This window comes from Camelus bactrianus, chromosome 19 (assembly GCF_048773025.1).
Source record: "Camelus bactrianus isolate YW-2024 breed Bactrian camel chromosome 19, ASM4877302v1, whole genome shotgun sequence".
Classification (NCBI taxonomy): Eukaryota; Metazoa; Chordata; class Mammalia; order Artiodactyla; family Camelidae; genus Camelus; species Camelus bactrianus.
In genome coordinates, this window is record NC_133557.1 from 29,770,339 (window position 1) to 29,913,331 (window position 142,993).

Genomic DNA, 142,993 nt, shown 5'->3' on the forward strand with positions numbered 1-142,993 from the left:
ATTCTTTTCAAAAGTTCTTTGGGGCAGATTTGCAGCAGTTTTAACTGAGGTGGTTTGGGATTTGTGCTTTTAAGAGTTAACAAGTTTGGCCTCAAATATTAGCACCAGCTGAACCCCGTATATGATGGGAGATGCTCTCCAAGAGAGGAGCTGAGCCATGAAACGACGGTGGGGAGTGGGCTGCCCCAGCCGCTCTCTTGTCCGCCAGAGAAAGGAGTTTGGTTTAATGGCTAAGCATGGTGGCGTGGGGCTGGGTAACTTAGGCCCAAACGGTCCCTTTGCTTTGATTCCTGGCTGAATGGTCGGGAGCAAGTGGCCTCACCTGTCCGAGCCTCCTTTCCTCACCCACAAGGTGTGTAATGCCTGCGTCCTGCACACCACGGCTCACAGCTGTCACGGGCCTTTCGCCCAATCAGACGGGGCCGTGATTCGTCATCGCCGCGTACCCAGCACCATCTTAGGTGCTGCTGCAGCTACAGCCGTGCAGGTGTGGCTCCTGGCTTTGAAGACCTTAGAACCAAGAAACCAGGCTAAATCCATTACCATGTAAGGCTGAAGATACACCCTCAAAACGTGCTGCCGAGGTTCAGGACGTGGCGGTCACTTGGAGCCAGGAAGACTGGTGAGGAGGTAGCGTTTGGCTCGGCCTTGATGGAGAATAGGCCCTGGGCGCGGGGACTCTGGCAGGAGGGGGACTTTGTGCTGAGGGGACAGCAGAAGCAAAATGTGTGTGTGAATTGGGGGTGCCGGTCTGTGAGCAGCTCATTTTGGGTGGAGGGCCATCCCTTCACCCACCCAGGCTGGGCAGTGGGCTCGGAGCTGGTGAGAAGGTAGAAAGGTGTCTTCTCTATGGGGTTTTGTGGTTACGTGGATAACCATGTGTGAGTTGTTGAATTATAATGGTGCTGGGTGCGGTGGAGTCTGACCTGATCAGGAAGTAGGCATCTGAGAGGCTTCCTGCAGGAAATGATGAGAACTGAGTTAGATGTGAAGGTTTGGTACGAGGCGATGAGGTGCAGAGGAAGGAACACCTCAGGTGCTGGGTGGGGCTCCGGTGGGGTACCCCACGGGCAGGAGTGTAGGAGCTGAAAGGCCAGGGTGTGGTTGGGATGCAAAACAAGAAGTGGGGTTTGGGAAGGGGGCATGTCACGGGCAGAGGGGATCACTTAACGGGCTGCAACTATTGAGGATGCACAAACGGGATTTTGTGTTTGAAAACCAGCCCTCTTCTCACAGAGAGGAGCGTGGATTGCAAGGGGCCTAGGGTGGGGAAGGCAGGTCACTGGCCTTGAGCTGGTGGTGGCTGGACAATTCCATCAGAACCCACTTGGCCGCCTTCCCCATCCCGAGCCCAACAGGCTGAGCAGCCCTGCAGACCCCACTGCTGGGCTCGTCCTTGCTCGGCCCCCCTCCCCGCTTCCTTCCCAGAACACGTGCACTGGCTTCGAGCCCACAGTCTCTGAGCACTTCCCCTGGCAGCCAAATTCTGCACGATGGGACCCCAAGAGACCAGGAAGGAATCGACACGGCATTAGACACTCCTGAGCCCCTCTGCCTGACTTTTGAGAAGGTCAGGTCCTGATTTCTTTCTTTCTTTCTTTTTTTTAATTGAAGTGTGGTCAGTTTACAACGTTGTGTTAGTTTCTGGTGTACAGCAGAGTGATTCAGTTATACATAAATATTCTTTTTCATTATAAGCTATTACAAGGTCCTGAATACAGTTCCCTGTGCTATCCAGCAGGACCCTGCTGTTTATCTATTTTATATACAGCAGTTTGTATCTGCAAACCCCAAGCTCCTAATTTATCCCTCCCTGCCCGCTTTCCCCTCTGGTAACCATAAGTTTATTTTCTATGTCTGTGAGTCTGTTTCTGTTCTGTAAATAAGTTCATTTGTGTTATTTTTAAAGATTCCACATATAAGTGATATCACCTGGTATTTTTCTTTCTCGGTCTGATTTACTTCCCTTAGTATGACAATCTCTAGGCCCATCCATGCTGCTGCAAATGGCATTATTTTATTCTTTTTTAATGGCTGAGTAGTATTTCACTGCACACATACACCACATGTTTGCTGTCCAGTCGTCTGTTGATGGACACTGAGGTGGCTTCCCTGTCTTGGCTGTTGCACGTAGTGCTGCTGTGAACATTGGGGCGCATGTGTCTTTTCGAATTAGAGTCTCCTCCGGATACATGGCTCAGGGCCTGATTTCTGTTTGGCCCTCCTCCCTGGGCCAGGTGTATCTTCACGGGCTGGGCTTCCGGCTGAGCAGAAGGTTTGGCAGGAGGAGCAGGTGCTTTACCGATGGGATGCCGCCCCGCCCAGGCAGCCTGGGTCTCCCGGCTGCCAAGACCTGACTGAGCGGCCGCACGACGTGCCTGATGGTCCTAAGGGCCCACCAGCACGTCCTAGGCAGGCAAATTAGAGGCCAGGCATCCCCACCATGCTGGGCTGCGGGTGGACAAGGACTGGTAGGAAGATGCTTTGGCCAGCCCAGCCTTGGAGAGGGAATTGCTGCCCAGCTGCTTTGCGCAGAAGGGAACTCTTCCTTTGAAAGGAGCCACAAGCCACTTCTGCTTTCCCGATGCAGCTGAGAAGCTATGCTGGACAGTTGCTCACCAAGTACCTACTTGGAGCTAGGCTGAGAGAATTCAACTTTCGTTCACATCTTCAAGAAGTGCGTCTAGAGACAGACGCTGATGGATAGACCAGTCATTACAATACACTGTCCTCTGCGCATGAGGGAGAACGTACAGCTGCCGGGGCCGCTGGAGGTGGGCAAGGTCCCCCTCCCAATGCGGGGGCAAGTCAGGTCATGCCCCCGACAGCACGGAGCATTTAGACAGCTGGGGTCAGTGTGTCCCACTTCGGGTTTAGGGAAACACACATGCGGAACCAGAATGCACACGTGACACATTGGTCAGTCCCATAGAAGGCATGTATAACCCTTTTGGAACGGGGACCTGTGTAGTCCAGTCCCAGAGCAGCTTTACTAGCACCAGATTCAGTGCAGCAAACAGCGAGTGATTTATCTGATGAGTAAACAGCAAGGTTCTTTGCTTGGATTTCTTCAGCACCGGGGAGGAGACCCCTGATACACTGCAAAACTTGGAAAATTTCTTCTTTCTTTCTCCATCCACTGTCCCTCTTCCCCAAACAGTGGGAAAAATTTCTTCCTCTGTTCTGACCCTATTTCTCTCAGTTGCTTTCCCGATCTCTGTGCTGTGTCTTAGGCTACTTAGAATAAAACTTCCATGGCCTAAAAAGCTCTACAACCCTTGTCCTCTCTGAGAACTGTGGCCTCACCATCTAGCATTCTCCTCTTTGCCATTGTTCTGCACACCCATGAGCCTTCTGCTGGTTTTAAGTCACCAAGTTAAATCACCCCAGGGCCTTTGCACGTCATGCTCCCTCTGCCTGGAACCACCTACCCTCAGATTTCCCTGAGGCTAGATCTTATATTTTAGGTCTCTTCTCATCACGTGTCATACCACTCATCTCTGTCTGAAATGATCTCACTCCTTTATGCTTTTTCTTCTTTTGTGTGTGTATATATATATATTTTTATTGATGTATAGTCAGTTTACAATGTGTCAATTTCTGGTGTACAGCATAATGTTTCAGTCATACTTGAACATACATACATTCGTTTTCACATTCTTTTTCATTAAAGGTTACTATAAGATTCTGAATATAGTTCCCTGTGCTCTACAGAAGAAATTTGTTTTTTAATCTATTTTTACATATAATTAGTATCTGCAAATCTCGAACTCCCAATTTACCCCTTCCCACCCCCTCCCCACCACTGGTAACCGTAAGTTTATTTGCTATGTCTGTGAGTCTGTTTCTGTTTTGTAGATGAGTTCATGAGTCTTTTTTCCCCCTTTTTTAAGATTCCACATATGATTGATATCATATGGTATTTTTCTTTCTCTTTCTGGCTTACAGAATGACAATCTCCAGGTCCATCCATGTTGCTGCAAATAGCATTATTTTATTCTTTTTTATGACTGAGTAGTATTCCATTGCTTTTTTATCCAGTCATCTGTTGATGGACATTTAGGTTGCTTCCATGTCTTGGCTTTTGTATACAGTGCTGCTATGAACATTGGGGTGCATGTATCTTTCTGAATTAGAGTTCCCTCCAGATATATGCCCAGGAGTGGGATTGCTGGATCATATAGTAAGTCTTATTTTAGCTTTTTGAGGAATCTCTGTACTGTTTTCCAAAGTGGCTGCACCAAACTACATTCCCACCAGCAGTGTAGGAGGGTTCCCTTTTTTCCACACCCTCTCCAGCATTTATCATTTGTGGACTTTTGAATGATGGCTGACTGGTGTGAGGTGATACCTCATTGTAGTTTTGATTTGCATTTCTCTGATAATTAGCGATATTGAGCATTTTTTATGTGCTTTTTGGCCATTTGTATGTCTTCATTGAAGAATTGCTTGTTTCATCTTCTGCTCATTTTTGGATTAGGTTGTTTGTTTTTGGTTATTAAGTTGTATGAACTGTTTATATATTCTAGAAATTAAGCCTTTGCCAGTTACAACATTTGCAGATATTTTCTCCCATTCTGAGGGTTGTTTTGTTTTGCTTATGGTTTCCTTTGCTGTAAAGAAGCTTATAAATTTAATTAGGTCCCATTTGTTAATTTTTGCTTTTATTTCTATTGCCTGGGTGGAGTGCCCTAGGAGAACATTGCTAAGATTTATGTCAGAGAATGTTTTGCCTATGTTTTCTTCTAGGAGGTTTATAGTGTCTCATATTCAAATCTTTAAGCCAATTTGAGGGTTTTTTTGTGCATGGTATGAAGGAGTTCTACTTCATTGATTTACACTGTGGCTATCCCCACAGGGTTAGCCTGTGTAAAGGTTCTCAAAACCTTTTGCTCAGAGACTATCTTTTCTCCATTGTGTATTCTTGCCTCTTTTGTCAAAGATTAATCAACTGTTAAGTCTGTGGGTTTATTTCTGGGCTTTCTATTCTGTTCTATTGATCCACGTGTTGTTTTTGTGCCAGTGCCATGCTCTTTTGATGACTGTAGCTCTGTAGCGCTGTCTGAAGTCTGGGAGGGTGATTCCTCCAGCTTCATTCTTTTTCTTCAGTATTGCTTTGGCAATTCTGGGTCTTTTGTGATTCCATATATATGCTAGGATGATTTGTTCTAGTTCTGTGAAAAATGTCCTGGGTAATTTGTTATGTCTTATTCTCCCCTGATCCTTTGACCTAGAAAAGAACGTGGAACCTGACTGGTATGCAAGAAATATTTGGTGAATGAGTGAGTAGCAGCTGAATGCAATTTCCCTGACACCTAGGAGGGGTCATGTTTTCTTCATTGCTTTTTTTTGGTTGGTATTTGCCTCTTTGGTTTTTGTCCTTGTTTTCTCCTCAATCATCTTGAATAATTACCACAGAAAAAACTAAAGGGCAGTCTGGTGGAGACAGGGCCCTCTCCAGACAGTGGGAAGTGAAGGCTGGACAAAGCACAGCTTTTAGTGGACAGGACAACAGGCGAGGCTGGACACACTCGTGCATCAGTGTTTGGTGTGTACATCCACATTTGCACGTCTGTGCATTTAACACTGTGACAAAAACAGTGGCAGCCAGAATTTGGTGGTGTGGGTAAAGGTGAGAAGTGGGTTCTGGTCCCATCTCTATGATCTTTAAAATTAGGCAGTGGCAAAATGGTTTTAGGTCAGGTGTTGGATCTTCCTGGGATGATTTCTTGGTGGTCCAGGTAAACAGGCTTTTGATGCCTAGCTCTGGGGAAAAGAGTGCGTGGCTGCTTGACCAAGTGGCCATGGATGTCATAAGGAGAGGGATGTACATCTGAACTTGACATTCCTGGGTTAGATGATCCCTGAAGTACTTTTAGCTCTAGATTCAAGGAGTTGTCATCTTTTGGGAATGGGGAGAGATGGGTTGGGGGCCCCGAGTGAAGGGGCAAATCCCCTTACACTAGGAAAGTTCATCTTCAGCATCTGGCCTTGAGAGACATGCTGGCAAACCTCACTTGGAGGGTATGAAGTGACGGTCACTCTGGAGAATGTATGGATGGGTTGTGTGTTTACTCTGGTGCTCCGCCAAAGACCCTGAAGTTCCCAGCACTTAAAAGCAAGTACTGCAAGCTGGAGATGGTGTGGGGAAAAGGGACCTGCCTACACTGGTGGAAATGTAAATTGGTGCAGCTGCTGTGGAAAACAGGATGGAGGGTCCTTCAAAAACTAAAATAGAGTTACCCTATGATCCAGCAATCCCACTTCTGGGCTTATATCCGGAAAAGGTGAAAACTCTAATTCAAAAACATATGTGAACATCAATGTTCATAGCAGCGCTATTTACAACAACCAAGACATGGCAACAACCTAAATGTCCATCAACAGATGATTGGATAAAGAAGTTGTGGTATATTTGTATAATGGAATACTACTCAGCCATAAAAAAGTACGAAATAATGCTATTTGCAGCAACATAGATGGACCTAGAGATTATCATACTAAGTGGAGTAAATCAGACTGAGAAAGACAAATATTACATGATATCACTTCTATGTGGAATCTTTAAAAAATGATACAAATGAACTTATTTACAAAACAGAAACAGATTCACAGACATAGAAAACAAACTTATGGTTACTGGGGGGAAATGGGGGATAAATTAGGAATATAGGATTAGCAGATACACACTACTACACATAAAATAGATAAACAAGGATTTACTCTAGAGCACAGGGAACTATATTCAACATCTTGTAATAACCTATAATGGAAAAGATTCTGAATGATTCAGATTTCAGGCATACAGGAAAGTGATTTGGTTATGTGTATACATATATATATATTTAAGTTATATATGTGTATATACATATATATATATATATTTAGGTTTTTCCATGATAAAGTGCTTCGCCTTTTATATATAACCGAATCACTTTGCTGTACGCCTGAAATTAACACAATATTGTACATTAACTATACTTCAATAAAAAATTAACAGACAGACAAATAAACAAAAAGCCAGTCCTGCAGGGAGCTGGAGGTGGTGGTCCCTGCGCTGTGGGGAGAGGGTGATTGAGGTCACGCTAACTCTTCCCTCTGCGCATGGATGGGATTCTGAACTCTGGCTTTGGAGAGAAACTGGCTTATAACTGGAGCTCTGCTTCCTTCCAAAAGGGATTTGGGGGAACTTACAGTAAGAACACACCCAGAGGATAGGACAGCGGGAAATAAAGCCAGAATGTGAGCTCAGAGGCCAGCGAAGAGGAAGAGAAAACCAGATCCCTGGGAAGGGCCCGGGGTGTCTCAGGCCAGGACTTGGATTCGAGGAACAACCATCATTTGGTTTCATGAGGACAAAGGATTCTTGGCTTGGAGAAGCAGCTGGCAGAGGCTAATATACAAATCTGTGTTTTAATCTGTTTATTGAAATGTTTAAACATAGTGTTTTTGTAAACGCATCCGAAAGACACTGATCAGCCAGTGACCCAAGGGGCGGGGTCTTAGCCCTCATGTTGTTCCCCATCTGGACCAGTTAACTCTTCCCCTTAAAAACAAAACAAGAAAGGAAACTCCTTACATAAGAAACTTTTGAGAGTGGGGGTGAGGGGCTGGCAGGGGCGCTGAACCAGTTGAGCTGAAATGTAAGGCTTTTCCTTTCTGGTTAAAAAATTAATCTGCAGAAACAGTGGGTGACGCAACAGACAACACCCAAGGCGCGGGAACTGATTTCCCTTTTACACCCTGTGATTAGAATCCGAGAGCCAAGTGCTTAAGATCCATGGTCCGTCTTCCTGAAAAGGGATGCAATTTGTAGGGAAGCAAAATGCCCTGCCTCCCCCTCGCTTTTTGGCTTTTTGTGGATCACTCGGGCACTTCTGTTCCGTGTGGCTCTGTGGGAGCGCAGCCGGGCTCGTGTCCGGGGAAATGAACCGCAGCAGGCAATCACGGCAGGAGAGCATCGGGAACATCACGTGTCACGGGCCCTGGGAGGCTGTGGACCTTTCCCCGGACGCACCGCAATCACAGCCCGGTGCCAACCAGGAGCCAGATTGATGGAACCGTCTCCATCAGTGAGATGGGAGCTGCCCTGGAAAAGAGGGGCATTTATCCCCAAACAGTCTTTGCTGCACAGGGAGAGGGGAGGGGGACAGATTTGAGGAACCTGTGTCATGAGTCAGACGGACATCGTCTCGGTGAACTTCTGTCCTCTGCCCACTGAGCCACAGACCACAGGAAGGGGCGTCTCTGTGCTTCTGCACTCAGCCCAGACCCAGACCTTCCCTGGTGTCGGAGGGTCTGAAGGGCTGACACACAGTCTGATCTGACATTTCCCGAGCTTGGAATGCAGACCCTGAGGGTACCTTTTTTTTTTTTTTTTTTTTAAATTTCTTCATAACTTTAGGCGGGACCTTTCGAAAAAAATTTAATCAACTTCTTGGAATCATTTCCAGTTTACAGGAAAGTCGCAAAGTCAGCACAGGGAGTCCCCACATCCTCTTAGCCCCACGGTGAGCATCTTACACTTAACGTGCACACAGGGCACGTTGTTGCGCTGGAGAAGCAGATGTTGGTAGGTGATTGTAACTCAGTTCCAGACCCTATTTGAATTTCCACAGTCTTCCCATGAATGTGGGTTTTCTGTCTTAGGAGCCATGTGAAGGTCAGGTGGTATCTTTTGATGTATCTTTTTAAAAGCATTAATACCTATGGAGTTATTTTAACGGATCTTACGGAAGTGTATCATGACCACAGTAACTGTGATTACAGCTTTGATTACAGCTTGTGACCAATTAAATGATAAAAAGCAAGTCGATTGGAAGAAACCTGTTGTGAATAAAACTGAAGGTGACATGCAGCTTGGGGGTGATGATGGGGCACGCTGTGGTCCAGCTCCTTCTATTCGGGGCCCCAGAAAGCCAGTGGCAGTCCTGGCCGGAGGAAGACCCCGAGGGAGGCTCCCAGCCCAGCGCCCCTTCCACAATCCAACAGCGCCTCCCTCCTCAGCAGAAGGAAGGAAGGAAGGAGGTGGAGGTGAAGGAAACTCCCGGTGGGAATACAGTTTCCATTTCAATTATTCAGCTGAACCTTGACCCCCATTACCATGAATAATCAAAAACTGCCCGGATGCATCGTGTTTTAAATAAAAACATTGCCAAAGTGGCCCTGAGGGCTGCAGGCGGGTGAGCGCGGGGCACAGTCGTGCAACTGTGCTTCAGGGAGAAGCATCTTCTGTCCGCACAGAAGCGAGGCCCATAGCCGCCAGGACAGTGCCACACGTCCACGGAGTGCTCCTTTCTAAAGGGACTCAACAGGTACAAACTTATGCCTCACGACATGTGGATTGTGACGACAAACCTCTCTTGACAATGAGGACATTGGGGGAACAGAACCCAAAGAGGGAAGGGGCTTATGTGAAAATCCAAGGGCGCGTTCCCAAGTCACTGCGTCGCCAGCCCCTGAGTGCGCCGCGTCCCGCTGCCTCCCCCGTGAAGCCCGCTGGGACATCCTCTGCACTGGATGAGCTGGGAGCCTTTGAGGTTTTCCGTGCCGGGCAAGTCCCACCTGGTTTGTGGGTCTCTAAGGCACTCAGTGTAAGGTCAGGGTTTGGTTCAGGGCCTGAGGGCTCGGGTAGGGTTTGCTGTTCCGTGGATATTGACCACAGGCTGACTGTGGACGCCCGAACAATCGCTATGACCCAGGGGACCAATAACCCAAGAAGGACAAGAGACGTGCTGTAAGGGGCCATCAGGGGAGTGTCCAGAGAAGAAGGGGGGCAGTCTGTCCTGGTGGGTCTTGCTTGGTCTCGGTTCTTCATAAATTGTCCCACTGTGTGTACGAGAGTTGAAACAAATGAATCACATCCGTCTGTTTTCATTCATTTAGCACATGCTTTGGGGGCCTTGATGCTGGGCCAGGCGCTGCTCTAGGCCCAGCTTAATGCTTCGCAGAGGCCACTGGAGGTCGGGGAGAGGGGGGCACGCACGGCATGTGGGGAGAGGGGCTGCACCTGGGGGTCTGGGGGTGAGATCAGAGTCACTTCTAACATGACTCACACGAGGCCCGGGGAAGGGTTCCTCAGCGCCCTACTTGCTGGGGAGGCTGGGCCAGGTCCCCACGCCCCAGCTTTCCTGCTGAGACTCATTCTCAGGCTGAGCCCTGGGTGAGCCAGGTGGCTGCTCTTGGAGTCACAAGAAGGGGGCCAGCTGCAACTGTCCCCCCTCCCCATGGCTTTCTGCCACCTGACTGCATATCTGGGGACTGGGGAAGGTTCCTGGGCACTGACCTTCCCCCAAAGGCAGGGGGTCATTCTGCTCCCCCCAGCCCTGGCTTCTGGACAGGAGTGTGTGTTGAGCAGTGCAAGGGCCACACGGCATCACCCCTGTGTGTGTGGGTGTGTGTGTGGGTGTGTGTTTGCAGTGTGTGTGGTGTGTTTGTGGTGTGTGTGTGGTGTGTGTGTGGTGTGTGTGTGGTGTGGTGTGTGTGTTTGTGGTGTGGGTGTGGGGTGTGTGTGAGACCCTTACCACCCGGTCTCACCTGGACGCTCAGGACGCCTGTCCCATCCTGACTTCGCTTTGCTGTAAGCACCGGTCAGCACAGGCCACCCGTCTGCCATGTGCGCCTTGCTCTCGGCGAGGGAGTGAGAGGTCTTTTTTGTGTGTTTCCTTGCGGGGAAAGAAGGCCCGAGAAAGCAAGTTCACAGTAATTTGGAAATTATTTTTCTCTTTCTTTGATGACTATTGTCACATGCCTAACTGGCTGGTTACCTACTGCAGGCTCTGGAGAGTTGGATTACATCACGATGCTTAGAAAAACTGGAAGGGGGGTGATTATTTATTATATTGAGATATAATTCACATACCATAAGGTTCACCCTTCTAAAGTGTGATTTAGTGGTTTTTAGTTTCTTCGCAAAGTTGTGCATGCATCATGCTGATCTAACCCCAGAACATCCCGACGCCCCCCCAAGTAACCTCTGCACCAGCAGCCGCCACTCCCCCCACCCCCAGCCCGTGGCAGCCACGAGCCTGCTTTTCTGTCTGCAGATTTGCCTATTCCGGGCATTTCCCGTGCACGGAGTCACAAATACGTGGCCTTTTGCTTCTGGCTTCTCTGACTCAGCTTAACAGCCTGGGTTCATCCGCGTTACAGCAGGTGTCAGAACATCGTTCGCTCTTTGTTGCCTAATGATACCCATCACCTGGTTGTGCCACATTCTGTTTATCTATTTGTCCATTGATATATTTATTATCAATCAACTCCAAAGGTGGTTTTTTTTTTTTAGTAGCTTTTGTACAGGAAACTCTCATTCATTTATCTTAACGAAATACATTCAGACTGTAACTTGGGAGGAAACAAGATAAACCAAAGGCTTTTGAGGACATGGAGACAAGCTCGGCCCTGAGGGCTTCCTTGGTTAAGCCTGGGGAAATGTCTGTCCCCGGCCTCTGCGAGCCAGCCCAGCTCGTCCCTGTCCGCATCCCTCTCATAGCTCTCTGCTCCCAGGGGTTCTCCCCAACTCCAGGGGAAGGCCCATCCTTTCAGCACTAGAGTTGGGTGTTTTGTTGGTACCAGCTCCCACTTCCGGTCTCCTCCTGTTCCTCTCCTTGTCCTCGGCTGCCCAGGCCCTCCCTCCCCCTCTCACTCCCTTTCAGGGACAGCGGCGCACTCACAGGTCTCCAGCCTTCGTGCATTTTCAGGCTTCCCCCGCTGGCCTCTTGCTGCAGCTTCTGCTCATCAAATTCTTACGCACCTGGCAATGCCCAGCTCACCTGTCGTGTCCACCAGGAAGGCTCCCCAAACTCTCTTCCCCCAGGCACCCAGAATGCTTTGTTTATGTGTCGTGGCCAGAGGTGGGTCTATGATGTTTAACACTGGGAGAGCTGCAGGGACCAGTAATGCAGGACGGATGCTGGTGTCAGTGCTGGGCTCTGGGATGTCTGAGGGTCCTGGGGGAGGGGAGGGGGCACTGGAGGTGCAGCTGTGTTACATGGGTGAGGTCCACCCATTAGGATGCATTGCTCTGTTCCTGGCTCTGCATCTGTCTCTTTCCCATTCTTACCTGTCTGCTCCCTGCAGCCTCTTTTGTATTATTATTTTTATTGAAGTGTAGTTGATTTACAATGTTAGTTTCAAGTGTACAGCAAAGTGATTCAGCTATACATATACATACATATATATTTTTTTTCTTTTCAGATCCTTTCCATTATAGGTTATAACAAGATATTTAATACAGTCCCCTGTGCCCTATAGTAGGTCCTTGTTGTTTATCTATTTTATACATAGATATATGTATAAAATATATATATCTGCCCTTTCCCCTTTGGTAACCATGGTTTGTTTTCTGTGTCTGTGAGTCTTTTTGGTTTGTAAACAAAGTTTGTGTCATTTTTTAGATTCCACATATAAGTGATATCATATATTTGTCTTTCTCTGCCTGACTTACTTCAGTTAATCTGATAATCTCTAGGTCCATCTGTGTTGCTGCCAATGGAATTATTTCATTGTTTTTTATGGCTGAGTAATGTTCCATGGCATATGGAACATTGCAAGTTACACCACAACTTCTTTATCTGCTCATCTATTGATGGACATTTAGGTTGTCTCCATGTCGTGGCTATTGTAAATAGTGCTGTGGCCTCTTGCACGCAGAGTGGCTCACACGGCCAGCGAGATGCCTGAGCACTGATGCCACATGAAAATGCACAATCTGGTTCTTCCAAAGACCAACTCACTCAGCCAAATGAAATTACCCCCCAAACCAGGTCTAGCTAAACACGAGGCTTGGATACGTGACCCGCTGAGTATTACTGATGGCAAAGCAGGGTAAGGAAGCATTCTTCTCCCCAGTGAAAAAAAGGGATGTTTCAAAGCAATGGAAACTGGCCTAAAAGGGTTAACATATTGCTACTCCGCATGGCCAGTCCTGCTTCTGGTCTGCCCTGGGTCACCCCCAAAGGCCTTTCTTTTCATTCACTGGCATTCTGGCTTAGAGATTCATTTTTGCCTCTCAACCTCCACCTTTGAGAAAAATTATTTCGATTATTGATTATATTTTCATATGTTTATGGATTGTATTGATTGCATTTTTCACCTTCCATCACTCCTGTGTTTGCTCCTTCCAAAGTCAGAGAGAGCAGGGCAGGGACTAGGGCAGGGAGACAGAGGACTCACCACAGATGCAGAATTTAGGGGTGCCCTAAACTGAGTCATCAAGACAATATTTTTGTGTAACATCTTGAAAATAAAAATTAATGCAAATAATTCCATATTAAACAAAACATCACATTTTAATTTTTTTCATTTTCTAAGATATTCTTTAAAAACCTATTCAAACTACATAATTAAATGAAATAAAGCAATAATTAATGTAGGGAGTACCCTATGATAGTGGTAAAGTAAGTATTTTATCATTAGGGAAACTGAAGCAATGAGATTAAATCCCAGCTGACAGCTGGTGAGTGACGAAGCCCGGTACGTAAGCATGTCTGAATGAAGTTAAAGCCCAGGGGTTTTGAATGAGATCAGATGCCTTTCAATGCCTTTTTTTCTTTTTTTTAAGATTTATTTTGGGTTAAAAATTTAAAAAAATTTTTAATACAATTTTAAAGGTCACGTTCCATTTACAGTTACTGCCAGACATTGGCTGTATTCCCCGCGGCGCACAACACGTCCTTGAGGTGATCTTATACCCGGTAGTTTGTTCCTCCTGCTCCCTGACCCCTATGTTGCCCCCACCCCCCAACTGGCAGCCATTAGTTTGTTCTCTGTGTCTGCGATCAGAAATCTTAAATAAAGACAGCATCGCAGAAAGCCTCGTGAGGCCTTCCGCTGTCATCACCGGCAATGGAAGTGCTTGATCTGGGCCCTCAGGAACCCCCAGGGTGACACTGGAGGCTCTACAGATGCTCCTCCAACCCCACGCTCAGGAAGAGGCGCACCCAGGCTCTAATTCTTACCGGCCTGTGTGGCGCAGCCACATCTCTGGTGCGCCGGCTGGGACTCCTCCGCTTCCAGGCAGCCTGCCCTGTGGACGGGTGTTAGCTCGGCAATCACAGTGACTGCAGGCCTTGGCTGTGGCTCTGTGTTTTTCTGTTCTTGGTGTCTCTCTCTTCCTGTTTTCTGTGGGCTGCTACTGTGACATTAGTAATGTATAGAAAAGAGTTGACTTCCTATTTCTGAGCCAGCCCAAGTTCCACCCCAGCCTGAGTCTCCTCCAGGTTGCTCAGCACCGTGCTTTTCTCAGCGAGGTGACTCAAAGGCCAAGCCACGGGAGGCCATCCTTTTTTATTTTATTTTCTAAGATGCGGGACAGGCATCTCTGTCCTCGGAGATGCCAGGTGGGGACCAGGGAGGACATCTGAGCCGCCATCTCAGCGAAGAAAGTTGGGGGAGGGCCAGGCCAGCTCCTCTCTGCTCTGGGAGACCTGCCCCGTTGTCTTTTCTGGGCTGTGGACATCCCCTCAGTTTCAGGCCAGGTCATTTGTCTTTGAATCGGAGCATCACCGGCTGCAAATACATCACTCTTCATCAAGGTATGTAACGTCCTCCTTGAGATAGTCATATAGAAAACACAGCTCTTTTTTCTTTTTTAAATCCTGTGCTCTTAATGATATGTTTATCTTCAAGCATGCAGTTAAAAAGAAAATGCAGCGTGAAGCTGGGCCTGACCCAGTTTGATAATTCTCCTGTGTGCCTAACACCACTGTTACTATTGTCAAAATATTTACTGCAAATCATAATGGCTGTCGGAAACCAAGTCCACAATCCACATTCCACTGAACAGAAACCAACCTATAAGGGATTTTGTGGGTTTGGAAGCCGTTCTTTTGTCGATGATGTGGCCCTAATTAAACCAAAGGTGTGAATTGGTGAGAAGCATCATTTCTATTGGCCCAAGAGTTTGAAAAACAGACTGTACAGTCTAATCTAGGTATCAAGGTATCTGATAGAGATGCTATTTATAGCAGTTGTACTGGTCAACCACCCAAGGGTAGCATTTTTCAACGAGATTTATAAGGGATCATGGACCCCGGACCATGTATTTCTACGTATATTTGGCTTCCCAGTTTCCAAAATAGCTAAGAGTTGGAGGGTCTGTCAGATAAGCCGTGGAACCCATGTCCTGAGAGGTACCACGCTTCCCTGTTCCCGTAGCAAATCTCTCTGTGAGACTGAAACTAGAGATGTTATCTGCCAGAAAGCGAGGCGGGACAGGATGCAACTTAGAAAGATAGTATCAGCTGACTGGGAAAAGCAGAATAAACGTCAGGGCATGTTTAAAATAATGTGCCTTTTAACCACCCTAATTCTATCGCCCTGGCGAAGGGCAAGCATGCAGGGTCACAGACCGATATTCATTAGAGCGAGTGTTTAGAAATCTGTAGAAATCTCGGGGGCCGTGGGGAGATTTTGAGATGCCAAGGGATGAAGACTTGCTTCCTCAGCTCTACTTCGACCAGGAAGTCGGGGGAGGGGGACTCCCATGCAAAAACCCCTAAATAATCACTGCCTTGTTGCTGAAGGGAAATGAGGCCACCAGGAGGGGCCCACGGGTCCCAGCCAGAGACCTTTCTGGTGGTAGAGACCACAGACATGCATGTAGAGAAACAAGACTGTAGAAGGGAGTCGGGGAGGACTGTGTGTGACTGAGAGGCAAAAACCTAGCAGGCGGAGTGTTTTCTGTGCCCACAGTATCACATCCACTGGTTGGTTATCCAGCCCTTTGATAAAGGGGGTGTGAGCCCCACTTTCTAGAAAAGGGAAACACGGCTTGGAGAGGTGAGGACGTATCCAAAGTCACAGAGTCTGTAGGTGGCGGAGCAAAGGTTCAAGGACAGGTCTTGTCTCCGAGGCCCGGGCACTCCACCGCCCTTGGGTGTGGTTCAGTAGAGATAGTCAAGCTGCCCTGAAGGTCGCATTCTGGAATTTCTACAGAGTCCTTCATGGGCATCCGTAGGCAGCCTTTCCCCCATTTGCCTTGCAACCGAGAGAGAGGTCTTTGTGGGTCCTGATTGCTTTGCTTGTAGTTGGACCATGATTGTTCTGCACTCACACAATGACGGAACCTATCCATACACGGTAGTGATGTAACGTGTCCTTTGACTGTAAGGTTGCCTAAGGACCAGTGAGTTGATCCAAAGAAAACCAGGCCAGGGAAAATGATGTGCGTTGAGTCAGCGCTTCCCCAAGGGCAGCCTTGTGGCGCCCAGGCCTAGAGACGTGGTTTTAGGTAAACTCTAGACGCTGCCTTTAACACTGACACACGCTGCGAAGGTTGTTTCAGTTTCAATGCTCTCTCTTTTCATTTATTTATTGACTACTTATTCTTTTTATAAATCAGCCCTTTTTGTTTTGAAATCTTTGTAGATTCGCATGCAGTTATAAGAAATAATACAGAGAGATAGCATGTCCCCAGTGGCCCCCCCCAAGAGGAATATCTTGCAAATCACAAGGGGCAGAGTGATGCAGTCAGGATGCGACCACACCCACTTCCCTCCCGCTCTCCTCCTCTTAAACCCTGGTAACCACTCACCTGTTCTCCGGTTCCATGACTTGTCATTTCCAGAATGTTGTATAAATGAAATTACCAGGTGTGTCCTTCGGGATTGACTTTTTTCACTCAGCATAATTCTCTGGAGGTTCATCTAGATTGTTCCATGTAACCCTTTGCTCCTTTTCATGGCTGAGTCATACTCTAGGAGACGGATGTACCCATGTTGGCTTCAGTCCTCACCTGTTGAAAGACATCAGGGCTAAGTGGCTTTTGGCTACTGTGAGTAAAACTGCCGTGAACACTTGTGTGCAGGCTCCTGTGTGAACCTAAGTTTTCACTTCTCTGGATAAAAAAAGGCCAGGCGTGTAAATTCTGGGTTGAATGGGTGTGGCCTGTTTAACTTTTTTTTTTTTTTTTAAGACACTGCCAGACTTTTTTCCCGAATGGCCTTGCCACTTCACAGCCACACCAGCAACTCACCTGACATTACCGCATCCTCGCCTGCGTTTGGCGGTGTCACTGCTTTTCACTTTCATCCTTGGGGGGGGGTGCAGTGACACCTCGCTGTGGTTTCCATTTGCATTTCTCTGATGGCTAACGGAGCCAAACGGCTTTTCCTGTGCTGTTTTCATCTTTGTATTTTTGGCGAGATGTCTCTTCATGTCCTTTGTTCATTTTCTGATTGGATTGTTGTTGAATTTTTTTTTTTTTAATGTTTAGTTTTAGTATTCTCGACGCAAGTCCTTTGTTAGATGCTGGGCTTGCAAAGATGTTCTCCTGGTCTGTAGCTGGTGTTTTCATCCTCTTCAGAGCAGGAGCTCTCGTGGAGCAAATATTTTAAATTTTGATGAGATCCAGTTTACCAATATCTCCTTGTGTGTCTTGTGCCTTTGGTATCAAGTCTGAGAACTCTTCCCTGTGCCCTGGACTCTGAAGATTTTCTATTTTTTTTTTCCCTAGAGCTTTATTGTTTTACAGTTTCCACTGAAGCCTGTTTTACTTTTTTTTTAAGCTAATTTTACTTATTTATTATTTTTTTTTAATGGAGGTACTGGGGATCGATCCCGGGAGCTTGTGAATGCTAACACTGTGCTTTACCAAAGAGCTCTGCCCTCCCCTTTTCTGCATTTGAGGTAACGTTTGCACCAGTGAAGTGTGAGGTTTACTTGAGGCTGGATTGTTTCTGCCTGTGGTTGTCAGTTACTCCAGCACCGTTTGTTGAGAGGGTTACACTCTTTCCACCAAATCGCTTTTGAACCTTTGTTAAAAATCAGTTGGGCTTATTTGTGTGAGTCTGTTTCTGGTTTTCAAAACATTTCTGTTTAAATGAGCTGTGCGTCTGCTCCCCTGCCCAGGTGACGCCATCCTGACTGCCGCCACTCTGTGTGGTAAGTTTCCCAGTCAGGTAGACTGATTCTCCCCCTTTTATTATCCTTCTTCAAAACGGAGTTATTCTGGTTCCTTTACTTTCCTGTATACATTTTAGAATAATCTTGTCTAGGCCCACAAAGAAAAAAAACTTACTGGGATTTTGATAGGAATTGAATTAAGTCTGTAGATCAATTTAGGAAGAACTGACATCTGCATTATGTTCCGTCTTCCAGGCCATGAACACAATGTATTTCTTTCTTTCTTCAGATTTCCTTTGCGTCCCTTCAGCAGCGCTCTGTCGTTTTCAGCTTGCAGACCCTGTGTTGTCTGCTTGTTCGTTTTGAGTGATTATAAATGACACTGTGTTTTAAATTTTGGTTTCCAACTGTCCATTGCTAGTGTGCAGAAGTAGGATTAATTTTTTTGTATGTTGATCTTGTATCCTGTGACTTTACTGAATTTATTGGTTCTAGGAAGGTTTTTTATTATTTATTTATTTTTTTTTTTAGATGTCTTGGGAGTCTCTGCGTAGACAGCCATGCCATCTGCAAATAGGGGCAGTTTTATTTCTTCCCCTCCTGTCTGTGTGATTCTTGTTTCCCTTCTGGCTTTGTCGGAGCTTCCAGCACTACGTTTCACATTAAATAAAAGTGGTGGGTGGCAACCCCATCTTGCTCCTGCCCTTTGGGAGGAAGTATTTCGTTTCCTGCCATTAAATATATGGTTAGCTCTAGAAGTTCCGTAGAATCACTTCATCAAGTTGAGAGGCTTTCCCTCTATGTCTGTTTTCTGAGAGGTTTTATTGTGGATAGGTGTTGATTTTTGTCAAAAGCTTTTTCTACAGCAGTTGCTACAATCATGTGATTTTTCTTCTTTACTCTGTGAACATGGTGAGCTATCTCAGTGTAGCCTGGGAACCCTTGCTCATGGTGTGTAATTCATTTTATGTTGCAGACTCTACTTGCTCATATTTTGTGAAGGATTTTGCACCTGTATTCGTGAAGGGATATTGCTCTGTAGTGGGTTTGTTTGTTTTTTTTTAAGACTATCTTTGTCTGGCTTTGGTGTCAAGGTAATATCTAGCTCCGTGAAATTAATGAGGAATCACTCCCTCTTCTTTTGTTTCTTGGAAGAAGTTGTGTGGAATTGGTGTTAATGCTTTAAACATTAGGCTGAGTTTTTCAGTGAAGCCATCAGGACCTGGAAACTGCTTTTTGGGGACTTTTGGGGTTTTTTTTTTTTTTTTTTGCCTTCGGGGGAGTTTTAAAATTACAAATTTGGCCTGCTTAATAGTTACAGTGCTATGCAAATTATCTGTTCTGTATTTGGTGAATTGTGGTAATTTGTGCTTTTCGTGGAATTCGTCCATTTCACTTAAGTTATCAAACGTGTGTGGATGGAGTTATTCACAGTATTTCTGTTCTGTCCTTTTGATACCTGCAGGGTCTGTAGTGAGATGCCCTGCTTCACGCCTGATGTTGGTCATTTCTGTCTTCCCTCCTTTCCCCGTTCTAAATCTCTAAATCTTTAGAGATTCTAAAGATCCATTTTATTGATATTACTAAGGAATGAGCTTTTTTCTTTCATTGACTTTATTTATTTCATTGACTTTATTTTTCTGTTCTAATTGAATTGGCTTCTTTCCTTTTCTTTCTTTTTTAAAATTTTTTTGGGGGGTGGAGGAGGTAATCAGATTCATTCATTCATTCATTCATTCATTTAACGGAGGGACTGGGGGTTGAGCCCAGGGCCTCGTGCATGCTGAGCACGCACTCTGCCGCTGAGCTGGACCCTCCCCCCTTCCTTCCTCCTGTGTACTCTGGGTTTCCTGTGCTTTTCTTTTACTAGATTATTGAGGTAGGAGCTTGGATCATTGGTTTGAGACTCTCTGTCTTTTCTAAAATAAGCATTCTGTGCTATAAACTCCCCCTCCGCAAGGACTCAGAGTGTCCCACAAATTCCGAGATGTTAAATACCCATTTTTGTCCGCTTAGTGTGTTTTTTGGCTGCCCCGACACTTCCCCTTTGACCTGCAGGTTATTTCGCCGTCTGCTGCCTCGTTTCCAAGTGTTTGAAGATTCTTCCTGTTCTCTCTCTATTATTGATTTCCAGTTTGATTCTGTTACGGTCAGAGAACACTTGTGTGATTTCAGTTCCTTAGATTTGCTCAGGTTTGTCTGAGGGCCTGGGACACGAGCTGTCCTGGTGTAGCGATCTGGGTCCAATCAGAAAGTGGAAGTCTCGTAAGGATGATTAACTCTGTAAAGAGCACCTGGCAGACATAAGAGGACGGTGTGGTGCTTCGAGGATCAAGAGAAAAGGCAGACTTGGGAGAGGTTCAGACCTCACTGGAGAAGCTAAGTTCTGGCCACCAGACAGCAGAGGAGTTGACTGCTTTAGCCAGACTGGAGCTTGTCTGGAGTTGCCAGGCCGCGGGGACAAAGCCTGTCAGAACTCATGCGCTGTGCGCACGGGAGAGGGAGTGGCCACCGGCGGGCTGTGTGCGGCTGCGGAAGGAGCTGCACGTCCAAGGGGACCGTCTGGGTCCCAGGCTGACTGCGTGAAGCCTGAGCAGGAGCTCTGGTTTCCACACGTGGGGGCTGCAGACAAGGAAGCGCCGGGCTGAGGCGGCGGGTCGTACGGGGCGTGTGTCTGGGGCGGGTGGCGGGGGAGGTTCCGGGGTACGCCTTCAGAGCCATCCCATTGACCCTCTCCCTGGCTTCTGCTGGAATTTGCAGGAAGTCTCAGCCTCCTGAAGTGTCCCTCCAGCGTCCTCTCTTGAGAAAACTGCGCACCGTGCCCACCCTGAAGGTGAAACGCTTACGGGAGCTGCATTGCCTAAACTGCAGTGTATGCTGAAGGGTTGCGTTTGGAGCTGAGAGGCAATCAATGCAGCTCATCCCTTGGGCTACTCAGCTTCCACTCGCATCCTTTTATATACATTGGAGCTTCCTTAAAGCAACAGAATGACCCCCTGTTTCTGCCCAGCAAGATCCATCTCTCTTTCTTACGAATGAAGACGTTCTCACTCGTTTTCACAATGAGAAGCCCCAGTCATTGTATCCATCACGGGCGATTTTATTGACTCCTCAGATCCAGCCCAGGGCTCACGGAATATTCTGTTCCCTAGAGACTAGGTTATAAAGTTAAGCTCCAAAAACTTATGTGTAAGTTAAAAATATGAGGAATTCAAGGAAGTAGAGCAGGATTCAGGCATGTAAGTAACTCATTCCTGGACCACGCGGAGGATCACACACAAAGCCCCCACCCTGGTCCCCGTCTCTGTAGGTGGACGCGAGGTTGAAGTTCAGACCTATGACTTTCTCCTTCAGGTGCCCACTCTGATTTCCGATGCCCGCAGGGCAGAACCTCAGCTGCTCTGGGCTGTTTAACTCTTGGGGTATCTAGTAATCCCTGAAAGGTTTGAGTATTTACTTTCTCCCCAAATCACCATCACATAGGTCCGTTTGGGGAAGGCTCAGAGGAATGCTGACAGAGTGTCTTCATGGCAATAGTGCAAGGTTCTTTTTCAAGGGGATCCGGCCTTTCCTTCAATCAGCTTTCTTCCCCTCCTGGGTCATGGTGTGTACCTGTCCCCTGAATCATGCTGACACTTGGCTCTGATCAAGGGTCCCCTGGCCAAAGAGGCGGTTATGATGGATTCTGAGAAGAGTGAACACGCCCTTCAAAGCATCTGCCCCAGGTTAGGATACGATGGGGTTTTCGAGCTGAGGAAGACTGGTCTTGGATACTGGAGGACAAGCTCCTGTTACTGGTCAGAGGGGCTCAGAATGACTCAGAGGTCAACGTTGTCAGTTTCTCCAGGTCCAATAAGATGTCCTTAGGCCAGGTTTCAGGACCTCCTTATTACCCAATTAATGCCCTAATTTTCACCTGAGAAACTTGGTGAGACTTTGAATTCAACTGCCATTTAAATGCAGCAACCTGCACCATTAAATTTTGTGTTTGATTTTCAGCCATGTCAGCCCTGTGGCTACAAGAAATAAGAGACTTTTTTAGGGCTGCCGTGGATGCAGTCTGATTCTCAGACCATGACTTGACGTGGGAGTTACTGACCTGAGCTTGTGGTTCTCTCTGCAAGCGCTCAAGGGCACTCAAAAAAAATTCCTCTTGCACCACATCCCTTGCCATCATAGTTCCCGCCATGGGGCCAGAGCAGAAGATGCTTGAGTTCCCACGGCACGTGCTCCCATTGGCACTTTATCACAATCTACCACAGGTGACAGCTGATTAATTGTGATGCCACGGCCATCATGGGTTGCAGCATCGTATCTCTCATTGGCAAGGATCTCAGCATCATGCTCAAGTCCAAGGGTGTGACCAAATCAATCCCCAGACCCCATCTTTAGGGATCTATGTCTTGGGACCACTCTCAGTACCTATTCTGTAGTGTTTGTATCTAATCAGGAGATAGGAATCACATAGTAGGTTATACTGGGGAAGTTTAAGATAAGAATGATGAACTGTAATGAAAGAGTAACTATAAGATATAAGAAATCTCTATGTGGTACCCTAAGATTGAGAGAGAGAGTACCCAAGAAAGGGCACTCTTGGACGGGGTTCAGATTCCAATGGAGAAGTTGTGGTTTAGTCCCAGAAAGAGCGGAGACGTCGGCTGGTTTGGCCAGAATGGAGCTCATCTGCCACTGCTGAGCCAACAGTAGGCAGGCAACCCTGTGGAGCGCAGGCAGAAAGCCGGCAACGGGCAGCCAGAGTTGTGGGTGCGTACTGTCCAGACACCCACGAGGACAGAGGCCGTCAGAACTCACGGGCTGCGGGGAGGGAAGTGGGGCTGGCAGAGGGAGCGGCCGGTCTGTGTGGACCCCCAGCCACAGATGGGCTTGCTTGGGCTGTGCAGGGCTGGAGCTTCGCTGTCAAGAAGGCTGTAGATGCCTTCTCTCCAACCTGAGGCTCTGTGGCTGCGAGGTGATCATGTCTGTGGTTCAGACAGGCTCCATCGGATGTCCTCGTGTCGATGACGTGGTTGCTCCAGGCAGCACATCACAGAGTTGCAACTCCTCACAGTTACTGGCGTTGCTTCTTTACCAAGGGAGTGAGCCGTGAAGACTCCTCCTCCCTTACCTTCTCGCTTTTACTATTGTCGCAATGATTTCTTCTCAACACATGAGTGTTTTTGTTTCTACCGTCAAACCTCATTTAGAAAATTCAAAAGGAAACACTGTATTCACCTCTATTTTTACTCTTTCTACTGTTCTTTATCCTTCCTGAGATTCCAAGCATTCTTTTTTCCCCACTCTTTTATTTTATTATTATTATTATTTTTAATCGAACTACAGTCAGTTAAAATGTGTCAATTTCTGGTGTACAGCATAATGTGTGTGTATATGTATATATATACACACACACATACATACATATATTCCTTTTCATGTTCTTTTTCATTAAAGGTTATTACAAGATATTGAATATAGTTCCCTGTGCTATAAGAAGAAATTTGCTTTTTTAATCTATTTTTATTTATAGTGGTTATCACTTGCAAATCTCAAACTCCCAAATTTATCCCTTTCCACCCCTTTTCCCTTGTAACCATGAGATTGTTTACTATGTCTGCAAGTCTGTTTCTGTTTTGTAGATGAGTTCATTGTTCCTCTTCTTTCTTTTTCTAGATTCCACATATGAGTGGTATCATGTGGTATCTTTCTTTCTCTTTCCAGCTTACTTCACTTAAAATGATGATCTCCAGGTCCATCCATGTTACTGCAAATGACATTATTCTATTCTGTTTTTATGGCTGAGTAGTTTTTCATTGTGTGTGTGTGTATCTATCTATCTATCTGTCTATCTATCTCACGTCTTCTTTATCCAGTCATCTCTCAATGGACATTTAGGTTGTTTCCATGTCTTGGCTATTGTAAATACTGCTTCTATGACCATTGGGGTGCTTGTATCTTTTCGAATTACAGTTTTTGTCTTTTATGGATATATGCCCAGAAGTGGGATTGCTGGATCATATGGTAGCTCTATTTGTAGTTTTCTAAGGAACCTCCATACTGTTTTCCATTGTGGTTGCACCAATTTACATTCCTACCGACAGCGTAGGAGGGCTCCCTTCTCTGAGCGTGGCACTTTTGTTCTAACTGATGAGCCAATATTGATACATTATTATTAACTGAAGTCCATACATATATTAAATGAAGTCCTTACATTATTATTAACTGAAGTCACTCAGAGTTGTACGTTCTGTGGGTTTAGACAAATGCATACTGACCTGTACCCGATGCCGCAACATTATGTCGGATAGTTTCACTGCCCTAAAAATCTGTGCACCATCTATTCCTCCCTCCTTCCCCCAGGAAACCACTGATCTTTTTACTGTCTTCATGGTTTTGCCTTTTCCAGAATGTCAGGTAGTTGGAATCATACGGTATGTAGCCTTTTCAGATTGGCTTCCTTCACTTAGTAACATGCATTTAAGTTTCCTCCTTGTCTTTTCATGGCTTGATAGCTCATTTCTTTTTAATGCTGAATAATATTCCACTGTCTGGAGGCACCAAGGTTTATTTATTCATCCACCTACTGAAGGACATCTTGGTTGCTTCGAAGTTTTAGCAATTATGAATAAAGCTGCTATAAACTTCGGTCTGCAGGTTTTTGTAAGAAAATAAGCTTTCGGCTTATGGGGTAATGATATCATTCCCCTCTACCTCCCCCACCTTTTTTTTACTTTTTAAAAGTTGTAAAATATACGTAACATAAAATTGATTATTGTAACCACTTTTAAGTGTGCAGCTCAGTGGCGCTAAGTACACTCGCGTTCTGATGCACTCGGTTTCCTTTTTCAGTGATGGTACTTCAGGTTCCCAGGGATGGGGAGGAAGCAAGGGGCCCCACCTGCAGTGCAGCGGGTGCCGGGCACGCGGGATGGATGGAAGTTTGGGAAGCTTGAACTGAAACAACAGTTGCAGCACCCACGTTCTTTCTGGGAGGTTCCATCTGCTGAGCATGTTTAATCCATTTCTCTATAGCCTTCTCTCTCAGGGCCCAAAATGCGACTTTTTAAAACCTATTTGTGGCATTCCCACTTTCCTGTCCTCTCTCTCTCTCTCTCTTTTTTTTTTTTTTGCCCAAGACCCCTTGTGGGTTGTTTTGAAGAAAAGGGGCTTTGGAAAGAATTGATTCTTTCCCTCGGGTTCCTCCCACCACTCTGCTCACCTCCCCGTGGGGCCGCACACTCGCACCGAAGAACAGTTTGTGGGGGGCGTTCAGGACGGGGGTGGGGAGTGGCACACGCGGCAGATGGAGGAAGCGAGGGGTCCGGCGAGCTCTCCGCAGGGTGGACCCTGGGGCTGGTGACAAGGGTAGGGGAGAACTTGGCAACGAGTCTAGCTGAGCAGGTGGTCCTCCCAGAGCCTTCTCCGACGCACCTGCCCTCACTTTCCCCCTCAGCCCAGCAAGGATGTAGGACTTGCCCCTCCTTGGTTCAGATGGAGAAGCATCAGCGGCAGTCCTGTGAGGTTCCCCGGGGAGAGTGTCACCTCCCAGAGGAAGGCGTTGTGGGCTTGCTACCTCGCTGGCAGCGATCGGCTGCTACTAACGGCGTCGACACTGCTGTGTTCACGGAACAGGCTGCAGAGAGAGCAAAATAATAATCGTGTCAGGTGTGTCAGAAATGGAGCGCTCTTTTTCTGGAATTTCTATTTTGAAGCCTGTTCCTCCCACCCTGAGGCAGTCGGTTCTGGGCTGCTTTTCTCTCTCCCCTGAGGATGGGCTGATCTGGGAGGACGGGTGGTGCTCAGCCCCCTGCTCCCCAAGCAGGCCCCCTGCTGATTCACCCTCATGTAGCACCGTCCTCGGTCTGACCCTTTTTCCCCGGCCACTCCCAGCCCCCTCCTGACTGCCCTGGGGTTCATCCCGGGCTGCACAGTGCTGGGCGCGGAACCCGGGGGGCTTCCTCCGGCCCCCCTGCTTGGACACATGCTGCGGCTGTTGTTGCTCTGTGCTCCCCTGAGGGCCCTGGGAAATGGGTCCTAGATCACCTCTCCACCCGACTCCCTGCTGAAGCCAGAGTCGGAGGGTCTCATCGCCTCCCTCCTGACCCTCTTCCTTGCCACCTGCTCCCAGCTGGGGACTGTCATGCCCGAGGATGGGGAAAACCGGCTCACCCTCCTCAGAGTCCCCTCAGGGTCTGGGCTTTGGGAGTTCAGAAGTCTTTACTCTGTTTCTGCCACGGCAGCACCCATGGAAGCCCTGCTCATCTATCCCCCTCTGCCCTTACCATTTTGCTTCTTTTCTTTTTAAATTGAAGTATAGTCGGTTTACAGTGTTGCATCAGTTTCGCACTTACCATTTGGGAACGAGTTGCAGGCAGCCCTGCCAGGCGCGAGCCTTTCTAGGACCACAGAGCCTGCCCGGTGCCTCCTCTTGGCCAGCCGCGCACGCCAGCACAGCCCTGCTCCGTCAGCCCCTGGGTGGATAACGTGTTCTGTATGGTCTCTCGTTGTTCCCCAGCTGAATGGAGTTCCAGCTGCCCTGGGTGTGGACTTGCTGGATGACACACTCTTGATAGCTTCCTTTGCCCCAGCACTCCCACTCCTCCGCAAGGCTTGCCTGAAATCACCTCCCAAACAGAATCCTCGTCATAACCTCCTTTCCTTGGGAACTGCACCTGAGACGGCAGCCCTTCCCAGAGGTGCTGAACGGGACCTGGTGCGCTGACTGATGGGAAAGAGACAAGGGGTAGGAGGAAAGGTGGGGTGGGGAGGATTCGCCCGTTCAAAATATTTTGGCGTATCACTGGAAACTCATATGAGCACTTCCTCTGTGCCTGACGCCACCCTCCGTGTTTTCACACACGTTGCTTCATCTGATCCTCTCAGTAACTCTGCCCAAGCGGCTGGGAGCCGGGTCTCAGGGGCGTCCACCGGCAAGCAGGGGAAGCAGGGCCAGGAAGGCGGGTCTGACGGTTCCCCTGGGAAGCACCTCGAAATGCCTCAGCTAGTAGAAAGCAGAAAGTAGAAAGGCACCTTGTCTTCCATCCCCATCAGTGCCTAGGAATTCTAGAAGCACCGACTAATCTTTAACGAGTTCGGTCCTTAAATCTTTCCTTAAAAAAATGAAAAGATCTCAGATTTTTGGAGGCTGGTGGCACGGTGCTGTGAGAGATCTGTAATGTGAGGTTTAGGAGGCACAGAGACCGGGAGAGATAGTCTCGGGATACAAGAGAATAAAGGACTGGGTGTAGCACTTGCCAATTTCTGTAGTATAAATACTCCCGGCGCAGCCAAGCCCAGGCTATGAACATGGCATTCCTGATCGTGTGGCTGGAAAGAGGTGGAGATGTGGAGTGCCGCGCCGTTGCGTAGTATTGCCGGCGTCCCGATGCAGTCCTCGTGAGAAACCTCCAGTGCTGATCAGGTTAAGATGTAATAAAGTAGTAAATGGTGAGCTTTGAATATTTAGTTCCTTTTGTCTGTGGGGGTAAAATTCACATACCATGAAAGTCACCACTTTAACTCTATGATCCGGTGGCATTTAGTGCATTCATAACCTTGTACAACTACAACCTCCATCTAGATCCAGGACAGTTTCATCACCCCAAAGGGATTCCTGCACCCAGCTAGGCCGCCACTCCTCTCTCTCTCTCTCTCTCTCTCTCCGTCCCTGGCAACCACTCTAATCTGTTCTTTGTATCTATGAACTTGCCTATTCTGGGTTTATATATATTATATATATAAATATATATAAATGGAATCATACAATGTGGCCTTTTGAGACTGGCGTTTTTCACTTAACATCCTGTTTTAAGCTCTGCCTATGTTGTAGCCTGTGTTAGTGCTTCCTTCCTTTTTATGGTCAAATAATGCCCCATTGTACAGATAGATTGTATTTTGTTTACCCGCTCATCAGCTGGTGGACGTTTGGGTTGTTTCTGCTTTTTAGCTGTTTTGAATTGCGCTGTTAACAACATTTAGGTACGAGTGTTTGTTTGGACACCTTTTTCTCAGTTCTTTTGGGTCTATTCCTAGAAGTGGAATTTCTGGGTTGTACGATTGTTCTATGTTTAACTTTTTGAGGAACTGCTGAAACGTTTTCCACGGTGGCTGTATAACGTTCCATTCTCACTAGCAGTGTTTAGGGGTGAAAATTTCTCCACATCCTCACCAGTGCTTGTTTGTTTCAGTTTATTATTATTACTACTACTACTACAGCCCCGCTAGTTGATGTGAAGTCATATTTCACTGTGGTTTTGATTTGCATTTTGAAATGACTAGTGATACGGAACATCCTTACATGTGCTTTTAGCCATTTCTGTATCTTCCTTGCAGAAATGTCTATTCAAGTCCTTTGCTCATTTTTAAATTAAGTTGCTTATCTTTTTGTTATGGAGTTGAAAGGGTTCCTTATATATTCTGGATGGATCATGTATGTGATTTGCAAATATTTTCTCCCATTCCGTATGTTGTCTTTTTACTTACTTGATAGTGTCCTTTGATGTACAAAAGGTTTTAATTTTGAAGGAGTCCAATTTATCTTTTTTGTTGAATTGCTTGTGCTTTTGGTGTCATATCTTAGAATTCACTGCCAAATTTAGGGTCATGAAAATTCACTCCTATGTTTCTGTCTGAGAGTTTTGTAGTTTTAGCTCTTACAGTTTGGTCTTTGATCAGTTTTGAGTCAGTTTTTGTATGTGGTGTGAGGTTAGGGGTTCACTTTCCTCCTTTTGCATGTGAATATCCAGTTGTAGGAACTTTGTTGTTAATATGGCTTTACTGACTTGAAAGTTTATATAATTTAACTTTTAATTATGGCCATGTGTAACAACTGGCTTGCAAAATGTCTGAAGATTTAGCAGTCAGCTCTTGTAGCCAGTGTGAGCTGCCACTATTTCTCCCTGAGCAACCTTGCTGCTGAGGCTGGAATTTGGATTTGTTTTTCTTGAGGAGCTAAGCTAGGAAGTGGCTAACGTGTGTTTATGGGGCTCCTGAGGGATAAGTGCCTAGGGAAGCATCTGGAGACCCCCAACGTGCAGCCGTGGGCCTGTCTGACATTTTCCCACTGCATCAGGCTTTCCTTTCCATGGCTGGAAGAGCACGCTGGGTCTTTCTTGCTCCCTTGCCTCTCATTTGCCCAGCTCTTCACCATGGCTGGGAGGGAACCACCTGGATCCCAGCCAGGTCTGGAGGGGCTTTGGAAGCCCCATCTTTGAGCAGAGACCCAAGCCTGATCCTGAGGCTGAAGACGTGCTCTTTTTCCTGCTGGGGTGGCCAGATAAAATATAGGGTGTTCAGTTACATTTTGATTTCAGGTAAATAACATGTACTTCTTAGTATATGCAAGACCCATACAAGAACTGGGACAAAATGATATTAAAGAATTAGGCGTTGTTTATCTGAAGTTCAAAGTTAGCTGGGAGTCCTGTACTTTCATTTGCTAAATCTAGTAAGACTCCCCTCAGGTCAGTTTTATTCCTTACTGTCCTTATCCAACAGCAGACTCAGAACTCCAGAGTGGAAAGGGCCCTAGGGAGGTGCTGATTCTCTGCCCATTTTACAGATCTAGAAACCGAGTCCCAAGTGAGAAAAGGGACTCACTCAGTACATGGAATCACTATGGACTTCGAGGACCTTGCTGAGCTACACAAGTTTTCCTTTTCATGAAGTCAGCACATTTTCTGAGCATCTCCTCTGCACAGGGCACTGTGCTAGGTGTCAGGGGACAACAGTGACAAGCCTGCCATGGACCTGTATATAGGGCAAGAATCATAAGTTCCCTATGACATATTAAATAAGAGACAAGATTCATACAGACCGTGTATCAGCTGCACGACAGGTCACTTTCACTCTCTGAGCCTCAGTTTCCCCTTGCCTTATGTGGGGATAAGGGTATTTTTCTTGGGGATGGTTGTGGCTTCAGTGGAGGTGATAAAATGCCAGATGGGGGGTAGGGAAGTGTTTACTGTGCAAAGAGAGAAGAGAGGTACCCACAGTAAAGTCTGATTGTTGCCCACAGGTTGCCCGGCATCCCAGGCCACCCAGATGATGTGGGATGGAGGTGCCAGACCTCACCTGCGCTACCTCGCCTGCCAGGGACCAGCCAGCTCCAGCTTCTGGTCCCCTAGGGGCCCCAGGTGGGCAGGCCTCGCCTCACCTGACCCTGGGTCCTGTCATCCTGCCGCCGGAGCAAAGCCTGGCCCCCACCGTGTTTCTAAAGGCCCTGCCCATCCCACTGTACCACACAGTGCCTCCGGGGGGACTCCAGCCACGTGCCCCACTCCTGACGGGCAGCCTGGAAGGTGGGGGCATGCCCTTCATCCTCAGCCCTATGCTGCAGCCCGAAGGGCCTGGCCCCACCCAAGTGGGGAAGCCAGCCGCCCCAACGCTCACGGTGAACATAGTGGGGCCTCTGCCCGTCCTGTCTCCAGGCCTGGGGCCCACGCTGGGCAGCCCAGGCAAGGTGCGGAACGCAGGCAAGTACCTGTGTCCACACTGTGGCCGGGACTGCCTGAAGCCCAGCGTCTTGGAGAAGCACATCAGGTCCCACACAGGAGAGAGGCCCTTCCCCTGTGCCACCTGCGGCATCGCCTTTAAGACCCAGAGCAACCTGTACAAGCACAGACGGACCCAGACGCACCTCAACAACTCCCGGCTGTCCTCGGAGTCCGAGGGCGGTGGGAGCAGCCTCCCGGAGGAAGGGGACAAGGCTGGAGAGCCCGCAGGAGCTGCTGGCAGGCGGTCACAGAGACCCCGTTCTCTGGGCTCCCAAGCGGCTGGGCTCTGCCCGGCGCCCACTGCACATGGGTCCCCGGTTGCCAAGAGTCTAGACGTGAAGTCCGAAACTGTTCCCGGCCCAGGGTCCGCGTTCGACGTCCGAGAGGCCGCTCTGGACGCGGCGCCCGGGCCCCCGCCGGCCGGCGCGCAGCCGAGGCGGAAGCTGCCGGAGCAGAGGTCCCCGACGGCCGGCAGGCCGAGCGCCGCGGAGAAGCCCGCGGAGGCCAGGGCCGCGGAGGGCCGGCTGAGGAAGTGCGAGAGCACCGACTCGGGCTACCTGTCCCGCTCGGACAGCGCCGAGCAGCCGCCGGCCGCCGGCAGCCCCCTGCACAGCCTGTCGGAGCACAGCGCCGAGTCCGAGGGCGAGGGCGGCCCGGGGCCCGGGCGCGGGGGGCGGCCGGCCGGCCTGGAGCTGGAGAAGAGGCGGCTGGAGGAGCGCATCGCCCGGCTCATCTCGCACAACCAGGCCGTGGTGGACGACCCCCAGCTGGACAACGTGCGGCCCCGCAAGACGGTCCTGTCCAAGCAGGGCAGCATCGACCTGCCCATGCCCTACACCTACAAGGACTCGTTCCACTTCGACCTGCGGCCGCCCGAGCCCGGCCGGAGGAGGCCCGCCGCCCTGGGCGCCGCGCGCTCCACCTTCACGCCGCCCGACAAGGCGCGGCCCCTCTTCTTCCACTCGGTCCCCACTCAGCTCTCCACCGGCACGGAGTGCGTGCCCGTCACCAGGAGCAACTCGCTGCCCTTCGTCGAGGGCACCAGGACGTGGCCCGAGCCGCCGGACCCCCAGGACGCCTGGCTGCGGAGGCAGAAACCTCTGAGCGCCAGGCCCGCCCCCGCGCGCCCAGCCGATGTCCCCAGCGGTCACCCCAGGGCCCTGGTCAGACAGGCTGCGGTGGAGGACTTGCCGGGTCCCCCGACCGGAGAGATGCCGACCCCCCCAGAGGACCCGGATGGGAAGAGCGCTGCTGGGGAGGGGGCGGCCAGCAAGGGCCAGGGCGCGGCAAGGAAGCGGAGCCCGAGGAAGCTGAAGATGTTCTCCCAGGAGAAGTGGCAGGTGTACGGGAACGAGACTTTCAAGAGAATCTACCAGAAAATGAAAGGCAGCCACCAAGGAGGCAAGCAGGCGAGGGAGGTGACAGGGGCCGGTGGGGCTGAGCTGGACCGCCCTCTGCAAGAAGAGGCAGCAGGGAGCAAGGGCGCAGCCCCATCCCAGGATGCAAGGAGGACCCCTGTCCCAGGGGACACGTCTTTGGGGGCCAAGCCAGCACCTTCGGCAAGTCCGCCAGCCCTGGAGGGCTTCTTGGTGACCCAGCCCCCAAAGCAGAGGAAGACAGTGGCCAGAGGGGGAGGCAGTGACCAGCCAGGGGTGAATGCCCTCAGCTGCAGGGAACCCCCCTGTCTGGGCAACAAGAGCCCTCTGCTTCCTCCAAATAGGGGGCTGGAGCTGGGGTTTCAGCTGCCCCCAGAGCTTGGTCCCCCAGAAGGAGGTGACCTAGAGGCTTCCAGGCCAGGTTTGCCAGACCCCAAGCTGGAAGGCAGCACCCATGGTAGTAGTGGCTCAAAGGAGACCTGTCAGCGGGCTCATGTTGTCCTGAGATGGCCCGGCGATAGCTCTGGGGAGCCCCAGCCCACAGAGGAGGAGCTCCCCTCGGAGAGGAAGAAGCTGAAGGTGGAGGAGCTAAGCTGCCAGGAGCCCCTGAGAGCAGGAGGAGAGACCCCTGGGGGTCCTGTGCAAGCCACCTCCCCACCTGCTCAGAACCAGGACAGTGATCCCAGGGAGAAGCCAGGAGAGCTGCCTGGAAGTGGTGACTGCACAGTGAGGGTTAGGGCTGGGCGACTGGGCGAGCCTGGGAAAGCCTCCAGCGCCTCCCCTGAAGTTGCTTCTGGGGCCCTAAGGCACGTGGGGCCACAGAACAAGGATTCTCTGCTGTGTCCTACAGCCCCCAGGGGTCCCTCCCTGGCAGCCACCCAGCCTCGGACTCCCAGCATCCTCACTGCTCCAGTGGATACCTCTTTTCTTCCTCAGTACCTCCTCAGATTACCCCAGGGAGAGACCCATCCCCCACCTCCCGTCACCCAGAAGCCAGACCAGGGCCCAGACCCTCTCTGCAGGAGCGGGTACCTGGAGGAACGGGCATCCTTTGTCAGATCAGGGCTGGGGGCCCTCTTGCCTCCCTGCCCAGCTTTAAGCCAGGTCCCAGGTGGAGCAGACAGCTTCTGGGAGGACCCCAGCTGGTCCGGGCCACGGGACAGGAGAAAGCGGGTGCTTGGAGAGGAGAAAGGGGGCCTGGACACTGGCCTCCCAGCAGCCGGGGCCCCCAGGAGGGCGGCCTCCTTCCTGCCCACCCCAGTGTGTGACTCCCGAGGGAGTGAGACCCACGACACCCAAGCACTCTGCGGGAGCAGCACTGCTGCAAGAGCCTGCCCCTCTGGGGGCGTCCTGAGCCCCTGGGAACCCAACAGGGAGTTGAGGGGGCCTCCTGAGAGTGTCTCGGCAGAAGAAAGTCCTTCTCCAGAGCGGCCAGCGGGGCTCAGTCCATGCTGCTCCCGCCAGCCCAGCTCCTTCCTCTCGGCCCTCTCGGCCCCAGGCTGGCCTGAGCTGGCCGTGGGTACCCAGGCAGAGACTCTGGGGCTCAGTGGGGCCCAGGGCCCTTTCCCCTCACTGAGGGCCGAACCCCGGCTCACGTGGTGTTGCTTAAGCCGCAGCCTCCCTCTGCCTATGGAGCAGAAGGAGAAGGATGCTTCCGTGTACCTGGCACTGCACTTCCCTGGCGACAGCCCCCCAGAGGAGGGTCCGGATGCCCGGCCAGTGAGCAAGGCTGTGTCTGGAGGATGGCCCAGGACCAGGCCCGGAGGAGGAGGGCAGACGCAGATGTTGAAGGTAACATCCAGCTCCGCCCCAGGGCCCTGGGGGCTGAGGGAGAGCGCTTAGCGGGCAGGACTTACAATGATGGAGAGAAAGTAGGAAGACGTCCCTTGCAGCATCTGTTGTCCATTATAACGTCTTCTCTGCCTGCTCCCGGGGGAAGTTGGGGCTACCACATACAGGGCAGGGAAGAATAAAGGCTAAAAATGTAAAATGAAACAAAAGAAAACCCTGAAAAAAGAAGTTTCAAAGGAAAGAATTATTGTACCCGAGACTCTGGGTGAGATATTTTTCATAAAAAGATATTTTTCATAACTAGACATAAAACTTCATTCTGTGCTTCCTGGTAACAGAGGCAAAAAGTGAAATGAAACTCTGTCCAGAATAACTCTGGGTCCCCCAAGAGTAGTGGATTAGTAAGGATTGTGCTGGGCCCAAGAGAGGGGGACCAAGGCCCAGCATAGCCCTCCTTCCCCCAAAAGGCAGTCAGGCGTTGGGCAGGGGGGTTCCTGGGGAGACAGAGTTGGGGAAGGGGAAGGAGCCGGCCACAGTGTGCCCTAGGTCTCTAGTCATCTCCAAAGGTCTGTGCATCCAGCACAGGCAGGGTTCCAGAAGTTTCCAGCTAGGAACGCTCAGCCCATTTGGCAGTGCGGCATTCCCATGCCTGGTTTCCCCAGATGGGCGTCCTGTCTGCAGAGAGACCCCTTCTGTGTTGTTCCCACCACGAGGGCTGTGAGCAGCGTGATGCCAGCAGGCCTGGTATTTTCAGCTCTCCGACCCAGCAGTCCCCGCGGTGACATCCCAGGACCGGGTGTCCGAGCCAGGATGGAAGAAAGCACTGCCTCGCAGGAGGGCAAAGACACTTCGTGGGAGCAGCAGGCAGAGAACCCTGAGCATCGTCTCCAAAAGGTAGGGCGCGCGGCCGCCGCAGTCACTTCCACGTGCGCCCGCAGCCTTAGGAACCACGAGCTGTGATTCCAGTAAACCTCGAGGATAAACTTCACAAGGGATTCAGAGGGCATCCCTGTGCTTGGGAGAGGGTACTGGCTGGGATCTGGGGGCCAGGACTCAGTTTACCTCCCCACCCGTCCAGCCCGCACAGCACCACTGGCTGCGTGTGTTTCAGTGGGGCCTTTTTTTTTTTAAGGCCAGGAATCCAGCAAATATTTGAAATATTTCAACTGAGTTGAAAATGCAGCCATCCAGTTGTAAGCCCTGAAGAGAGAGCGTGTTAATTATTTACAGCTTTTATTGTTTTTTTAATTATGCAAGCGAGGCATGTCCTTTGCAGAAAAATTAGAAAATACAGCTGAGCAGGAAGAAGACAGTAAAACATCCAAGTCACCTCCCCACGCAGAGACGATCACCGTTAATGTTTAGGTGGCTGCCCTTCCAGACTTTTCTCTGTGGTCTGTGCACGTAACATAATCTACCGACCGCAAACTGGGGGGCAGATGGATTTTAATACCACTCTGTCGTCGTGTCACTGACTGTCTTGTTCCTTTGCTCAAAATCATTCAGGTTGCCCGTTGCACACAAGGTAAAAAGCAAATTCTTACCTGCTGTTTTGTTTTTTTTTTTTTGAGGGGAGGTAGTTAGGTTTACTTGTTGTTGAGGAGGTGCTGGGACTGAACCCAGGGCCTTGTGCATGCTAAGCATGCGCTCTGCCACTGAGCTAGACCCTCCCCAAGAAGCAAATTCTTTAATCAGACCCCACCCCCTCTCAGAGAACCTTTTCAGTCCCATTTTCCCATGGCTGCCCATCCCGCTGCGCAGTACCAGCCCTCACCCATGCCCTATTTGACACTCTGAACCCAGATCCCCGAGGCACTCCTGTGTCCCCACTCTACAGTTTGGCCCCCGACACTCTCCCCTTTCTAGAATGCTCAGCCTTCTCCCTTTGTGGTCAGTATTTGGTCCAAAGCCTATGTACTCTTCCAGAGGACATGCAGATTCCTAGTGCTCGCCAGCAGCTGCTCAGACCCTCAGTGGCTGGAGACAGCAGGCCCTCTTACGAGGTCCCTGCCCCCGTTTCTGCCAGGGACCCCATGTTCAGAGCTGGCATCGCTGAGGCTTGCTGTGTGCCAGGCACTGTACAAGGGCTCCTCGTTTCCCTCATGAGGAAACTGAGACACAAAGAGGTCGGGGACCCAGATCTGAACCAGCGAGTCTTACTTCAGGGCCCATGTGCCACACAGCGGCTCCCAGCACATAACAGACACCAGAGTTGCTTAGGGTTTTTTTCTGGAGTTTTCTTGCGATGCTGGGTCAAATTCAGTAGGTCTGGGACAGGGCCCGAGATTCTGTATCTCTAACTTGCTCCCTGGAGATGATGAGGATGTTGGTCCAGGCAACATGCTTGGAGAGCGACCCTTTACGCTGCCCCAAACCACATCCTGTCCTTTCCAACACCCAGCATTTTTTCAGCCTGTGCTTTAGTTCACGGATTATTCAAGGCTCTTGTGGCACTAGCCCAACTTTAAGTAGCCTGAACCAAAGAAGGACAACTGCCTGTGTAACAGGGGCACGCAGCTCTGACCCAGACCGTGTGGAGTGGGTAGGGATGGCCCCTCAGGGAGACTTGGGTGCAGTTCTCACAGCAGGGGAATGAATTCCAGCCAGACCAAAGGGCAGCTGCCCTTACAGCTCTGGGCGCACAGGGCTTCCCGCGTGGCTTTGCTCCCACATGACTGTAGTGGAGGAAGTGACACCTGCCACGCCAACATCTCTAGGCTTCAGTCAGGGTCCCGGAGGCGTCAGGAGGAGAATGGCTGGGTGGGAGAGGGTGGCCATTTACAGCTCCTTCCTTCCCAGCACTTGAACTTGACTGTTGAAAGAAACAGTCATCGTGCACCTGCGAGGTGCCAGGTGTCCACACGTGGAGGCCGTCTGGGAAACGTTCCCAAACAAAGCTGATGGTCCCAGGCTGGTGCTCCAAGAGGCCTGGAGACATCTCTACAGGATGCCCTGCAAACCTGCCACCACCCAGGGGTCAAACACCCACCCTGTGTGCGTGACTGCATACGTGACGTGTGTATCGATGTATACATCCATCTGCCCGCTCCTGTGTGTGTGTGTGCACGCAGACCTATCTATTGCCTATCAACCCACATGTTCTCTCCTCAGGAAAGCAGCCTATTTTTAAGTTCACTTTCCCATTTTCACTTCAGTTGTCTTAATGTGCTACAGAAAATGAAATACTGTAAAAGAGATTCCCCTCTGGGCCTTAGCTCACAGAAAAGGGTAAAATTCATGCATCAGAGTATCTGTTCTCTTCTTCTCCTTTTTTGAAAACAAATTTAAAAACACAGGAAAGTTTACCTATAATGGAAAAGAATCTGAAAAAGAATGTGTGTGTGTATGTGGATATATACGTATCTGAATCACTTTGCTGGATACCTGAAACTAACACAGCCTTGTAAATCAAGTACACTTCAATTTAAAAAATACACTCTTAAAAAAATACAAGAAAGTTTAAAAAATCTATAACAGATTTCTGGGTAATGATCCAGAATTAACAGATGTTAATATTTTATCATATTTGCTTCTGAGCCTTAAAAAAAAATTACTTTATATATTTTATATATATATAATATTTACATTATATATGTATATAATTTAAAACAAAATAAAACAAAAAGGTAATTATGTAGTTTTATATGTTTGGCACACAAATGGTTTCCATCCATATGTTCATATCGTACAAATTAATGTATCCACTAATGCATAGGATTAGTTTGTGTCTTTAAGATAGATATGTAAGTATCACACTGCATTTATCCCCCTTCAGTTTGATTTTTAAACTCGATATTGTGTTTTTGAAGCTCTAGTCACACACAGATCCAGTGGGTACACACAGACCAAATTCATTTGTAGTAACTGCTGTAGAGTGTTCCATTCCACGAGAATGACACGTTTTATTTTCCATCCTCCCATTTAGGAACATTTAAATTGGTTCCACTTTTTTTTTTTTTTTTTGCCAATTTTGCAATGAGCGTGTTTATACGTGCCTCCTTACGCCAACATAAGAGGTTTTCTAAGAAATACACCTAAAGGTGGAATTCCTGGGTTAGGAGATCATCTCATTTTCAACTTTACAAGTTACTACCAAGTCACTCCCTGGAGTGGGTGTGTCACTTCAGGTTCCTCCGGCCGTGGGAGCTTGCCCTGCTCCCGTGTTCTCACTACTGTCTATTCTGAGCAGAGTTTTCATGTTTTGCCCGTCAGAACTTGCAGGGTTCCGTATGTCTCCCAGACTTGCACGAATCCCTTGCCTGTTGTATAGACCGCAGACATTTCCCCAAGTCTGTTGTCTTTTCAAGCCGCTCATTTTTCTTTACCCACAGAATCGCAAATATCCTGCCTCTTCATTCCTTTCGGCGTATCAGATCTTCCTTCTGAGGTGGTTTTCGTCTTTCTGAAGCACACCCTTTTGAATTCCATTTAAAGAAGAGAAATCTCAGTTTTTATTAATCTGGAAATGCATTTATTTCATCCTTGTTGAAAAATATTTTTTGCTGGGTGTACCGTCTTAGGTTGACAGTTACTTCCTCTCAGCACTTCCAAGCCATTTCTGCCTCATCGTTCGGCTGCCATTCTGTGGTGAGAAGTCAGCTGCTCATCTGCCCATCTGTCTTCTGAAGTTCTCTTATCTCTGGCTGCTTTTAAGATCTTCTTTTAATCTTTGGTGTTCCATATGTTTCTTCTGATGCATACAGGTTCATGCAACTTTTATTTTTTCCATTGGGGATCCACTGGGCTTTTATAATTTCTGGATTGATGTCTACGTAGAAAATTCTCCACATCACTCTTCAAATGCTGCCTCTATCCCAGTCTCTGTCCTCTGTTTCTGGAACATGGAAACAACGTATCTGAGAATTTCTCTTGCTTTCATGTCCAGTAACCTCTGCTTTCAACAAATTTGTCTTTCTCTGCGATAATCTAGATACTTTGTTTAGAACTGTCTTTAAATTTTTACTAATTTTCTTAATTCACTGAGTGTTTTTTAAAGGGTCTATTGATGTATATTGAAGTTTAACATTATGCATATTTAATATGCAGAATTTAATAAGTTTTGACGTAGGCTCACGCCTGTGAAGCCAACAGCACCATCAAGGTGGTGAACGTAGCCAGAATCCCCGAAGTTTCCACGTAGCCCTTAACAAAAGCTGTGTCCCAATCTGTTTATACATTCAGTTGTTGGTGGACATTTGGCTTGTTTCATTTGGGGGCTGTTATAAATAAAAATTACTGTAAATATTTATATGTAAGTCTTTGTATGGATATAAGATTTAAATTCCCTTGGGTAAATGCCTAAGAGTGGGATGTCTGGATTGAATGGTAGATGCATAATTCATTTTTAAAGATGCTGCCAAGCTGTTTTCCAAGGCGGCGTATCATGTTACGTCACCAGCAGTGTCTGAGACTTTCAGTTTCTCCTCATCCTGGCCAGCACCTGGTATGGCCATTCTCCTTTTGTAGTCATTCTAATAGGTGTGCAGTGCTATCTTATTAGTTTGAATTTTCATTTCCCTGATAACTGATGATATTGAACATCTTTTCATGGGCTTATTTGTCATTTTTGTGGAACATCTGTTCAGCTCTTTCGCCCACTAAAACTGGGTTGGCTGTTTTCTTACTATTAACTTTTTAGAGTGCTTTATACATTCCGGTTGTCAGTCCTTTATCAGAGATGCAACTTGTAACTATTTCCTTCCAGTCTGTGCCTTGTTTTTTAATTCTCTTAACGGTGTCTTTTAAAGAGCAGATATTTTAAATTCTGATGAATTCCCATCATCGTCCTTTCTTTGGATTGTGCTTTTGATGTCATAACTAAAACCTCTTTGCTTAAAGCATGGCTACAAGAATTTTTCTCTAAAGTTTTGTCCTTTCATGTTTAACATTCAGTCCTGTGATCAAATTTTTGTATATGGTGCTGTTTTGGCAGGCGGATGCCAAATCGCTCCAGCACGATTTGTTCATCTGTCTATTTTGATGCAAATACCGCACTATCTTGATGACTCTGCCTGACCTGAGGACTTGCTATAAAGCTAAAGTGCTCAAGGCAGTGTGTATTCACGTCAAAATAGACAAATAGATCAATGAAAGGCAATAAGAATATAGAACACTGTCTGTGGTCAATTGGTTTTTGACAAAGGTTTGAAGGAAATTCAATGGAGAAAGGCTAGTCTTTTCAATAAATGGTGCCGGACCTGGAAAGTGCCCCCACCAGGAAGCCAGGGCAGTCGCGGGGCTCACCCCGTCTGCTCCTCTTCCCTCAGGGACTGCTGCCTCGTTGCTTCGCGTCCAGTGTCCTGAAAAGTGTTGGTTCGTACATTAGTCCAGTTTCTTATTTGGGAGGGTAAATCCAGTCCCTGCTACGCCACCTTGGTCAGAAGAAGCCATCCCTGGGCTATTGCAGGGACCTCTTCCTTGGTCCCTCTGCTTTTACAGATCCATTGAGTTTTAAATTTTATGATTATTATGATTATGATTATCATTATTTTTTTTTTGGTGGGGGGAGGTAATTAGGTTTCACTGATTTATTTATTTTTAGAGGAGGTACTGGGGATTGAACCCAGGACCTCGTGCATGCTAGGCATGCACTCTACCACATGAGCTAGACCCTCCCCCTTTAAATTTAATTATTAATATATATTACGTTCACTTTTTTTAAAGTTCCATCTAATTATCTTTCCAAATCTGCCTGGTCCTTTTTATAGTCTCTTGCTCTCTGCTCTTCTTTTTTATTGAGGTATGACTGGCAAACCTAGAAGCTGTACATATTTAATATCTAGGTCTTGATGAGTTTGAAGATGAGCGTATACCCACGAAACCATCACCACATACAGTGCCCTGAACTTCCCTCGACTGATTTGTCATCTCTAGAAGTTTCTTCCCTTCCTTTTTTTTTTTTGATAAGAATATTTGACATAAGATGCACCCTCCTAAATTTTAAAGAGTGTAACAGAGTTGTTAACCGTGTGCACTATTGTGACCTGTAGATGCCTAGTGCCTGTTCATTTTGCAGAAGCGAAACTTCGTGCATCAGCACCCTCTGGTTCCCCCTCCCTCCAGGGCCTGGTAATCACGAGCCTATTCTGTTTTCATGAGTTTGACTGTGTTAGGTTCCTCATATAAGTGGGACCACGTAGGATCTCTGTACCTGGCTGACTTCATTTAGCGTAGCGTCTCCCAGTCCATCCATGGTGCAGCAAATGGCAAGATTTCTTCCTTTTTAAGGAGAATAATATTCCATTGTGTGGATACATCGTAGTATTTTTATCTGTTCATCCATCAGTGCACGTTTGGGTTGTTTCCATATCTTGGCTGTTGTAACTAATACTGCAATAAACGTGGGCTCAAGATATCTTCAAGGTTCTGATTTCAGTTTGTTTGGGTATACACCCAGAAGTGGGTCATGGAGTAGTTCTATTTTTAAGATTGAGGAATTTTCATTCCGTTTTCCATAGTGGTTGTCCCAATTTACATTCCCACCCAGGACCATGCTGTGCCTGTTACTGTAGCTTTGTGATGTATTTTAAAATTATGAAGTGTGATGCCTCCTGCTTAGTTCTTCTTGCTCGATTGCTTCAGTTATTCAGAGTCTCTTGTGGTTCCATATGAATTTTAAGATTGTTTTCTCTATTTATGTAATCTTTTATTTTCAGTCTTTTAAAAAACACACTAAATATTTTACGCCTGCTAATGCCAACATAGAAGTCGTGGCACGTTTGGCTCTGTTCTATGTACTGGCTCTCACCTAGGGTAACGTGTTTCCTTGTTTGTTTTTGGATTTTTTGATGGTGACCTGAGATTTTTGGAACTTTGAGATGGGTTTCTCCAGTAATTTGTTTTGCTTCTTCTGGGTGCCTAGGGGCACCCACTGAGCACTGCTTCAAATAAAATTCTTGATTGTGGGTTTTTCCACATCACAGTGTAGTTTGAATTCAGACTGCAAACTCACGCAAAGACTGTCTTATTATGAAATTAGCAGGAGAGACTTTTGCCTCCTTCACTCAGTGGTAAAATAGGAGTTTTTTTTTTTTTTTTTTTTTTTTAATGTTCCCTGGGCAGGTGGTGGGGGTACGATGTATTATTCCTAACTCACCCATTTATTGAGGGTATAATCTCAGTGGCGTCAGCTTTATGCCGGAGGCGAGGTCGGGCCTCCCACCTGACCCTCCCCAGGGCAGACCCTGGGCTTCAGCCCTGCGCCCCGCAGCCCGCCGGGCCCTGAGGGTGGGAGAGCAGGCTCGCTTGGCTTGGCAAATGCCCTCGCAGCGCAAACTCTCTTGCTCCTTCGGGTGTCTGTTTTCACCTGGTTTTTGACTTTTAAATATATCTTGCCTTCTAATTAGAGCAGCAGTGCCCTTAAATATAAGTTGTGGAGATTTTTATATCTTAATCTGCATTTTCAGCCGGTCTCAGCGTGAGGGTGAACGCAGCGGCGGCGGGCAGAGGGGCTTCTCGTTTTCTAACCTGGCTTAGGGCTCTGTCATCAAGAAGTCGCCCGTCCTGACGTAGCCCCGTGGGGCTAGCTTTTCCCTCACGATGGTCGCCTTTGACCTTGTCTAAGGAATCTTTCCTCACTCTCAATCTCCCAGCATCACAAATACAAAAATACATTCTGTTAGGTTCTTCCTCTCTCTCTCTTTTAATGTAAAGAGGGATTTATTTTTATTTTGTATAGAAAACAATGGACTTTGGGTCAAATGTGGCTTTTGACTTGTTTCTGTATGCCCTTGTTAGGTAAGCATGGTTTTTACATTTTTAAAAGAAAAAAAATATAAATATATATGCTATATTCTATAAGAATATATTTATTTATTTATGAAAAATATGTGGCAGAGATTGTATGTAGCTTGTAAAGTCTAAACTATTTATTACCTGGACCTTTGCACAAAAAGCTTGTAGACGCCTGGCCTAATCTGCTTTTTTCACTTATTTGCTGTATTTCAACTTCCCATTTATACTAGGAGTTTATTTCAGGGCCCTCCATTCTGTTCCATTTGTCTCTCTGTTTGTTGCCGACTCGAAATACTGCGCTGAAATGAAAATGGCTGTTGCCATTAATGAAAGCCCACGAGTTAAAGGAGAGGGGTTAGGAAAGGCGGGGTCCATCTGCAGAGTGGAAATGGGAAAATACAGACAACTCATGCCTGGACACCTAAGCGTCCTGACGCTAACTAGAGACGCAGAGAGTCAGAGCGTTCCCAGAAGAGGTCTCTGCCGGGCCCAAAGCAGGCGCCTGCCCATGGAATTGGAGTTTATTGATTAATTTGTAACTGCGTGCGTGCCGTATGGGGCGTGACACACTGCGCGCCGTGGTCCAGGAAGCTCCCGGCAGATGGGACGGTGAATCGGGAAGCCCCGCGTGATGGGAATGCAGCGAGTGAGGAGGAGATTGGAGGTTCTGAGGCAGAAGGGTGCTCTGCAAACCCCCAAATACACGTTAGTCACGGAAGGGGAGGGCGAAGGAGAAAACGCTGACAGTGGAATTCTCTTAATCGATGGTGTTTTCCCTTCTACGGTGGGTGTTTTTTCTGTCTGAGCCAAGTGTCTGCTCACTCAGTCATGACACAGTTTACTTATTCAACAAGGTGACACTCAGTAACGAGAGCTCAGTCTCCCAAGTGAGATGGAGACACACACCTGGGGACGTGGTGGCTGCCACTATGCTGAGCCCCTCTGTCATGTTCACCATGGCAACAGAAGCTTTGACCCTGGTCCCAGGTCCTGCCTGGTGGGATGCTGGGGGGCTGCCGGGCCTCCACCCCACTTCTCTCTGCCTTGTTCCTCCCTGTGGGACCACGAGAAGAAAGTGAGAGGAACCCCATGGCAGAGCACACAGTCTCTCCCCAGGATGTGCATGTGTGAGGGAGACCACGGGAACCTACAAGGCTGCCTCCCTGGATCTCCCAACGCTGGGCCGATAAAAGGGGCAGAGGGTGTAAAGGTCGGTGTGGGGTTGGAGTTGGCAGGACGGTCATTTGCTCCAGCATCAAGATACATGACAAAAGCTCACCCTGCCTCCTTTCATGCGCTTCCCACTGGACTCCAGTCAAAACTGATGTCCCCTTTGCTTTTGACCTTGGCCATCTAGTCATCAGTGTCCCTGCCGGGGCTGACATGGGGTAAGAAAGCATCTATCTGGCTGGTCTTGCATGAGGCCCATAAACAAGGATAACGTGCTACTCTTAAGTGTAATTAATGTTGGCTCTTAAAGGAAGACCCACAGCGAGAGACCGAGAGCAGAGGCTGTGTTGAGTACAAGAGTTGGATTTAAAATCTGGCCCTTAAATGGCAGCTTATTAAAAAAAAAAAAGTAAGCCACTCTGCAAGCCAGCAAAAAGCAGAAAATTAGACACAAATACAGAAATCTGGATTGATTGGCAAAACGAAGCCTTGAGTAAAAACCAAGAGAGAGAGCGGCTCGGCGGTACGGTGCCACACACAAAAGCGACACTACGCGTGTATAAGGATACATGCCCATTTGAGGATGTTTGCAAACACACCCAAGTGCCTGTGGGGGAATTGGGCGGGTGGGAGTGAGGCAGGGAGACGCAGGGGACGAGGCGCGGGTCTTGCGGCCGAGGCTGGGGCGCCTCGAAGCAGAGCCTGAGACGGGGATTCTTGCACAAGTGAGTTATGCAGGGAGGGCTCTCGGGAGGCGTGTGAGGGGCGAGGGGAGCAGATGAGGGTGAGGGAAGAGCTCAGCCAGGAGGTGGGTGTGGGTGTCTGGTCCTGCCTGACCTCACGGGGAGCTCTGGAGAGTGAAGGCATCACAGAGGTCATCTTGCTCCCAGGCAAAGGGCCTGAGTGGTCATCCCCTGGGACAGCCAGTCAACAGCCGAGGGCCCTTCCTGGGGGAGATGTGCACACGCCCCTGGGCCTCTCCAGGCCAGTCGTCTTCCACTAGCCAGGGCAACCCTCTCTAGAAGGGGGTAAGTGAGAGTTACGAGGGGCCAACACCCCGGCGGCCGGGCAGCCTGGTGAAGGCAGTGGAGACGAGGCACTCAGCAGCCGCCAGACCACGAGCAGCCTTGTGGGACTGACTGGTGCTGGCAAGCTTGCAGGTCCGGCTCCACCCCGGCTGCTTCCTCCCCTGGTGACACTGCTCTGGCAGGGGCTGCACATAGAATGTTCTGGACAACCCAGGAGAGAAAGAAATAGACCCTGCCTGGGACTAAACAAAAATGGCCTTGCAGACCATGCCAAGAGCCACGTGGGCTCCCCCCAGGGCCAAAAGAGTCCAAATTCCACCTTAATGAGAGATGAGTCCAGGGGCCAGGGCTCCCCAGCAGGTGTCCGAGCCATTTTCACTGAGTACAGCTACTCACTCTTGTCCATTTTCAAAAGCGAACCTCCCTGCAGTTCAGGCCGCGGCGTTCTTAACACCTGCAGGCCTGCGGCTGGCACCCACTGACTCGGGGCAAAGGAGACGTGCAGCCCACAGAGGACGGATTCTCTCGCGCCCCCACCTTCCTTCCTCCTCCTGTCTCTGCACTTCGAAGCCGCTCAGCCCAGCCCAGAGGGAGCCCGGCAGCCTCCGGGGTTTGTGATGAGCAGAGCGGCAGCCCTGCCGCCGCCGAGCCTGGCTCCGGTGGCTCTTGCAGGAGCCTGCGGTCTTGACAAGCAGGGATGGACTGCTTCCAGGAGCCAGGCGGGCACTGCTGGGGAGTGGCAGCTCCGGCCCAAGGCCCGGGAGGCAATAGCGCCTGTAAGTGGGGCCTCTCCCGAACACAAGAAAGGTGAAGAGAAGTCGCTTTCTCCTTGTTGCTGCCATAAAAATCAGCGCCCCGGAGGATACTGCGCTCCGCAGACCTGATTTAAAATTCCGTGAGCAGCCCGGGTGATGAGGGAACAGTGGCTGGAGGCTGGCAGCAGCTCAGACAAGTGGGAAAGGGAAATGGCCAAGCAGGTTGTCTCCCCTTCCTCTCCAGCCAGGTGGTTCCAAAGAGCATCGTTAACAGGAGAAGAATTCTTGTAAACCGAGGCTTGTAAAGGGGAGGGATCCCTGTGGCTCAACCAGGCAGCTAAAAGTGGTGCGAAGATCTTAAAGAGCTGACCACGGAGGGTGGCCTCTAGCGAAACGGCACAGGGGCCTGGGTCAGGAGGCTCCCTCCCACTCGGCCACGAGCGAGTCTTAAGGCGCTTGCAGGCGCTCCGCCTCAGTTCTTTCACCTGCCAAGTGGGGGCGCTAGACTAGCCTGCTGGTCTGCTTTGGGTTGCACACTTCTGCTGGTAAAAAAAATGTCTAGCCGTCACCCTAAGAAATGCATAATGGTTCACTGCCAAGTTCTACATGTGCTCTATTCTCCTAATATGTTATGTACATTATAAGGGGCACATAACGATAGATGTTAGAGAGCTTAGACGGAAGTAAGTGTAAATCGGAGCTCAGTATTTTCCTTCTCTACCCGTGTTCTGCCCTTCCTCAGGAGGTGCAGGCTCTGTTTTGGAGATTAGAGCAGATGCTCTGGAAGGGCCCCCCAGGGGGCCTGTCTGTGGTGCCCGTGTTTTTCAGAGGAGACCCCTTAGGCGTGTGCTGGCCAGTAACGGTGGCCACTGGCCACACGTGGCTCTTTCGGCTCACTACAGTGAAATCAGATGTAAAGCTCAGTTCCTCAGACACGTGGACCGCATCTCAGCCGCTCAGTGGCTGCCAGTGGTTGGTGGCTATGACAGTGGTCAGTGCGGGTCGCAGAACGCTTCCGTCATTGCAGAAAGTTCTGCTGGACAGCCTGGCTACTAGGTAATCAAGACCATGTAGTTCCGTATTTAATTTCAGCAGCTGACCTTTAGGAAGCGCTTGCTATGTGCTAAGCAGTGTGGGAAGCATTCCATAAGCACCGTCTCATTTTGTCCCCCAGCAGCCCCTTGAGTCGGGTCCTGTTGTTACCGCCATGTCCTGGCGGGAGACTGAGGATCGGAGGGGTGAGGGGGTCCCGAGAGCTGCCATGCTACCGGACATCATGCCCCTGTGTTCTCCTAGGCTCCCCACAAGGACTTTGGGTTTTCTCCTCTGAGCATCGTGTTTCACAGTTCTGTGCTTGTGAGCTCCCAGGCACGTGCTCCTGAGGCTGGTGACCGCATGTGTGCTTCTTGTCCCCCAGGTACACAGGGAGTTTCTCGCAAAGCCGCACTCAGCTGAGAGCCAGGAAGCCACACTGGGTGCTGAGAAAAGACTGCCGCCCACCCCCAGTCGAGGGGCCAGCCCCACGCAGGACCCGCGGGCAGGCTTCTGCAGGAATGGCAGGTAAGGCTCTCCTTGGAGAGGAATCCACTGAGCTGCTGGGGACGCGAAGTGAGCACGAGGCAGTCGTCCTTGCTGTCTGGAGCCTGAAGTCCCGCAGGGGGACAGATGCGCGTGGGATGATGACACCAGTGTTACGTCTGTGGGACGGTCGTCGAGACCCTAAGCCAGCGGAGAGGGTCTTGGGTGGGAATATTTAGAATCCAACACTGAGGAGGCAGCAAGCCTCCCTGAGTACTGGCCGCGTGTGCCGGGCGCTGCCCAGAGAGAGTTCACCCCGGGGCCTGGAAAATGTGAGTCAGAACTCTTGTGCCTCCACCTTTCCCTCACCTTTAAAAATGAAGTTCACTTGATTCCATGGGGCCCTTGTGAGGCTAAAACGGGTCAGTGGTTGGGCTTGACAGTGGATGTGAAATAGAAGTGGGCGGAGGAGTTATGACCTGGGAGAGCAGCGGGGAACATCGCCAGCATGGGAGGCGGTAAGAGGTACCCTCTTCATCGTGCTCAGAAATAAATAAAGGATGAACGAATGGAGACTGCTTCCTGGAAAGGGGCTATTTTCAGTTGCAGTCACTGGGCAACCAGGGCAAATCGCTTAAATTCTCTGGACCACAGTTTCCCCTCCTTCCTCAGCTCCCCGGGCAGGAGGGAGCCCAGCCTCAGCCCTGCCGGCAGTGTGTGGACTGGGGAGAGTGAAGGCCTTCTGTGAAGAGGCGGCAGGGTCCCATCTGGCCAGTGGTGCCTGAATTACCATCCTTTTGTGGCTGACTGTTGTCTGTGTGGCTCTAGGGCTGACCCTGGGCTCTGATGGCTGTGGTTTTTGTCCTTGGGCGCAGTTGGCTGGGGCACCTCCCCCTCCCCCTTTCTGCAGCTCTGGTGCCCCCCCCCCAGCAGAGGGTGCTTCCGTGCTCCCCCTACCCCCAACCTCCAGCCCCCCAGCCCTCTCCGGTGAGCAAGGACAAAGATCAGCCTTCTCAGTGAGAATTTAAATCAGGGTAGATGTTTGCTTAACTGGATGGTGAATTGTAGAAAGCAAAGCATTGTCTTTGTTATGGAATGTCGAGGGTTAAGATCTGGTGGGAGCGGACAGAAGTAGGGTGGGGGGACACAGAAATACTGTCAGGGACCCAGCTTTGCCCTTTCTTCATTTCCTGTGGCTCCTCCCCCTTAACTCCATGACTTTCCTCCTCAAATAGCTCACAACCAATGGAACTGCCCATTGGGGTATATCCCCCGCCAACAGAACCCAACAGAACCAACCAGAACTCTGCCAGTTCCCTCGAAGGGCAGAGCTCTCCCACCAGCACCTTAAAGGGGGCTGAGTCAAGCTGCTCCTGGAAACTGCCATCAGCTTCCATGTTTCTGTTTCGAAGCACCGTGCTGGGAACTGTAAGGGAGAAACGTGGTACAGGGTGAAGACAGGCAGACAGGCTCGCTGTCCACCCTTGGCTCACATTGGGAAGGACCCTGGCAGGTCCGTGAGCTCCCCCCTCGGAATCTTCTGTCTGTACAGCTGGGCTGTGGATGTTGGTCTCACCTACCCAGTGGCTCAGTGCGAGGATCTAGGGAGCTGCTGCGCGGAAGGCGGCTGCAGACTCTAAAGCCAGTGATTGGTGTTGATTGTTATTATTAACACCGCCTAGTAAGTGTACGTGGATAAAAACTGGCATGCGCTGAGTGACAGATGAGTGCGGGGCCCGTGGTGACAAGGGTTTCTGCTGTTTAGTGGAGGACAAGGTCAGCGTTGGGGGCAGAGCCCGAAGAGGGGATGTTCTTGGGAGAGAAAGGGCTCCTTCTAGGAGTCCGGACGTAGGGAGAATAGAACAGAGGCTTTCTGGACTGGGGAGTGATGTGGAAATGCTCAGGGGCAAGAATGGCGAACCAGAGGGCGGATGGGAGCCGAGTGGGCTGGTGTGCGCGGGACCCAGTGCACGATGTGAGATGCCCTGAAGCCAGCATTTCTGTTTGGGTACCACCTACGCTGGTGTCCTGAGGCTGCCAAAGAAATTGCTACAAACTTGGTGGCTTAAGAGAACAAAGATGTGTTCTCTCCCAGTTCCGAGGCCAGGGGTCGGACAGTCCCTCCGCGGGCTCTAGGGGAGGAGACTTCTGCGCCTCCCAGCTGCCGGGGGCTCCAGGCGGCCCTCACTGGTGTCCGCATCCTTCCAGTCTCTGCCTCTGTCTTCACACAGCTTCTCCCTGTGTGTCTGGGGCTCAGATCTCCCTCTGTCTTTCTCTTACAAGGATACTTGCTGCTGCCATTAGGCAGGCCCTAAATCCAGAATGATCTTATTTCGAGATTCTTAATTGAATTCCATCGGCAAAGACCTTCTCCCAAGAAAGCTCACAGTCAGGAGTTCTGCAGGTTAGGGCTTGGACATCTTTTCTGGGGTGGGGATGGGCCATGATTCAGCCCCTGCGCCACCTGGACATCTTCTGTCCTGTCTGCGAACCAAGAGGAGGGACCTTGAAATGCGCTTCTAAGTGATACAGGCAGTGGCCCGCACGGACGTTTAGTGGACAGTAGAGGACATCACCTGTGCTCTTGTTGTGGGTAAACAGTTTCGGTGGGAAAGTTTCATTATAAACATAAACCAATATGGATTCATTAAAATGGAATCCACGCCCTGCTGGACGTGGCCACGTTTGCTGGGGAGCGTCATCCGAGTGGCTCCAGGTAGCTTCCATCATGTGTGCTGGGCCATGGGCGCCTTTAGCTTCTCTTTGGGAAGAAGGCCTGGTGGCCAGCCGGAGGGGGGTGGGCAGGGCTCCGCGTGCGGCTGTGTGGATTGCGCCAGTGGGGACTGAGGTCCAGCCAGCACCAGGTTCGCCTGGCCTTACACTCAGCTACAGGGCGGTCAGCGCAAGGCAAGGCGGTCCTCTCTCCTCCCACGGGGTGGGGGGCGCCCTCCATGCATCCTTGGATGGAAGTGGGTGCCTCTTCCTCATGTGCACATGCGCCTGGTGTGCTCACAGCGACCCGGGGGGCCCCAGTGTAGGCAGACAGATCAGCTGGAAAGCCTCTGGTCTTTCATGGTCCTTTTCACCCCATGTTCCCTTCACAAACTCCTCTCGGCCTCAGGCAGTGGTCCTGCGCCCGCTGTGTTGGGAGAAGCCCACTCCTGATCTCAACACCAGCCTCTCAGACCAAAATCCTAAGGGCAAACTGGCCACACCAATGAGTGGGGGATGAAGCTAGACCCAGAGAGAGAAAAAAAATCAGAAACAGTATGTGAATGTGGAGATTAAAAAAGCCAAAAAGACCAAGAGGCCAAATGTCGTTCAGATCCCCCTGGGAACGTAGCTGCCCCATGTAGGTAACGCTGTTGCAGCGACAGCCCAGAGTGGTGACAGATGCCTGTGCTTTCATGTTTAGTATATGGGCAGCCAGCTGAGCCAGAGGTCTGGGTCACAGGTGCCCGGTTTCCAAGGATCCCCTCCCCCACAATCAGGAAGCACACAGAGGCTGTCCCCTCAGGGCAGGGGCAGGCCTGCAGGGTGCGGTCTAAGCCCTGGCCCGGGATGTTCGCCACCCCCTGTTCCCTACTGAAGTGTCGGAGCGGGGACAGGGATGGCGGGTCGGGCAGACCAGCAAGCCCAGGGTGGACAGGACATGACGGACACCATGGGGTTGGGGGGCATTAAAATAAATACTGCCTGGAAATCAAAGGGGCTGGGGGAGTTAACTGCCACCACTTCCCAAGGCTAGTATTTCACAGCCGAGTGACAGGTTCTGAGAGTGCTGGGTGTGTGAAGACAAAGCGCTGCTGCTTCAAATGGCCTGAAGGCCTTGCTGTCCACCATTTTCAAACAAATTTCTTGTCTCCTTTGACCTGTCAGGTCCTGGCTGGAGAGATCAGAGCTGCCTTCTCAGTGAGGGAGTTGACCTCGCTGTGTGTGTGTGTGTGTGTGTGTGTATGCAAACCTGTATATTTTGGGGGGAGGTGGGGAAGACCCGTTTTCGACGGCTGGACAATGATAGGGTGATCTGTTTTGGGTGACTTGAGGGGCTATAAGTTGGGAGAACTTGACAAAATCCAGCAAAGTGATTGAGAATAACCTTTAGGGGGATCCCTTTGGCCTTGATTCTTGAAAGCCAATTAGAATCAGCAAAACATTTAAAAATAAGTAGTCAGGAGCACTTGGGTCCAGGGGCTGAACTAAGATGTTATTATTTATTTCTTTATTTATTTTAACTACGATCTTATAACAGATTCTTTCTCCTCTTTATTTTTGGAGAATCTTCCTGTCCATGATTTATGAAGGTACGAGAGAGAGGATGTTTTTGAAAAATATTTTTTTAAAGGATGCTTAATTCCCCTCTCTTTTAAACTATTCTGGTAGCTTGGTACTAATCATTCCAATTAACAGAAGGCTTGACAGTGAAGTCGTCTGCAAGCAGAAGGCCAGAGGAGTCATGAAGGATAAAGACCTAACGTATAAGATTTTATGGTGATTGGGCTTTTGAGACTCTCCAGCGAACTGAACGTATTTAAAGCCCAAATTCAGTGGTCTGCCCCATCCAAGTTTCCAGCAAAGGAGTCGGGGAAGCTGGAAGTTTCTTTTGAGATATCCAGTAGGTTGGCTTAACCGATACCCCAGGCTAAACATGGCTGTGGATGGGCAAGGATATCCTGTTTCAAAGAACATCCCACCACGTTGCCTTTAGGATCAAGGCTGCGGTGTGGTGTTAGGTGGATTTAGAAACTTGAGCTGCCTCCTTGAAGGGGATTGGTAAAAAGCTGGTTCTTCGACATCGAGTGGCTGGTTAGCCTAAGGAGGGCAAACATCTGTGGGAGGGAAGTCCTTCTAAACGTTCTTTATGGGAGGCCCCCACCTTCCACCCCTGCCCTTCAGATTAACTTCCCCTGTGTAAGGAAACTGATGGCCAACTGAAACCACAGATCATGCTCGAGACGCAGAACCTCACGAGGGTGAGGGAAGTGACCCCTGGGTTGAGTCATAGCCAGTGGCAGGATCAGATGAGGTAACACGTGAACTGGAGAAGACTGATGAGGAGAATTCCAAGAGAGTGATGTGACTATCAGAGACTTAAGAGAAGCCCTTAGAAAAATGGAGAAAGTTCTAGAATACTTTTTTTGGGGGGGAAACCCCTCTTGGTGCTCTTACTGGGAAAGTAGGTATAAAAGGTATAAAAGTAGGTATAGCCCGTTGTCCTCCCAGTAACCTGGTGTAGGATGGACTCTGCGCCCCACACCTGGTTCACCTTGGTTGATGTCAGCAATTAGCTCATTGTTTGCCATTCAGACCCAAATACTGAACACTTACTTTATTTTTGAAGGTTCTCTCACTTATTTTCATAATGGTTGGTTTCATTGCTTTTCAAGATAAATCCTCCAAGTCCTTCATTTCCCAATATTTCCTGTGAAATTTTGGTCCCTGTTGTGAAGGATTTCATTTTGGGTGGCCGTGACCTCAGTTCCTAAGGACTGTGCTTGCCACGCTGGTAGGTCATCTCTTCCTTTGTACCTAGTGCCCAGAAGGTCCTTAGTGTTTGTTGAATGAACAATCAAATAAGCAGTGGTAAGTCTCCTTTACCTTAAGCTTCCTTGAAGCTCACCTTCAATTGAAAGGACCTTGAAAACCAGCCCCCAGGTCTTTGCGAACAAAGGAAGGGACATGCAACCTGGAGGTTTCATGTCCAATTTTATTTTGGAGATGTGTCCAGTGGGGACCTGGTTCGGATGGCTGGGGGTGAACCAGCATAAAAGAAACTTCATTGTTCTTTTTCTCATAAAAAGAATTTTTTAATCTAAAAAGAAAGTTCCATCTTGCTGGATTTAATTTTGTGGAATCGCCATCTTCAACTGCCAGGCTCGTTTATCTAACGCCACCTCGGCTTTACAGATGAAAGCTCTGCTGAGACCGAGATGGTGACCTTGAACCTAACAGGTGTTCACCCTGATGGCTCCTAGCCTGGGGTCCTCACTTACAGGACAAGGGGACCGAATCTTAAGTGGGGGATGTGTTTCCAAAGCCAGCACTTTAGTCAAAAATCACAAAAATTATCTTTGCACGTTCTACAAATCAATCATAAGCATATGCTTGGTGTCTACGACTCTGAGCAGAAGCTCTCACGCATGATGTATCTGAGGACCACTGAGGGCAAGGGCAGGAAAGAAGAAAGGCCATCCATCCATCTGGGCAGCTTTGACGATAAACAGCAAGTTTTAGTCAGGACTTCTCAAATGTCCCTTCTTGGCCATGTGGTCGGAATCATTTGGTTTCAGCCTTAAGTCTCTGAAACTGTTGTTGTCTTCTTTTTTTTTTTAATTTTAAAATTTTACATTGAAGTATAGTTGATTTACAATGTGGTGTCCATTTCAGGTGTACAACAAAGTGATTCAGATATACAGATTTGTTTTCATATTCTTTTCCAGTATGGTTTATTACAGAGTATTGAATATAGTTCCCTGTGCTATACAGTAGGACCTTGGTGTCTATCTATTTTATGTGTAGTAGTTTGTATCTACAAATCTGAAACTCCTAATTTATCCCTCTCCCACCCCCTTTACCCTTTGGTAACCATGTTTGTTTTCTATGTCTGTGAGTCTGTTTCTGTTTTGTAAATAAGTTCATTTGTATCATATTTTAGTTTCCACATATAAGTGATATCATATGGTGTTTGTCTTTCTTTGTCTGACTGACTTGATATGATGATCTCTAGGTCCATCTATGTTGCTGCAAATGGCATGAGTCCATTCTTTTTCACAGCTGAGTAGTATTCCATCATATAAATATACCACAGCTTCTTTATCCAGTCAACTGTCATTGGACATTAAGGTTGCTCCCATGTCTTGGCTATTGTAAGTAGTGCTGCTATGAACATTGGGGTGCATGAATCTTTTCAAATTAGAGTTTTCTCCAGGTGTGTGCCCAGGAGTGGGATTGCTGGGTCGTAGGGTAAGTCTGTGTTCAGTGTTTTAAGGAATCTCCAGACTGTTTTCCATAATGGCTGCACCAAACAATGTTCCCATCAACAGTGTAGGGGGGTTTCTTTTCTCCACAGCCTCTCCAGCATTTATTATTTGTGGACTTTTAAATGATGGCCTTTTTGACAGGTGTGAAGTGATACCTCATTGTAGTTTTGATTTGCATTTCTCCGATAATTAGTGATGTTGAACACTTTTTCATGTGCCTTTTGGTCATTTGTGTGTCTTCCTTGGAGAAACAGCTCCTTCACATGTCTATTTAGGAACTCCTTCACCACAGGGACCATTTTTTTTTTCTCAGGTTTTTGATTCAGTTGTTTGGTTTTTTTGTTATTGAGCTGTGTGTTATGACATCTTAATGGACTGGTTTGTTGTGGGGATTGACTAAGTTATTGGAGTTGTGTTTTCTGGATGGTGCGGGAGGTAGCCAGTTTCAGAAGTCAAGGTTTAGGTTAAATGTGTGATGGGACCCTGCTGGGGAGGTCACATCTTACCTGAGCACCTGTCTTCCTGGTGCCGGCTTAAGAGCTGGGGGGCCCTTCTCCGTTTGACAAGGATTACTCCATGTAATTGATGGTCAGCGGAAGACTCTCTCTTTTAGCTGAAAGGGGAAGTTCACCACCAAGCTGTGTCATGAACACGATGTCTCCACTGTTCACTTCCCGAATTAGGGTCTTAGGGACTTAGGAAGGGAAGCTTTGCAGGTGCGTGTGTGTGCGCATTTGTGTCCTCACACTTGAGTGTTGTTTTTCCATTAGAAAAAGCAATTGAAAAACCCACACGTCCATATGAAGTGGATGACACCACCTGCGTGAAAGGCACTCCTGTTTTTCTTTTGTTGTGGCTGCACAATTGCCGGTGCATCTCCCCTGATGGGGTCACTGCTCTGAAATGAATACTTTTCTTTTCCGAATGTGGGGCACCGTGAGGATGAGCACACAGCGTTCAATTCTGTTTGCGTTTCGAGTGGGACGTTCTAGTCTCTGGGAGCTTAAGACCCATCAGCATACAGCCCTCTCACCCTCTTCCTAATATCACAGTTATTGACCCTGGGCTGCGGAAAAGAATCTCATAATTAGATCTGCCCTGGTTTTGTGTTTCTGCGCGCGTTTCTTGCTCTCTAGCCGATGACATCTCAGCTTTTATTTTTTTTTTTTATTTTTGAAGTCCTTTGTGCTAAGAGGACCTGTTCCATTAACTGAGACCTGTTCTATTTGCTCCGATGCTGGGAAACATTAAAACATTCCGTGGTGTGAAGAGAGCTCTTACATATTTCCTTAGAAACGCATTTTGTGGAGCCGAATGGAGAACGCCGATGTGGTTAAGGTTAATTATGCGGGCTTGCGCTGGGCACGTGGGAAGTCGTGCTGGTGCACGGACAAAAACTGGAGCGCTGACCAGGAGCCCAGCCCGGCCCCGAGCCCGGATGGCACATCTGAAGTCGTGCTGATGGAGGCAGATGTTTGACTGAATGAGGAGATCTCCCCTGAGTTTACGGGTTTGCAATTCCCTGCCGCTGGCACAGCTTTCGCAGTGAACACGGCGGTGTTTGGGGGCCACGTTTCAGAGGGAGATTTATGAAAATTCTCCCAGTGACTGAACTCAGAAGGCACTTTCAAGTCAGAAGCCTCACGCACATCGAATCCCTCCTCAACAAACGCGTGACGGGCGACACGTTCTCGTTTTGTGGAGGGAGAAGCAGAGACTCAGGGCGGCATCTGGGGACTTGCCAGGCGCCACCCAGGCGATGAAGCTGGGTTATCCACAGTGTTTCCTAAATCCAAATCATTCATGTGCCACCTTCAGAAATGTCACATCTGCCTGCCCCCTATGCGATTAGTGGCTCATGTGTTCCACTAAGCTCACTTATAAAACATAAATACATTTATTTTAAGGAGGGACTGGTTGTCGATGCTGAAAATGGAAAGCCAGTATCACAGGCCATTAAGAGGACGTTACAGAATGAAAACGCTGGGAAGAATGTTTCCTTGGTCAGTAAATTCTGGTCAGACTCTGCTAGACTTCCAAGCAGTCTAGTTAAACTCTATTTAGACTGCTGGCAGAGGACCACTGAGCCCTGGGCATGCTCCCTTTGCTTAAAAAGAGATTCGGAGCTTCACTAGGTCCCATTTGTTTATTCCTGCTTTTATTTCTATTGCTGGAGTAGTTAGGGGGACGTCAGAGATACGCTGGGGCCCAGCTGAGACTCCCCCCACCCCCCAACCAGAGGGGTTCAGGGAGAATCGCTTTCTCACTCTGTGATTCCGTCGTGTTTAACTCTAAGCTTGCGGCTCACCCCAGCCGGGGGGGTCTGAGCCCGGCCCCCCCCCCCGGGACCCTGTCGCAGCTCACACCCACCTTTCTCAGGCGGTCAGAGCCCTCGGCTCCTGTCGGTCACTCAGTCCCCCCACCGCGGCTGCACGCCCTCCGCCTGCGCCGACTTAAACTCCACGTCCGAAGAGGTGGCCGTGGAGGCCGTGGCACTTTCTGCAGGGCCTCTCCGTCAAGACCGCGCCTCCTCTGCCACCCCGGGCCGGGGCCGGGGGCTGGCGGGGGCCTTCTAGGCAGTTGGAAGCCGGCATTTGTGAGAGTCCGGGACGCTGAGCCGGAGCCCGCCGCGGGCACGGTGGCAAGCGCCCGGGGTGCAGAGAGGAGGCGGGGGTCGGGGGGGCCCTCTGAGCCCCTGGTGGGGGCTCACCGTTCTCCTGAGCGCCGTGGGGAGCCGCTGAAGGACCTGAGTGCCGGGGCGGAGAGGGCAGCAGGGACACCGTGCCATGTGGGCTTCAACAAGTTCCCGCCAGGTGCAGAGGGGCGGGGAGCACGGGGACCAGGAGACCGATTAGAAAGCTCCTGAAACAGGTCGGGCGCGTTTGTGTCCAAAAAGAGCTTGGAAAAAGGGCTCTCCACGTAGAGGAATGAAAAAGTTAATTATTCATTTTTAATTACTCGTGGAATTACGGATCACACCTCTTTCAGCACGTTAGTATGTGATGATAGGCTGGCCTTCCCTTTGACCGCCACCTCCGTTCTCACCGCCCCCCCCCCCGCCCCGCCCCGCCCCGCCAGATAAAACTGCAGTTTGGAATTTGGGGTGCGTCTGCCAGGTGCTTATTTCTGCACGCACCTACACGTGTGTGCGCCTGGCTGTGTTTAACATGAGCAGCTCCACACTGCGCATCTCATGGTGCAGCTCGCCTTTTTTCACTCGCCAGCACTTCATGGGCTTCCCACACTGTTGGTACATGTAGACCTGTCCCCACCTTGTAAACAGGGATCGCGTCTCCCTGGGCGGGGCTGCTGGAAGTGAGGCGTCATCCTCCTAAGAATGGGTAGCTCATCACTGCCAGGGCCTCACGATCGCTTCGCACTCTTTGGACCCACCGTCCATGCCTGCTTGGCCCAGGCAGAGGGTTCCTCTTGGGAAGACCCGAGAGGAGGAATTGTTGGGCCTTTGAATGCTGTGGCGCACATCTTTAACCGTATTTCCAAGTTGCTTTCCATTTTACATTCCATCGAGAGACTAGTAGAATGCCTCTTCTTTCCTTGATCTTGTCAAATTTAAAAGAAAAAAGTCCCCAACATGGGTAAAAGATGCTCCCCTTTCTGTGGGGGGTGGGGAGTAAATAAAGTTTATTCTAAGCAGAGCAACTCATTGAGAGAGAAAACCGTTTGAAAATTTACATATATGTCCTGTGCATTGCTTCTAAGAGCAGTTTAGAGCTTTAGCTCTTTAAACTGACAGTTATCAAAGGAATAAAGCCAATTACAAAATAAGAATCAACAGAATGCAGTAATCCGATCATAAAGGACAGTCAAATGTGCTTACGCATAGTCAAGAAATCAATAAAAAAAAATATCCTCCCTTGAGCTTGAACGCCCGTCTAAACAGGGGGGCCTTTCCATCCCACACTTGCATCCCACTGGGGGGTCTGTTACCCAGACAGACTGTGAGGAAGGATGGCATTTTCCAGTGGAAAAAAACATGGAGGGAAGAATAGATTATTTTTTTTAAATGACACAGAAGTGAGTTTCTCTTGACCAAACTTTCAGTCCACTGGGTACAATTTAATGTTCTCTGCAAATATTAATAGATTTGTTCCTGGGCCGAGGCACGATGTCTCGGTCTGCTCCGCGCCATCACTGCAGAGGACACCACGCCACTCAGGACTTCCTCTGTGCCCAACCAATTCATTAGACCCAGTTAGCAATTCGCAGAAGAGATTAATTGATTTCCAGGCTGCCGAGCCCTAAGTGCTCCTCAGTCACCTCCCAGAAAGCTCGGCGCCCAGGAGCCGAGAGAGAGAAACGGTGCGGCAGGTGCAAGGCTTTCTGCAAAGGCTGAGCAGCGTCTTTCATTCCTCATTATAAACAGAAGCCAGAGGGATGAATTTCTCAGCCCTTTCTGGTTTAGTGTGGGATTTGGGGCCACAGTCCAGACTCCCAGAATGAAATGAGAAGGCTCACAGAGCTGCGACTGCCAATACAATAGCAATGTTTCTGTTCACAAGCTTTTATTATCCCCAAACAGACACCCTGCTTCTCTGATTCTGAAATGTTGCTACATTTCAGAGGTGGAAATTTAAACTCTGCATGCCTCTATCAGAAAGGACTCTTTGGGTTGGGAGGAAGAGAGACTTAATTTAAATTGGTCTAGACAAAACAGTTCATTGCCTCATGGAACAGAGACAAGGGATTCAGGCTTGGCTGGATCCAGAGGTTCCAGTGATGTCAGTGGGACTCAGTTTCTCTCCATCTCGTGGCTCCTCTTCTGGGTCATCATCCTGGCCCCTCTGGTACCTGCCCTGTCTGTCCAAGCCCTGCGTGCCTCCTCTATGTAGCCAGAGTCCCCAGACTGAATCTAGTTGGCCTGGTCGGGGGTAGAGGGGGGGCATACATCTCTCCTGGACCAGTCACTGGGGATTTGAGTGGCCCTGTCTGGGCCATGCACCTGTCCTCGTATGGACAGCTGGCCCAGGGCCACCTCTGCTGTAGCCATTTAGGGTAGAGGAGAGGCTGTTCCCTAAAAGAAGAAGGTTGGACAGGTGACCGCCACGGATGTCCAAAGGGCCTCTCACTCAGGGTTTCACAGAATTCAGCATCTGGGTGTGAGCAGTCATGCCCCCGAGACGGAGAAGCAGGAGGCAGCCTGAGCCCTCCCCTCAAGGAGCCTGGGGACCGGCTGGTGGACTAAGATACCTTTGTGAGCTCGATGAGGACTCACACGCAGTCACCGGGGCCCGCGCGGTGCCAGGCAGTGTGTGGGAGCAGGAAGAGAGGCAAACAAGAACACGACGCGGCCCCTGTCCTTAGGGAGAGCCCAGTCTGGCAGAGGGAGCCGGCAGAGACTGGTAAACAAGTCATTACACATGCAATGCAGTGAGCTCGCTGATATGATTAAGCTTCCAAACGAGGGATCCTGACAAGGCCGGCTGGAGCGGGGAAGGGAGAGCGGGCTGGCATAAACAGGGACATCTTGGGGGGAGGGCCACGCTGCCGACGCCCCTCCCCCAGACCCCTCCCTCCCCCGCCCCCAGCAGAGGGCGCCCCACCTGTGTGTGGAGCTCCCAAGCCTGTCACTCTTTCTCATCCCTTTTCTCCTCCTTGGGGCATAAAGAATTTTTGCCACACGAAACTGCTGGAAATGGAGGCACACAGCACTTAACTACTATTTACTTATTTATCTAGAACGCTAAGTGTTTCCCTTGGCAATCGCTAATAGATTCCTGTAGAAACGGAGTGACATGTTCTGAATTCTGATTTCTGCGCCCAGAGGTGGGGGGGCAGAAATGGCCGGGGCACTCAGCGCTGGTTCCACTGGGCGGGTGGGAGGCCGGGACCACAGCGCCATTTAAGGAGAGGTGGACATCCGAGTATTTGAAAGATCAATGTGTGTTATGTTAAAAAGGTAAAAAAAAAAAAAAAAAAAAAAAAGGAGTCACCTTTTTTCAACCCCAAACCTGAAATGGAGGCTGTTCTGCTTTTGAAGGACTTTCTGGAAACTGTTTTCGTCTCAGAGTTGGAAGAGCCCCTTCTCTGCAGAACCCACAAAAGGGCCCTGAGTCTTGTTCTAGAACTTTCTATGTTGAAGGACTCAGAGGATGAGGCGAGATGAGAAGGGATGATTTTAACAGACCGACAGATGGGGACAAAATAATGAAGGGCTCAGGGTTCACCTGCTGGATCTTTCCTCTCTCACCCCACCCTGTGACCTGGTCTTCAGGAGGGGTAAGACCTCTTTGGTTTTGGAGACAGGTGGGACGTTTGGGTTAATTTTAACTAAGGTGTTAGTGGCCAGGTGACGCAGAGTGTTGTCACCAATGGTGAGCCTAGAGGGGAAGTAACTTTCAGTGATATTTGGACTGACGTTCAAGTACAGTGAGTCATAATGAGAAGGTAATTCTTCTCAATTCTCTTTTAAACCTCTTGATTACATCATGGAAGAAGTCTCATTTCGATGCTAATATGTCTTTAACACCTGCCTAACCAGGTCTTTACTGATGCCCCTGTTCCAAACAGACAGAGGCTAGGTTTTGGCATCTGGCTAGAACTGGAGAACACAGTTCTGTTATTCCTGCAGGTACCTTCTTAAGCCAGCGACGTCATCTTACCCAGCTGCCTCCTCCAGTAGACCCTGGAAAGCCAAATGCCCCCTCCCCCTCCCCCTCCGCCCCCCCCCCCCCTTAGGCCAAGAGTGGTCCTGGGAAGAAGCTTTGTTTTTGGGATCAGAAGAATTCACTTCCTTGGGCAAGGTCCTCCCTTCTCTTTCCCTTGGATCCTCATCTGTAAAATGGGGCAGTTTCTGAGTCTAGGTGTCAGAGGCATTCCCCTACGCTCACTCGCTTAACCTGGTCCTTGAAAGCCCCAAGAAGCCAGTCTAGGAATGTCCTGCTCATCTGCCCAGGGGTCTTTTGAGACACTCCAGTGACATGAGACGGTGCACTGGAAAGATGCCGGCTTACCCAGAGAGGACTCTGTAGGTGTGGTGGTGATTGTGGCTGACAGTGGGGGACCGTGGTCTCAGTTTCCACCCAGGTCTGGGGGAGACATCTACAAGCCAAAGGAGTGAGTCGGGAAACAGTGAATTTCAGATGGGGAGCTAGGTGGTACAGGGCGGGTACTTGGGGGCACATTAATTTAAGCACATGGAGACAGATGGTGCTCTCCCTGCAGAGGTGAGGCTGGCCCCAAAGGTCAAGGGGACAGAGGGATCTGAATAATCCTCCATGCTCCAGCCCCATCCCATCTCAGGCCTCCCTGGCAACCATGAGCTCTGCTGAGGGACGCTCCCTTCCTCTAAATAAATGCATTCAGCAGTGGCCTTTACCCCAGTGTTGGATGCTGTCAGGGAGCACGCAGAATCTGCTCCGGCAACAAGCATTGCTTCCTGTCTGAGCATTTGGAGAGTTTCCTCCAAATGTTTTTCTTCATCTGATTTTCAATATGGCCCCGTGGGGTCAGGAGGGGGCTGCTGTGGCCATTCTCCATCCTCATTAGGCATCTTGTCCAAGTTCAGACATGGAGGAGAAGAAGTGCAAGTTAAATTCCAAGGCTTTTCTTTTGGTGAAACTCCTTAAATTTTGGCTTGTTTATTTCCCTAACTTCCAGAGACAGGAAAAAAGTAATTTTCTTGCCCCCTCCACACAGACATTAGTGATCACTTCCAGTCATTTCCAGCTCTCCCTTTCTGCTGCGAGGCACCTGGCAGCCGGGAAGGGACAAGAGCTATTTCCCTAAGTACTCGAGTTTGAAATTATTAAGTGTTCATTAAGCACCCCCGGGTGCAAAGCACTCTCGGAGATGTTTGTTTCTCAATTTTCTATAATTTCCTTATTTTTTTTTTCCCTCAGCTAAAGGCAGATTGAAAAATGAACTCAGTGCATTTGAGTCTCTGAATCACAGTTAATGTGCGATGCCCCCTCCCTTAACCGCGCACTGTTTCTCTCCTTTCCCGTCAACACGATAAAGTTCTTCTTTCACCCCTACTCAGGGACGGGAACTTTGGGGCTTTATTCCTGACTACCTGCCAGGAGGAAAGGAGTGCAGAAGCCGTGACCAGCACTCACCCGGACTGCGGGTGGGAGCGATGGAAAAATCGAGAAGGCGGCGGAAGCAGCCTCTGATGGGGCCGTGGGGCTGCGGCCAGCTCTGCAGCCGCCGGAGCCCCGGGGCAGGAGGAGCTGGGGCTGATCTCCCGGTGGCGGCGGGGGAGGGGGGCCGGAGGGGGGTCCCACCCCCCCAATCGGCATTAGAGACCCTTGAGAACCGCATCTCTGCCTGGTCCCTTCTGGAAAAACACAGGAGCTCAAAGCCCCCCTCCCGTCCGCCCTCACGCCCCGTGATTCTGAGTCTTACGTGAGCAGAGAGAACGGCTGTTTTTCTCTTTCTCCTTTTTTTTTTTTTTTTGACAACAACCTCATATAACCTCAAAAGTTGCCCATGAATTTACCAAAACTTTTTTTATGAAACTCTTCTAACCTCTGGTGGGGGTTAAAAAACAAGCCCTGTGAATTCATTATCCAGAAAGAAGAAAAAAAAAAAAGTGAAGCACGACTTTTTATTTGATGTGAAATCGTCTTCCAAGCTTCAAGGGAGCCCCCTAGTGCCGGTCTGCGAGGAACCGGCAGGCGCGGCCCCGCCAGCCTGGCTGCTTCCCAGCTTTGCTGCTTCCTTGGAGGGGACCTGATCTCCCCCAGATGCGGTCCCGGGAGTGGACCGGACCTCCCTGCACGCGGTGGGGGGGGGACCTCTGCGCTCGCAGGGTCCTGCTCTCCATACCAGGGGACCCTTTGGCACCACTTTATCTTCTGTTCTTTGGAGTTCAGGTGGCTGAACTGACGTGCAAGGCTGCAGCCCAAGGGAGGGATGGGGCGGTTTGGATAAGAGGGCCCTGGTGCTTTTTGAACTAGGCTGGACCCCCCTGGCTGAGGAAGAGACTCTTGCCACTGGCTCAGCAGGCGGGCGACCCCGCTCTTTTAGGTCCGTTCACCGCTCCCAGGGAAATGTCCCAGAAGTGCGAGGATGCAGAACCAACCTGAATGAGGGGGCAGAAGCCCCTGCCGAGAACCGGAAGGGCGGAGAAGGGAAGAAAAGAGAAGGGGATAAGACCGGGGGTGGGGGTGGGGGGAATAAAGGACCAAATGGGGGCGGGGTGGGGGAGGGGCGGGAGGAACTTTCCGGGGCCCCCTGTCCGGAGGCGCGTGTGACGCAGGGCGCAGGGCTCTGCTGCAGACGCGGGCTCCCGGTCTTTGCACACAGGGCAGGACTCCTCAGTCTTACTGTGCCAAGTTCGGGAGATGTTGCTGTCCTCCCCAACTTGTAAACATACCGGTTCTCCCTCAGAACTGGCCACTTTTTAAAAGAAGAACACGTAAAGAAAATATTAAAAGCAACTGTTCCAGGCTAGGGGTGCGGGAGAGGAGCGCGCCCGCCGCAGCCCGCCCAGCAGGGGCCCCAGCCGGGGCGACCGCGGCGGGTCGCGCAGGGGAGGGGGGCGCCCCGCGGCCCGGCGCCTCAGCCTCCCCACCTGTAACGCGGGGATGGTGAGTAACAGTGGCTATCTGGTAGGGCCGTGGAGATATCCCTTCCGTATAAAATGTAAAATCGGGCTTAGCATCATTTTTTTTACGGTGAGCAGGCCAGCTTGTTAGTATTAATCTCTCTGTCTAGAGAAGCCAGGGAGAGACCCAGAATTTTCCATGAGGTTAAATCTCCCGATTTTTACACGGTAATGAATTCCCATTCAAAAAACAAACACGTCCATACACACTGGTCTGAGCCCCAGGATTGTCAGGGACTCTGAGCTCCCTACTTTGCAGGCTGCCCTGAGGAAGGCGAGAGGGAGGAGGAACCCGGCTGCCACCCCTCCCTGTCACCTACCACCCCCACATCCAGGCACTGGAGCCAAATGTGGAGACCCGTGTGGTCACAGTTCTTTGGGGGAGAATGGATTTTGGGGTAAACTATCCCCTTTCCCTCTACCCTGGGAGAATGTGTGTGGGGAGACCCACTCTGAGTCCGTGCATACCCGGAAGTCTTTGGAAGCCAAATGGAAATGAGATGCCACGTGGGCAACCACCGGGTCACGGGGGGCGGGGGGCTTCCTCTCCTTGTCCCTGGAGGCCCCACGGGCCCCTCCCGACCAGTGTGTGCTTTTCATCAGCCCTTGGTGCTCGGAGGCACATCTTGGCTTCCATCTTTGGTTTGGCGACATCCTCTGCTAGGCTGGCTTCTCATGAGTTCGTGCACCAGGAGAGGAGAATGGGGGACCACCCCTCTGCCCCGTACCATCCCGGGTTTCTTGTGTCCCCTCCTGGTTGGCATGCTCTTCTGCCCGGATGTCTGGGGACGTGACTCATTGCCCACCTACTCCTACTGCTCGGTCCAACTGCTCTTTGTGCCCTCAACCCACCCCCCGGACGAGGTGGCTTCCCTCTTTCGTCCTCCAGGCATACTGAGTATCTATTTTGCTTCCAAGGGCAAATCAAGCCATTTCACTGAGCTCCCATTGTCTCCTAAACTGTTGAGACTTTAAAGCTTCTCCAAGTGTCCTAGAGAAAGCAACAACAGAAATTACATGCCACAGTGATTCCGAAAGCATTAGCGAGAAGACCACTGAGAACCAAAGACACGAATTCCCATTTGTCTTTGTTCAGAAGGATTAAATATAATATGTTATTGATTTTTTAAAAATCCGCACATTAGTGGTTCAAAAGAAACTGGTTTTGTATGTTTTAATACGAAACCAATTATTTTCCTTTTAAAACTGCTTCCTGGGTCTGGAGGTTGTTTCGGTTTTTTTTTTTTTCTTTCTTTCTTTCCCTTTTCACTCTGCAGAGCAGAACACCGCACGTTGCTACGTGGGGAGGGCAGAGCTCTTCATTTTTCACTTACTAATCTCGATCTGCTCTACCCTTTAAATCCTGTCTTGTGTTCTATTGTGTTTAATTTCAATTACTTTGGATTCATTTAAGTAGCATTTCATTATAGAGCCAATGCATAAACATTTTTTAAATTAAGAAATGGGGGGAACGTTTTTTATTGAGTTTTAAGTAATTCTGTATCAAAGCTAAGAAAATCCCCTTAGCCTGCGTTAGTCTGGAAGTTTCCTTGAAGAGGAAGAGGTTCTTTGGGATTTTGTTTGCCTTTGTTTTCCTTCCCCCCACTCTCTCCTTGGATTTTCCACAGCTGGTTTAGGAAGACTTGCTTTGGTTCTGACAGCTTGAGGCTTTCAATGCTTCTGAGGACAGAGGACATATTTCTTCTTTGCTCCCAGTTTTGCCACTCAATAAATTTGAGGAGTCACAAAGCAGTCATCTGCGTAGTTAGATAAGGAAGAAAATGATGATTTCTCCATTATTTTGCTTAGAAGAATGGGGAACTAGATTAATCACTGTCTGATGGAAGTGCATCTTTGTAAAAGAGCCTTCTCACTGAATCCTGATTGTGTCTCACATGCAGACATGTTGGATGGTTTTCCAGGGGCTGGGAGAGACAGTCCGGGTTCGAATTTTATGTCTGTCACTACATGACCTTAGGTAAATCCTTAATCCCACTTTCAATATGGTTAGACAGGGGCCCGGGACCAGCAGGTGTCCATGGCACCCGCCCATGTCACTCTCTGGACCGAAGGCAAGTAAGCAGTCTGTAAGAGTCAGGAGAACATTCCGGCGAGGGTTTTAATTCTCAGTAGCCTGGGACCAAAATCCAACTCAAAAAGTTTTAAGCAAAAAAGTCCCTGGCTGGGTCTGGGTGGGGGAGGGTCCAGCTCAGTGGTAGAGCTTGTGCTTAGCGTGCACGAGGTCCCGGCTTCAATCCTCAGTGTCTCCCTTTAAGAATAAATAAATACATAAATAAATAAACAAACCCAATCACCCCCCAAAAGGAAAAAGCATAGCAAACAAAGAATTAAGCTCAAAAATCAGTAATTACATCAACTGAGAATTGACTAAATGCTTCTATTAAAATAAAACATAAACAGTTTTCAAAGTAGGGGAGGGTATAGCTCAGTGGTGGACTGCATGCTTAGGATGCACGAGGTCCTGGGTTCAGTCACTAGTACCTCCCTTTAAAAAAAGAAAGAAGGAAAAACAATGTCAACAGGGTTCTGTTTATCACTCTTCCTGTCTGGGTGGCCTTCATTCCTGGGCGTGTGGTGCCCCCGCCTCTGGCCTCAGCTTACATCCTGCCCACCCAGCGACTACAGCAGAGGGCCTTCTACTTGAAGTCCCAGCCCTGACTCTGAGGTAGCGAGGTTTGGGTCGGATACCAGCCCCAGACCTTCTGTTTGTCCAGATGAGCAGAATCTGCCCACTCCTCGAGACGGGAGGTGGTGATTGATTAGAATCCAGCTAACTCATATTGAGAAGAGATGTGCCCTGGAGGAGAATCCAGGTGGAGGGATGGCTGCTGAACTCAGAGGACTACAGAGGGTTATCACAGCCCACTCCTGCTCCCCAGGTAGAGGAGGCCAAGGAGCAGGGCGGCGGTACTCCGCACACTGTGCGCCACAGGCTCACAACTTCAGTAAGTGCTTCCGGCGCCGCGCCAAGCCCCCTTTTCAGGCCGGGCGCTCACCCATCCCCGAGTCCTAGTGCTGACCTCTCCTATCTGTGTCCTTCTCCAAAGGGTGGGCCCTTGGTGATGGGAATCACTTTGCCCCCAGTGTACACACAGACACTGAAGGGTGGACCATAGCCACTGACTCCTTTTTTTTTTAAATTTATTTTTAATTGTTTTTAGGGGAAAGGTAATTAGGTTTATTGAACTCAAGACCTCGTGCATGCTAAGCATGCACTCTACCACTGAGCTATACATCCCCCACCTTCCTGCCACTGACTCGCTGATGTGGGATCTGACCACTCAGCCCTTTTGCCTCCAAGTGGGACAACTTTTGTGATGCATTTCACACTCCAGAGATCCCTGTGGGCGTCTCCAAAAATCATTGTTGTCTGACTTCCGGCTTTTCTCATGCCTTTCAAGTTTCTCTGGGGAGCAGCCCCCTCAATCAGTCAGTTACACAAGAGCCCAAGATAACTTATCTACACATCCTGAATCACAGCTATCGACCACTTACGCCCCAGCAAAGGCTCTCCCCTCCTTTCTCCACACAAAGATCCACAGGACCAACCTGAAACAGAGCATCAGGAGGTAGATGAAGTAGGCAAACTTCTACTCACAGTATTTCATTTATTTCCAGTTGCATATACACCTTTAAATCAAACATTACATAAAATATTGGGGTAGCAACATTATGCTTCTGCTCACATTTCACGAAGCCATTCTAGCTGAACTTGGAGCATGCATCTTTGATATGGGCTTTTGTCATCGCTAGAGCCCCCGGTCTGAGTCACCTACTCGAGATATCAGAGCCCAGCACCTTCGCTTTCATCCCGGCTCTTTGAGACGTGGCGCTTGCAGGACCTGAGTACTATGCTATCATCGAACTGTACCCGCTGCCGGGCGCCAGAGCGTCATTTACATAACATGAGGACGGTCACTTTCGTTTCTCAGGTAGATGCCTGTTCGCAGTTTCCACCAAGTAAACACAGCTTACTTTGCTTTTTAAAGCAGTCTTCGAGAGACCTGTTTACAGCAACACCCAGTGCTTATAATTGTGTCCCAAGCGCCTGGGAAAAATGACTAAATTTTATGAAAGGTGCTCCCTTGCTGTCACCTTTTGGAAACAAATTTTTGTCGGGGTGTTATCTATGAATGACCCAAACCAGCACTGATTGGCTTCGGTTCAGGTTGATGTGTCTTCCTGAATAGTATGTGGTAATTCAGAATGAAGTGACTGAGAGCGCTTCCTGCAAAATGGGGGACTTTGTAAGGATCTGATTAATAAAGCAACCTCTCTTCCGAGGGGTAAATTTTGAGGTAAAAGCTTCTCAGACCCTTGGGCACATGTGGTGCTCAGCATACCACATCCTCTGAGTGGTCAGCAAAGGAGCGGAAGCGGGACCAGCTGGTCTCACTGCACTCAGATGTGATGTTCTGAAAAGAAAGTGAAATCTGGGAGGACGCGGAGAGGGATGTTTGCTTTGGTACAAATGGAGTTCTGAAAAGACCCGATACCTGTGGGGGAGGCTATGGCTCAGTGCTAGAGTGTGTGCTCAGCCTGCCCCAGGTCCTGGACTCAATTCCCAGTGCCTCCATTAAAATAAATGAGTAAATAAACCTAATTACCCCCCCCCAAAAAAATTTTTAAAAGACCTGATATCTAAATGATGATCCAATCATCCAGGGATAGTTGGAGCAGCTGTATTTCCCCATGTGTTATTTTAAAAAATCATTCATTTTAACCTTCTTTATTATAAACATCTTAATTCTCCAACTTCAGATCTATCCGTCGCTCAGCGGTGTCACAGTTTTTGGGTGACATCTTACATTATCTAGCAAGAAGAACAATAGGGCTAATCTCAGCCCGTATCAGTGGGACGCTTTCATGGACCAGTCATGATTCTGAGCCCTTTGGCTTCTCTCATAAAGACTGAAAATAACAATGGATTTTAAAAGGCAGGTAGAGTTTTATTTCTCTCACAAATAACCACAAGGCATAAGTAAATCTGTTTAGTATGGTGGCTCCATCGTGTGGTAGTACCCAGCTTCCTTCTGTCTGTTGCTCTGCTCTGCTCACCATAGGTTTCCCTTTCTCATGGTCTAGGATGGCTGCTCCAGCTCCTGCCGTCACATCTGCACTCCAGCTAATAGGGGGAAAGAGGAACAAGTGGGGACTAGCCTTCCCTTTAAGGGCACATCTTGGAAATTGCATTTAGCACATCCTCTCACATCTCTTTGGTCAGAACTTAGTTGCCTGCTCACGCTTGGCTGCAAGAACAACTGAGAAATGTAGTTTTCAGCAGAGTGGCGGCACACCCCATCTAGAAAGTGGGCTCTCATTAACAAGAAAAATAATTAGAAACAGGGAGGCCATTCTTATGCTCCACCACAGGGGCTAGAGATATAGACAGGGCGAAAGTCCAACATTTAATTTAGATTCACTTACTGTTCATGCCAGTAATGCCATTTTCCAAGTACTATTTCCATGCTAAGATTTCCCTCTGTGTCTTGACCATGAGACTTCCTTTTTTTTTTTTTTAACATTTTTTATTGATTTATAATCATTTTACAATGTTGTGTCAAATTCCAGTGTAGAGCACAATTTTTCAGTTCTACATGAGCATATACATATTCACTGTCACATTTTTTTCTCTGTGAGCTACCATAAGACCTTGTGTATATTTCCCTGTGCTGTACGGTATAATCTTGTTTATCTATTCTACAGTTTTGAAGTCCCGTCTATCCCTTCCCACCCTCCGCCCCCTTGGCAACCACACGTTTGTATTCTATGTCTATGAGTCTGTTTCTGTTTTGTATTTATGCTTTGTTTGTTTGTTTTTAGACAGTGAGACTTTCTGAGCAGTGATAACGTTTTATTCCTTGTCCTGTGCCCCATCACAGTAAAAAGCCAAATTAAAAAAAAAAATTACAAGCAGGACTTTGGAGTTCTAGTCAGAGAACAGCACGTTTTTGTTTGTTTCTCTGCGGAAAGCAAGCGCCACCACTCCAGGAGTCCTGACGCTAACACCCCGTGCGCGTCTACAGGCTCGGCACGCGCTTTTCCTCCCTAAGTTTCCACTTTCAGATGCTGCTGCTTTAACCCCTTTGGCTTGCTCCCCCCGCCCCTCAGTTGTGAAACAGGGAGCAAGGTTGCCTCCTTCGGCCTCACAGTTCCAGGTCCTGCACCTGGTGGTGGCTGGCTTCATCCTCGTCACTTCCGTTCAGCCCTTGCTGCTTTTCCTCGGTCGCCCACTGAGGAAATCTCAGATTACACGGTGAGCAATGGTAATAGCAGTCGTAAACACACCTTGTTGTTATTTACACAGAACAAGGCGTGAGGCTGTCATCGCTGCGCGAGGGTGTCCCGTTACTCGTACGTATGCTATTTCTTCCCAGTACCCCCCACTGATCCCCCAGGGAGAGCGCGTGGGGACACCTGTATATCCCCTGAAAGAAAAGTCCTGTCGTTGTAACGGAGGGGACTGAGGCTGAGGAAACAAGAGATGGTTTGTATCCTGGGACGCACCCTCTTCCCTTCACGGGAATCGGGGCTGAACATTGTGGACCCCTTGAATCTTCTTTCTCAGATTACCTTCAGACCTGTCACTTAAAGAGAACCACCCCTTTAAAGGAAAAAAAAAAAAAATCTTGATGAATGCAAATTGACATTAAATGGAGTTTAAAAAAACGATCGGGGTTTTTAAATATAATTATAATCAGTGGGAATAGTGGAGAGGAGTCAAATCATTATTGATCTCCCTCGTGGGGGTAGGAAGGAAGAAATGCTGGGAATTAATTAGGAAAAGAGCTTTTCTGTAAAGCCTGACCAACGGTGAATGCTCCCTGGGATCCGCCTCGGCCCTGGGACCCCCACCCTGGATGCTGAGATGCCAGGTGCTTAGTTAATCCTTGAAGCACCTCCCCCTGCAGACAAGTCTATAGTCACATCAAAGGGGGAAAATCTCTGGGCAGGGCTGTGTTTGCCATTTTGAGGAACGAGGGGTGAACAGCGTGGGGTCTGAGTTTTGGGGTTTCACACGGGAAGCTCACTCCACGGGTATGTATTGAGTACCTACTGTGTGCCATTCACTCACAGCACTTTAGGTGCCGGAAAAACGAGGGCAATCAAGGCAGGCCAGGCCCCCTCACTCACGGGGCTGACGTTCCAGGTGGAGGGAAACGGGGTGCCAAGCAAAACTTTATGACTAAGATAACGACACATGGAGATGAGGCTAAAGGCAGTGCTAGTAGGAGTAACAGCCCCACATTCTGGAGCCTTGATCCCAGGTCCTGAGCTGGTGCCTGTGGAATCAACCTACCTGAGTCTCTCAACCCTCCTGGCAGGAAGGGCTCAGTTCCTCCTATTGCACAGATGAGGACACTGAGGCACAGAGGGGACTGACCTGTGCATGGGACTGAAAGATTCTTAACAACTGTATAACAAGACTCGCTGCCTGTCGCACAGGACACTGGCTGGCTCAGTCAACTCCCCTCCAAGATTGGAATACTACTCAGCCATAAGAGAGAATGAAATAATGCCACTTGCGGCAACATAGATGGACGTAGAGATTGTCATACTAAGTGAAGTAAGTTGGACAGAGAAAGAGAAACATTATATGATGTTGCTTCTATATGGAATCTAAAACAATACAGATTTTATTTACAAACCAGAAATAGACACACAGACAGAAAACAAACTGTGGTTACCCTGAAAGGGAAGGGAAGAGATAGATTGGGAGTTCAGGATCAGTAGATTCACATTACTGTATATAAAAGACATAAACAACAAGGACCTACTGTAGAGCACAGGGAACTGATTCAGTTTCTTGTACTCAGCTGTAATGGAAAAGAAACTGAAAAAATACATATGTGTGTATATGCATAACTGAATCACTTTGCTGGACACCTGAAACTAACATTGTAAACTGACTACAGTTCAATAAAAAATAAGAATTAAAAAAATTTTAAGTAAAATTTTAAAAAATTATATGGAAAAAAAATTTAAATGATTGGCTTCAGCCTCACAGGGCTGTGATTTTGGCCAAAGGTCTCCTCCCAAATTTGCCTTTGAGCCCCTACTGCTGCAGTGGGGACAACTTGGGTAGCAGAGACACAGGTGGCCTCACCAGAATGAAGGGGAACTCAGCTATGTCTGTGTCCTGGAAAATGAACTGCAAACCACACAAATAAAAGACCCCAGTCTCATCAGGAAATAGCCAAGAATTTAAATTCTGCTGAAGCCGAAGGTTTGAAGACGATAACTTCAGAAGCAGAAGAGCACCCATGCCTCTTCCCCATCGGCAGTACCTCCAACCCCATCAGCACAGGCCAGGCGCTGGTGGTGGGATGGAGGTTTTACTTACCAGCCCTCAAGCCCACCTCAGCCTGATCCCAATCACGTGACAGGAATCAGGTGGAGACTTTGAAGAAGTCTCTGAAATTCTTTCCAATTTCCCTGAGGAGCAAAACGGACAGCTGCCCTCAACGTGTGTCCACCACTGATGAGTTAATCCTTCTCTCTGGAAGTGTGTGTGTGTGTGTGTGTGTGTGTGTATGTGTGTGTCCGACACTCTCCACCCCCTCCCCACCTTCTGATAAGGAATGAAGGAGAAAACAACCCAGACAAGCCCCTCACTCTCGCTGCTTTGCCTGCCTCTGGTTGCTCCATCCTTCACCTCTCTCTGTCCTCAAAGAATTGCTCTGTTGCTTCTTGTTGTTGAGATGGGCTTCGTCATAGGCAATAAACACCTTCTAATGGAAACCCTAGTGGGTGTGTGACCCGAGCAGCATGCAGGGCAAGCTCAGAAGACCCCACATGTGGTCTGATGATCGCTGGATGCCTTGAGATTCTTTTTCCCTTCCAGTTTTATTGAGATAGAATTGGCATACAGCACTGTATCTGTTTAAGGTATCGAGTATAATTTGACTGACATCCATCATGAAATGATTATCACTGTAGGTTTAGTGAACATCGATCCTCTCATATAGACACAAAATTAAACAGAGAAGAAAGAAGTATTATTTCCTTGTGATAAAAATTCTTAGAATTTACTTTCTTAACAACTTTCATATGTAACATACAGCAGTGTTAATTACATTTATCATGTACATTACATGCCTAATACTTATTTATCTGATAACTGGGCATTTGTACCTTTTGACCACCTTCGTCCAATTCCCTCTCTCTCCACCCTTGCCTCTGGTTATCATAAATCTGATTGATCTCTTTCTCTAAGAGCTTGTTTTTGAAGTCAAACTGACTTACAACCCTATGTTAGTTCCTGGTCTACAACATGGTGATTCAATATTTCTATACATTTCAAAATGATCCCCACAGGAAGTCTTGTTCCCATCTGTCACCATACAAAGATACCACGTAATTATTGACGACATTCTCCACCCTGTACATTTCATATCCATGACTTATTTCTTTTGTAACTTGAGTTTGTACCTCTTAATCTCCCTCACCTATTTCTTTCCTCCCCCAACTCCCCTGCCCTTTAGCAACCACCTGTTCTCTGTATCTATGACTCTGTTTCTGTTTGGTTATGTTTGTTCATTTGTTTTTTAGATTCCACATATAAGTAAACTCATATGGTATTTGTCTTTTTGTGTCTAACTTATTTCACTTAGCATAATGCCCTCTAGGTCCATCTATATTGCTGCAAATGGCAAGATATCAGTCTTTATTTATGGCTGAGTAATAGTCCATTGCATGTATATACCACATCCTTATCCATTCATCTACTGATACTTTGATATCTTGACTATTGTATGACTTGGAATCCTTAATCATTTTGAATAAGGGCCCTACCTTTTCATCTGCACTGAGCCCTGCCAATTGGGAAGCTTGTCCTGACAGCTCAATACCCTGGATACTGTTCAAGAAAGTGCTTTGAAATAGGAGTACTGAAAAAAAAAATATGTGTATGTTTACTTCAAGACCTACCAGGGAAGGAAAAATGCTCTCATGGTACATTTATCATGATCGTGATTCATACAATCCAGTCTCAGAAGAAGAGCTGCCTGGTGTACATAAGACCTAAAGAGTAAGGGAGAAAGTGTGGACTTCCAGGAGGTTTCCAGGCTCCTCTTACCTGTGACAGGGTCCAACTTTTCTTTGATGCCCTTGACAGTTGCGAGGAGTCCTGGTCAGATATTTTGTACGCTGTCCTGCTGGGCTTTGTCTGATGGTTTTCTCATGGTTAGACCAGGGCGATGGGTTTCTGGAGCAAGACCAGAGGCGAGGGGCCAATCTCATCACCTCACACCAAGGATGTGTGCCATCAACATGTCTCCTCACTGCTGATGTTCACCTTGACTACCTGGCTGGGGTCTCTCAGGTTCTCTGCTGTGAAGTTATCCCACACCTACTCCCACCATTAGACTTTTCACCCACTGGAATTCCGCTTCGTTCCACAAGAAGTGTCCAAGGCTGCCTCCATGTCTCTGTTCTACACCGATTTGCTTCAGTTGCAAACTCTGCCCTCTGCCCTGAAGATTCTCCCCACTCACCCCATTCTGTCTCCTGTGATGCATGGTGTAATTATTATTTCTGGAACAAAGATAAGTCAGAGCTGCTACCGGAGACCAAGTTCGCCATCGTCTTTACCTGAACCAAAACATTATTGGAAGAGTAAATTACTTATATTTTCCTTGAACATACTTGATATGAAGTGCATCAGAATCCTTGCTGAGAAGATGTACCCAGACCCTGTCATCAGAGGAGAGATGTTACCTGAAAAACAACAGCAACAACAACAAAGAACCATAGGGTACATTTCCGCACTAAAACCTATTTCGAATGTTATTATTTATGCTGTGCTATTTCATCAACTCCCGTCTCCTCTCCCTGAATTTATTAGCAGATGGGCAGAGCTGCCTTTCCCTCAGAGGACCTTCGTGATAATGGAGCCCACATCCTATTCTCTGCCAGCGAGGGCAGGGTAGCAGGTTGGGTGATATTCAGTGGAAAAAAATGGGGAGCCTTTGGTCCTCATCTACCGGGAAGAAATACTTCTGAGGTCGGCAGATGAATAATTTTTTCTAAATAGAGTTTTTGAAGGCTGTTTCTGCATAGTGAATTTAGAAATGTCTTCGACTGACAGGACGGATGCAGGATGCTGAGGTTTCAGCCCAACCATCCATCAGTGTGTTGTGTATGGTGGCTTCCTGGGTCCGTCTGAAGTCCTTTTAAATCCGTTCCTCATTCTGGGCCTGTTGGAGATCCCTCTGAACTCAGGGCTTCGCCATGAAGTGGCCGTACCTCTTCCACCCACGTGTGACCATATGATGAACGCAAAAGGGAGGGTATGTGTTTGCCCTGCCTGGTCAGCTGGCCACTTGGCCCGGATCTGCTGTTTGTCCTCGTGTTTTCTCCTCTCTGCTCGGCCAGGCGAAGGGGGGAGGTAGGGTAACACACAGCACCATCCTAGGTGGTTTGGTTTTTCCTTCAGGGAACTTTTTTTTTTAAGTCTTCAACCAACTTAAAAAAATCTTTTTAATTGAAGTATAGTCAGTTTACAATGTTGTGTTAATTTCTGATGTTCAGCAGAGTGATTCAGTTATGTTCCTTTTCATATTTTTTTCATTATAGGCTATTACAAGGTATTGAATACAGTTCCCTGTGCTCTACAGTAGGGCCTTATTGTTTATCTATTTGATATACAGTAGTGTGTATCTGCTAATCCCGAACTCCCAATTTATCCCTCCCCACCTCCCTTCCCCCTGTGACCACAAGTTTGTTTTCCATGTCTGTGCAGGGAGCCCTGCCTTGAGGGCTGAGACCTCTCCTTTGCGCGGGGTACCATTTCTTATGAGCCCTTTGCCCTCAGGTGAATGGGAAAGAAATGTTCCTGGTGGGTTGAAGCCAGCCCTTGCCCTTTCCTAAAGTACACACCATTGACAAGTTTACCCATAAGAGCCAAAATTTGCACTATTCCCCCTCTGGCTTAAAAAGAGAAGAAAAGGGGTTGGTTCTTTTTCTCTGCCCAGCCCTCACATTAACATTATAGGGGGAGAAGGGATGAGCATATAACAAAAGTCTCACCTAGACAATGTGTCCAGACCTGCAGTTACTGGAGTGTGGCCACTGGGTTTCAATTTCCAGAATGTGTTTCTAAGTGACACCCTTGTTGAATGTTATGAATGTTATTATCTCCATGTGCCGCTCCCGGTGGCTGCATCCTTCCCCTCCTGCGTTCACTGGAGGCTCGCCCAGGGTTCTCACCCAGAAACCCTTCTTCATGGTGAGCTCTCCTCAATGGCCTTTTCTAGTGGGAATGGGCTAGGGGACCAGTAGGGGACGCACATGGATGGCCTTGGGTCCTCGTATACATGGGAACGGGAGAAACAATTCTGAGACTGCAGACACCAATAATTTTTGAAGGTTATTTTTTCATGGTTGTGGTAAAAAAAAAAAAAAAAAGAAAGCTTAAAAATAGTAGAAGGGCTATAGGATGCTCTTCCTCTCTCTGCTCTGTCGCCGGTGAGCCTGTTGCTGTCGCCCGTGTTTTTCGGAGCCCCCACAAGTCACTTCTTCACCGAGGGCTGTTGGGGCCAACTCCCCTCTCAAAACTGTCGTGAGGCGCCACCTCACTGAGACATCTTCATTGATGGTAACTGCTCATCCTGAATCAATCCCTCCCTGGACTGACAGTGTGCAGTGCCTGGGGCTGGTGGGGGACAGGTGGCTGCTCAGTCCAGCATCTCCAGCCAGATGTTTCTGAGCTCAGCCAGCCCCCAGCCCACTCCCCTTCCTCCCCTGCGGCAGCGGGGCCAGAGTTACAAGGTGAAAATTCAAGGCACCCAGGTCACGCCAGATGTCAGATGAACAGTGAGTATGTATCTTTCTAGCATAAATATACCCCCTAAATGTGGCGATAAGACTTATTTATGCTGAAAATGATTCCTTGTTGACCTGAGATTCAGATTTAACTGGGCATGCACGTTTCATCCGGTAGCCTTTCCCTGGGGGACTCCGTGTGCTTGAAAATGAACCTGAAATTTCTTCCAAATCTAATTTCACGTCTGAATCCTGATCAGTTTGGGGGTTCCCTGTCACTCCTGCCCAGTCTGCCAGGGGCCCTTCTTGCTGCTTGTTGACTTCTGGGCTGTCTGGTGTTCAAACATTTAACCAGTTACCTCCTAAGAGGGGTGGGAGGCTGGTCCCCATCACCTGGGTACCTGGACCCCCCCAGGTTCCCCTGTGATCGGTCCATTTTGATCTCAGCCCCCACCCATCTCCTCTTCCCTTTGTGTCTCTGGTTCTGGGTTGCTTTGCTTGGTTAAGACATTTCCTTCTGGGGGCCCGAGGCCGCTTAGCTGGATACCCCCACCTCAAGCGAGGGGGCAGGCAACTTCCAGTGATGAAAGGCCACCTTCACTTTCTTTTCCAAGCCAAACCCTGGAAGGGAAGGCATTAATTTTCTCTTCTTTTTGAAATTCATCATGAGGGAGACAGCATCAAAGCTGCCCTATTCTGGCTCAGAAAATACACTCAGAAGCTGTAATCAGGGGCGAGCTGTGACCTTCTAGGCAGGGTACATTTCTGCACGAAAAACTATTTTAAATTTTATCATCTACCTCATGCTATTTCATCTCCTCTCGCCCTCCTCCCTGGTATTTATTAGAGGCTGGGTGTGGATTTCTTTCCCTGAGAGAACTTTCATAATAATGACGTGTACTTGGCTGTCGCTCAGGGTGAATATATAGGATTGGGGGATGTTCTGCAGGGGAAATGGACAGGCTTATTTTCCTCGGTCGGAGAGAAATATTTGAGATAAAATAGACTCACATATATCACTCATATGTGGAATCTAAAAAAAAAAAAAGGAAAAGGAAAGAAAAAAGAGGATACTAATGAACTTATCTACAAAAGAAACAGACTCCCAGACACAGTAAACAATCTTAGTTTACTGGGGGAAGGGGGTGGGAAGGGATACATCTGGAAGTTTGAGATTTGCAAAAGTTAACCTCTAGATATAATAGGTAAAGGACAAACGTCTTCTGTATAGCTCAGGGAACCATATTCAGTATCTTATAGTAACCTAGGATGAAAAAGAATACGAGAAGGAACACATATACATGCATGTATATGGGTGACTGAAGCGTGATGCCACACGCCAGAAATTGACACAACATTGTAAACTGACTGTACATCAATTAAAAAAATTTTTTTTAAATAGACTCATAATTTCTCAAAACAGAGGTTTTGAAGGTTGCTTTTGCACAGTGAAGTTGGAAATTCCTTGAAGTGGTAGGAAGCTTACGGGATGTGAGCGTCATTGTGCCATTGTCCTGTGTCTGCATGCCAGCATCCTTTGGGGTTCAAGCACGCTGCCTGTTTTTAGATGTTCACGAGGGGTCTGACTGAGAGAGTCTTCCAGAAGCCACTCTCCGGTGCTCGCAGCCCTCATCCTTTGATGGATGTTCGTGCAATTTTCTCATTATTTTTCTGTCACATTCACAGAAACAGTGTAAACTATTTTATTTCAAAACCATTATGTTAGTTTACTCCATAATTTAAGCTGCGTATTCTTTTTCTGATTTGAATCTAGTAATAGCATATTTTTAAAGATAAGTCAAGAAGTTTTCCTGAATAAATTTTCAATGACAACAGCTGAAGATTCTGTTGGTTTTCTTCCCCCCTTCTTTTATCGCCTTTTATTGGACTTTCATTCTACACACGTGATTGAGTTATCATTTCCTTCCCCAGGCATTTAACAGACCCTGTGACTTCTATTAGGAGAGAGTTTCAGAGGGGTCATCTTATCGACCCGGTTGTCTTTGATTCAAGAAAATAACCAATGGACAGCTGTGTGGTAAGGGGCATGCATCAGTGCCCCCGCCCCCACCCCCACCCCCACCCCCACCCTGCCCAAGACCACCCCCAGAGAGGATTCCAGGAATTGCTTGAAGGTAGGAGTTTGTAAAGACTGGCTTCTCTCCCTGTGGCAAGGTTCGCATATTTTAAATTCTGTTCTTTCCACAGCCCCCTTCGCTTCTGTGTATCATTTGTGCAGAATTGTGTATCTGCCTCAAGGCTCCTCTCCCGCTCCTTCCCCAGTGGAATTTGCTGGGTGCGCGACATTGTTTACACTCTTTGCCAGCCAAGAGTTAAGGGGCAACGCCTGTTTTCTGTCAGACCTGAATCTGCTTTCCTATAGTGCTTTAGACTTGAGGGGCAGCCCCCCTTTTGGGGGTGGTGGAGGAAGAATCCTCAAGAAAGGTGTAGCGATTTGTTTAAAATGCCGCGAAGTGTGGGCTTCCTAGATGGCTCTAATATGCCAATCGCTGTTCTTAAAAACAAACTAGAAATCAAATGTCTTCATTAGCTTGGTAGGATTCAAATTTATTTCTGGGACAATATTCTTCCTTTTCTTATTCTCTCTCTTTCCTAAAAGGTGCATTGGAAATACAGTGTTGCAATATTGTACCAAATGTTGCAACAAATGCAATGTTGTATTTCCAGGTAAGTTTGGTCATGTAACAGCTTTTAAATTTCTGGTGTGTTTTAAGCAGACTGATTAAACTTAAAGGAAGTTGAAGGGTGCTACTCTGAGTCAAGGAGAGAGTTTCTGAAGATTAAAAAAAATAATAATAAAGTCCTGTAATTCCAGTTTCCCATCATAAAAGGTAGAAATTCTAAAGCTGGTAAGAGGACAAAAGAGTGACTTCATAGCAATTCTGAAATAATTTGGTCCCTCTCTTCCTGTTAGCACTCTTCTCCCCTTTGTTACTCATGGCTCCGCTTCCCCAGTTAGACCTGACCTTGAGGTTGGAGCCTTTGTGGTCTCTTCCTCCCAGGGCAGAGCCAACCCTTGATATTTGATTTCCTGCTTCCTTCTGAAAGAACTCTAGAGGGTTCCTCCTTTATTTTCTGTCAGGATCCATAGAAACCACAGAGAGGCTTTTGCTCAAAACACACTACTTGAGCCCACATTGCTACAAAGTTGCAGTTACAGAAGTACACTTTCCTCTGCGGTGGAAATCTCGAGAAAGGATGAAGCCGAGATGAAAGTACTTCAGGTATGGCAGAGTCCACCCAGTCGAGTTCCTTTCATTATTAAGAAAACCCAACTTACAAAATCAGCCGGAAAGCACACATTCTTGAGTAAATTTTGGCCTGAAAAGTTTTTGAAAGAGTCTTTTGAGCTGCTTGAATTCTTTTCCCTTTATTCCGTCCTCTTCGAGAAATGCTATTGAATTCTGTGTATCTGCGTGAGTTCCTGGCTCCCCCACCAGTGTCATTTAGAAGAAATATCTGAGTGGGAAAAAGTTTTCAGCTTCCCAAACACTTGCCTTTCCTCAGAAGAGGTAAACAGAGTTTAATGGCAGTTGTTCTGAAGAAAGAAAGAAAGAAAGACCCAAGTACCACACGAGTAAGAATTTCTAAACACTTTGGAAAATAGAGAAGTGTTCTTTCGTTCTGTTTCCCGGTGTTCTTGCCTAATTAAGTTTCACTCGTCTGCGGCTTAGTGAGGGGAGAACTGGTTTCTTGGTGAACATTTATCTTTTCAGAGAGATCAGACTTAGTATTTTTTCCCCCTAAGGTGATTGGAAAACCAAAATGGATGAGGCCAATTCCAATGTTTTCTTTCTTGTCTTTGTTTCTGCTTTGAAATTAGTCCATTTTCCCATCAGGATTAATGAAAGACAAAAGAAAAGGAAAGATCATTTCCACCCACTGATTATCATTGAAGTTGATCCTTTTTTTTTTTCTTTTTAAGGATGCAATTCTGGAGGAAAAATGAATTCTCTCAAATACCTCAATTATTTTTTGAGAAATGGACCTTTACAGACTCATCTAATGATGAGAAACATTGAAAATCAAAATTCAAAGAGGAGATACTCTTGACTTCGATCTTGGCATTACAGACTCCACATGGCATCTTCAGTACTTGGATTTTTTCTCCTTTACCTCCTGTCCACGGTTGCTTCCTAAATTTTAGGTACATGCTTAGGGTCTGGGCACAAATTTTCAAGGATTGATTTTGAACATAATTTTCCACTCAACATCTTTCAGGGGGGAAGAGAAAATCTCTGGGAGGGAAATCTTAAATTGATTGTCTTTCATCAGGAGAAGTAAGCACCGCCTAAGATGAGTAGTTTCTGAAATAAAATGGGTGATTGCTTAGAAAATCGCATGAGGAGAGAGAAATACTCCAACACGCGGTGCGGTTTCGACAAATGTGTTTTTCTGTCCCTCTGGCGGGTCCTTCAGTTCCGTTCTCTCTGAAGAACCCAGTTGAGTTTCCACCTGTCCCTTGGATGGTCTTGTGAGGTGACACTTAAGACGCTTACCCCAAGCTAGATGGGGTGCCCTGCGGTATAGTGTAGAACCCATCTCCTTTGTAGGCTTTACTGCAATACCAATCATTATATACCATGCCCTAATTTTCTTCTCCTCAGCGACGTGTGCAGTCCCTCAACTGGACAGAGCTGAGCTCCTTAGATCATGAACGAGAAACCCATATTTAATTCTTGTGTGAAGGAGGCACTTCTAATCTTCCTCCTGGCCTCATGTATTTCTCACCGGAATCTCTTCTTTTGAATTTTCTGTACATAACTAAGCTTTTAAGTGACTGAAATATTTTAACTGATTTTTTTTTTTTTCGTGAACAGCATTTCGGAAAAATTCCCCTGAGACTCACATTATCAAAGCAGCTGTCTTTCATTGAAAAAAAAAAAAGAAAGAAAGAAAGGTAAAGAGAACTTCTCTGACAGGTACTTCCTGAGATAAAAGGTTTACCGAATCTTATTGAAAAGGTGGAATATTATGCGAGGGTAGTGATGTAATTCTCTGAAATTAAGTACATTAGAATTTTTTTTTTCTTTTTAGCCTTTCAACTTCTGTGAGTCCATCGTGAGTGAACGGGGAGAGGCGGGGCTGGGAGGTTTCCGTGGCGTGGCCCGCGCCCCGCTCCGCCACAAATCACCTCACACTGTTTTCCTAAGAGAAACAAAATGGCAGCCTGAACTCCAGGGTTCCCTCATCCACCGACTCTCTCCCCGCCTCTGAGAGAGCTAATGGTTCTGTACCATTATTTTTCCTGTCAGAATTAATGGGGAGATATTCTTTTCCCAAAGCCATTAGTAAAGTAATATTGCTTACAGAATTGCTGAAACAGGATAACACCTCCTTCTTAGGGTGTAAATCTTAAGAAATGACGAGGCAATTGCTTAAACACATCAATTATATTCCAAAGCCTGAACTTTGTTCCTCTGCAATTTTCACTTAGAGTTGAGAAAGTTTGAAAGTAATGATCCATGAAGTAAGTTCCCTTGATTCAATTTTGGCACTAAATAATTCAGATAATATTAGCCATTTTTTTGTTTGTTCTTTACTTTATTTTCCCCCTTTCCCACACTTTGTTCTCTCTTTATTTCAAGGCATTCTCTTATTGTCTGAGCGCGATTAAAGTCTCAACTTACCAAAAGATTTGAAGCATACTTTGCCACTAAATGTGTTTTTTGGGGAGAAAATGGTAAGTGAAGTGTTCTCAAACTGATTGCCTTTCATCAGAGAAAGAGAAGAGATATGTGAACTGTAGAGAAAAGTGGTTTCTGGAAAAAAAGATTGGAAAATGATTGCTCAGAACAGGCAAAATTTCATACACACAAAAAAAGAGGCTTGAACAGAATGACTTCAGGTTTGGTTAGAGATGGAAAAATGTATTTTTCTTTTTCTTTTTTTGAGTCTCAGCTTTTCTCTGCCTGAGAAACTAGACTCTTGGTATGAGGGTGAGAGGGTCCATCTCCCTGATGTCGGTTGGATATTCCGACTGGACTGACTTGGCCCGTCCACTCGGAGACTTTTCCTCATGACTTTCAGTCTGCATTTGAGAGCCACTGGCATTATTGGCCTCTGGTTTTTCTTTCAGACTAAGAAGGCAACACCATACTTGTTGCAACAGACAAAGCAACGGTAACCTATGCAAGGAAAGTTGACAGTTTCAGCTTCACGGACCCCCCAGGCTGCCAGAGTTAGGTGGATATGCCTTCACGCCTTTCTCCATGTACATCCAAATATAGACACTTTATTTTGTTTGCACAAATAGATCATACCACACATAGTAACCTACGACTCTTTTCTTCTTAATATATCATGTGTATAACTCTAGGAATATATTGCAGATTGACAGGTCATTTTAATCATGGCACAAAATCCCACAGTGTGGCTGTACAATGATTTATTTATTCAGTGCTCGCTGCTTCCATGTTGATTCCTGTTGATTGCTCTTGGATTTCCCACCACAGCTATTGCTGTAATAAACATTCTTGCTCAATTTCCCAAAGACCAATTGCTGGATCCACACATGCTTTATAATTACATATTTCATTCTGTAAAATGCTACTCAATTACTTGTCAAAAACAGTTACTTTCACATCAATATCTATTTTTTAAACAGTGTTTTTGAAAAGGCACTTGGTTTCTGCCAAAGAATAGAGCCTGGATGGAGACTGAAGTCTTGCCTTCACGGTCGGTGCTCTGAGCCTTTTAGCTGACCAGGGCTCACACACTGGCCTCTCTCGGCCACCTTCAGGCCACAGATATGTTTGTTGGCACGGTGCTGTTGTTTGAAAGTTAATTTGTCATCAGGGTTTAAAAACACAAGGAATCCAGATTTCTGCTTTCTCTTGGAAAATGGCTAGTTCTGGTGAACTGGATGCGTGGTCCTCGTGGGCTCAGTGGGAGGGGCTCAGGGGGAGCTGGACCCGCCTTCCATCACCGCAGCCCCCTGGCCAGGCAGCATCTGTCATTTACGTGATGTGAGGGGTCCTGTGACATTTGAGTTTATTATTCTCGCTTTGAACCGGGGCTTCCCAGCCATGACCCTGCTCACTTTGGGGGCCTGGGTCGCTCGGTGGGGTCCATCCTGTGCTCTGGAGGGTGAGATGCCAGGAGCACCCCCTCCTCAGGCAGGACCACCAAGTCCCTGGGCATCACCCCCGGCTGAAAAGCACCGATTTAAACATACCCACAAAACCCATTTTCCTCCGTCAATGTTGAGAAAACCTTTTCCAAGAGTGTTCCTGAACACTTTCATGGTCTCTCTCCATCCTGTTGGCCTCCTTTCACTCGATGAAGGGACATTGTTGAATTCTGCACAAGACCAAGTTTAAAGGCACTGAAGTGTTTCAAACCAGCCCCATTCACCGAGTTTGGAGACAGTATCTGAGGAGGAGCAGAAGTGCAGAGACAGCCATGATTACAGGTGGTTTCCAACAGTAAAAGCTTTACCTAAGTACACACACATAAAAGGTCCAATTTCTAAATGCTCGGCGAGGAGGCTTGAATCCGCTCCTGGAATAAAGGGAGACGTTGCCTTTGTCCCCTTGGTTTTCCGCCGTGGTTTCTTTTTGTTCGCCGGGGACTCAGGCAAGCTCACCTCTCTCCTCCTGTTCTCCTAAGAGTTCTCAGCATGTTCCCGCGTGTCGGGTGGAGTCCAGAAGCCTTGGGGTGGGTCTCTCCAGGGCTGTCCCTCTGTGACAGAACAAATGACTTGCCTGCATCTTCCCTCATTAGAGCTAATAGAGATATGTGCATGCCTGGGATGCGGTGCCGAGCACCAGGAACTGACACTTTGTAACTGACTATATATACTTCAATTAAAAAAAAAAGATTTAATAGAGGAGTATTCATTTTTTCCCTAAAGCTATTAGTGAAGTCCCAGTGTTCTGGAATTGCTGAAACAATCATTTCTCCTTTAACCCAGGATGTAAATCTTGAGGAGACAAAAGGAGCTGTTGTGAGCGTAGCAATTTTGTCCCAGGGGAGAGACCCTCAGAGCCAATTTTCACTGAGCGACAAGATGCTTTTAAAATGATATGCAGAGTAGCTGGGCTGCGATCTGTCTTGGCATTTAACATTTTGAATGGCCTTTCTCCGATCAGCTCTTCTTCTGACAGGATTTCATCATTGTATTTTTGCTCTGTGTTTTCAAGTCACTCTCTTGTTGTCTGGACATGATGCAACTTTTAACTTAAAGCAAGATTTTAAATCCCACTTTGTCCTGAACCTGGCTTAGACACAGCATCTCTGGTCCTGGTGGGCTTTCGTTAAAGAAGCGGAGAAGAGACAAGAACGACAAAGAAAAGTGGTGTCTGAAATAAAAGATTCGTTTGTGATTACTTAGAGGCAAACTTGCAAAAAACTGCATTAGGATAGTACAGAAATCCCCAAGGCTGTGCCTGATAAATGCATTTTCCCAGTCCTCTCTCTGTCTCTCTGTCTGTTGGTCTCTCTCTCTCTCTCTCTCATCCATCTCTTTCTGTGGGACTGAAGTCAGAGGCTACTTCTCACCACCCACAGCCCACCCACTCTGATCATTTTCTGTTTGGAATGAAGGTCCCCCAGCCTCTGCCCAAGAGGAACAAAGTCTCTTTCTTCCATCATTTTCAGCCATATATTTTTTTTCTTCTTTAGAGGCTTTCTAAACAAAAATTATACTAGGATTGTGGAAACAGATGAATTGACTCACAGAAAATTTTAGTACTGTGTCTGGTGTGCAGCAGAGCCTTAAAAAATATTGGTTGAATAATTACACGAATGAAAGACTCGGACTGAGTAGAGAGAAAACCAGCCCCAAACAGGTGCCATGGGGGAACAGTTTTACAGGCTGCGTGGTTTTACTGCTTTCATAGGTGGAAGCAGGGTCAGGGCCCCGTCAGACCATCTCATGGTACCTTCTGCTTTTTCCTTTGTAGCGTTTTCTACGTCTGCTTGGTGACTTTTCTGGTGCAATTATTTGCTGCCTGAATTTCTCCACCATTAGATTGTAACTTCCATGAGGATGTCTGTTTCGCTTGCCACTGAGTCCATTGCCTGTGTTCAGCACGGTTCCTGGTACCGAGTGTTGACTCTGCTCAGTCCTCAGTGTTTAGGCTTAATCATATGGGCTCATCAGTGGGCTCAAAAAATATTTCCCTTCCAAAAGAAAGGGCTTGACTAGTATTTGAAAAATGAGCACGTAACTGCCAGCATAGTGACTACTTCTAGAGTTCTGCCTGGCTTACCTTTAAGTAATCACCAATTTTTTTTTAATTGAAGTATAATCAGTTTGCAATGTTGTATTAATTTCTGGTGTACAGCAGAGTGATTCAGTTATGCATGCATATATATATTTATATATACATATAAATTTCTTTCCATACACTTTTTCATTATAGGTTATTACAAGGTATTGAATTAAGTTCCCTGTGCTGTACAGTGATTGCTAGCACATTGTGCCTCCTTCAGTGGCAGGGATGCCTGTAAACAATTTAATCTTGGATAAATCGTCAGTCTGGGAGATTACTCCTGGGGTCTTGTTGACGCTTACAGCTTACTTACATCGCCAACACGGTAGACTCATTTTTCACCCCTTTATAAATTCAGCATCTTTGGACTCCAAATTCACAGAGTTTTTTTCGGTGTATTGGGGCAACAGCAGGAAATGCATCGAATTACTTACATTTTTGGATAATGATATTTGAGTAATATGTCCATTAGCATTTTCATAAGGCCTAGGAGTGAGACAGCTGGCAGGAGGCTGGCATTAAAGATGTGGATGGCTAAGCTGTTTCATCGTGGCGCCTCTTCACTCCATTTCCCTTCTAATTATTTTACAGTTTTCTACAGCCTTTTCAAGGTGGCTACATTTAAATTTGCTACCACACTTGAAGCAGCAGTCTCTTCCTTGCTTAATGTGGTTTGGCAATTATTTCTGAGGGAAATTATGAAAAACGCAGCCTTTAATCAGGGGGAGAACAAAACGGTGCACAGAGCTGGTGGTGAGAGATGGTTTCCATTATAAGAGCCTCATAATTGTGTAAGGGCAGTCGGATCTCCAAAGGTTGCAGCAAGACAGTGGAATCTGTAATTTCTGAAGATGTGTGAAATGACTCACGCAGGGATGCCTGAGCGTACACGGAATCACATTCTGGGCTCTCGCGTTTGACCGGGGCCCTGCTTACTCTTTGGAAAGGGCCACTCATCTAAAAGCAAGGATGCTGTCGTCCTTCCAGAGCCCAGATCCACTTAACACACTCCAGCGACATTATTTGAGCATTTTTCACAATTATTAAAGATAATTCACTTTTCTCTGTAGACTGTGGTTCAAAAGGAAATTAAATCCATGAATTTCATTCCCTTGTTTTCTCGGATGAGTCAGAAGTTACTGGCCAAACGCACACATGGCCTTTCTGTTAAGCTTAAAAACCCAAATGGCCTACTGAAGAGACATTTGGCCAATCTGATTATTTTCTTCCTGCTAATTGGTTTTACATCTTCATTGAATTGAATGAATTGCCTGGTTGTTTCATCACTGTGGGGACACAGCTTAATCCACTTAGAGCCAGGCGCTTGTGCTTGGTAAACTGGGGGTTCTAGAAGTGTTTGTCATCATTATGATCTTTTGGTGATTTTTCATAAGTGAGGATGAAAGCGTGTCTCCAAGCCATTCACTTTCTCCATTTCTACTTCCACTGCCCCAGACACGCTGAGGCACCTGGCCCCCAGACCACCCTGGTGACCTTGTAAGTGGGCTTCCCACCCCTTCCTCCAACCTGCACCCACCCCAATTTAGTCTCCGTATAGTGGCAATGTGCATCTTTAAAAGGTGTAGACCTCTTGCTAGGAACACTGGCTTCTTCGCAAGGAATGAGGAGTAAAACCTAAATTCCTTCCCAGGGCTGCCTGCACCCTGCAAGATCCGAGCCCCTGTTGGCTCCCCTGCCTTCATTTTGCCCCCTGCTCACGCCCATCCTTCCAGCACAGCCTCCCACTGGTTCCTTAATCCCTCAAACTCCTTCCCACCCCATATCCCTGCATCTGGTCCTCCTTTCTCTGGAATGGCCTTTGAGGGCTGGTTCTTTCTCGTCCTGCAGGTCTCATTTCAAGTGTCACCCTTTGGGAAAAGCCTTCCCCTATTAGGTAGACCAGTTACCTGCGGCCCCACTGCACTCTGTAATACACCCCCCTCCTTGTGGGTTGTTACTCTCCAGAATACCCTGTTCATCATCCCTCTCAGGAATACTCTCCCCTCTCTGCTTATTGCCACTCTGCCGTAGCCTCCTGTTGCTCTCTGGAGTACCCCCACCCTGTGTGTATTTCCTTCATGACCTCGTCAGGCCTCAGTTGTCTTCCCTGTTGGAGCAGAAGCTCTTGAGGGTCCGAGCGCCTTGGCCTTGTTCTACGATTCCTTGGGGCTGAACATGGGGCCTGTTTCCTTGAAAGGGCCCAGGGCATGGTGCCCAAGCGAAGGTGGTGCTGAGTCTTTAGGCAGTCCCAGGGCATGGTGCTCAAGTGAAGGTGGTTGGTATTAAGGGAAAAGTTGTCGCCTCCTTTCCCAAACTGTTGCACCTTCTATGAATTCTAAAAGTGGATTTGCCCAAGATTCGTGCCCTTGATCATCTAGGAATTGACCCTTGGGGTGTGAGAAGTAGGTCTGTTCTTCTGATTCAAGATGGAGGACAGCAGATAAGAAACAAAATTTCTTCTGTAGAGCACAGGGAACTATAGTCAATATCTTGTAATAACACTTAATGGAAAAGAATATGAAAATGAATATATGTGTATACGCATGACTGGGACATCGTGCTATGCACCAGAAACTGACCCACTGTAACTGGCTATTCTTCAAGTAAGTAAATATGATGGAGGCCAGAACACCACATTCACTCCTGCCCACTTTCCTCTAAAACCCAGAAGTTAGTGAAGAAACACAGTGGTAATGCCCAGGCCCACGGGGACAAAGCGGCTGGGGAAGAAATGGGGCCAGAGTTGTGGGGCTGGAGTGTGGGGGCTGAGCAGTCCCTGATTAGCAGACCCAAGGAACTCAGTCCTGATTTAAAGAGCGGAAAAGCCCTAGAAATTCAGAAATTTGTGAAACCAGGTGGGGCTGGAAACAGGACGATGGACTGATAGACTCAGCAGCATTCAGACCCCCCCCTCAGTCTCCAACCCCCAAGTCTCCCCCACACCCCTGCTTCTCAGAGCCTGGTCATGTCCCCCACTCTCACCCCCACAGAACAACTGGGGCTTCGTCTCTGGAGACTCTAAGATGCTGGGGGACACCGGGCACTATACGTTCAGCAGGGAGCGAGGGAACCATATTAAGAACGTAGGGTTTAACCAGAGGTTGGCTCTGCATATTGACCCCTAACTCTCAATGCCAGCTCTGACTGCAGGATGCTGGCAGCCTGCCCTCCACTTTCCAGGCAGGAGATCAGAGGGCTCCTCGTGCAGAAACCAACCAACCCACGTGAAAGACCCAACAGAAATTGCTTCAGGGTTTCCCACATCAACGGGGCGACCAGATAATCCTGCAGGGAGGTCCGTGGTTGACACATTACACTTGTAAAGCTTTCCTAGCCAGCTTTCCAGTGCCTGTTTCTTAAAACACGGGCAGATGGTTAAGACTGCTGGATATCTCAGGGAAGCCTTTAAGATGAAAGACAGAGATAAAAGCAAACAGAAAGAGATACAATGTTAGGGGGAGGCAAACTTCAGCCATAACCACAATAACAGCAGATCATTATTAATATTGCTGAAGATGGAAGAGTCAATGCTGGAGCCATGGAGTAGTAAAAGGATTCTATAAAGAAAGAATGATAATAATTAATAACCATAAGAGTGAGCTCTTGGAAATTAAAAACACGATAGCAGAAATAGACCCTTACATGTTGGAACAGAAAGTTGAAGTTCCCTCAAAAGTAAAAGAAAAAGACAAACAAATAGAAAATAGGAGTTAAAATAAGAAAAATGGAAGATTAGACCAGTAAGATCTGATAACCTACTAACAGCTGTTCTAGAAAAAGAGAAAAGACAAAACCTGAGGAAACAAAAATATGTCAAAGAAATAACACATTTTTCTACAACAGAAGGACATGATTCAGATTAAAGGGGCCCTTTGAGCTCCCAAACAGTGAATGAAAACAGCCCCAGGACTGTGGTGACGCTGGCACAGACAGGAGCCTGGCAATTTCAGGAAAGTGAAAAACAAAAAGGTTTCCTCCAAAGGATCATGAGCCATAGATCATGTTGGCTCCAGACTTCTCAACAACTAGAACTCAGTGGACCCATGTCTTCAATTCTGAAGGAAATTGAATTTTAATTCACACATCATACCCAGACAAGTGGCCAATTAACATCTAAATCGTTTCTTACGAAGATACTGGAAGTTTTGCATTAAGAAAGGATGCAAAGAGAATATACCCAGGGAAAGTAAGCTTGGGGGCCCAAGGACCAGGGAGGTGAAGAGACTCGCCAGGAGGGGGTGGAGGGAGATGGATACAGGGGCCCAGCCCTGCACACAAGCAGTGGTCCACTGGGAGCAGGTCAGAAAGTTTCAAGAGAGGTATTTTTAAGGAAAAGAAATGAAACCTAATGCATGAAATAAAAGGCAATTGGGAAGGAGGTTGGAGGATGAGTTTTAGGAATAAGTCCATAAGAAAACAAAGCAAAAGAAAAAGACAGAGTAATTATTAACTCCAAGGAACAGCGTATGGACAAGAAAGGCAATGTAGTTATAGTACACCACCTGGCTCAGCAGCGACCAGCATGTTCCTGAACATGCTCATGGGAGCATCGAATCTCCTGAGCAAAAGCATGACATCAGAGTCGCATGACTGCTGAGAGGAGAGGCGGGTGGGCAGTGCGCGTGTGTGCGGGCTGTGATCACCCTCACCCCTCATGAAAGCCATAGGCTATCTTCCAAACCAAAAAAAAAAAAAAAAGAAAAAGAAAAGAAATCAAGATGGAGTGCTATAAGCATGTTATTAGGAGAAGAAGAGATAAACAGGAAAGGAATCCAAAACGGGAAGAGATGCGTGTGTGGGCAGATGTGGCTGTTTTTCTTAATAAGTAGAAAGATTTGACTTTTAAAAACTCTGTGCATGTGTATCGTTAATCAAAATGCAAGCAGATTTAGAAGTGGGTCTGAGGCTGTTCTCTGGTGACCCGGCCCTTCTAGAATGTTGTTCTGATCTCCTCCCGTGATGGGATGTGCTTGCTCTGAAGGTCTGTGGTCCTTTGGCCCTGCATCCCAGGCCAATCTGATAAAATGGAGGAGAGAGTAAGGATGAGGGACGGGGGAAGGCAGCTCTTCCCTGGAAAGGGAGATACTGTTTGGGGGGTGTTGTCAAGGCCGCATCTTTGTTGTCTCTCTCCCCCTACGGATCACAATAACCACCACAAAAACCAACCCCCGCTCCTGCTGTCAGGGCTCCGATGGAGACTAAGACATCCTAGGTGACAGAGGAGATAATTTCTGCTCTCGACCCCCAGTCATACGGCTAGAGAATTCAGACTAATCCAAAATTAACCCGTGTGACCAGGAAGATGACTTCGATGAAAAAAAAAAAGCCACATGAAATTTTTTTTTAATATGTAATTAAGGGATTTTGCTGCCTTGGAAATCGGTTTTGCCCCTTTTTGACCTTGTGAATTGGTTCGCAATAACTGAGTTCCCGTGCACTCCACAGGAGCTGCTGCTAATGAGCTCGGAGCTGGTCGTGGAGATGCAGATAAACTCCTATGAGATTACTGCTGGCCGATTGTATCATTTCAGCTGTATGTCCATGTGCCTCCCCCCTCTTTAGGTCTAAGTCTGTCAGGAGAGTCATCTTCGGTCGCCTCAGAAGCATCTCTCTGTGGTGGTCACGGAGAGAAAGAGGAGGAGGAAGACAGACACACTTCAGGAAGCTTCTCTCCAAACCCAAGTTCAGGAACTGTCGGGGAAACAGATAGACCAACCCTGAAGGTGGGAATGGTGGTTCTGAGCTGTCTCTACCTATGTCTTGTCTAGGTATTTGGCCCTTTGTCTCTTGCTGGTGTCCACTGTGGCAAAAGTCACCGGGGCCACCAATAGACGTTCCCCAGCAGAGAAGGCCCTTGAGGCAAACATGGTGCTGCCTGGACAGGCGGCTCTGGCCGTGAGGTGCTGAGGTGAGGCCTAACTGCCTGACGAATCCACACCTGAACAGAGCACAGACGCTCGCACATTGCAGAAGCCCCTGCAACGGGGCATCACTGTCGGCAAACAGGGGGGCTGCAGGGTTGAGAAACATAAGGATGCTAATCCAGACCACACTTTGGAAAAAAAAAAAAAAAGCTAATCTGGAAAAAAAAAAAAAAACCCATAGAAATACACAGTACTCTAAAGTTGCATGCCTGCCACCAGAGCAGTGGTGACTTAAAGTCCGATGCTCGGAGCTGGCTGCAGAGCTGAGAGGTTGGTTCTACCCATGGCTGAACAGAAACACATGGCAGCCTCAGCATTCTGTTGCATCAACAGGGAACCTTCCTGGAGTTAATACCTCAATCAGTTATTAATGGAAGCTGATTGAGAACATAATATTAAAGTTCATGCTCGGTAAGGAAGCATTGAGACCTTGTTTTCGCTGAGGACCACATTTCTGACCACAAGTTTCTGGGCACCAATTAACCTTTTGTCACCCCCCCCCCCATTCATTTTCCTTTGCACTTTGCTGCAGGAGATCGCTCCATCTGCCGGTGAGCATGGGAACAGTTGTCCTCAGAACACGGCCATCGGGTCAGGATCATCTCTGCCCTCGGACTCCTCTGTGGCAGTGGCTGGCGACAGCCTTCTATCCTGTAGCAAAGGTCTTGACATGGGATTGCTTGAGACTCACCTGTCACCCTTCCAGGAGCAAGTCTCAACAGATTCCACACTGTGCATTTTCTCAGATGCTCAAGAGCCTTCTTCCTTTGAGGCCAAGAGAACCTCTGTCTGCCATGATGTTGCTACCTCTGCAGTTGCTGTTTGTGCTTCTCTGGGGGCGAGCGTGGGTCACACTGCCTCGGGGAGTCACAGTGCGGGGCCACGAGACCACAGCCGGGCTGCAGGGGAGACTCTGCCACAAAGCTCCCCAGACAGGAAAACGATGACAGAGGGTGTGACTCCATCACTCTTGCCAGGGACCCCTTCATCTGGGCAAAGAATTCCGGGTTCAGTTCCACTGGGATCCATTGGAAAAACCCATCTTGAAACTCCAGCTTCAGGACCAGGGTCAGCTGGTCCACCTCAAGAGGAAGGAACATGCAGGACGTGTTTTCCTTCTGGGGGGCAGCAAGGGTGTGGCGAAGCGCTGGCCCCCTGCCCTCCTTTAGGAAGGGACAGTGGGAAATGTCAGGTATCTGGATTCGTGGCTTTAAAGGATGATGTGGTTCCTTCCAACCCAGAGCAGCCCACGGAGACCCCTGGAGTCCCTTTGAAAACCCTCAGGAAGAGGAGTTTGGAAGGAATGAGAAAGCAGACCCGAGTGGAGTTCAGCGACACCAGCAGCGACGATGAAGACCGGTTGGTGATAGAAATATGAAGCTTCCGGAGAAAGATGGCGTCGACGGTCAAAGACTGCGGATGCCTTCCGGGAAGCGCCATCACACTGCCAGGAGAACTGAACTCTACTTGTGAAGCACCGGCAGCTAGGAAAGCCATCTGGGGTTCTTTCTAAGATATCCCCCGCCAACTCTGAAAGCCAAACTCAGCCTCACCGTTCCCCAGAAGCCCTGATCACATGGTGCCAGGCAGGGCTAAAGGACCAATGAAGCAGGGTCTAAGAAGGCTTCATCCACGTGATGACCGTGGCCTGACTCCCATCTGTACCCTCTGCGTTGGTCCCTCACTGCCTCATTCATTAAAATGGCATCAACCCAGAGAGCCACAGTCAACCTGTTTACAAACAAGTGAACCCCACAGAGTCAAGGCGATAGGCTTCCTGCATTTGTGAAGCGGGGGTTTGCTGCAAAGGTGGTAAGCATACTTGGGGTAACCGGGGTCACTTGCAAAGGAGTTGGGGTGTGAACTGGGCATCCAGATCCTTCTGTCCATTGTGGAGACAAAATCCAGATTAATTCAGAAACTGGAGTTTGGTTGGAATAATGTGCCTCCTTAGCAGAAGTTGTAAATATACTTCAAAATGCCTCTGATCTGGCAACACACTGAGTATCCTTCAATGTTGCACAAATGGTCAGTGCTTCTGTGTGACCCAGTGTGTGGCCACAAGCATGTGCCGCTCTCGTGCCCGATGCCTTCTCTGTGGAGACCCCTGAAACCTGTTGTTTTTCCAGCTCTTGCGAAAGGAACGTTGTGTTAAAAGTTAATAGAACAGTCTCTGTAATGAGTCATTTTTGAGGGGGAAAAATTCACTTATTTTCCTCGGCTTCTTTCTGTCATGTTGTGCTCTGAGCAATTTCAATTAGCAGGTTACACTTTAGTGATCTCTGCAGCTTAAACTGACGCCTGCTCATCACGATTGGAGCCTTTCAGATTTCCTCCAGAAGCTTCAAGGATACAAAACTAATTGGAGTTTTGACGCTGTTTTACATCTCAGTAATTTTATTTTGGGGGCTTGGTGTTACTTTGCTGTCAAATTAAATCAGCCTCTGTATTGTGCACATCAGAACAGCGCAGACAACGTTCCCCCAGCGTTCCAAGCCAGCGCGCCCCTGCGCAGAGGGAAATAGCGGGTGTGTGTCACCCAGCTCGGGGAGCAGAGCCTCACGTCTGCTACCCCTCTCTCCCTCTCCTTAAATGGGAGAGGAAACACGCAAAGCGATTTACACTGCTGCATTTCGATACAATTTTATACTTGCTTTTTGGTATGACTTTGTACGATTTGAGATTCACAGCCGAGCTCTTTGGGCTTCACTTTGATGTGACGATGCTCACTTGACATCCTGTGCTTCGAAGGTGGGGCCGCAACGCAGAACATCTCCCACACGCGGAGGTGCTTCCATACGTCCTCGTCTGTGACGAAGGATGGTCAGGTTTCAAGTATCTTCAAGTGAATTTTCCAGTTCTAGGGTTATTCATAGAAAAACTTCAAAGTGGGACCAGCTTCCCCTGGTGACTTAGCGTATGTCTGTGGTCATTTGCAATGACCACACTCAAACGCCGCCAGGTCACGTCCAGCCCAGCCAAGAAGAACGTGAGAAAGGAGGTAAAAAGAGGTCAGGTGCGCACTTCACGCACTTCTTGAACCAAAGGGAAGTGGCGTAACTACCCGTCCCTTGGGTTGCCCGTGCCGCAGTACGGGGGGGAGGTCCGGCAGAGCGGTCTGAATCCCGGACGGGGAGAGGGGGCGAGGGCCTGGCCTTGTCCCGAGCTGGCCGGGAAGTCTTGCGGAAGACTCATGTCCTCTCTGCGCCTCGGTTTCTCCGACTGAGAATAAGGAAGTAAGACAAGATGGGCTGAAGGTGACTCCTGGCCCCGATCCTCATGAGAGTGGCTCAGAGGTGGTCCCCCCGGGGAGGGTTCCCCCGCCCGGGAGCTAAAGAATAAATACCTTCGGCCAATTATTGCCAAGAAGAATGAGAGCTCAGGGAAACTCCTGATTTTTTTCCCCAGAGATCCGAATTTTGAGGTAAAATCATTCGGTGTAGAAATGGCAGCTCATAATTCAAAAATTAGAAGCAAACAGAGCACCGCTGTGTGAGTGGGAGACAGCACCTCTGTCGGCTGAATTGGTTACTTTGTCTTGGGAGGCACTGGGCGGGGGAGGAAACTTTCTTCCAGATCCTCCTCTGCTGTGTGGCTGCTGAGCTGTGGGCCGGATCACTGAACCTAAGGCAGTAAGTCACAGCTCCCAACAGCACCGGCCTCGGATCAGGTCAGGTGGAAGCTCTGTCCTTCTACGAGCCACCCTTGCTGGCCACCACGTCCTAACTAAGATCAAACACGGCGGAACATTGAGTCCCTCCCTGACTCCCTGTCTCTCTTACACAGAGGTGAGCAGGTCACCACAGTTTCCTGTCTCAGCCGGTCATTTAGCTGTTTGGTGGCAGCATTTACAGGTGTACCTTACTTTATACCAACATGAATCTATGAAAAGCTATATTTCAGTGGATTGAAAAACACACAAATAAAAGATGTATTTTGAATGGCCCTGGGGGACTTAACTATTACAAATCATCCCATAGTAAATATCTTTTTTTAAATAAGAAATCGTTTTCTAAAGCAACACAGCATCCCTGATTTTATAAATCTTAATTTTCCCGTGGGTTTTCTTAGAGCAGACTGCTGTCATAGGGGTGCAGTTCCAGGATGACGTCGGTGACCTGTAACCCAGTCTGGGTTACCGGAAATAAAATTTCAATATTATCAGTTGATAATCACTGCAGTTTTTAACTCTGCGAGTGTGTCCTGGGTGATGGTTAAGGGGAAACAAGTGAATCTGAGAAGAGGGCAAGCCGGAGTTTAAAGGTCAGTGTTCCTCCTCCTCCTCAGTGCTGTTCATTTCCCTGCACCTTCAGGTGAGGGTCTCGGCCACTGGGTGCCTCAGCTTCTTCCACAGAGAATAGCTCCGAGGATGCTGGCAGGAACTTTGAATTCTTTGCCGTTCCTTCAGGGCAAGGGGTACAGATGCCAAGAACCGTGATGTTTGAGACGCACCACCAAGGCTCTTTCTGCAGCGGTACCTACGCCTGGCCCATCTCACTCACTAAGGACGCACGGAGGACAGGGGTTTCATGTCCCCCCTTGGCAGCCTAGACTATTTAGTGACTCTTACAGGCACGTGGTTTGGGCTGGACGACCTGAATGCTTCTTGTTGTAAGGTGTGGTGGAAACAACTCGTACCTCCCGTTAGGTATGGCCTTTGAGATTCTGGATGAAGCTAACATCTCTCTCATTTACAACCCAGGAGAACCTATGGTTCTTTTGCCAAAAGATTAAAAGAAGACGGGGGATTGGTGCTTCTGGATCCTAATCCAAACCCCGTCAGTAGCTTGACAAGTAACTGAGGGCAAGTTAGCCTCCTCCTTCCTAAAAACCCTCCTCTAGAGTTCTGGTGGGGAGAGCAGCCTTGCAAAGACGCCTCGTGGCCGCAGTTCTGGGCATGACAGATGAACGCTTTGCAGCTTCATGCCAAACGTATTTCCTCACATTTCCATTCATTACGTAGGATGATCACATTATTCATTTCTTCCCCAGCATAGAAATTTGCATTTTGCACAAAATTTGCCTGGTGCAGCAGATTTTTATAGTTATGGGAACTGTCACCGTTATCAGAATGTGCTGCTACTCAAATCCACAGACGTAATTTAATACGGCGAGGAGAAAACGGCCTGCCGGGCTCCGGGGCGATCGCATTTCCGCAACTGCCGCGAGCAGGGCTTATGCGTTTTCCCCACTTCGGTTGCGATTCCCGTAATTCTTGTGAGGGAGACTCCGGCTTTGGAACACTACACTTCTCAACGCGTAAGCACAATTTCTTGTCCCTCTCTTCCAGATACTCATTCAGTAAAGGTGTCAGGACCCCAAAAAATCCTGTGCGCTGGATTTGTACCCCGTGTAATGCTTTTCCCCCGTGCTCTGTGCTTACGTGGGAATACGTGTGATTCAGTCTGAGGAAGCAGAGGAACACTGAGCATATTACTTCACCCTGGAAGAGGAGAAGCCAGGGAAACCAGCCAGCCTTGGTCATTTGCAGCCCTAGAGGATGACTTAATATCTTATATATGCAGCCAACTGTTCAGAACTTACTACTCTATCCATTGTTCGGAATCAGGAACCGATTGGCTTCTTGGTTCTCTGTTTAACTGTAGTTCCTTCTTTATATGGTTAAATTATTTTGTTTTGATAAAAATAAAACTGAAAGTGAAAATGTCTTGTGTGATTTGTTAACATTTTAACCTAAACTACCATAAATAATATCCTGTTTTAATTGGATATCTGATTCTTCCTTAACAGTTGACCAACATCCTGTCCGCCATATTGGCGTCCCATTCCACTCAAGAAAGAATTCGGTAACGGCAAATGATCACATTTCCTCGTGCTATTCGCCTTTCCTGTGTGTCTTTTCTGTCACTGTCTGCCATGTCTTATGGTTCATAACTTAGATACGTGTTTTTAAATCCTTAAATGTAGCTAAGCTTTGAAGCCACATGAGGGCACTATCCACAGTGCAATAACCCCAAACTTCCTGCTTAAAATTGATGTTGCTTGGATATTTAATTTTATTCATTAACAGAGAAAACATCCTTAATTCTAAACAATACCTCCTAATGAAGATGAATCACCTACTCTTGGCAAGAACACGTAGACTAATTTGACACACCAATATAATATTCTTCTGTGTCTACACCTCCTGAAGCTACTTGAAGTCAACCCGGAGACAATGCCTTGGGAGGAAAAGTGGGGATGAGCACACGCGAGGCACAGATGCACTCATTGCTGGATCTTCATAGCTTTGTCACTAACTTGTCAAACTCAAATAGTGATAAATCAGTCCATTGTTTCCCAACTTCCATCTTTTGAGAACCATCTTTCTGCTTTTTGCCATTTGGATCCACATGTGGTTACATCATTTACTTAGTACTTTTATTTAAATCATCTTGATCTTAAAGAAGCTATTATTACCCTAAGTCATAATATCTGTGAAAGCCTTAATTTGGTCTTTGTCTATTTTCTGATATGCATTACAATAAAATTAAACCATTAAAATTGGTCGTCCATGTACCAGTTAAATACCCTCTTTGTACTGCGGCCCGGCACCCCCCCTACACTCGTGGACTCGTGGAGCTGATCTAAAATGTGCGCGTGCTTTTGGTTTCTCCAGTTACCCCCGTGCCTGCCAAGCTCAGCGCTCTCTCTCCAAGCCAGTAGAACTGGCGGCCGCAAGGCGAATTGTAGGTTGATCAGATAAGTGTCTTCAGTCAAACTTTACAGCTGAGTAATTAACATGCCAAGCCAGAGGCTTATCACATCCTTTAGTCTCAAAGGAATAATCACACAATGTCTTGCTGGGTAAATACAGGCATTTTCTGTTTTAGTGTTTTACTGGTTTGGTTGGTTGGCTGGCCGGTTGGTTAATGAGTACAGGATGATATCCAGGAAAGCACAGTTAGGGATTTACGCTGAACCACCAGCACTCCCCGCAGTTCTGCCCAAAGACCTGCTTCCATACTTCTGCACTTGAAGCAAATGAACTTGGCTGTGCTAACAGCCACGGAGAACAGCTCTCCACTCGCCCGCTTGGTGACAGCCTGCTGATCTCTGGGCGGCCAACGCACAAGGACTTACTTGGTGGCATCTGGGACGTTTGTCTCTAGCTGTGACAGACGTCTGCTGTCAGTCTCTCAGCCTCTGCCAGAGGCGAATTCGACACTCCTTATAACTGTACAGCCCGTGCAATTTCTGCCCCGAAGCAGGTGAAGTGTTTTCTGCATAAAGGCGGGAGTGAACGGGTTCCTATCCGGAACTGATGGGTTTGTGTGTGCAGCATCTGGGGCAGGACCCAGCCCTGCCTCTGGCCATGGTGGCGATCTGGTTGTCTTCTATGTGTGTGTTGCGTGACATGAGTTATAATTCAGCAGAATTCAGATGGAGACCCTAGACTCCATCGTAAGTAAAAAGCCAGATATCCAGATTTGTCTTTTCTATATGTTCCCATCAGACATGTTTGCTCTAAGGACCACCACGCTACACACGTACGCAGACGTAAGTCACATCCCTAGGACCTACTCTGAGAGTCCCCTTCTTATTAAAATAGAGAACGGGGTGGAGCAGGGCTCATGAGGTAGGAAATGAGATGGCCACATGAACGACCCAAAAGAGACTTCCTTGGCGGCAGGGCCCATGGTGTCTTCATCGTGGCGCCCTGGGCAGCTGGAGTAGTGCCTGGCTCATAGCAGGTGTACTGCACGCTTGCTAAGTAAAAGAATGGAAATGTCTCCCCGAGCATGAAGAGGAGGAAGGAAGGATTCTAAGATGGGCATTTTGGCTGAACCCCTTTCCTGATGAAGGTCTACCTCATTACAAGAGATGAACAAAGGCATCTCAAGAAGTGCTGGATCAGAATCTAGATCCTCCAGGATGCGTGGAGATTTTATTGATGCGGAGAGAGCTCCCATGTGTGAACCAACCAGGCAAAAAAACACGTGAACAACGTGGTGTCAGATGATGCTAATGGCTGAGAAAGCAAAGGGGATGTCGGGGAGTTTCTCTTCCCCTAATTCAAACCGTTTAATCCCAGTAGACATTTTTCTTTTATTGCCCGTAGAGAAGGAGAAATCCTGCTACACGATAGGATCTAGCCCCTCTTCTGTTTCACGCCAACGAGCTCAGTTGTCCTCGCAGGAACCCAGCCAAGAATGTTGCAGGATGACGTCTCATTAGTCTCGTGTTCATCATTTCTCGTCCTCTCCGGAGAGCTTCGCTGGCATCAGTGCGCGTGGTCATTTGGGTCTACCTGTGCTAATGTGCTGAATTCTACGTACCTCGGCACCTAGGGCATGAATGACTCTTGGATTTCGCAGAGAAACCCAGGTGGGCACTCTTTTGGACCTCATTTTATGGAGAGAAACCATCAAATATTTGATGCCTTGATGTGCTCGCTCTTGGCTTCTTTTTCTCGGGAAGGGTTAAGAGACCACCCTTAAAGCCAGTGGTTCTCGGAAGGGAGCACTTTTACCTCCCTGCAGACATTGGACAGTGTCCAAAGATGGTTTTGACTTCATGACTTCGGTGATGGATACAATCCGAGGTAGTGGCCAGGGACAGGGGTGCCGCGTGGCATCCTGCAAGGCCGGGACAGCCCCCACCAGGAAGTACCCAGCCTCAGTGCCAACAGTGCGGAGGTGGAGAAACCTCAGTCTAAGAAGGTGGGGTTAGAATCTTTTGGAGACCCTAGAACAGCTCCATCCTCAGACTGATGGCGAGACTCGAGTAGGGAGGATGGCAGCCTGTACGGGACTGGAAGCAGAGTCCTGGCTCCGTATCCTGAATCACCATGCTTTTCACAGCATTGCATCTAGAACTTCCCCAGTTGCATTAGGATGTGCTTCTCCCATCTACACACAGCAGACCATCTATGGGCTGTGGCGCAGTTAACCTCGTTCTTTTCACTCTTCATTCCACCTTGAAGAGAAAGGACCAGGACATGAGCAGGTGAGTCCATGTGAACAGACATTTGAATAGTGACTAGACAGTCAGGAAGGATTTATAGATGCAAAGATCAGATTTCACTTTGAGGGTAAATGTGACCCAAACTCCGTCTCCAGTGACCTCCACAGCCAAACCAAATGCAGCTGAATGAACACGGATGCTGGGAAAGGGAGTTTTTACGTTTGCTTGGGATGATCCACTTGGTCATTTGCACCTTCTTTTTAGAGGAAACAGAAGCAGAGGATTTTGTCCTGGCTTGAGTCAGAGGTGAAGCTGGGACTGACACCAGGGCTTCTGCCCGAAAGTCCAACATGCTTGCCATGACGCAGCCTCTGAAATTTTCCATCGTGATCTGCTATTGTTGCTAAGAGGTCAAGAAGAATAACCCATTTTATAAAGATTTTCAGCATCCGGGTTGGAAAATATCAGTGGATTTCTGGTTAACCAGAGATCACCCGGAAAATTAACTTCTCTGGACCAACCCACACTCCAACTGTTCTTGTTTGTCAAGGTTTGACTGTGTTGGTCTTGCAAAAAGGACACTTCTCTCCTAAGGCGTTTAGACTCCAGTAGATGTGAGCAGTGCTTCTGCGGTCTCATCACGTATGCATTTGAGTGGCTGCTCCATAGGCGTTTCCACAGAGGTCACAAGCGTAGACAAAGAAGATGCTAACAGCAAAGAAAGACGTCACCAAAAAGCCTCTGGAAGACAAACACTTCACGTCTTCAATTATAAGACAACCTGACGCAGAGAGAGAATAAATTAATTTAAAAGCCTCCTGCACAAAGGAAATAATGGGAAAAGACATCATAAGTAGCTATCCCTTTTGTGCTAAAAACAAGTGATTTGGAGAAAATAACTACATGGGGCTGAGTGCGTTAGTCTTATTATCTTTTCCTGGTTTTGAATTCTCAGGGGAGAAACAGAGAACAAGAAAAAAAGAAGCTTTCGTTGTTTCAACAAACATTGATTGGGTATCTAGTATGTTGCCAGGCACCAGGCTACCCTTTCAGTGACTTTTTCTACTTTTAAAGGTACTTTCAGTCAAGAACTGCCAGATGCCCCATTGCTGATTCCAACTGTGGTTCCAGGAAGGCCATTCATCTAAGGTTTTTGCCAAAACGGTTATGGGCCAACTTTAGCGGTGCAGCTGGGAATATCACTGGGTGCCACCGCCCCCCCTGCCCCCGGCCAACACAGGAGCCTGAGTTTTAGGGATTGGTCTCTCCTAGCCTTTAGGGGGCATCCATTTGCAAGGAGAGGTTTGTGAAAGTCTCAGGCTGGCTTTCCCTAGAAGCAGAGTTCGGTGTGCCAGAGGTCTCTCTGGGAGTGCCCTTGAGGTCCACACCTGTGCCAAGGAGAATGGGAAAGCAGGCTGGGCAGAGGGAGAAATTGAACTCTAATGCAGACAATGACAGCCTTGGCCAACACATAGGATGCTCTGAGGAAGGGGCGTGACCTTCGGGAGGCAGCTCTCTGCAGTGGAGACAGTCCTGGAAGGGACCAACGATGCCTGCTGACTGCGCTTCCAGCCACTGGGGAAACAGGCCTTCACTAGAGGGGATCTGATGGCACGTCAGAGTCCACCACAGGGAGGCACACCCATCCTCCCTCCCTCCCGTCCATCCTCCCTCTATTCCTTCCTCCCTCCCTTACCTCCGTGCATCCAACAAATATTTATTGAGCACCTGCCATCTGCCAGGCACAGTCTGGTAGAAAAGATGTCATTAAACAAAACATTACACGTTATTTGTTTGCAATTTGTCAAATGCTGACAAGGGGCCATCCCAGGTGAGAAGAGAGAAAATAATTGGGGGAACCAACAGAATCGGGGGCCCTTTAGCCTGAAAGCTGAAAGATGAATTGGGAGGAGAGGGAAACAGATGTTGCAGGTGGAGGGAGCTGAGAGGTCAGTGGTGTGGCCCCGGCACAGTGGGGGATGGATGTGTGCGCCGAGGAGCAGAAGTGAGGCTACAGGGACGGGGCCAGGTCTGGAGGATTTTATGGGCGGAGTTAAGGAGGATGCTTTTATCCTAAACACTGTGACCAACACATCCACACCATGCTTGGGGGCTCTTAGGAAGGGGGTTCTTCTGGGACTGGAATGCTGGGAATTGGCTTAAGATGTAAATGCACACCACTGTCTGCAAGGGTCACGTTGTTCTTGAGAAAGGGAGGTACCTAAGATTAAAACAGCGTCTTTCAGGGGACTCAAGGGGGAGCTGTGGGGAGCTGCACAATATTCCACACGGACCCGCTTAGGGTTTTGTCTCAGCAATCTGGGTTAACCTGACCATGGTCGTTTCCACAACCACTCATCTCAGTGTGATCGTCTAAGCTTTGAAACAAAATACTTAAAGGGCAAGTCGACCACAAGGTTTGAGAACTGCAGTCCGTAAACCCTCTAGTGAAGGAGTAGATGGCTTGAATCACCTCGCAGGTTTTAGATTCATCTGAACGCAGCAATGAAAGAAAAGAAGGAAAGTCACTGTGGTGTCCAGACGACTCCAGGTGTCTGCTGCCCAGCGCGGCGCCTTATGAGAGTCTCACGGAGTGAGGTGTTTCTCTTCTGACTTAAATAGGAATAGACATGGAATGAATTGGGACCTTATAAAATTCCAGAAGCTTAGATTCCTATTTGGAAGCTCTCTCTCTCTCATTCTCTCTTCATGCAGAGAGAATGGTGGAGAAGAATTTGAAAAACAAGCCTGTTTTTGGCTTGAAGAGGAACAGCCTGTACCAATTTGTGGTCTTGCTCAGGACTCACTCAGAACACTGCACCCACTGGGGCTCCTTTGTTTTGTTCGGCTGCCTCAATTCTCATTTCCCATAGATTTAAAGTTTGAAAAGTCTTAACCTTTTCCATTAGTGGCTGAAGCTCTCCCCCATGGAGATAATCCAATTAAAAAAACCAATTCCTGGGTCAGTGTAGATGAGTCGTCTTTTATTTGGTGCTAATGAAAATGGTTCACATCCAACAAGGAACGCATCAGGGGAAAAGTGCTTCAAAATGTGCTGTCTTCAAAGTGTCAGAAGATAACACTTCAGGGCTGGCAGCCTGGGAACAGAAGGTGCATCTTGGTCTTTAATGAAGGAAACTGTTGAGAATGAAGAACATGTAACACCTTAAGCCACCGGTGGCTTCATGGCAACACGCAGCATCTGGGTCACAAAGATGGGCTCGCTGCCTCAGCCGTCCCGGCAGCTCCCTTGGCTTGTGCAGCTGACCCAAAGCTAAGGGCTTCCCGCCAAGGGGGCGGGGATTAGAAATGACCATCAACTTCCAGCGCTGTGACAACTCAATTTTCACAAGTAGCAAAGAAGGCAGAGCTGCAGGCCCCTCCTGTGGGTCATGTCTGGAGCTGGAGAAGTCACAGTTCTCTGCCAGGAGAGACCCATAGATGCAGGAACATGCCAGGGCAACGGACAAAGAAGGATCAGAACCTTGCTGTGCAGATTTCATCACTATTTCATCTGAGGGAGAAAGAGCCTATGGGAGGATGGATGGAGGGGAAAAAAAACCCCACAGATTGTACTTTGATTTTATAACCAGATTGTTGGAAATTACTGACAGAGTGAATAAAATAATATGCTTTGGAGCAGCAGGGAACTTAAAGGTGGAAATCTAACTGACTTCTACCCTAAACCGAGGAGCTGGTGGGGGGAGCTATATTATTAAGCACCCTGTGGTCCCTGCTGGGTGGTTTCATGTGCAGCGGGAGGAAATGCTGCTTTCAGTTACATACATGTGAGTTTCAAATGACACCTGGTGTAACCGAGGGGAGAACCCGGGTGGATGGGGAGCCGCGACCCCGTGTGTGGATGCCCGCGAGCAGAACCACATCACCCCGTAAAATGGTGCAATTAGTATCACGGGTGTGCACGGTGGGGGTGAAAAGCCCCCGTCTGTAAGGGCCCCACCTTGTCAGCTCTCTGTTGAAATCTTTTTCTCCTTTCAATAGCTCTGGCCTGAATAGACTTCAGATCTGCCTGGAATATGAAGTACCTCTGCATGCATTCAGCCATTTTCCACCCTGACAGTCAGAGAGACAAAAGGCAGAGTGTGTCTGTATTTAAATGATATTTCAGGGGTTCACCAAATGCCGAGATAAGATGAAGGACAGCTCAGGGAGGCTTTTCCAAATTACTATGAATTATTTTAATTAATTAATTATTGTTTACATTATTATTATTTACTTACTCTTGGTTACATTGTTAGTCTACAATGTTGTGACAGTTTCTGGTGCACAGCATAATGTTTCAATCATACATGTACATACACATATTCCTTTTCATATTCTTTTCATTATAGGTTACTATAAGATATTGACTATAGTTCCCTATGCTATTCAGAGGAATTTTGTTGTTTATCTATTTTATATATAGTAGTTAGTATCTGCAAATCTCAAACTCCCGCTTTATCCCTTCCCATGGTCTCCTGGTAACCATAAGTTTGTTTTCTATGTCTGTGGATCTGTTCTGTAAATAAGTTCATTTGTGTCTTTTTTTTTTTTCAGATTCCACAAATGAGTGATATCATATGGTATTTTTCTTTCTCTTTCTGGCTTACTTCACTCAGAATGACAATCTCCAGGTCCATCCATGTTGCTGCAAATAGCATTATTTTATTTTATTTTTTAATGGCTGAGTAGAATACGAATTCTTTAGCATTCAAGTTTGAAAAATCCTCTTCTGTTAAGCTTCTAGAGTTTTCCTCCAGTATGCAAACAGAAGATAAGTTTTCTGTGATTGGGTTGATTATCCAAACAGATGATGATTTCTCCGGACAAGGAAGTCTTGCTTGCATGGAGAAGAGACACCACCCCCACCGCCAAAAAAAAAAAAAAAAAAAAAAAAAACCCGGCTCACCAGGGATTGCTGATTTGCATATGCATAGCCACTGTGGGTCCACCTGTGCTGGACCTCCAAGATTCTGAGCTCAGAGCAGACTTGTTTCTTCCCCAGGGGAAATGTGTTTCAGCCCCAGCAGGGGGCCTGCCATGTGGTAGGCTCAGAATAAGATGCATTCTGTTCTATCGTGTGAGCTGGAAGGCTCATTCAGTTATTCATTCACTCAGTGAGCTTTTCCAGAGTGCCTGACGTATGCAGAGTCAGAGTCAGCTGGTCACCAGGTAAAACAGGATTAAACGGGAAAACCTGCAGTGTCTGGCTGCATGCACCGGCTTTGGGCCCACACAAACCAAGGCCTGGGTCGGCCTCTGCTCTGACTCTGGTTTGAGTCTTCTCTGTGCCTCAGTTTCTCCTTCTGTACAACAGGGACAGTAAAAACCACCTCTCAGCTTTCTCGCATTAAATGAAAGCCTTTCATCTATGGCCAGCTGCTCTGGTCCCGGGACTTTTTGACGCTCTTAAAAATGACCGAGAACCCTAAAGAGCTTTGGGCACAAAATCTCTATTACAAGATGGCGATCAATATTTATCATATTATAAATTAAAACTGAAAACATTTACAATGATTTATTAATTCATTTAAAAATAGTAATAATAAACCTGTTACACAGCTTTACATAGAAAACAGCCACATTCTCCAAACCAAACGTTTAGCAACAAGAAGGGCAATGTTTCCCATTTTTTGCACGTCTCTTTTATTGTCTGTTGTCCTATCACACTCCATGCAGTCTCTGGAAAATTCCGCTGTGTGCTCCTAAGAGAATCTGAGTATAAAAAGCCAGTAACATCTTTGTATTTCTGTGAAAATGGTGTCAACCCCCTTGGAAGGATCCGGGGAACCCCAAGCCCCACCGTGAGCACCACTGTGATAAGTCACTTCACCTCCATGACAACCCACCAGGAAGCACTGTTTCCATTCCCATTTTACAGATAAGGAAGCTGAGGCACAAAAAAGGTTAAGAAACTTGCCTGGGGCCACACAGTTAAGAGCAGTAGGGCTAGCATTTAGACCCAGCTGTCTGGCCCCAGAGTCTGTGTCCTTCCCACCACCACCCCTTGCACAGAGAACCCGGAAGAGAGTCAGACACAAGAGGGCTCTTGGGGCAGGTGGGAGAGCCATGAAGTAGTGTGACATCCTTCTGTTATGGAGATGATCCCGCCCCACCCTCCAAGGGCCAGTTCATCTCAGTGCTCACAGAAATGGATGGAGGGAGGGAGGGACCAAGAGAGCCCATTGGAAGAGAGATTCAAAGCTTTGGAAAACATTTATGAAGAATCTGAACATTTTTTGGTCACTGAATCCTCATTCTAGAACAGCTCCGGGGACTAGAAGTCACTCACAAAGAAGAGTCTGTCTGATCATGTGGAGAGCTTTAGAAATCTATTCATCAGAACAGCTCTCCCCTTCCTTGGCTCATGTTGTGACGGGCCAGCCCTCTAGGCACACTTGCGGAGAACAAACCAAACACACACATCTGAGGGAGATGGGTGCAAACGCCGCACGGGCACAGGCCTCTCATGATTTGACCGAAAAGGTGGGCAGTTGATTCAAACGACTTGTAGCTGGGGGTACACGCTGAGGCCAAGCAAAACCAGAGGAATATTTCCACACCTTTTTTTTTTTTTTTAAATCCATGGACCATTTGCTCTTTTTGGCTCAAACTGTGCCAAGACTTTGCAATGAATCCATTCCCATTTGCCAGTTAGAAAGGAAAAAAGAAGAGGGAAAAAAACCCAGTGCCATTAGAATTTATGGGAAGAAATAAGATTGTTTTTAAGATGTTGGCAACTGAATTTCTATGTTTTACTAGCATAACTAAATTATTAATTCAGCGCGGAGAAAGCATAGATCTTCGTCATACAAAAAATCATCAATACCACAAGGGACCTTCACAAACCAGAAGGAAAATAATATTGTATTTACACTGGCACATTGCTTTACAGTTTACCAGACCCTGCCTTACACTCTGTGGGTTCAGCCTTGATAGCTGCGCGGAATGGAGTTTTGCCCTGGGTGGAATTGGCAACACTGCCCGGGGATTTGACTTCATTTCACTCGGGGGGGGGGGGGGGAGTCATTCATATTTAGCATTTTTTTATTGCATTCCCAAATTCCATCAAACTTTTTCAGAATGTGCCTTTGAGAATGCAGGGACACAGGCCCAGCTCTGGGGAGTGATCCCGTCTGAGCCTTCCCGAGCTCTGTTCTCCCATCCCTCACGGGATAGAGATGTTTGCTACGATGACCAGCTTGTCCCAGTTTGCCTGGAACTTTCCCAGTTTTAGGGCGGAAAGCCCAGTGTCCCAGGATTCCCCTCAGTCCTGGGCAAACTAGGATAGATGGTCACCCTCCCAACAACCAGGGATGACAAGTCCCTGATAACATCACACGCTCCGAGCCCACTGCCACCCTTCCCTTCATCTCTGCTACTTTTGCTCCAACTCCTGCAAGGCTTGGCACTTTGGTCTCGCGAGCGGAACTGGCCTCCCACACCGAATCTGAGACCTGTTCCTCCCCGCTCCCCCCCATCCCCAGCTCGGTCAGACCAGGGAGGCAGCAGTGGGTGCCCAGCAGGGGAAGCCTGCTCTCTTTGCTGGAAACCCCCAAGTGTGGTCTTCCTCTGTCCTTCCAGGAGCCAAAGGGCGACAGAGATGTTCATCCTTCTCCCCAGCCCCAGTGACTCTGGCTCAGGCCTCTGTCCTTGCTTGGCCAATCATATTCTCTCCCCCAGGACTCTGAATCTCCAGGGAGGCAGGCAAAGGCTTCAGGACCATTAGAGCTCGCTTAGGACCTGACAGTGGAGTTCTGTGTGCCGGGGGCAAAGCCAGCTGCAGCATTTAGATCATGGTCTCTGTGGCAAGACCACAGTGGCTTCTCTGTACCCTTTGGACTGGCCTGTTTTCTGAGCCTGATTCATCAACATCATTACTAGTTCTGTGAGCTAACCAGTGTCCTTCTGATCAATTTCTTCCATGCTCAAGTTAGCTGGAGTCAGCTTCTGATGTCTGCAGCTTAGAACGTGCCTACTAGGGTAGGTCAAGAACAGTAACATTACCCCTCCCCACCAACTAGCTTTATCTATCAATTTATCCATCCATTCATCCATCATCCGTCCATTTATCTACCCATATATCATCCACCCATCCATCCACCTATCCATCCTTCTGTCCACCCATCCATCCAACTATTTATCTTTCTTTTAATCCATCCATCCATCCACGCATCCCTCTGGCCGTCCGTTGTCTTTCACCACCCTACTCTGCTCCCTATTCCCTCAGCCCCATTGACCACCATACAGATGTATTAATCAATCTGTTGGTACTTTTGCAAAATATGTATTATTCCTTTGTATGCATGTACACACATACATACACATCTTAAGTGTACTGCTTGATGGGTCTCACATATGTCTATACCACGGCCACCACTGAGACTAAGATACAGAAGACCTCCAGCACCTGGAAGCCTCTCTCACGCCTTTCAGTCAATTACTGCCCCCACATTGCCCCAAGGTAACCACTATTCTGATTTATATCACCCTAGATAAATGTGATTTTATTTTCTATTTACATGAGTGGTCTTATGATGTATCTTGTTCTGTTCCTTGATTTTTTCATTAAGTCCTGTATTGTCAAGATCTATCCATGTTGCTGAGTGTTCATTACACCCATCACTTCTAACTCATGCGTAATGGTAAATGGGGTGGCCCTACCTGCTTACACCTGCCCAGTTTCCTGGTTGCCTGAACCCCCCGTGATGACATTATGAATGTCTCCAGTGTGTTTGTGCATGGGAATCTGCTGGATTAGCTGACATTTTAGAAGGTCAAATTTGAAACCCGGGGGTGGGCAGTGGGGGTGGGGGAGTGTGGTTGTGGTTTACCAGATGAACCTTTTATAAGTGTCATAGCCTTGATGCTTTTGCTAAATTGGTCAGTGCTACCCTCCCAACAGACAAGGGATTTGGGTGGGAGATGTGGGCATCCTTCCTGGCTGTAGAACCTTCCTCCCCTCACCCCTCTGACTTGACTCACCTCCTCCTTTAGCTATGCTAAGATGACACTAGTGATTGCGGTGAGGCCCACCTGCCCTGCCTGCCACGCAGTAGCCCAGAAGTTCTAAGAGAAGTCCTTATCGGAGGCCACAGGGAGGCAAGCAATGGCGAAAGGATAGCAAGACCGAGTTCGTCCATCACGCCTTTCACTGTTTCCCACAGTGTGTGGGTGTGGGACCAGGGTCTGAGACATGGTGGCCGCTGAGCTGGAGGACATGACTCGCTTTTATTTTATTTTTATTTTTATTTCTTGTATTTTTATTGAAGTATAGTTGATGGACAACATTATGTAAGTTACAGGTGTATCATATAGTGATCCAACATTTTAAAAAGTTATACTCCATGTACAGTTATTATAAAATATCGGCTATGTTCCCTGTGTTGGACAACACACCCTTGTAACCTATTTTATACATAGTAGTTTCGACGCCTTAATCGCCTGCCCCTCTACCGCCCCTCCTCCCTCCCCTCTCCCCACTGAGAGCAACTAGTTTGCTCTCTATATCTGAGTCTGCTTGTTTTTTGTTATATTCACTAGTTTGCTGTATTTTTTAGATTCCATATATAAGTGATATCATACAGTATTTGTCTTTCTCCGTCCAACTTATTTCACTTATCATAATGCCCTCCAAGTCCATCCATGTTGCTGCAGGTGGCAAAAAGCATTTCATGCTTTTTGATGGCTGAGTAATATTCCATTGTGTGTATCTGGGTATCACATCTTTTTTTATTGAAGTGTAGTTGACTTACAATGTTGTGTTAGCTTCTGGTGTACAGCATAGTGATTCAGTTATCCATATATATATATATATATTCTTTTTCATATTCTTTATCATTATAGGTTATTACAAGGTATTGAATATAGTTCCCTGTGCTATACAGTAGGACGTTGTTGTTTATCTATTTTATATATAGTAGTTTACATCTGCAAATCCCAGACTCCTAATTTACCCCTCCCCATCCCTTTCCCCCGGTAACCATCAGTTTGTTTTCTATGTCTGTGAGTCTGTTTCTGTTTTATAAATAAATCCATTTGTGTCATTTTTTTAGATTCCATGTATAAGTGATATCACGTGATGTTTGTCTTTCTCTGTCAGGCTTACTTCACTTAGTATGATAATCTCCAGTTCCCTCTATGTTGCTTCGAATGACATTATTTTATTCTTTTTTATGGCTGAGGTATATTCCATTGTATAAATATACGACTTCTTTATCCAGTCATCTGTCCATGGACGTTTAAGTTGCTCCCATATCTTGGCAGTTGTAAACAGCCCTGTTGTGAACACTGGGGTGCATGTATCTTTTCAAGTTAGAGTTTTCTCCAGTTATATGCCCAGGGGTGGGATTGCTGGGTCATATGGTAGTTCTATTTTTAGTTTTTTGAGAAACCTCCATACTGTTTTCCATAGTGGCTGTACCAATTTTCATTACCACTAAGTGTATAGATGGGTTGCCTTTTCTCCACATCTAGATATGTGTTTTCCCTGGGAAGCCAGGAGTCTGTGGACAAAATAGCCCCAAAGGCAAAGACCTTGGATGTGCCCATCTGCCTGTGAGGCCGCCTACCTCACCCTACAGAGCCGACAGCTTAGGACACACTAAAGCCTCCTTTTCCTGTGCAATTTTGGGAAAATCCAGAAGGTTATGCTGAGGAGGATTTAGTGGCTAAAGCTGATAGAAAAAGAAAACAAATGAATAAAAGCAAATAAACACTGTCCTCCAGGATGTAGCAGGAAAAATATCAAGCTGATCCTGGTTTCATAATAACTCAAACCAGATGCAGAGAAATTCATATCCAACCCCGCAGCAAAGGCTCTGATGTCTAATCGATTCCCATGGAAGCAGTCCATCCGTCCACCCCCAACCCAGCCGGCCATCTACTCATCTACAAAGAGCCGTGGGAAGGGGAGGAAGGGGTTCCAAGCACAGGCTTGAAAGTCAGGCAGGAATAGAGCCAAATCCATTTTTTTTTCAGGTATCAGTTCTATAATTCGGGGCACATTACTGACTTTTCCTGAGCTTCCGTTTTCTCATCTGTAAAATGGGGGTAGTAACTGTTCCTGCTTCATGCTAAGAGGGGTATCAGAGCCTGACGCACAGAGGTGTTCATTAAACATGAGCTCTCTGCTCACTTTTCACAGAACAAGCCTCAAGGGACCATCGGGTGCGGGACCACAGAGAGCCACGTTCAAGGTGAGTGAAGGTGGAGCCAACTGGGGTCCGTCCACAGTGTGGTCATAGCACGTTTTCCCTTTCAAGTGACATGCCCACACCTTGACCTTTGTCCTACAAAAATACACTGACAAGTGCCCCAAGGCATTTTTATGAGAATGTAGCAAAAGTGTCCACCAACAAGTAGAAATTAAATGACCACAGTACGTCCATTCAATACAGATTCCACCATATTAAAAAGAATGAGTGGTTGACAAGTATGCTGGGGAAGGGAGACCAAGTTTAGCGTAAGAGTGTTCATAGGATGCCCACGTTTTTATAAAAATAAGCAAGAAGCCCTAATGTGTTGGTGTAGAACCGAGAAGAAAGTGGTGGATACAAAGGAAAGTGAAACACATAGTTGAGGCTGACTTCCTCAGGGGAGGGTGGTCTCCTGAGTCCTGTGGTCATATAATTCATTGGCCAATGGGGGGCACTCTTGAGAGTCAAAGAAGCAGGACATTTTGCTAAGCCTGCACAACAGCCACTGGTCTGAAGCCATGGAAGCCGCCCGGGGTCCATCCGAGGGGACTTTCCTTTGTGTCGACAAGCACTCAGGACTCTTATCTGCTGGTGACAAAAATCCCAGGCACATCCGCTTGGTCCATCTTCCCTTTCCCTGAGCCCCTCATTCAGTGGAACTGTGATGAGGAAGGTGGGGCCTCTCCCATCAGAACCTTGGGGTAGAGAGCTGGCCGGTGGGGACCGAGCATAGCCCAGGCTGTTACAGGAGAAAAGGGGCATGGATGCTGGGACACAGAACCCACAGGTTCCATCGCCGTCCGTGGTGTATTTTGACTGCACTAGAAGTTTATAAACCTGAATGTTTTGGGGGGAGATTCGGTGGGAAGGTGCCAACACCAGAAGCAAGGGCATCTTCCGAGAAATCCCCGTGGATAATGCTGGAGGCCGCTGAGGACTCCGAAAAGCTGCCGAGCAATAAGGAGAGAAGGCGGAAGGGAGCTTGGGTCTCAGAAGGGGAAAAGGTGGATGTTTCCTCTCTGCACCGGGGCGAGGGAGCTGGGCTTTGAAGAGCCAGCTGTGGGGACGTGTGAGAGTGTGGTGCTCCGGAAGGAAAGTTTGCTTTCCCCAATTGGAAGCAGCTGTGGGTCTTGGACTTTGCAGAGAGGCAGAAAGTTTGGTGTCTTGATGGTGTGAGAGGTTACTCTGGATAACTTCCTGCCACCCAGGCCCCACGAAACTGGAATCATTTTTCAACCTACTCAGACATCCAAGACTCACAGGGGTTCTGAGGAGGTCTCTGAACATCCATCTGAATCAGTCTTGCTGTGTTTTCCCTGGGACGGCTCAGGCGAGTCCATTCCTCTGAGCTCCCAGACCTCATCGACTCACTCGCTGTCCTCCCCTCCAGTTCCCCAAGCTTCCAAGCAGGGGAACTATCCCTTCAAGGTCTCCTTTCATGGTCTAATTCTCAGGAGCCCTGGGAGGGTTTCCTCCGTGGTGTATACAGGAGCCTCTTTAAGGCAGGGGCTGAGAAGTTGCTGGAGTGCCACGTGGGTTAGGAGACAATGAGTTTTAACGCCTCTGGTTGGATCTCTCACCTTCACACTGGGGCGATTAACAGTGCCAACTTTAAAGGGTTATTTATTTAAGCAAGTTTTCTAATTTAAGTGCTGTTTTAAAATTTTAAATAGTTTCAGATTTACAGACAAATTGCGAAGACAATGCAGAGAGTCCCCATGAGTCTTTACCCACTTTCCCTTGTTTTTCACGCCTTGCATTTCTGGGGCGTCTTTGTGGCAGCTCCGAGCCGACATGGGTAAACTACAACTAAACCCCACAGTTCATTCCGATTTCACCAGCTTTCTCCTAGTCTTCCCCTCCGGGTCCAGGACCTCACACAGAACACCACATCGCAGTCCACTGTTGTGTCTCCTGAGGCTCCCCTGGGTGGGGACCGCTTCTCAGAATTTCCCTGACACTTGGGAGGAGGACTGGCTGGGGGGTAGGGGGAGCGTCCCTCCGCCTGGGCCTGCCTGATGTTTTCTTCATGACGGAGCTGGGGTCCTGGGCTGTGGGGAGGAGGCCGAAAAGGTGACGTGCCCCGGGCAGCACATCGTGGCGGACGTCCCTTCCAGTGTCTACCTGGACCATGGGGGGCCACCTTGAGGATTCAGGGGGATCCTGCTTGGAAGATGCTGGGAGGGGTTCCTGGTCCTCAGCAGGTCGATGATGAACAGACAAATGGACTCACGGAGAGCAAGTGGCTTTTGAGGACTTTCACTTTGTCCGTTTGCGCGTCTGTTTCAGACAAGGATGAATCGGCCCCCGTCCCTATCCTCTGGGACCCTCTGGTCTGGGGTATAAACAGCTACCTCCGCCTCCCGTCCGTGATGCCTTGTTCATGTTTCTTAGTCCCACCGCTTCTGAGTTAGGGCTCCAGCTGCCGGCACCTGGGCTGTGCGGGAAACCGGAGCACGAACCAACACAGCCATTTCTGGCCAGAGATGAGCAGCCCGGAGACAGAGGGACAGAGGCCTCCGGAGCCGCAGCTCAGTGGGCAGGGGTGACAGCGAGCCACGAGGAGGGAGAGGAGGCCTTTGAACTCGCTCTCGGCAGAGCCGAGGCACTGAGAGGCACACCCACAGCGGCCTTCCCACTGACCTCTCTCGGAACCTCGGGAGCGTCCCTCCAACGTGTCATCGTTGACATCCTCGTATGCAGAGTAGGGGCAGGAAGAGTCCGGGGGCCTTTGTCCTCAGGTTCTCTTTGATTCAGGTTGATTAGCCTTTGGGTACCCAAGGACACAGAGCCCAAAAGTCCGGGTCCTCAAAAAGCTCAGGTTTAGAATATGGTGAGACTCAAAAGGCACAAAAAGCACCACACAGACGTAGGACACACATAAGAGGCCACGTGGCCTCATCTTTCTGGTCACGTTTTCTCACCAGCCTGGTCACGCCATCTCAGAACATACAACACGCTGCTGTGGAAGTTTCCTCTGAGTGGCCAGAGTGAGGGGGCATCTCCGTCTCTTACAAGAAAGAGGCAGTTTTTAATCGACAAAACTTTAAACCAAGACACAACATGGTTCGTGTGACTCCCTGACACATGAACCCATCATCTGGTCCCTGTTGAAAATGTTGGAGGAAACAGTTCGGCAACTTATTTACATTCAGCAAATACGGTTTTAAAAAGAGCATTTAAAAAGTTCCCGGCACTGTTTCTTTTGAGGGGCAGGGGATGGGACTCTTCAGTTGCAGTGAATGTCCAGTTGAACCCAAATGAGCTTTGTAGTTTTGGGCGGGGGAGGCGGCAGTGATGAGCATGTGCGGGATCTGCCTTGCACTCTGTGCAATTATCAGAACATTTTAACCGCATCTTCCTAATCCGTAAAGAGCTCACGGCACATACAGGACCATGGCTGGAAAATGGATACTAGGGGAAGCCGATTGTTTTTTTATTTTTGAGGGCAAGAGGCCAATGCTAGCTTAGCATTATGCATGGCCCTGTCTCTTAGGAGTTACAAATGCTCTAAAGCGTACCAGTTGCTCTCAGAAGAGCATGGATGGGCAAGGCTGCAAGAAACATTTTGAAGTGGTGTAACATTGTACAGTATAAGTGCTTAAGCTCCAAGGGTTTTAAATTTATGCTGTGAATAAATTGCATTTATGTTCACCAGTGTTTTCCAGAGAAAAGTTCAAACCCCAGAGCAATATCACCCAGTCCCGGAGTAAGTTTAGAAGACAATAGAAATTCAGAGAGCTCCAGGACCTCTGCCTTCTCCCACGCCCCACTGATGGGAAACGAGTTCCGCCCAGGTCAGGCAGGCGGCCTTAGCGGGTCAGGGCACGCAAGTGAACAGGTACATGAATTCTGTTTGCAGACACGCGTGGTCCGTGTGAGCAGAGCTGGTGTGAGGGTACCGGGGGTACCCAACCCACCAAAGGTTCCAGCTGTAGATTTTTGGTACTAGAGCCACTGGGTTCCCTGTCCCTGAGCTAACTTGAGTTCGGTTTTGTGTCTTGTCATCTTAAAGGGTCCTCTCTGGTTTCTAAACACAGAGCTCAGTCTGCAAAGGGACACTCAGTAAGCATCCCTGTCTGAGCAACAGAATGCTTGGAAATGCACAGCCCTGTGCACCAGGTTCCCAGCCTTGGCACAGGGACATCCGGGGCCAGGTGCTTCCTTGCAGGGGCTGTCCTGTGCCTTGGAGGATGCTGAGTGGCATGCTTGGCCTCTACCCACTAGATGCTAGTGGCTAACATCCCTTCCCCAAGTTGTAACAATCAGAAGGGCTTCAGACATCACCCAGCAACCCCCGGGGAACAGATCACCATAACGTGACAACTACTGATGTCGATAAACCTGCAATATCTGATTTCAAAGAACTGACTGAACATCTCCTTCAAAAAGTACCCCATGGATTGGATGAGAACACCGGAAAATGAAATAAAGTGAGATCAGGAGAACCGAAACCAGAGGAAGGCCCAGATCTTATTTCTGGTGTTCGTTTTGGTTTAGAAGATGTCTGCCATCCTCAGATGCTGATACTGAAACTCATCCAAGCCATTTCGACTCCAGGAGGTTCCAGGAGGTAACTTGGTTCCATTCCCCCGTGGTCGCCGGCCGCCATTCACCTGCTGGCCTGCTTGGGAGTCATTTAGTTTCCGGCTGAACACGTCCTGACTTGCTCAAGTTTGCGCCCTGCCTCTGTCTTCCTCTCTCTGAATGACGAAGGGGTTTCAAGCAGGTAGACATTTGCTGGTCATCCTGATTGCACTTGTTTATTTAGAACATCGAATTCCTCTCGAGATGACAAATTCGCTTTCTGCCAAAGTTATGCAGCTGAATGTTTATAACGGATCCTGTGATTAATTGGATTCTGTCACGAGGAGGCAGGCTTCCTTTTTTCTCCCCCCCCCAGTTTGCAGGTGTGAAAGGTCCCAGAACTGGTCTTGCCAGGGGAAACTTCCACCAACTTTAGCCTGAGGGGAACGAGACCTTGCAGGCGGGCCCTGCTGAATTTTAGGTTTTTAATTGGCTTTTGACGTTGGTAGATTTCCCTTTGCACCCAGCCATCTCCTCTCCCGAATCTGGACAGCTTTGAACATTCATGACACCACAGAGTTGGTCGCTGCGGATTGTTACTTCTCAAAGCTTACTTAGACAACCTCTGGCCCCTCTTTGGTTTATGTAAGGATTTTCTCATGAGGCCCTGCTTGCTTCCCTGGGCATCTGAGGCTGCTTCTGACTGTGAAATCTTATTCACAGCTCTATTGTGAGACAGAACAAAGGCACTGCGTCTAGCAAACCTCAGGAGTCAAAAGCAGCGTTACCCTCATCCAGCCTTTTCTCTGTTTCTTAGAAGAAGGGTCAGTGTTTCTGATTCTGCTGTGGAAATGCCTCTATGGCGAAACCCAAATCTGGGAATTGCATGGCCAGCCGTGCTGTGTGGCACGCGAGCCTTTAACGTCATGACTCCTGGGCTACTCCTGTTCTGCCTGAATTTTGTTTCTTGATCCCCCCGAGACAACTTTCCAGTGATTTCCCCCAACTTTCCCCCATCCCAGACACACACACTTTGGGCAAGGAGGAAAACCCAAATCCAGAAGGACCTTAGCAACACCAGCTGACCAACAGGCCAGGTTTTTCATGGATTTGATCAAATCAAAGGATGATCCAAGGGTCCTGCCTGTATGAACTCATGTAAATGTACATTTAAAAACTGATTTTTGAAGGAAACCTGAGGGACTGATGCAGAAGAAATATTTAAGGCAAACAACAAAGTCAGGCAAATAGCAAATAATCTTGTTTCCTGTCACTTGAAAACTCTGTGGAGTGATTTACCCTTTAATTTGTCTGAACATCAAAGGAATTCATTAATTTGAAATATGTTCCAAAATGTCAAGAAATAGCGTTTATCTTCCAAACAAAGCCTGAGCTGGCACGGGAGCCTTCATTTATATACCCATTGGTATTTAAAATGAAAATTCCCCTCCAGAGAGAGAGAAATACTGCTCAAAGGCCAGGCAAGTTCAAAAAATGGTAATTCCGGTGACCCCAAAGCAAAGGCGACGAAACCTGCCAAAGGGAGGCTGAGTCACACGTGGACATAAATGCGGATTTTCTCACCGGGGGGTGAAGAGAACATTCCTCTTAGGAATTCAGCCCCAGTGCATCTGCTGGAAACAACACGACTACGGTTTTCAATGTCCCGCCCAGAGAAAGAGTTTGGACTTAGCAACATGGTGGGGTGTGGTGGTCTCGGCCACAGCCGCATTTTTGGGAACCTGAAACTAGCAGCCCGGAACTGGACTTAAACTAAAAAAACGAAAGCCACTCTGGAATCTGTAGGCTCCTCCTTCGTTAATTACCGTATAACCTTTCTTCCCTGGCCTTTCTCATGACATTTTTAAAAATAAGAGACTCGGAACATCTCTTTCACCGGCAACTTGCATTGCCTTTAAAATCCCAGCCTCCGCCCTCCCTGGGATAGCCTTTGGAGAAGCTGCAGCTGAGCCCGGACAGCAGTCCCCCCGCGCGGGCTGATCACAGTCCCAGTGCCGCGCTCGGTGCTGGGCATCGTGGGGCCACGTTACAGGGACAGTGAGACAAAGATCACATTTCAGGGCCCCCTCCCCGGGGTCACACGCTTGGGTGCACTGTCCCTCTCAAGAGGTGGTGGGAGAATGACTCGGAGTGGGGTCACTGCAAACCAGTTATGCTTTGCAGAGAGAGCTAAGGGAAGGCAGAAATGATTTGCCCTCATTCCTCTTTCAAAGACCGACAAGATTTGCTTCCATACTCTCCGACCTTGGACGAAAGGGCTCCGAAAAAACAACTTACTCAGCCACTGTTGCCATCGGTAACTATTTTTTGGCGGGGGAAGGATTTCTTTTGCCCTTTTAAAATCTTTTTTTTTTTCTTCGAAATGGAGGTAAAAGAGACATAACATAAAATGTACCCTTCTACTCACTTTTTAGCCGGCAGTGCTGTGCATTCAGTACGATTCACGTTGCTGTTCAACCATCACCGCCAACCACCCTGGGAACTTTGTTCGTCATGCAAAACGGAAACTCAGTGTCCATTAAACACTAACCCCCCATTCCTCCCCACCCCCCACAACATCCCAGCCCCTGGCAGTACCGTTCCACTTTTCTGTCTCCAGGAATCTGACCCTTCTCAACTCCGTATGAATAGGATCCAATAGCATTTTCCTTTTGTGATCAGGTTCTTTCATTTGTCATAAGGTTTTAAGACTCATCCCTGCAGTAGCCTGTGTCAGAATTGCCCTCCTTTTTTCAGGGTCAATAATAGTCCACTGTGTGTTGTCTAGACCACAAGTTGTTTACCCATCCGGCCATCAGTGGACGTTTGGGTTGCTTCCACTTTTTGTCTGTTGTGAACAGCGCTGGCTGCAAACATGGGTTTGTGTCCCTGCTTCCCAGTCTTGTGTTCTGTTTTTCACACCGTACTGGGCGTGAATTGCCATCTCAGTGTGGTTTCGATTTGCGTTTCTCTGATGACTGGTGGCGCTGGGCCTTTTTTCGCAGGCTTGTCGATTGTGTGCGTTTTCTTTGGAGAAATGTCTGTTCAGTCGTCTGCCATTTTTGGATCCATTCATTTGCTGTTGTTGAGTTTGAGAATTCTCTGCCTATTTTGCTTATGAATCCCTTATCCAATAGGTGATTTGCACGTATTTTCTCCCGCTTTGTGTGTCGCCTTTTTACTGTGTTGATAGTGTCCTTCGATGCACAAATATTTTTAATTTTGATGAAATCCAAATTGTTTGGGGTTTTATTGAGTTATAATTAACATACAATATTGTGTTAGTTTCAGGTCTATGACACAGCGATTTGATATTTTTGTACATCATGAAATGATCACTGCAGTAAGAGCAGTCACCGTCTGTCACCACACAAAGCTGTTGCAGCATTATTGACAACATCCTCTAGCTGTCCATTATAGCCCCGTGGCTCATTTGTTTTACAGCTGGAAGTTTGTACCTCTTAATCCCCTTCACCTATTTTGTCCACCCCTCCACCCCGTCTCGTCTGGCACCCACCAGTTTGTTCTCTGTATTACGAGTCTGCTTCTCTTTTGTTTGTTCATTTGTTTGTTTTGATTTCACATGTAAGTGAAATCAGACGGTATTTGGGTTTTTTTTTTCTGTCTGACATATTCCACTTAGCATAATACCCTCCAGATCATCTATGTGTCATAACTGACAAGATTTCATCTTTTTTTATGGCTGAATAATATTCCACTGTGTATACACACCACATCTTTTTATCCAGTCATCTGTGGATGGACACTTAGGTTACTTCCATTTCTTGACTATTGGAAATAATGCTGCAATGAACACAGGGGTGCATATGTCTTTTTAAGTCAGTGTTTTTTATTTTCTTTGAATAAATATCCAGAAGTAAAAATGGTGGATCACATGGTAGTTCTAATTTTTGGCTTTGAAATGAAAATCGAAACTACAATGAGATAGAACCTCACACATGTCAGAATGGCAATTATGGAAAAAGACAAGAAACAACAAGCACTGGGGGAGAAGAAACCCTCGCTCACTGTTGGTGAGCGTGTAGACTGATGCAGCCACTGTGGAGAACAGATGTTTTTCCTTTTTGTTGCTGGTGCCTTTGGAGCATAGCCAAGAAATCATTGCCAAATCCAGTGTAATGAAGACATTTCCCTAGTTTTCTTCTAAGAGTTTTATAGTTTTAGCTCTTAGGTTTAGGTCTTTGAGCCATCTTTGATTAACTTTCATATAGTGTTCCATAAGGGTCCAGCTTTACTTTTTTGTACATGGATTTCCAGTTTTCCTGGTACCATTGGTGGAGAAGACCATCTCGTCCCCCATTGAATGGTCTTGGCAGCCTTGTTGAAAACCATTTGAGTATACATGCAAGGTTTTTTCCCCAGTGCTTGCCATTAGTAATTTTTACTGTATTTGTGCATTATTTGAATTTACCATATTTCCCCGGCATCTCTGGGACCCCAGTTCCTGTCTAGCTGTCCCCCTGGATTGCAGACTTTTTCAGAATGGTGCCCAGTTGTTCTCATATTTTGTATCTTGGGGTTGCCTAGCAACTTTCTCTTTTATGGGGGGAATTGATCTGATTGCTGTAGTCAGATGCATATACTGGTCGGTCCACATCAATCCCTGCTTGAAACCTGCCCCCAGGTATTTCATAGGTAGCTTATGCAGTATTTTAATGACTTTGTACTGCTGGCCTCCTCCTCCAGCCAGGGAGCCCCTCGGCAGTACTCTGCCCATTGTTCTCATCTCAAGTTCTGTTGAGCAATCGGATGAGCAGTGGATGATTGGCTGTTGGGAATATGAGCATGACCAGGAATGTCTGGCTGGTATTCTCTCCCCATCGTCAGTGGGGAGCAGTGGTCCAGTTGGGTTGAATTGTAGTTGGAGTCTCTTTTCTGTCCCTTTTTGGGATCTTCTTTCCAGCTCTCAACCCAGGTCTCACTCTCCAGTTGTCTTCTTGATTCACATCTCTTTCCATGGTGAGCTTATCCCAAAAGCTTTACATGTAATCAGTCAGATGACAATACCCAGATTCAAATCTCCAGGTCCCTCCTGTCCCTTGTAAGACTGGGGTTAAGTCTCTGAGCTTCCTGAGCCCCAGTTTCCTCATCTGTAACACAGGGATCGAATGACTTTCCTTGGTGCTGTGTATTATAGATCCTGTGTGTCGATATGTGACCCCCAGCAGGTGCCCAGCAAGTTGTAAGCATTATCTTCAGTTTCTCTTATTAAGGTGCAGCTGTGGGGAGCCCCCAAGATCATTCATATTTTCAGACATTCCTTAATAAAGAATATTTGGGAGGGGAATGAAATAGTGTAGATCCTGGAGTCTCCTGCCTGTTCTTAAAATATACAGTGCAGGACATGCAGCTCAAAGCCAGCCCTGGTCTCCTCAGCATGGAAAGCGCGTGTACCTTTGGTTCTTTTTCTTGTTAATCTGTTTTCCCACAAGGTTTTCGTCTGTCACTTCCTTTTGTATTCAACCAGTTCAGAACAGGGATGGTAACAGATACCAAGATTCTTTGGGTCACGGTGTTGAAAGCAGGGTGGCTTGGTGAGAGCGAGTGGGTCACATCACCCTGGGGTTCTGAGTGCCTGGCATCTGTCTGGTGGGCTGACCCAGGTGGGCTGGGTGGCCCAGCCAAGAACAGTGTCCCCAGCAATGGGTGCGAGGAGCGGTGAGTAGGGGGCCTTTCCAGCACTCTGGATTATGGGGTTGGCCTCCAAGATTATCTTTCTTTTTCTCTTTCTCACCCTCAAACCCCTTCTGTGGGAAATGTGCTTTGAATCTGAAGTAGAGATGAGGTTGAAATAAAAGAAAGAAACCAGTGGAACATTAAGGGAAAGGCCTTGGGGTACGACCCTCTTATCTGAGGGTCTAGGGGCTGCCCACCCCCCTAGTTTCCGTTTCTGGAAGGGCGTGAAAAAGTCTCTTCGCTCAGATAGAATTCCACACATTCCGCAACATTTCCACATCCCTTCTGTCTTAGCGCGTCTCAGGCCAAAGTCCTAGAGGGCATTTGAGTCCTTTCCATCACTCTTCTCTTGCCTCCAAAATTCAATATCACAAAATCCAGCTGGCTCTAACCCCAGAATATTCTCCGAATCTGATCTGACTGTGATCCCTCATCCCCGCCACCACGATCCCTGATGAACCCCTAGCGCCTCCTGTCTGGTCTGTACAGGCCTCCTACGTGTCCTCCCTGCTTCCGCCCTCGAACTACAGCTGGTCTCTGCTTGCTGCTGGAGGCTCCAGGGGCGGAGCCCACAGCCACGGAGGCAGGGCGGCAGGTGTGGGGGCAGAGCCAAGAGCCACAAAGTTTCCTCTCAGACCTCGACACCTAGCAGAATTTTTCCCTGCTGGATTTCTAACTTGCTTGGGGCCAGTGACCCCTTTATTCCTCACAGTTTCTCCCTTTTGGAACAGCGGAGTCTGGCCTATGCCTGTCCCACCATTGTATTCCAGAAGCAGATGACTTGTCTCCTAGTGCCCAGGTCAACAGGTGGAAAATAAGCTTAACCTGGGTTGGGTCATAACCATTGTCTCACCCACACCTGGTTTAGACGATTCAGATGAAGAGATTTGGGACTTTGGAGCCAATGAGATTTGGGATACGGAGTTGATACTGTAATGAGTGGAGATTGGGGGAGCATTGGGGTTGGGGTGAGTGTGTTTGGCACATGGGACGGACATGACTTTGAGGAGCCAGAGGCCGATGTGTAGTGTGTTGGACGGTGATCCTCCGTGAGGATTAAGGGAGAAGAGCTATGGCAACAGTAATGGTGGAGACGCAATACGCGATAGCTTTTAATCCTAACAATGTTATGGTTTGTACTCAGCTTCACAGAAGCCCCCCTCCTGGCTTTCCCATCTGGCCACACAGAGGGCAACCTGTGTCCCCTCCCATGCCTGCGTCATACTCAGTATCACTGTGGTGGAAACTGTTCCGGACATGCATTTTGGGAGCCAGGTAGAATTTTGGGTTTTGAGATGGACTGTCTTTTGGGAGTTGTCTCCAAACTGGTTCCTGCGGCGCCCCTAGAAGCAGACAGGCTACATCAAAGTTTGCAAATTTATAAGTAATTTCTACACTTTGCAAAAGGAGTGACTCCGGGGTTGCTTCCGCGCAGACGTCTGGGCATGCCTGGCTCCGGTTCCGCTGTTACGTTGTCCACAAGGAGCTCTCCCTGCTGGCCGGGGAAGCAAGGTTCGCAGGGTGACAGGAATGGAGGATGGTGGCAGCATGTCGCCCAGGCAACGGCCAGGCAACACCCAGGGAGCCCTTTGGAATGAACACAGCAGCACAGGCCTCCCTGGCCACACCCTCCGCTGTGATCAGTCAGCTCAGGCAAGGGTGAGCCCTGCCCGGCCTTTGCACAGAGGGACAGGGTGGAAATCCCCAGGGCTGACCTGTCCCTGCCAGGTGCCTGCAGCTGCTCTCCCACTGGCTGCCCAGACCCGCTCATTTGCATGGCAGGGATGATCCCTCTCACCTGCTCTCCCCTCCCCCGCGCCAGGTCCTTTCCCCGGAGGAGGCCTCCTCTGACTTCCCGGAGGAGGTCGGCTTGCCCTGTTCTGCCACCTGGGGCTCATCCTTGCAGCCGTTGCCAAAGTCGTCATCTTGCTTCTGTTGGACTAGTACTTCCTGCCCCTCTGAAGTCGCGACTCTGGAGGGGAGGGGCCGTGTCCACGAGTACAGTGCCAGGGCAGGGGGCATTCGTAGTGAGTGCCAGATAAATAAACCCTGACCGCAGCCTGGGCCGCTCCCCCGACCCCTTGCAGGCAGGCAGCTGTGGGTCTTGCTGTTAGCCTCGCAGCAAAAATAAAGCAGCTTAGGGTTGTTGTGCTACGACGTGCACGTCATTGCACATAAGTCATCTCACTTAAAATCCTCCCGACCGCGCTGCGAGCCAGGTAGGGGTCATTCTTGTCACCATTTTTCCAAGGAGGACGTGGGTTTGGTGCTCAGAGCCAGCACGTTGTGTTGCATCCGAACCAGAGCTGTGATGCTGACGCCCTTGCCCGCAGCTAGCCGCAGGTGTGTCCAAGTGCAGCGACAGTTGTAGATGGTGCAGGAGCGCGATATTGACACTAATCGCATCCTGATAAGGCCGCTCCCTAGTTTTATTTCAATCCTAATTGCCTCCAGGACAGTCAGTATCTCTCTGCAGATAGCATATCCCGAACACCTCCCTAATACTTGTTTACCTCCCTTTTATTGCGTAAAGAGAGGGCCAGCCAAGGGCTGAGAGTCTTTGGTGCAGGATCGTGTCTGCTTAGACGTTTGATGATGCTCTTCTGTGCTTTCATGGCATTTAATTTTGTGGTTCCTTTCTCCTGATGGCACCCAAGACTGGTTTCTGTGTAACTCATGCCATCTCTTTCTAAAGTAAAAAATTTGAGGAAACAAAACGATTTGCGGGGAAAAAGAAAGATATTAAGCGAATAGTGGAAGGGGGTACCCAACTATGGTAAAGCACACGTGACGGCCCTGCTCCAGGGTCGGCTGCGGCTGCTCAGGACAGCAGGGGGGATTGGCTCGCCTCTTCTGAAAGCCCATCCCCCAGACAGACCGCAGGATACCACTCAGCCCTGATTACATCTGTGTTGAATCGTGTTCGGACAATTCCCTGTCTTCTCCTTCATTTCTCTGGCAGATCACAGGCTTTTAAAGTGCAAAGACAGTGGCGCACTCCCGCATGCCCCCGCGCCCCCAGCACGATGCTCCTGAGTTGCTGGTGTTGATGGATTCATCTCTCGTGGGCTTAACTGCTGTCACATGACAGATACCTGACTTCAGCGTTTGACATGAATTAATCATTTATTCCTGGAAAAGGCAGACAGGGCTCAGAATTTTCTTCCCATCAGCTCCTCCAGGCATCTCACTCCTGCTGGGGCTACAGTGGCTGCAGCAGGGAGTGGGGACAGCTGGTCTACCCAGGGGAAGTTTGAGCTGCTGTGAAGGTTAGAGAACACGGGAGGGGATGCGACCTTCCTGGAAAACTCCATGGGTAACCAGCTCTGGTAGAATAGGTACGTCCTGTGTAAACAATAACCCCAGCAGGAACGGCAAAGAACGTCGCCAGGACGTTGTATCAATTGGAAAATATTGATGCTACAAGTGAAGACACAGACATGCTGCCTTAGACCCTGAAGCCCTGGCTGTCCAGATGCAGGTCTGACTCAGGGGAGGCTGACCCAGTGCCTCCAATGGCGTCACCAAGGACCTGATTCTCCCAGTCGCCCCATCCTATCTTCCATGGGGGTGGCTTCTCTCTCCCAGAAGCCCCAGCAAGTGTTGCCTGTCCTGTCCCTGACTCTGCCTTGGGTCCTGTGCCCATCCCTGAGCTAATCACCTTTCCAGAGGGTGGAGTGCACTGGTTGGGTTTTAGAGTCAAACAGGAGTGGATTAAAATCCCGACTCGCCTCTCCCCTGCAGCTGTGTGACCTTTGGCAAGTCCCTTCCCCTCTGTGTCTCAGGTTCTTTGTCTGTGAAATGGGGATAATGGCAGTAGGCACGTGGCAGGCTTGTCGTGAGGATTAAAGGAGAGAGTGCGGAAGGTGCCGAGGGTACCTGGAAGAGCTAAGTGTCAGGACCTGGCGGAGGTACTAGCTCCAGCAGTGGAGCAAGAGACAAGGTCCCTGCCTTCCAGCATTGTCGCTGCGTGCAACAGACCCTCAGGAGGTCATCACGGAAACAGGCATCTTGTCGCAACTCTAAAGGGGAAATCTGGGGTCTTCCCCAGGAGCAACAGTAATGGGAGCCCGCATATACAGCCTGGGGTGAGGGGGCCGCCCTCCATCTGGGAGCTGAAGGTGGATCAGATGATGCTGTGGAGGGTAACGAACAGACAGGGTGTGTGGCTTTTCCCGGAAGGCGCCAAGTTCATTCCCGCTGTGCTGCTCTCCCGAGCTGGTGCCTGGCGTGGCTTCATCCTTCACCTCAAGTGGCACATCCTCAGAGCCACTTCCCCCTCCACTCCCTTGAGTGGAAACAGGGCCCACCCCTTCCCTCTGTCACTCCTCCTCCTTCCCTTCATGTGGTTTCTACTAATCATTTGTATGTTGACTGGCCATTGTGTTCCCACCAGCAGCGGGCAGGCGTCACGGCAGGCAGTTCAGATATTTAGTCCTAGTACCAGTCTCCAGAATAGTGTTTGGCTCCTGGCCAAACAAACAGTTGTTGAATGAATAAAGGAACACACACAGAACCCTTTTAAATGCATTTTCCCTGTGATACCCGTTGATGACTCTGGCAACTAAGAGTTTAATCCTAAGGTTAAAAAAAAAAAAGGCAAATCTTTTCCAAGTCGTCCCCCCATCCATCACCACGTTTCGGCAGGAGTGTTTGATACATCTCTGAGCGCTTTGTCTCTGAGAATGTATCAGGTCAAATTTTGCTCTCCCTAAATTTCTGAATTTGAGTTATAACTTCCAGACCCAACTAACTGCATTACTCTTTTGTTTAACTGGTGTCCTGTGGAGATGGCTTCTCTTGCCTTTTAAAAGGAATTCATTTTTATATGAGAAAATGTGGAGCTCGTTAAAAACAAGATTGTGAAATTGCTTTCAGCAGAAAAGGCATCTGGGGCATAACTGGAGAAGTTCTGTGGAGCCCCTTCCTTATTCTAATGGTAGAAAGTTCCAGAATCAGGTGGCCCCCTTAGAATTCTGTCCTGCCTTCCACACCCGACCCCCCCCACCCCAACCTGTCTTCTTCTTCCTCTCATTTGTTTTCACATCCCTCTCATCCTTCCTTTCCTCACGTCTCTTGGAAATCTGGATGGTTCCCCAGGTGTGAGGGTGACCTAGATGTGGAGAAAAAGTCCATGACACACAAGGGAATTTAGGTAAACGCAATATATCATTTTTTTCCCTCTGACCCTGGGAACAAATGTTTAAAGATTTCCATGTAAGGAAATAAAGCTGGCTGTTCGGGAGGGGGAGAGACCTCCAGGCCTCAGTGACAATGAATCCCCTATACTCTATACATTCCTCTGTTTTTAATCGTGGGCTCTAATGTTTGACAAAATTGGCAGCTTAGGTTTGGAGCCCAGATTCATGGTCAACTCAACCGATGTTTGCAGATTTCTCAGGGGCAATGTCACCCACCGTTTTAGGCATGTCATAGGATTTAAGTTCCTGCCTCCAATAGGTTGAACATGGGCCCAATTCTTCCTGCCTCCCTTACCATGTCCTTGACCCTGTAACCTTGCTGTGTCCATCCCAGTCTTGGGCTTGGCCAAGGGAGTTGCTTTGGCGAATGAGATGCTCACAGATGCAGCTTCAACAGAGGCTCGAGAAGGGTCTGTGCATTGGGTTTTTTCTCTCTGGAGCCCATTCTACTTGGGCGGGGGGGACATGCCTGGGCAGATTTGCTGCAGGATAAGAAACGCGGGAACAGAGTTAAGTCATTTCTGTTGTCTCAGCAGCACCGGATAGATGGGTGAGCCCAGCAAAATGGCAGAGCTGAATAGCCAACAAGTGCTTTGTTGACCATCATTACAGTTTGGGGGGGTGTTTGTTACGCATACTATAATGTCACTGGATACTGAATATATCACCCTCAAAGGACTTCTGGTTGATCAGGAAAGAAAACTCTGCACACAACTGTAATTATTACAACTACTACCACTGCTGGATAACATTTATTAAATGCTTATGTATTTTTGTGCCAGACTCTGTATTCAATGCTTTACCGATATTTTCTCATTGAATCTGTACAGCATCCATACCAGGTAGCTACTACTATTATCCTCTTTTCAAAGATGAGGAAACAGATTTAGAGAGATGAAGTGACTTAGCCAAGGTCAACTAGGGAAGGTTGGGGGAGTCAGGATTTCAATTCAGTCCTGTTCAACTCTAACGCCCACAAGTGTTACCATTTGGCTTTAAAGGCAGGTCTAAATGTTTTAGCAGCTACAAGAGAGTTGGAAGGTATTCCCTTTAAACAAGCAAATCAGGTAGAACTTTCTAGAAGGGGCAGCATCTGGGCTTTGAAGTGGCTTTGGGCCAAGTTCGTGCAATGAGGTGAAGGGAATGGAGGAGTGTTTTGCGAATATTTTCATTCTGCAAACAGTCCAAGGCATTCAACAGCTGCTGGAATCAAGTTTCCCAAATGCAGTGATTGGTTGCTTTTGGTGGAGACAGGAACTCACCCCATATGGGCTTTAGAAGGATACAGTTTGTGAAAAAAATTCCTCTGATAAAAGTCAAGGCTACTTCAAGGTAGGTAAAAGGGGCAGGTGTGTTTGTGGCATGTTGACTTAACTTGCTCAAAAGCATCTCTCCCATTAATCTGCTGGGATGCCTGAAATTCCCACCTTTAGGTAAGGTGTTGAAGGTGCCAGTTCAAATGCACACACACATGTTGCTGGAGATAAGTGGAGAGGGTGTGTGTGAGAGAGTCGTCTGGGTGGGGGCTCCTAGGAGGGGATGGGAAAGGTATGAATTGGAGGCGTTGCTGAAGGAAAACAAGCACCAAAATGTAGGACCGAGATTCTCAAGCTAAATCTGCTTCTGCTGAGGGCTGAGGCTGTTGGAGGTGCGGTCTCTGTGACCTTCCCTCAGGCAATGGTCCCTCTGGTTTGATGCTTATGCAGCAAAACCAGGAGGCCCCAGGCTGGCATTGCATTCGATGGTTGTATAACATGCAGCTGTGCCAGTCAAAGAGTCCCCCCAACCCCGTGTAATTTCTGCTGCCGCAAGAAATGGTTTTTGAACGGGCACACACGTCTTGCCTGCTAGAAGTGTAGAATTTTTCTAGAAAAGTTTTCAATATTTATTTGGCTAGCGCTTCTCATCCCCCAACCAAGTCAATGAACATGACTGTCCTGATGCTCCTTCTTGAGTCCACCAGGAGCGGCCACACGTACTGCCAGCTGCTACCCGCTGATCCCTCACCCCTGCACCAGTTGTCCTGACAACCTACTCCGATGTCACAACAAGCTGAGACAAAACATATCAGGATACTTTTGACTGTCAGTGGCAGAAACCTAATTTGAACTGGCTTAACCAAAGATGGGAAGGTACTGGCTGATGTAGGTGAAAAGTCCAGGGTGCCATGTTGGATCCAGGGGCTCAAGACCTAGTCTTATCCCCCTCTTTCAGCTCTATTTCTGCTCTCTCTGTATTGGCTCCACTCTTGGAAAGACTTCTCCCCTCATGGTGACAAGAAGGCTGCCAGCACCTCTAAGCTTCCATCTGATCCTCTCGGCAACTCCATGGAAAAACAGAAGAGGTTTCCACTTACAGTCCCAGAACTGAATCCCATTGGCTCTGACAGGGCTGGGCTTGGTTCACGGGCCTATATTTGAACCAATCACTGTATTCAAAAGATTGTGTTAGTTTCCTCTTGCTGCTGTAACAAATTACCACAAATGTAGTACCTTCAAACAACACAGATTTATTATTTTATAATTCTGGAGGTCTGCCTATCTTATCACATGACATGATGCTTGACTGGTTAATCCAGAGGCACGAGCCTAGCCTTGGAGCCCCACTCAAACCATATAGTTAGGGGAGAGGCTGTCCTCCAGGGGAAGATACAGTCCACACCAGAGCTGGGGGAACAGAGTGTCAACGGGGCGGCAAGAGCAAGCATCCATAACAGAAAACATAGAAAAAACTCTAGTGCTCTCAAACAAGTTTCTGTTACTCACTGTCAGATTTCTTTTGGGGATCAACCAATGTCTTTTAGCCCTTGAGCACATGGAATTGGCAGGGCTGAAGTTTTTATTTCACTGGGAACTGTATGTACAACTTACGTCACTTTTAGAGCAAGGAATTTGGAGCCAGGGACCTCCTCCAGTGCATCTCAATGACCACACGAAGATGGGGAGGTGCACAGCTCAGACTTGGACAGCATGGAAAAGCACTTAATTATCCGGTCTCTGAGCAAGTCCAGTTCTGCTGATGAAGCCAGGCAAGAGGAAGAACTCCAGGATAATGGAAAACTTCATACCGCATTATGTTACTCTCACTTAAATCCCCTAAATTTAAGGGAAAACAATCTTCAAAAGAGTCACAAAGCACATGAAGAGGCGTCCTGAGGGGATGCTTATCGAGATAAATCACAATATTCTCAATGGCTGGATTCCGAGTCAAATTTGAAGTGAGAGGTACAGTCTCAGATATATCCGTGTATCTGCCAGCTTAGAAAAAGCTGATGAAAAATAAACAGACTGGCCCCGCCATGCACTTGGCCGAGGCCCAGAAGTGTCCTGATATTTCACTTCTCTTAGGGGTACATTTGATGGCAGAGATGGCAAAGGACGATCAAGGAGGGCTGACAGACTCTAGAGGAGGAGGAGGACCGTTTGTTAGCGTCCTCGGCAGAGGAAGCACACCGTCATTGTTCCTTCCTATGACCTTTCATCAGCAATTACAGGAATAAGGAAACAAGACAAATGGAGAGGCAGTGACTCCTCGATGACACACCGAGGAAAATGGGTGTTATTATAAACCCAGGGGATGCGTTCTGGAGGCAGTGTTGCCTAGTGGTTATGAACTCTGTCCCTGGAATTGGATAGAACTGAATTTAAATCCTGACTCTGTCACTGAGCTGTGTGACAGTAGCCTGGAGCCCAGGGAGACTGGTAGTATTCCAGCCGGGATTTTTTTCAGTTGAAAGTTATAGAATCCCAAATGAACTTAAAACAAACAAACAAACAAAAAGAGCTATGAGCTATGACGAATGAAAAGCACAGGGATAGTATGGATTTCAGGCTCAGCTGGATCTAGAGGCTCAGATCAGGCCACAGCTGAGCCTCTCCAGCTCTTGACTCTATTTTTTAAATTTAAATAAATTAATTTAGAAGGGAATTTATATTACTACCATGTATGCCATTAATAAGAGATAAATATAAACTTAAACACAGTGAAAACAAACCATGTTACAGAATCCTAAGTAGAACAACAACAACAACAAAACCCCAAACAACCCAATTAAAAGATGGGGACAGGACTTGAATAGACATTTCTCCAAAGAAGATGTACAAAGAGCCAATAAGCACATGGAAAGATGCTGAACATCAATAATCATTAGGAAAATGCAAATCAAAACCATGAGATCCCATTTCACACCCGTTAGGATGGCTGCTATCAACAACAGAAATAGAAGACGTGGAGGAGAGTGTGAAGAACCTGGAACCCTTGTGCACTGTTAATGGGAACCTAAAATGGTATGGCCATTGTGGAAAATAGTATAGTGGTTGCTCAAAAAATTTAAAATGGAATTGCATAATGATCCAACGGTTCGACGTCTGCGTATACAACCAAAGAAGTGAAAGCAGAGTCTCAAAGAGGTATTTGTACACCCATGTTCACTGCAGCTTTATTCACAATAGCTAAAACTTGGAAGCAACCCCAGCATCTATTGATGGATGAGTAGATAAGCAAAATGTGGTCTATACATCAATGGAATACTATTCAGCCTTAAAAGGGAAGGAAATTCTGACACAGGCTACAACATGGACGAACCTTGAAGACACTGAATGAAATGAAATAAACTAGTTACCAAAGGACAAACACCATATGGTTCCACTTACATGAGGGATTCAGACTAGTCAAAATCGTACAGACATATTAAAAGTAGAATGGTGGTTGCCAGGGGCTGGAAGAGGGGAGAATGCAGAGGTAACGTTTCATGGGTGTAGAGTTTCAGTCTAATGAGATGAAAAGAGGTATGGAAACAGGTGCTAGTGATGGTTGCCCAACATCATGAATGGATTTAATACGACTGAACTGTACACTGAAAACTGGTTAAGATGGTAGATTTTATGTTGTACATATTTTACCACAATAAAAAATAAGCTAGATACTACTATATATAAAGTAGATAAACAACAAGGTCCTACTGCAGAGCACAGGGAACTATATTCAATGCCTTGTAATGACCTATAATGAAAAAGAATATATATGTGTATAAAGGAATCACTATGCTGTATACCAGAAATTAACACAACATTGTAAATTGACTATACTTCAATTTCAAAAAAATGGCTCCTTCTTCCTGGGCAAAAAAGTCCTAGCCAGATTCTGTGGCCTTCCCAAGGTTCTAAGCCCACTCTCTCTCAGCACAAAAATAGGAGATTTTTAGAGTGTTAAAGACACACTCAACTGAGGCGCTCTCCTGGGCACCGTCAGAAGGATCAGAGGAGCAGAAAGGGAAGACCTTTCTCTCTTGTGCGTGACTGTTGTTGAGTGCCACGGCGGTTACACCTCAATCATGGCGCTCAAGTTGTCGGGAGGACAAATGAAAATTCTGCCTCTTCTAACTATCAGTTGACCGTATTCTCCTCTCAACTCTCTGTGGTCTCAACCCCACTTCTTTGGTTCTCTATTCCTGGATGTCCTTCTTTCAACTAGACGAGGAGACTCAGAGGGCAGGGCTGGTGCCATGTTGGCATTCCACGCCTACAGGTGCCTGGTGGGTTCATCCAAGTATGTTGGTTTCAGTCCGAGCTGTGGAAGGCAGTAGTTCCATGTGTGGTCTGGGAGCTCTGACATCCGTGTCTGAACATGCCAGGAAACCACCTCCTCTTTTGAGCTGACTAGTGTACTTTCTATCTCTCTAGCCATCTCTCAATCCAATACTCTTTAAAATTGTGTAGGTAATGGACATTTTAATTCCAGGGAAAGAGATAATAAGGAAGTGATCCAAAGTCTAGCCTGGAGGGAACAGAAGATAATCCTAGTCTTGGGTTTTTCTATTTTTCAAGACGTGGAACACAGAAAATGAAACGGAGGCCCTCGAGAGTATTTGTTGTCTGGCTTGCTGACAAATGACCCTAAAAGATGGTGTCTTTCCTTCTCTGCTCTTTGACTTGGACTCTGGGACTCGGTAGGATGGAAGGGGCATGAGGGTGACGGAGAAATTTAAGCATCAGCTCAATGCTGGGGCTTTGGGTACTTTTCTAGTTACTACAGCTCTGTAACGATTTACTCAAAATAAAGGAGTGTGGAACAACCATTCACTAATGCTCATGGGTTCAGTGAGTCAGAATTCAGACGCAGCACAGGGCTAGTCCACAGCTGCAAGGCTTGAAGGCTGGGGTCTCCAGTCGCCTCCAGGCTCATTTGTTCATACAGTGGTTGGCCTTGGCTGTGGGCGGCGAGGCCTGTTTCCCTCCAAGGGTTCTCTTCACAGGGGCTCGTTTGGGCTTCCTCCCAGTATGGTGGCTGTATTCAGAGGACAAGGGTCTCAAGAGAGAGAGCCACATGGAAATCGTACCACCTGGTATGACTTTGCCTCCAAAGCCACTCATATCACTTCTCCTGCTTTCTACTTTTTTTGAAGTGGGTCATTCAGGCTACAGGGGACCAAGGGTGGTATTCAACAGGAAGGAGTGTCAAAGGATTGGTGGGTGGCTTTTAAGTTGACTACAAGTGCCCTGAGACGTGAGGAGGGACTCCTGGGTCTCAGGCCTATTTATCTTCCTCTGTGTGGCCGTGCCTGCAGTTCCCAGGGAAAGCTGACTCCAATCCAGTCCAGGCAGATGGGGTAGGCAGTGACTGATGCCACTTAGAGCACTGCCTCTCTTTACGTCCCTCCCTCTGGTCAGGGAACTCTGGCCAGGGAGGGGTTCTAGTGGCTTCTTGGTGTGCTCAGAGGTCAGCATTCCAGGGCCTAGCCCATGGGAGGCATGCATGCATCCATTCATCCATTCACAGATCTTTCTTGAGTCCCTCCTGTGTGCCCAGGCTCAGTTCTTAGCCCAGATGCTCTTGGTAATGATGAAATTAACCGCCCTCCCTCCTGTGCTGCTCTGCCCAGGAGACACGTTTCAGGTGAGCTGGGAGAGCCTCTCACACGTGGGGCTGGGAGGATGACCACTGGGGGCGGAACCTGCCTCTCACCGAAGCCACCCCTGTGCAGGAGGCCACGAGCAAGTCAGGGACACCCCAGAACCGCTAATCCTGCTTCTTGGTTGACTTTGCTCCTGGGCGCTGCCCACACCCACCAGCTCCGAGCTCCTGGGAGCGGCTGGGAGCCGCCGCCAGCCCGTGAGTCACGAGTGGGAAGTGCACCCAGGACTTTGGCAGGCAGGTCTATGCAAGGCGTAAGGTGTCACTAGGTGAATGCTGAGAAATGCTGCTTCCCCGAGCCCCTGAGATAAAAGATAGCCTTCTCGCGCAGCCTTTTATCTTCCCTACTGCCCTAGGGTGGGGGCTGCAGGTCCCGGGCAGCAAAGCAGCGGGGTCGGGGTGTGAGTGTGAGTGCGCGCGTGTGCGTGTGCGTCTGTGTGAGTGTGCGCGCGCGCGCGTGGCCTTCCGGCAGCTGTCCCGGCCCCAACCCCACCCCACCCCACCCCACCCCCCGCACCGGCCCTGCGCGCCGCCCCCACCCCTGGCTGTGCTGGGTGCGCTGTGGGCCGCTGTGCTCCTGGCCGGCTCTTCCGCGCCTGGGAGGCGACCCCCGTGCGCGCCGGGTTCAAAGGCCCGGGCGCGGCAGCTCCAGCCCCTCCGTGGGGCGGGGAGGCAAGGGGGGTGGTGCGGGAGCCAGAAAAGCCCGAGCCCACAGCCGGCCAGCCCTGAGCAGGGATGGGCAGCGCGCTCTGAAGTTTGTGACCGTCGCAGCCAACTCCCGGCAGCAGCCCGGGACGCAGCGAGCCATCTGCCCGCCACAAACCCCCCTCCCAGCTGGAGGGCGAGACCAGCTGTGCCTGCCCCAGCGCCCTTTCTCGGCCACAGGCGTCTGTCCTCCGGCCCGGGGCTCCCGCGCCCGATCGGGGTTCATGGAGCTGGGGCTTTGGTTCCTTTTCGGGCTCACAGTGACCTCCGCCGCAGGTAAGCGGGCGGGGCGGCGCGCGTGTCCCGGCGCGAGCGCACACAAAAGGACCCCGGGATCGGGGGGGGGGGGGCGCGGAGAAGGGTGCCCTGCGCGGAGCGGCCTCTTGCCTAGGCTTGCCACCCCTGCAGGCGGGGGCGGGCTGGTGGGGGTGGGGGTGGGGGGCAGAAGCTGAGGGCGCGGACTACCCCGCGGGCTAGGGAGGTTGCAGCTAACGCGCAGGCTGGAGACATGGGGCCCGGGGGCCAACTTGGTCAGTTTTTCATGAAGTCGGGAACCTTTTAAAAAGTTTGCAAACTTTTCAGAAACGGTGCAAAATGATTGCCACGTTTTCCGAAAGCCTGTGCAATGCTTGCACGTTTTCAGCGGGAGCAGACAGCTTGCAGACAGTGCAGAAAGGGAGACTGGCTCCCCTACTTTTCACCAAACGTGCACGTAACTTGCAGACTTTTCAGAAACTGCGCACACAGCTTTTACAGACTTTTCCAAATGTTTGGTAGAGCTTGGAGACTTCACAGAAAGTGCCATTAGCTTGCCAACTTTGCAGAAAGTTTGGTTGTCCCCCTCTCCTGGGTTTTTGGGGACGATGGGTGTTGGGGACCCGCATACTCAGGAGCCCCTCAATCTGCGTCTTGCAGGATCGGTGCCAAGCCCCCAGCCTGGGGACGCTGGCAGGAGCGGCGAACCCCGGGCCCCCTCTGCAGCCAGATCTGAGGGGGACACGGAGGAGACTGTGGCCACAACGGCAGTGCGGGGTCCAAGCCCCGGAAGCCATGGGCAGGAGCAAGGACCAGGTCAGTTTGGGGAGCAGGCAGCCAAAGGGGACCCCGTGCACCACCGAGCCCGGCGCTGTACGTGCCTTACCTACAAGGACAAGGAGTGTGTCTACTATTGTCACCTGGACATCATCTGGATCAACACACCTGAGTGAGTCAGCCTTGGCGTGGGGGAGTCAGCCCTGGGGACTGGGGCTCCCAGGCCACATGCCAAGAGGACCTGGTCCCACCCCAGCCTGGTCAGCCCAGAGCCCACCTGGCACAGCCTCTGGCACTTGCTAAGTCTCCTGCCAGCCCAGGCCCTGTCTGCAGGCCAAGGGTGTGACCCCCATCCCCTTTGAGGGCCTGGACCAAGAGAAACCCAATCTCGAGTGTCTGATCCGGGGCAAGGGGGAGCCCTCCCTCCGAGTGCAGTGAACCAGCCGGAGGAATTAGACACCTGAGAAGTTCCTCTGGGAGGGAGGAAGCCCCGAAAGTTATCTCCTGCCCCCTGGGCTCAGTGGACCCGGCCCCTCTCCTGACCCTGCCAGACTCCGAGGAGTTTCACATTCCTTGAAAGCAGCTGGCTCTCTAGGGAGCACAGGGGTGGGCTTGGCAGAACCTAGAAGAACTTGCCAGTCAGGGTGAAATTCCACGGGCTTCAAGCTCCCCCACCGCCACTGCCCCAGACAGCTGCCTTTCTCCGCTCCGGTCCCCAAGAGCTCTCTGACTGCAGGACGGAGCCAGCGCCACCTGAGTTAGTCCTGGGGTCCCCTTACTGTGAGGTCCACCCTATCCCAGGGCCGTGGGCAGTGACTTGATCCCGAAAGCCCTTCTGCAACAGCAGCAGCCTGCAGACTGCGAAGAGGGCTTGACCGTGCTCTGATCACCAGCCTTTGGGTTTCGCCTTCCTGGTCTCTCTACCTCTGGGACTTGGACCAGATGTCTGCGTTCTGCCCCTGGGTATTCTTGGGGTCTCTTGGGCGACCTGCTTGTACCCCACTAGGGATTCTTGGCCTTCCCGGAGCCCTTGGCCTGGAAAGGCAACTCTGCTGTGGTGTTTGGAGCCGCCTTGAATCGTGTCCCTCGGGGGTTCCCCGAGCCACCTAACCTCTGAGCACCCGGGGTGACAGCTTGGGGGGCCTCACTTACCAGCCATGTTTCAACAACACTTCGATAATGAAATGCAACGGAGGGTGAACCTGAGGGGTTGCGTGTCTTTCAGACCAGGTTACGCATCCTCTGAGTACATCTGGGAGGGATCTGGAAAGTCACCCCATCGTGCTGGCGTGGCAGACAGAACTGGCTTCCCCTGGGAACCTAGACACCTGCACAGGGTCCTGGCTTAGAAGGACCCTTGTGGTTTAAAGCTGTCTTGTCGCCATCTTGAAATTCTTAATACTTTTTGAAGCCGGGACTCCACGTTTGCCCTTTATCCTGTGTGCCCCAGTATGGAGCTGACCCTGGTGGCAGAATTTGCTTGCCGGGCTGTGTCTGACCAGGCTTCTACACATACTGTCAGCCCCCAGGAGGAAGGACGGTGCCAGGTAGTAAAAGTGACGTGTGCTAGGGAGGGACTTCTGGACCAGCTGCTATTGACGGCTTTCTATTCTTGGATGGCGATCAGGGTCACCTTCTCTGACAGCCCCCATCACCCAGACACTTGTCCTTTCTGATTCTTATCTTCCTGGCATCATTCTCTGACCAAATTAGCTTCACAGAACCCAGGACCCAGGGCCGTCAACAGTGGGACCCAGTCTTGTGCTGGCAGACATCCCAGGCTATGGATCTAAAAGGAGAAAGAAGAAAGTCAAGCGAACTAGGGGCAGGGTGCCTTCCCAGAGGAGGGGAGGGGAGGGAGGAGAGCGCTGAGTTCTCTGTTGGCTGCTAAGCCCTGAGCTCTGGGTGAGGGGAGGCGACTGCGTCTGAACTGCCCCGAGCGGCCAAGCAAACCCCGCGATCCGGTGGAATCCTGTCTCATAATTCTGAGGTGTCGTGCATGGCCTGAGACGAAGCGTGGGTCTTGGACTTTGTCTAGGGCGGCCAATTCGCTAATGTTCCCCTCACAGTTTGATTTACCTCTTCCCCTCTTCCCTGACCCTGATTCATTTTAAACACTAGGGGGAAAGGATAAAATATGGTGTTTGTGGGTCCCGGGAGCTACCCAGAGACACAAAAATGACAATAGCCAGACTTGAGCATTTTGAAGCCAGACAAGCCGCGTACGTTATCCGGAAGACGCTCCCAGATGGGCTTTTTGTCTTCCCTTCTCTCTCTCCTGCTCTCCTTCTTTCCCTCTTGCTTTCCTTCCTTCCTGAAACTCTCTGTTGAGATGTGGACAGGTCCACTGGCAATCCTTACAACATCTTGGACCAGGTTGTGCAGTGGGAAAACGGGCTTTAGGGGACATGGACCTTTGGAGAAATGGGAGGATCTGAAAAATGACTGAATTGAGCCGAAGGGGGCAGGGTAGTCCACACCGAGGTCTCTTCCAGGTTCTGTCCCCCTGCCCACCACCCCCACCTCCTGCCAGAGCGCCACCTCCAGCGTCTCCTTTCTCTTAGCTATCACCCCCTCTTCTTTAGCAGACCCTCCTGGTCTCTAGAAACGTCCCCAGGGTGTGATGTGCACCCAGTCCCTGCCACTGGCTGCTCTGGGAACCCACGGCAGTCTCGATCCTCACGCCTAAGTTGAGAGCCTTGAACTTTGGGTGATTTTCAGCTTTTGGTGTCTTTCCTTTTACCGCCCTTCCAGTCGCACAGGTAGACGCACCGATACTGCTTTGTCTCCGAAGGGCGCTTGCAAGGCTGCAAGTGTTCCTCGAGTATGATGTTTAGGCTGCGTTTAAGGCCCCTGGAGCTGCAGGAGGGGTGTCGGGAGTTCCTGCATCTCACGTGGAAAGTGAATGGCTGGTTAAGGCTCAGGAGACCCCCAGAAGTATCTTTCAGATATGAGATCGAGTTCTCTGGTTTTCCCACATTCTGTGCGCTGAGTTCTTCCAGACTGAGCGTGGTCAGCACCCAGCACATCACGGCCGCTCAGTGGTGCTGCTCGACTTCCCGTGAGGTTCTGTCTGCAGGGCTTCCTCCCACACGTGAGGCGCCCTGTCCCAAGGTGCATGGACCTCCTGTCAGAGGTCCGCACCTCCCTGCGGATGTGTGCGGGTATTTTCTAGGGCCATTGCCCGTAACTTCCATTGCATCCTCCAGGAGGTCCAGGACCCCAGAGATTTGCCAAACACACGGGTCCCGGGCAGCCGCCCTTCTTGCCCCTGGGATGGAGGCTCATCCACGGGACAAGGGATTTTCATGGCTGTTTTGGGCCACATTAGGGAGTCCCCTCTCCCCACCCCCAGCAACCCCACCATTGCCAACGAAAATAAAAACAAAACTCCACATCTAAGAGGAACACATCCCATTGTATGGTCATGGAAAATTTGCCAAGAATAAGATAATCAGGGGAGAAAGAGGGACAAGGAGCCCCCGTGCTTACACCCCTGTGCACTCGGGGCTGTTTTCCATGAGCAAACTTCACAAGCAGAAACATCCTGTGACACGGTGGGGGGTTAGATCTGTCAGGGTCTCCAGAGAGTCGGAACAAATGGGATGTGTGTGTGTGTGTGTGTGTATGTAGACATGTATGTGTATATAAATACACACACACACACACACAGACACAGTGAGTCAATGTTGCAGTCTTCAGTCCCAGGCATTCAGGAGGCAGAATCCCTGTCAAGGCCTTCAGCTGATCATATGAGGACCACCCACATTATGAAGGGTAATCTGCTTTATTCAGCATCTTCCAATTTAAATGTTAATTGTATCTAAAATATACCTTCCTGGCAACCTAGTTGACACATACAATTAACCATGACAGGGCTCTCGCTTCTAACTGCACCCCGCAGAAGGGTGGCCCCTCTGTGCCTGCCAACGTCCCTCTGGCTGGGAGTGAATCCATCCACTCTCTGATGGCCAAGGGAGCTGCGGGGCACCCAGCAAGGTGCCCCGCTGTGTTCCTCCCCACTTTGTTCCTGAGAATGGAAGGAACCTGTCATCGGTCAGTCTCTCCAAGGAGGACACAATGAGGGAGGCATTGTGAGGCTGTGACAGTGACCGTGGTTCCCAACAAAAATCTGAGCCACATGGATTGACAAAGGGGAATGCACTTATGAAAAGAACAGTCAGGATGTTTGAAATCATGGCTGTGGTGGAAAATCTGGGCCCTGGAATCTTGTGGGAAGACTCCAGACCTCTGAGCCCTGCCCTGTGTCCTGGTCTGACTGTTGCGTGGCCCAGGGTGGTGCCACTCTCTCCCGGTGTCCCCAGGTAAGGTGCAGATGTCAGCGTGACTCTCAGATAGTGACCTAACAAGATGACCATCCTGGTCACACTGACTCAGCAGAAGGAACAACATATGGGGTTCTAATAATAATAATGCCCAAAGCATTTAAACTTGTCCATGAAAAGGCAATCATTTAACAGACCCATCTTGGCCCCCGTGTTGTTCAAGAAAGACAGGTTAGTGAGTCTCCAAGGAGGGGTGTTTTAAGAGAACATCCCAGAGGGATGGATGGATCTGGTACCCTTGTCTCCTGCTGATGTGGGGCCAGCTGTCCACCCACCATGGGATTCCAGGGACCCAATGATTGCCACCTGGCCTGTGAGTCAGACTGAGAGTATCGTCGCTGGCGCTGCATCTGTGGAGGCCAAGGGACAGTCTTCCCAGCCGTTGTCACAACTATGCAGACCACGGTGGTGGCGGCCCACGCTGATGCTGACTGTGACTCCTGTGGATAAAGGTGTGCGACGATGATGTGAGCAAATACGCGGAACCGTCTCAGTGTGGCACTTGAGCCCTCGTGGACCCTCCGTGCCTCAGAGACATGACCACACCTGCGCAGACCCGGGGCTGCGGGACCCTTCCCCGCGCCCTGCCTGCCATAGCCCAGTCTGCGGTTATGGGCGCTGCGGGGTCGGAAGCTCAGGTGCTGTTGAGGTCAGTGTCCTTGGACCCTCCAATGCTGGTCCTGCAGCTAGGCGCCTGCGCCCCCCACCCCAGGCCTTCCCAACTACGTGGCCCTTGGTGGGCGGGCTATTAGCATTCAATCTGCATCAGGTTTACAGGCCCTGGGAAAGGGTGTGTCTGGCTGCCTGGCTGCTGATAAGCAGCTTGATAAGGACTCTGGTGGCCAAAGGTTGTTCCAGGCTTGATGAGATTCCGTCCTGCCCTTTCTGCCCCTCCTTTCTTTTTTTAAATAATATTTTTTAAAATTATTAAAAAATTTTTTTTTTCAGAGCGTAGGTAATTGGGTTTATTTATCTGTTTATTTCAGTGGAGGGGCTGGGGATTGAACCCAGGACCTTGTGCATGCCAAGCACGCAATTTACCCCTCAGCTATACCCTCCTCTCCTTTTTTCTTCACTGTTGCTCCCCATTTACCTTGGTAAATGATTGGAGTGTTTGGGGAACGGGCCATGGTGTTCCTGGAAGGCCCTGTCCCCGGGCTCCCTCTGCTGAGTGGGGAGGTGGGTGCAGTGATGGGGTCTGGTGTTTCAGGATAATTCGAATGATCTGTTCGGAACCTTTTTGTTAAATGATGAAATCTTAGTAAGGGTGAGTCCAACAGTTATAATCATTATGCTTGGTGATCATTTGCAGTCTCACCCAGCAACGCCCAGGACCTGAAGGGCGGGCCCCCAGGAAGGGATCCCAGGAAAGACTATGGAATCTGTTTACAAAAAATAGTCAGTAAATAAGGACACATAAGGGAAAATGGTATCAACCAGACTAAAAACGGCCTTAAACTCAGGGTTTAGGCTGATCATGGTTTTACTCGCTGAACCCCCCCCCCCCCACGTAACCGTCCCCCCCTTGGGAACTCAGTGCCCATTTACACCCCAGTTTTGAGTTTGGGTAGCATATCTCTTAGAGCCCTTCACGGCAAGATGTGTCTTTAAAATTTGAGGACCTTGGGGCTGAATTTCAGAGTTTGTTGGCAAAGTCGGCTCACGCAAGGCGACCTTCGTGTTGGGCTCCCTTGGACCGAAAGTCCCCTTTTCTACCCCAGAGTGGGGGTGAGGAGGTGAGATGTCGGAGGTGGGGGGCAAAGGCGGGTTAGTTGAAATGCAGCGGATCCCGACTGGAGGGGACAGAGCCTGGAGGCTGGAAGGCAGTTTGATTTGCATCAAGAAAACTTGGTCCCGAGAGGCTATGACCCTGCGTGACCCGGAGGAGACCTGGGGTTTCTGCTAGATGAAAGAAACATTGCAGCTAGGAACGTGGCCTTAAATCTGAAGGCAGACGGACGCCTCTGACATCTCTGGGACGGTTTATTCCTGCAAGAATTTAAAACAAAGGAAGCTGAGACGCAAACAGCGCTTTCCTTAAGGGGGCCCCCCGGCCGGGTCGGTACTCGCACGGCTTTGTAACGCCAGCTCTCCTTCCAGCTCTGATCCACAGCATCTCAGCACGTCCAGTGGGGGCTGCCTGGGGCCCCTCTCCTGCCTGCAGGTAGTCCCATGTAACCACCGCTCCGCTCTGGAGCACAGAGCCAATGGATCAACTGTTTAATGTAGGGGAATGACCCACTCAAATTCCAAGGCATGTTTCCGTAGAAACAGAGAATTCCTGAAAATGGGACACCCCCACCCCCACGTACACACCTCCCCCCTCTTTGAGATAGGAACCAATTTTCTTTAGAAGGAAAATAAATCCAGACAAGGAGCACAGTGTGTGTGAGCTGCTTCTCCAGACGCAGTTTAGTGGGGAGGCTTCTAAACTCCCGCACACCCACCACGTCTGCCAGGAAGGGGCAGCAGAACAGGGCATCCCCTGGCCTTTCTCTTCTGCCCCAACTCGGAGTCCTCGGAGAGCCAAGAGCTTTGGAAAACTTGGCGGTGTTCAGAGGCCTGGAGGTACAGGCCTTTTCTTTTATGGCTTCTCAGGGCTGACTTAGCAGGAAGCCTTAATAAACAGTAACTCTAGAACAGGGCAGCCGGCGAGCCCTGGGCCTGGCCCAGTAATTTAAAAACCAGAAACAAATTCACGAGTCCATGAGGAAGGCTCAGAGGCCAATGTGGCCGAGGTGTTGTGCTCCCACCTTGCTCGGTGGTGGCCCAAACCACCCACAATTTGGGGAACGGCAAACTGCTTTGCCAAAAGTCAGAAGCCAGTCAGCGAGAGAGGTGCATGTCGCTTCTGTTTTTTTTGTTTTTGTTTTTGAATTGAAGTCTCGTTGGTTACAGTGTGTCAGTTTCTGGTGTGCAGCATCATGTCCCAGTCATGCATACGTGCATATATATATTCGTTGTCTCTGAGTTTTTATAAATCTGATTTCCACGGGTTTCTTTCAGGGTTGAGAACAGGTAATGACACACTCCTTCAGGTGCAGACTTGAAGGGGAGGCCAGAAAGTTAAGTAAAAGTGAATGCAATATTTAAAAAAGAGAAAATCAAAACTAGTGCAAAAATGTCATAGGCAACAAAATAGCCACATTTTTAATAAAGGCAGGATCCCACCCCGTGCTTGCCTGACTTGCCTTGACGTCCTTGCCCTGGTCCCAGCTGTGGGTTCTTGTCTGGGGACAAAGCCTGTATCTCTAGAGGGACCCAA

General features: G+C 48.5%; 2 protein-coding genes across 4 annotated transcripts in view; both read left to right on the forward strand.

Annotated features, from left to right (window-relative positions):
- Positions 1-13,528: 13,528 nt before the first annotated feature.
- On the forward strand, positions 13,529-97,641 carry ZNF831 (zinc finger protein 831). Its single transcript, XM_010958757.3, has 6 exons — positions 13,529-14,534; positions 29,858-33,502; positions 34,257-34,396; positions 46,606-46,748; positions 90,842-91,002; positions 91,736-97,641. Exons 2-6 carry the CDS (start codon positions 29,894-29,896, stop codon positions 92,579-92,581), a joined length of 4,899 nt encoding a protein of 1,632 aa, XP_010957059.3. The 5' UTR covers positions 13,529-14,534; positions 29,858-29,893; the 3' UTR covers positions 92,582-97,641.
- A 35,837-nt stretch (positions 97,642-133,478) lies between these two features.
- The window catches only part of EDN3 (endothelin 3), a 23,358-nt gene continuing 13,843 nt past the window's right edge, over positions 133,479-142,993 (forward strand). Inside the window, exons 1-3 of one of the 3 annotated variants that reach the window (XM_074347518.1) lie at positions 133,479-133,627; positions 133,716-134,626; positions 135,266-135,554. In XM_074347518.1, the coding sequence (XP_074203619.1) occupies positions 134,575-134,626; positions 135,266-135,554 (341 nt within the window). In that variant the 5' untranslated portion in view covers positions 133,479-133,627; positions 133,716-134,574. The remainder of the gene's footprint in view (positions 133,628-133,715; positions 134,627-135,265; positions 135,555-142,993) is intronic. The other 2 variants (XM_074347519.1, XM_074347517.1) reach the window with 2 other exon arrangements.

Bases quoted from the DNA above. Each gene is read 5' to 3' on its own strand.
- ZNF831 (XM_010958757.3), top strand. From the start codon at position 29,894: ATGGAGGTGCCAGACCTCACCTGCGCTACCTCGCCTGCCAGGGACCAG. The intron at 33,503-34,256 runs GTAACATCCAGC...TGGTATTTTCAG, and splicing joins GGCAGACGCAGATGTTGAAG to CTCTCCGACCCAGCAGTCCC. The intron at 46,749-90,841 runs GTAAGGCTCTCC...CCCCCTCTTTAG, and splicing joins GGCTTCTGCAGGAATGGCAG to GTCTAAGTCTGTCAGGAGAG.